At 42.9% G+C, this 104333-nt stretch overlaps 2 protein-coding genes across 10 annotated transcripts; one reads left to right on the forward strand and one right to left on the reverse strand.

Moving 5' to 3' along the window:
* Window positions 1–35006: 35006 nt before the first annotated feature.
* On the reverse strand, window positions 35007–41077 carry prmt1 (protein arginine methyltransferase 1). Of its 4 annotated transcripts, none has more exon segments than NM_001139683.1 (10): window positions 35007–36280; window positions 36563–36684; window positions 36909–37059; window positions 37267–37382; window positions 38027–38114; window positions 38681–38823; window positions 38945–39008; window positions 39366–39521; window positions 39789–39875; window positions 40970–41025. In NM_001139683.1, coding segments are annotated over 10 exon segments (1038 nt in total). In that variant the 5' UTR covers window positions 40997–41025; the 3' UTR covers window positions 35007–36196.
* A 5645-nt stretch (window positions 41078–46722) lies between these two features.
* On the forward strand, window positions 46723–102567 carry ap2a1 (adaptor related protein complex 2 subunit alpha 1). Of its 6 annotated transcripts, XM_014192245.2 has the most exons (23): window positions 46723–47570; window positions 57848–58059; window positions 68366–68559; window positions 68900–69029; window positions 69815–69916; window positions 70079–70338; window positions 81646–81814; window positions 81950–82087; window positions 85618–85800; window positions 86088–86185; window positions 86469–86700; window positions 88648–88827; window positions 90677–90831; window positions 91343–91402; window positions 91913–91984; window positions 93983–94065; window positions 94735–94824; window positions 96960–97083; window positions 97237–97353; window positions 97548–97617; window positions 97737–97871; window positions 98091–98102; window positions 100119–102567. In XM_014192245.2, the coding sequence occupies exons 1-23, from the start codon at window positions 47504–47506 to the stop codon at window positions 100194–100196; spliced, it is 2961 nt and encodes a 986-aa protein (XP_014047720.1). In that variant the 5' UTR covers window positions 46723–47503; the 3' UTR covers window positions 100197–102567. The 6 variants fall into 6 exon arrangements, with proteins under 6 accessions (XP_014047720.1, XP_014047721.1, XP_014047722.1 ...); XM_014192246.2 differs by lacking the exon at window positions 98091–98102 and having other exon boundaries at window positions 46724–47570; XM_014192247.2 differs by lacking the exon at window positions 91343–91402 and having other exon boundaries at window positions 46724–47570.
* The last annotated feature ends 1766 nt before the right edge of the window (window positions 102568–104333 follow it).

Genomic DNA, 104333 nt, shown 5'->3' on the forward strand with positions numbered 1-104333 from the left:
GCATTTAGCCTCCACTCAGAGGACCGCTTATACATCCTAGGCAAGCCATCCAGCCCTGAGTTAATTTGAAAGACAATAGCCAGAAATTCTTTAATCTCAAATTCAGCCTGCCACCTTCCAGCTAACCACAGCAGGCCTGAGGCTACAAGCTGTTGTTGTTTTCTATAAACTTTAGCCTACATTTTTTGTGATTTAAATTTAATTTGATTTATTTTCCAATTTAAAAACAAAATAACCACACACAAGGAAACAATGCATTAACAATAATTGAGTTTGACACAAAAGTTATAATAATTTATAGTTTATAGCCATTAAAAGCCTACATCTTTTCATTAGTTTTATATACTAGGCTATATTTTCGAGACAATATCAACTGTTCCTATCAACTGTTCCAGTTGCTTTCTTAAAGAGATGTCATTCCCCAAACCGCTTCAAACAGTGTTGATTACTGTCATTAAGGGTGAAATTGTCTATGGTCATGAAACCCATTCTATTCTATTGTATTGACACCATTAATACACAGCCTACATTTTAATTTAATAAAATGTAATACCATGGCCTGTTTATTGCTTCAAAATATGTTCAAATCGAATCCATAGTCAGCATACATATCCTGATTCCTGCTTACAAGCAAAAACTAAACCAGGTGGTAAGGGTAGGCAACAACACGTCTGCCACATTGATCCTCAACACAGGGGCACCTCAGGGGTGTGTACTTAGTCCCCCCCTGTACTCCCTGTTCACCCACGACTGCGTGGCCAAACACGACTCCAACACCATCATTAAGTTTGCTGACGAAGAGGGCACGATAGTACCTTTTCCCCCACAGGAGACTGAAGAGACATGTGTCCCCAGATCCTCAAAAAGTTCTACAGCTGCACCATCAAGAGCATCCTGACTGGTTGCGTCACCGCCTGGTATGGCAAATGCTCGGCATCTGACCATAAGGCGCTACAGAGGGTAGTGCGAATGGCCCAGTACATCACTAGAGCCAAGCTTCCTGCCATCCAGGACCTATATAATAGGTGGTGTCAGAGGAAAGCCCATAAAATTGTCAGAGACTCCAGTCACCCAAGTCATAGACTGTTTTCTCTGCTACTGTAAGGCAAAAGGTACCGGAGCGCCAAGTCTAGGACCAAAAGGCTCCTTAACAGCTTCTACCCCAAGCCATAAGACTGCTGAACAATTAATCAAATGGCCACTGCACTATTACATTGACCCCTCCCCCCATTTGTTTTGTACACTGCTGCTACTTGCTGTTTATTATCTAAGCATAGTCATTTCACCCCTACCTACATGTACAAATTATCTCAACTCAGCTGTACACCCACACACTGACTCGGTACCGGTACTCCCTGTTTATAGCCTTGTTATTGTTATGTTATTGTGTTACTTTTTCTTATTTTTTCGTTTTCTTTTTTACTTTAGTTTATTAGGTAAATATTTTCTTAACTCTTCTTGAACTGCACTGTTGGTTAAGGGTTTGTAAGTAAGCATTTCACAGTAAGGTTTACACTTGTTGTATTTGGCGCATGTGACAAATAAAGTTGGATTTGATTTGATGTGTTGCAACTTGCAAAGTAGATTTCAATAATTAGCCTACATTGCTATACTTTAGGAATCAATAGTCATTTAATTTTGGAGGATGTCAGCCTTTTGAACTGTGACCCCAGATAGTGGCGGGTAAACTCGAACCACACCCTTTTTCCCCTCCTTTGCGAAGTAATGTTATTTGCATTAGATATACATAGGTTGCTACAGTCTATGATGTATACTCTCCTACAACTTTGCCAAAAGAGAGATGCATGCTACTTACAGTAGGTTGCGGCACCTCTTAAACCCTCACAGAAGAAGATGGAAAGACCAATGTCATCAACAAGTTAGTAACCATCCTCCCTCGAATGTGATAGTAAAAAAAATGGCGACGGTAGGATTTTGAAACTAAAGAACAGTTTAATTGTTTGTATTTACCGCCACCGAACATTTTGAAATACCAAATATACACTAGTGGCACACTTTTAGTCAAAAGATAGATTATGCATTAATTCGTTGGCCTGGATTTTGAATCATGGAGAGCGATTCCATTGGTTCTTGAGCAAAACCAGCACCCATGTTACCACGCAGAAAGGAAAAGGTCTTCTGGGATTGGTTCGTGGGCTTGTCGGGTCTACTTTCTAATCAATGCCAATCCATTAATTGTCATTGTTGTTGGATGGGGGAAAAAACCCTTCTCTACTACAGATAGTTTTTTACTGTGACTTATCTTGTTTGTTCGTAACGTTACAGCTTTCCTTCTTGTGTTACATGTTAACATTCAGACTATTGACTATTTAGAATTGATTAACAGGGCAAGATGGCGGACTGAACACAGCGGTGCAGATCGCCTCATAAAACATAATATTCAATATCTGTAAGTTTAACTATATATTAGCACTTCACTCCACATACTTGTGGGTAATAACCTTCAATCTGGATAACAACACAAAACAAATTATAAGGCTAGGGAAATGTATTGACCAATATTACCAAAACAAACAACAACCAAACATGGCGGAGAGTAAACATGGAGAACCAATCCCCAAAAGAAAACGCGACTCCTTGGCGGACACAGATAATTTATGCTTTTCACCACCCAGAATTGCAAGGGTGGAAACCACTCTGTTAATGTCGATAAATGATAAACTGGGCATACTTGAATTAGTCAGTAAAGATCTAAAGGAGTTGAAGGCGAGCCTCGAGATTAGTGATGAAAAAACTGCGACAATGGAGATGGAAACAAACAAGCTAAAAGGTACAGTCAATAAGATGGAAATGGACGTTAATGAACTTAAAAAGGAAAACATGTTTTCAAGTGAAGCCTTACTTGGCATACAGACTCGATCTATGAGGTAAAATCTGGTACTTACTGGTATGGAAGAAAAAGAAGGCGAAAATCCTGAAATCGTGGTGAAATAATTATTTCTTACTTAACTACAGAACCCAGGCAATATTGTCAACAAAATCCAACTGAACATGTACACCGTTTAGGACAGAGATAACAGAGATATGAGTGCCCAATCGTTGCCAAATTTTCATTCTTTAAAGATAAAACAATGGTTAAAAGCCTGGGTAAAAGACTAACTGGCACGAAAATAAGCATGAATGATCAGTTCCAGAATGAAATTGCAGAACGTGAAAAGTTCTGTACCCACTCTTCAAGGAGAATAGATTAAAGGGGAAACGTATAGCTCTCATAGTCAATAAACTGTATATTGATAACCAAATGTTCCGAGACACCAAGAGTACTCCATGCTCCTCTAAATATTACACAGTTCCCATAGAGGAGTCGAGTAATGGAACACCCAATACTATCCATGGTAGGGATTTTTATAATATATATATACACTGCTCAAAAAAATAAAGGGAACACTTAAACAACACAATGTAACTCCAAGTCAATTACACTTCTGTGAAATCAAACTGTCCACTTAGGAAGCAACACTGATTGACAATAAATTTCACATGCTGTTGTGCAAATGGAATAGACAACAGGTGGAAATTATAGGCAATTAGCAAGACACCCCCAATAAAGGACTGGTTCTGCAGGTGGGGACCAAAGACCACTTCTCAGTTCCTATGCTTCCTGGCTGATGTTTTGGTCACTTTTGAATGCTGGCGGTGCTTTCACTCTAGTGGTAGCATGAGACAGAGTCTACAACCCACACAAGTGGCTCAGGTAGTGCAGCTCATCCAGGATGGCACATCAATGCGAGCTGTGGCAAGAAGGTTTGCTGTGTCTGTCAGCGTAGTGTCTAGAGCATGGAGGCGCTACCAGGAGACAGGCCAGTACATCAGGAGACATGGAGGAGGCCTTAGGAGGGCAACAACCCAGCAGCAGGACCGCTACCTCCGCCTTTGTGCAAGGAGGAGCAGGAGAAGCACTGCCAGAGCCCTGCAAAATGACCTCCAGCAGGCCACAAATGTGCATGTGTCTGCTCAAACAGTCAGAAACAGACTCCATGAGGGTGGTATGAGGGCCCGACGTCCACAGGTGGGGGTTGTGCTTACAGCCCAATACCGTGCAGGACGTTTGGCATTTGCCAGAGAACACCAAGATTGGCAAATTCGCCACTGGTGCCCTGTGCTCTTCACAGATGAAAGCAGGTTCACACTGAGCAAGTGACAGACGTGACAGAGTCTGGAGACGCCGTGGAGAACGTTCTGCTGCATGCAACATCCTCCAGCATGACCGGTTTGGCGGTGGGTCAGTCATGGTGTGGGGTGGCATTTCTTTGGGGGGCCGCACAGCCCTCCATGTGCTCGCCAGAGGTAGCCTGACATTAGTTACCGAGATGAGATCCTCAGACCCCTTGTGAGACCATATGCTAGTGCGGTTGGCCCTGGGTTCCTCCTAATGCAAGACAATGCTAGACCTCATGTGGCTGGAGTGTGTCAGCAGTTCTTGCCAGAGGAAGGCATTGATGCTATGGACTGGCCCGCCTGTTCCCCAGACCTGAATCCAATTGAGCACATCTGGGACATCATGTCTCGCTCCATCCACCAACGCCACGTTGCACCACAGACTGTCCAGGAGTTGGTGGATGCTTTAGTCCAGGTCTGGGAGGAGATCCCTCAGGAGACCATCCGCCACCTCATCAGGAGCATGCCCAGGCGTTGTAGGGAGGTCATACAGGCACGTGGAGGCCACACACACTACTGAGCCTCATTTTGACTTGTTTTAAGGACATTACATCAAAGTTGGATCAGCCTGTAGTGTGGTTTTCCACTTTAATTTTCAGTGTGACTCCAAATCCAGACCTCCATGGGTTGATAAATTGGATTTCCATTGATTATTTTTGTGTGATTTTGTTGTCAGCACATTCAACTATGTAAAGAAAAAAGTATTTAATAAGATTATTTATTTCATTCAGATCTAGGATGTGTTTAAGTGTTCCCTTTATTATTTTGAGCAGTATATATATATATATATATATATATATATATATATATACAGTTGAAGTCGGAAGTTTACATACACTTAGGTTGGAGTCATTAAAACTCGTTTTTCAACCACTCCACAAATTTCTTGTTAAACAAACTATAGTTTTGGTAAGTCAGTTAGGACATCTACTTTGTGCATGACACAAGTCATTTTTCCAACAATTGTTTACAGACAGATTATTTCACTTACAATTCACTGTATCACAATTCCAGTGGGTCAGAAGTTTACATACATTAAGTTGACTGTGCTTTTAAACAGCTTGGAAAATTCCAGAAAATTATGTCAAGGCTTTAGAAGCTTCTGATTAGGCTAATTGACATCATTTAAGTCAGTTGGAGGTGTACCTGAGGATGTATTTCAAGGCCTACCTTCAAACTCAGTGCCTCTTTGCTTGACATCATGGGAAAATCAAAAGAAATCAGCCAAGACAGAAAAAAATTGTAGACCTCCAGAAGTCTGGTTCATCCTTGGGAGCAATTTCCAAACGCCTGAAGGTACCACGTTCATCTGTACAAACAATAGTACGCAAGTATAAACACCATGGGAGCACGAAGGCATCATACCGCTCAGGAAGGAGATGTGTTCTGTCTCCTAGAGATTCATGTACTTTGGTGCGAAAGCGCAAATCAATCCCAGAACAACAGCAAAGGACCTTGTGAAAATGCTGGAGGAAACAGGTACAAAAGTATCTATATCCACAGTAAAACAAGTCCTATATCGAAATAACCTGAAAGGCCGCTCAGCAAGGAAGAAGCCACTGCTCCAAAACCGCCATAAATAAGCCAGACTACGGTTTGCAACTGCACATGGGGACAAAGACCGTACTTTTTGGAGAAATGTCCTCTGGTCTGATGAAACAAAAATAGAACCATCGTTATGTTTGGAGGAAAAAGGGGGAGGCTTGCAAGCCGAAGAACACCATCCCAACCGTGAAGCACGGGGGTGGCAGCATCATGTTGTGGGGATGCTTTGCTGCAGGACTGACTGGTGCACTTCACAAAATAGATGGCATCATGAGGTAGGAAAATTATGTGGATATATTGAAGCAACATCTCAAGACATCAGTCAGGAAGTTAAAGCTTGGTTTCAAATGGGTCTTCCAAATGGCCAATGACCCCAAGCATACTTCCAAAATGGCTTAAGGACAACAAAGTCAAGGTATTGGAGTGGCCATCACAAAGCCCTGACCTCAATCCTATAGAAAATGTGTGGGCAGAACTGAAAAAGCATGTGCGAGCAAGGAGGCCTACAAACCTGACTCAGTTACACCAGCTCTGTCAGGAGGAATGGGCCAAAATTCACCCAATTTATTGTGGGAAGCTTGTAGAAGGCTACCCAAAACGTTTGACCCAAGTTAAACAATTTAAAGGCAATGCTACCAAATACTAATTGAGTGTATGTAAACTTCTGACCCACTGGGAATGTGATGAAAGAAATAAAAGCTGAAATAAATGATTCTCTCTACTCTCTACACTCTGACATTTCACATTCTTAAAATAAAGTGGTGATCCCAACTGACCTAAGACAGGGTATTTTTACTTGGATTAAATGTCAGGTATGTATTGTTTTAATTTTGCTAAAGGTGTGTGTAGACTTCCGACTTCAACTGTATATAGGAAAACAATAAAATACTACACTATACCATTCAAGACAAGGAATGTTGTAAAATAATTAGTATTCGACTTTCTATTTATAGTATTTTAGAAATACATAAGACAGCATTAGTAGAAAGGATAATTAGCAAAATAATACATCTTCAAATATAAGGAACTGGAACACAAAAGTACTCAGAATTAACATGGTAGGGATAAAAACACAGCAAACAGAGGACATAGAAAGCACAGTATGTGGGTATGTGCAGGTGTATTGTAATGGAAGATCGGGTATGTGTTTTTGTGTTTGGAAAAGTGTGGAGTTAAGGTTTGAAAAATAAAATGGATGCGAATACCAGAGCCCATGTGTGTCTGTGAGCAGGGGTTGTGAGAGAGAGCTTTCAATTTTGTGCAGATATGGGATATACATTTTAAAATAAATTACAAATATAGATTAGTTATTGTTACGGGAATTAAGTTATCAATGTTCTTAAACCGAACTTCAATTAATCTACTCAGTCTGCCCCCCAGAGTGTGTAAGATTCTGGTTGAATGAAGCAGACGGATAGCCAGCCAACAAGGGTCAAAACTTTTATTTATGAGAGCTCTGAAAATCCTTACAATGTACAAAGCCTTTTATATTAACACACACACACACACACCAGTAGAGAACTCCACCTCGCTTTAGGCGGCTGTATTTTTCCACAATACCCAGACCACCTGTCTCCTTATCTTTTGCCAGCCTAAATGTTCCCAGGCCGTTGTTTCTCTCCCTAACTTAAGGAGGCCTCTTCTCCTGTTCCTTTCCCAAGGTCGTCTTATCAACTCTGCCCTGCTCATTTTGAAGTGACCAGTGTCTTACTCACACACAGTATTGCAATATAGTTTTTAACCCATTATTATAGCCTTATTTCGAATACATTTCAACAGGTTATAAGGTTTCTGAGTGAAATCATTTAGTCAAACCTTTAATCATATAATTTCCATTACAGTTATTCACTGTCCTGTCATGATGGAACGGTCCCCAACCCTATACCCTAGACACCCACCTGAGCGACCCACACACTAAGGAGAAGTCCTTATCTGTTTTATGGGCCTACCGGAAGTAGCCTATACACAGCCAAAACAGAAAGATAAATGCGGTCAGAGACCAACTAAAGCAGCACCGCCTCCTTAAGAGTCTGAGCCTGCCTGGCAAGGTTGATCCTACAAAGCCAGAGCCCCCTGATGGGTGAGCATAATATACAAGTAATTTCTCAAAACTGTTAATTAGAACATTGACGACCTTGTACCTAGCCGGTGGGGATTCCGGTGGGGTGCCCTCACCCAGGTAGTGGCAGAGCTGGTAACACTAGCTGCAGTAACCCATGGTAACCCATCGGACAATCAGAGAGGGGGGAAATTACTGTGGCACTGGTGGCACGGAATTATCAAAGGTCTGACTGCACAGATACTTGGGGAAATGGTGCAAATGTGGAACCAGCTTGTGTGTGTTTCAGGGAAAGGGTACCTGATCTCCAACAGCTAGGACTTGACATTGGTTAATCAAATTTCTATTTTTTTGCCCACTTTTTCCTAAATTTTGCCTCCCTTCTCAAACAGCTGCAACTGTATTCGCACATCAAGTCTTTTCTTGAGTTGGGCTTGGGAATGGAACAACTGTTGAACATCTGAGCTTGTGGTTGTTTGTGGGGGAGAGGGGTCGAGTGTGTACGAGTATGTGTGTGTGTGTATATGTATCCCACATTTGTTGCTATTGGGTATGATGTTAGGGACAATATAGGATGAATTACAATAATTGCTTGCCAAAAATGTAATCTTTGTAATGGCAATACTGGTTATAGGTAAAAAACCTTCATATGAACTGCCTACATTATTACGCATATTATTTGGGAATTGTGTAAAGTAAGATACACAAGATTTTTTTTATATAAATGTATTGATAACTACACTACCGTTCGAAAGTTTGGGGTCACTTAGAAATGTCCTTGTTTTTGAAAGAAAAGCAAAAAATATTTCCATTAAATAACATCAAATTGATCAGAAATACAATGTAGACATTGTTAATGTTGTAAATTACTATTGTAGCTGGAAACGGCTGATTGTTAATGGAATATCTACTTAGGCGTACAGAGGCCCATTATTAGCAACCATCACTCCTGTGTTCCAATGGCACGTTGTTTTACCTAATCCAAGTTTGTCATTTTAAAAGGCTAATTGGTCATTAGAAAACCCTTTTGCAAGTATGTTAGCACAGCTGAAAAATTAAAGAAGCAATAAAACTGGCCTTCTTTAGACTAGCTGAGTATCTGAAGCATCAGCATTTGTGGGTTTGATTACAGGCTCAAAATGGACAGAAACAAAGACTTTCTTCTGAAACTCCTCAGTCTATTCTTGTTCTGAGAAAGGAAGGCTATTCCATGCGAGAAATTGCCAAGAAACTGAAGATCTCGTACATGCTGTGTACAACTCCCTTCACAGAACAGTGCAAACTGGCTCTAACCAGAATAGAAAGAGGAGTGGGTGGCCCCAGTGCACAACTGTGCAAGAGGACAAGTACATTAGAGTGTCTAGTTTGAGAAACAGATGCCTCACAAGTCCTCAACTGGCAGCTTCATTAAATAGTAAGAGTCCATATTAATAAAGGAATTGGAAGGACTAATAGTACAGATAGATAGCAATTAAAAACAGTACCATAGAGGACCAGAATAAGTTAGAGGAAAAACTTTAATAAATTGAGCAACTTATTCAAGAAAGATCAAGTGAAATATATTATAAAAAAATTGAGTGAACTGGGGAAAAATGCACCAAATTCTTTTTTAATCTTCAACATAGAAATGCTACCAAAAACAATTCACTGAAACTTGTGACTAATTATGGAGTCACCCATGATTAACCAAACAACATTTTGAAAGAAGAAGCAAAGTACTTTTAGCACGTTTTCATTTCAGTCTCCTCCATCTCCACTAACCGAAGATAATTGTATGGATTTTTTTTCTTTTAATAATGTAAAATTAACAGCTGTACAGAAATACTCATGTGAAGGCCAAATTACAGAGGATGAACTTCTTGATGCAATTAAAGCCCTTAAGTCCGGGAAAACTCCAGGGTTGGATGGCATACCAGCGGAGGTATACCAGACCTTGTTTTATATACTCAGAGGACCATTATTAGCATGTTTTAACCACTCCAACAAAAATGGTAGATTATCAGATACTCAACAAGAAGGTCTGATTTCATTATTACTGAAACAGGTTTCAAGTGGTAAATATAAAAACTATAAATTCAACATAATATAAGACAAGAACAGGAGACAATAGAACACTATGAAAAATCTGGGAAACTAGGCCTGGTAATCATAGCTGACTTTGAAAAGACTTTTGATAAAGTACGACTGGAATTTATGCCTGGAATATTTCAATGTTGGATAATCTCTTATAAAATTGGTTGAAGTTATGTATAGTAACACAAGGTGTAAAATAGTAAATAATGGCTACTTCTCTGAAAGTATTAAACTGTCAAGAGGAGTAAAGCAAGGTTGTCTACTATCGGCATATCTATTTATTATGGCCATCGAAATGTTAGCTATTAAAATCAGATCCAAGAATAATATCATGGGGTTAGAAATCAAGGTCTTAAAAACAAAGGTGTCATTGTACGCGGATGATTCATGCTTTCTTTTAAATCCACAATTTGGATCCCTCCAGAACCTCATAGAGGATCTAGATACCTTTTCTAACCTCTCTGGATTACAACCAAATTATGATAAGTGTACTATATTACGTATTGGATCACATAAAAATACAACTTTTACATCACCATGTAGTTTACAAATAAAATGGTCTGAGGTGGACATACTCGGTATACATATCCCAAAATAAATAAATGATCTTACTACAGTAAATTGTCATAGAAAGTTAAATCAAATCAAATCAAATCACATTTTATTGGTCACACACACATATTTAGGAGATTTTATTGCGGGTGTAGCGAAATGCTTGTGTTCCTAGCTCCAACAGTAAGGTAGTATCTAACAATTCACAAAAATACACACAAATCTAAAACTAAAAGAATGGAATTAAGAAATATATAAAAATTTGATTGAGCAATGTCGGAGTGGCATTGACTAAAATACAGTAGAATAAAATACAGTATATACATATGAGATGAGTAAAGCAGTATGTAAACATTATGTCAAAATGTGGCTCTCATTAATGTGATGACTGTTATTTATAGAATAATTACCTACTATGTTTAATTGTTACCAGATTAAATTAATCATGTAACAATTAACTCATTAGGAATTTGGGGCACCACGGGAGTTGTTTAATGAGTTACCATCTCCCGAATTAAACTCAAGAATATGTATATATCAATAACAGTCACTTATTAGTCATTACCTTATATCAGTCTCATTCTGAATGTCGAGGACTTCTTGAATCTGCACAAACCCGAGTCTTACTGATCATTCTGTACCACACAAATTGATTTGATTATTTATTTAATAACAAACTAAATGATAACACAGGATACACACACACGGTATAGGTTATTGATTAGAAACTTAATACAATGAAAACAGGTCCCTAGCAGACTAACACAATATGATACTTTTAACAAAAGATGGAGAGTTAAAGAGAGAGAGAGAAAGCGAGAGAGAAAGAAAAGCAACACTTGGGAACTACTTAAATTTACTTTCTTAGATACAGTACTTAGAACAGCTACTCAACCGTAACATTGACTGTTAGAGGCTACTTCATCTTTTTCAACCTCATGTTGTTTTTCAGGGTCGTGACTAATGTAGACCTAGCTGCAGCTTGTTGTCATTTTAGTCTGGTATGTCAATTCTTAACTCAATCTTTTATACCCTTGGTGAAAAGGGGGCGTTTTTGTTATGCTGACATGCTCTCTGAGCTCCCTGGGGTGTGGCTAGCTACGAGGTAAAGTATCATCATTACTATGTTCTCTTTAGAGAACTAAAATCACACTCCTGTCATCACAAAAATATTATCTTCATCCTTGATAGTTTCTACACAACGTAAAGGATGTAAACCTGATATACACAGTGTAAAAGCTCTTCAAGTTACAATGTTTTCATTATTATTCTTTATACCATTTTTAATGATATCCCAAAAGAAACATGAATTTACCATATTCCATCTCTCGTTATTCCCCCCATTCAGATGTTGAAATATATTGTCCCAGTGTTCATTGTTGGATGTTGAAAGGTTTGGGCACAAAACCTTCTGTAACGAAGGGATAGTTATTTCCCAATACTGAGGAGAAAAAGGAGAGATTCCCCTCCTGCCTAATTTACGACCGAGTGTTAAGGTGTCAAAACCGGTCCACCCCCCCTTCCCCTCTTCTGTGGGTAAGAGGGTCTGGTAGTTGTCAGCTATTTACCAAGCTGATGTGAGGCCTTTGATCCTCACCCAGGAGAGTCATTACAGTCCACCTCTGGTGGGTTCAACCTTGGAAGGATTCTGCAAGTTTCAACCCACCAGAAAAATTACCACGAGATGTCCTGGTTGTGGATCATCGTTGCGATCCCCCTCTGGTGGTTTACCCTGGTAGGATTTCTGCAAGCTGCAAATCACCACAAGAATGGGCAGGGGATGTCCTGGATGAGGATCGCCGTCCCGGACCCGTCGTCCAGTTGTCCAGGCTAGTGGATCTAGGCAGTAACTTAGGCAGACGTTAACAATGCACAACACTCAGGCAATTACATTTCTTCCCCAAATGAGAGGCATTGTGGCACTAACTGGAGGCTGTATGGGGAACTGATTTGTTGCTCTATCACTTCCTAAGTGTCAAAACAAATTAAACAAAAATGAATAAAAACACAAACAAAAGATATACAAAATATAGCTACCAAGCCTTAATCATCTAATTGAAATATATTCTATATACAGTGACAAGAAAAAGTATGTGAACCCTTTGGAATTACCTGGATTTCTGCATATATTGGTCATACAATTTGATCTGATCTTCATCTAAGTCACAACAATAGGCAAACACAATGTGCTTAAACTAATAACACACCAATTATTGTATTTTTCTTGTCTATATTGAATACATAATTTAAACATTCACAGTGTAGGTTGGAAAAAGTATGTCAACCCTTAGGCTAATGACTTCTCCAAAAACTAATTGGAGTCAGGAGTCAGGAGTCAGCTAACCTGGAGTCCAATCAATGAGACGAGATTGGAGATGTTGGTTAGAGCTGCCCTGCCCTATAAAAAACACTCACAAAATTTGAGTTTGCTATTCACAAGAAGCATTGCCTGATGTGAACCATGCCTCAAACAAAAGAGATCTCAGAAGGCCTAAGATTAAGAATTGTTGACTTGCATAAAGCTGGAAAGGGTTACAAAAGTATCTCTAAAAGCCTTGATGTTCATAAGTCCACGGTAAGACAAATTGTCTATAAATTGAGAAAGTTCAGCACTGTTGCTACTCTCCCTAGGAGTGGCCATCCTGTAAAGATGACTGCAACAGCACAGCGCAGAATGCTCAATGAGGTTAAGAAGAATCCTAGAGTGTCAGCTAAAGACTTACAGAAATCTCTGGAACATGCTAACATCTCTGTTGACGAGTCTACGATACGTAAAACACTAAACAAGAATGATGTTCATGGGAGGACACCACGGAAGAAGCCACTGCTGTCCAAAAAAACATTGCTGTACATCTGAAGTTCGCAAAAGAGCACGTGGATGTTCCACAGCGCTACTGGCAAAATATTCTGTGGACAGATTAAACTATAGTTGAGTTGTTTGGAAGGAACGCACAAAAAAAGGCACAGCACACCAACATCAAAACCTCATCCCAACTATAAAGTATGGTGGAGGGAGCATCATGGTATGGGGCTGCTTTGCTGGACAGCTTGCTATCATTGACAGGAAAATGAATTCCCAAGTTTATCAAGACATTTTGCAGGAGAATGTAAGGCTATCTGTCTGCGAATTGAAGCTCAACAGAAGTTGGATGATGCAACAGGACAACGACCCAAAACACAGAAGTAAATCAACAACAAAATGGCTTCAACAGAAGAAAATACACCTTCTGGAGTGGCCTAGTCAGAGTCCTGACCTCAACCCGGTAGAGATTCTGTCGCATGACCTCAAGAGAGTGGCTCACACCAGACATCCCAAGAATATTGCTAAACTGAAACAGTTTTGTAAAGAGGAATGGTCCAAAATTCCTCCTGACCGTTGTGCAGGTCTGAACCCGCAACTACAGAAAACTTTGGTTGAGGTTATTGCTGCCAAATGATGGTCAACCAGTTATTAAATCCAAGGGTTCACATACTTTTTGCACCCTGCACTGTGAATGTTTACACAGTGTGTTCAATAAAGACATGAAAACGTATAATTGTTTGTGTGTTATTAGTTTAATGTGGAAGGACCACCAGGGGCAGGCTGTGCCCACTGATAGTAGCCCAGCCTGGAATGTGAGTAGAAGGGATTAGAGGCAGTTAAGCACACCTGGCGGCACTAATCACCTAATCTCTTCCTCCTACATAAGATACAGGAGAACCAGTAGTGGGGGGAGCTCGGTGGAAAAAGGACATGCTGATTCTCCAAACGGATGACTTACCTGACAGACGACAGAAGAAAGGAACTGATTACCTCACGGGAATGGCAAAAACTGATTCTCATCATCACCAGAAATTAGCTCTCCACGAACGTATAGTTAAGACAGTGACACACCCGTGATTTCTGTTATAGTTAGAAGTTACTCACCTTGTTTTCCTTGTCACCTTCTGCACTTCTTTCCAACTTTCCTTGAGCGGACGCAAAGGTAGTCTGGAGGTGGGTTTGCAAGTCCGTCACGTATTGATGAGCCGTGTAGGCGATGACTGCGGCGACATCTCTGGTTGGTACAGGAGATGCAGTGAAAGCGTAATTTGCTGGCCCGTCATCATCTTGAATGGTGTTATTCCCGTAGACCTGTTGCGTGTGGCTCTGATCGCCATCAGTACCAGTGGGAGTTTGAGGTCCCAGTCTGTGGTTGGCTGCCAAGTATTTCCTCAGGATTCTGACGATTGTCTGGTAGTTCCTTTCTAGCCTGCTGGAGCTCCTAGGGAGGTACGCAATGTGGAGTTTAGCTTTGACTCCCAGGAGCCACCACAGTTCTGTCATTACAGCTGTCGAACAAAGGGTTCCTCTGTTGCTGTCTACGGTTTCTTCTAGCAGGCCAAAACGACTGAAAATGTGGTTGAGTAAAAGAACGGCCGTGGTTTCTGCTGTCATTGGTCATGGACAGGCACCCGCTTTGTGAATGCGCAAGTCACTGTGAGGAGATACTTGTTGCCTCTTGCCGACCTGGCAGCTAGGCCTACCCAGTCGATCTGGATCGAGCTCTGTGAAGTGGCTTGGAGGGTTGAAATTGGCAGCAAACTAGACACCCCCTTGCGTAAGCAAATGCACGTCTGTCTTGGTCGTATTTTTGGTACAATCCAGCACAAAATAACGTCTTGTCTTTGTTGGGGTATACCAGACAGGGTGCTTCACAAAGCAAGTTTTTCAAGGAAGTCACAGCTTCGTCGTGAATGGCATCCCAAACGAGCGGGGTGTCTTTTTCGGCATAATTTTCGATGAATTGACAGGAGGAATTACATACTCCCAAGAAGCTGCGCACCTCATGAAGGTTTGTAGGTGTTTTGATGTTGCGGACTGCTTGGATTCTGCTAGACTGTGGCAGGATGCCCTCAGCACCCTCCTGCACCATTGTCCTTTCATGATAGCCAACTTAGCCCCTGCCGCCCCGATTTGGGTAAGAACGTGGTCCATCTCGTTTAGGTGATGTGACCAACTCTCACTCCTCATGAGAACATCATCTTCATAGATCATCGTCCCCCTGGTGGCTGCATCTGTCATTGCATTGTGTAGGAAGATGTTGAACTCTGAGGGGGAGTCCGCATACCCGAACGGGCAACGATTGAACGTGAAGAGCTTGTTCGAGAAAGAGAAAGCCAACTTGTGTTGGTCACGAGGGTCGACTGTCATGGTCCAGAAACCCTTCGCCACATCGACGGTGGAGAAGTACTTGGTGTTTGCCACCTTTGGCAACTCTTGGTCGAGCTGTGTCATTGGCCAATGAGACAACAGAACCAGCTTGTTGAGTTCTCTATAGTCAATGGTAAGACGCCATTTACCCGTTGGTTTCAATAGGCCACACGGGAGCACTGTACGTACTGTTACATTCCCTGGTTTGCTAATAGGGAGTCGATAATCTCTTCTACCGCCGAGTACGCTACAAGCTGAATTTTGTATTGTCTCACAAACGTAGGAGCTGCTCTGGGTAGCGTTGGAATACAGTGAGTCTGTCGACCAGATCTCTCTGTGTTTGTTAATTAAACACAGAGAGGAGATGCGGTATCATCCTCTGTGACGATGGAGTATATCAACAGCTTGCTGTCAGAATCGACATCCAGCCTGAACGTCAATGTGTCGTCAAGTGGCAATAAGGGACTTATTGTGATTGCCTTTGACAGACAAGTAAAAAGCATCCCTCCCTCACCATATAGGTCTAGGGAGGAAGGAAGAGGCCCAATCATGGGAACAACAAGTTCAAAATCATGGAAGGAGTAATCAATCAATGTTCCTAGCTGAGTGTGCCGAGGAATGAAAATGTCCGCTTGAGTCAGATTCTGCACCAAAAGGTAAGTAGATCTAGCATTTAGCTCCAACAGCGGGTTACTATTGATAATTAGCCCCAAGTCGAACAGTCGTGGAGAGGGTTGGAAGACGCAGTGGTGCCTTCCATCCGGTAGCCGGGCACCCGGTTCAGTCTTACAGAAACCTCTGTGGTTCTTGCCAGTACCACCACGGTGGACTCAGTTATCACTTTGCAAGCTTCAGGAATAGTCTGCCCGGATGCCATCCTCACAGGGTCGAAAGAAAAGATGTGTTGGGCTGGCTGCGCCAAAGACCAAACACCCAATCTTACCAAAATGTCCACTAGTGAAATACTTCCTTGGTTCCAATGTGGAGTAATAGCGCACACACCCCTAAAGCGGTGAGTGTCGTCTGGGGAGTCGTTCCCAGTGCTAATCTGGGAACGACAGTTGCCAGTATGGCATCCTCAACCATTGTGCCTTTTAGGCACACGCCACCTATCAGTGGAGGGCGGTATGTGTCGGCTGGTGATTCACCCAAGCCACACAGGAAAACCTCTTGTTCAGTTCATTTCCGAGTTGAACTTGTCACCCTGTCATTTGCCACAAATGGCAGACTCATGACTAAGTTCACCTGGGGTACGTCAGTTGATGACGTCGAACCCTCGTCGTTGCATAATGTATTGCATGTAGCCTTTGACGAAGGCGGTGAAGTCAACAGAGTTGGCATAGTTATTTGTGACCAGACTTGGTTGGTTTTCCAATCCATTAGTGGTACCAAACGGTCAATTAAATCTATCCCAATCAGCATCTGTTCGGTGTCAATGCTAGTCACCGACACAGGGTAGATAAGTGACGCGCTTTTGAAGGTCAGTTTTAGTAGGAGACGCTTGGTTAGAGACGAGGTAGCCTGAGTGAAACCTCAAAGTGTTGTGTCGCAACGTTCCGTTTTTAATTAGCCTTTTGCCGGGTCCACTGCCCTTTTGAGTTCATCCAGCAAAGTTTGAGATATGAGGGAATTAGTCAAACCCGACTCTATCAGTGCATCACAGGTCAAATAGTCTTCTAAGACTTCTTTGAAGTAGGGCCTATTTGAGTTGTTTTTTCTCGTAATTTCCCCAACAAAGTGGAGTGGGTTGGAAGAACAGAGCGGTAGGTCATCTGTATCGATTTTCAAGACAGATAACCCACCTTCGTGACCCAGTGGGTCCTCTATCGGAATGAGAGAGGACTCAGCTGTTGCAACAGTGCTTACCTTGACTGTCTCCATATCTTGTCAATGGTGGGTGTAGCTGGTGCATGGAAGTCAGGCGCAGGAGAGGAGGGTGACGTGTGGGCCCAATAGATCAGCAGGTCACGGACAGCAGACGGAACGTACAGACGCCCAGCAGGACACTGGAGGGGAGTGGGCTCTGCACGTAGCGCCTGCTCAATATCCGCGTCCAGCTCCCACACTACCGGCGCCACCAGGCAGGAGGCCGGGAGTATGGGGGTGGGATCCATGGGCCGCTCATCTGTCTCATACAGCCGGGACAGTGCGTCTGCCTTCACATTCTGGGAACCTGGTCTGTAAGAAAGGGTGAAAACAAAATGGATGAAAAACATGGCCCACCTTGCCTGGCGAGGGTTCAGTCTCCTCGCGGCCCGGATGTACTCCAGATTGCGGTGGTCAGTCCAGATGAGAAAAGGGTGTTTAGCCCCCTCAAGCCAATGCCTCCACGCATTCAAGGCCTTGACGACAGCCAACAGCTCCCGGTCCCCCACGTCATAGTTTCGCTTCACCGGGCTGAGCTTCCTCGAGAAGAAGGCACAGGGGCGGAGCTTCGGTGGCGTACCTGAGCGCTGAGAGAGCATAGCTCTTATCCCAGCCTCGGACGCGTCCACCTCCACTATGAATGCCAAAGAGGGATCCGGATGGGCCAGCACGGGAGCCGAGGTAAACAGAGCCCTCAGGTGACCAAAAGCCCTATCCACCTCAGCCGACCACTGCAAACGTACCGGCCCCCCCTTCAGCAGTGAGGTAACAGGAGCCGCTACCTGACCAAAACCCCGGATAAACCTCCGGTAGTAATTGGCAAACCCTAGAAACCGCTGCACCTCCTTTCCCGTGGTGGGAGTCGGCCAATTACGCACGGCTGAAATGCGGTCACTCTCCATCTCCACCCCTGAGGTGGAAATGCGGTACCCTAGGAAGGAGACGGACTGTTGGAAGAACAGGCATTTCTCAGCCTTGACGTACAGGTCATGCTCCAACAGTCGACCAAGCACCCTGCATACCAGGGACACATGCTCGGCGCGTGTAGCGGAGTATATCAGAATGTCATCAATACACACCACTACACCCTGCCTGTGCAGGTCCCTGAAAATCTTGCCTACAAAGGCTTGGAAGACTGATGGAGCATTCTCCAACCCGCACAGCATGACGAGGTACTCATAATGCCCTGAGGTCGTACTGAACGCCGTCTTCCACTCGTCTCCCTGGGGAGCGTCGCTGGAGCCTCCAGCGACGCCTCCCAGTCCGGAGCCTTCAGCGGTGGTCTGCAGCCCAGAGCCTTCAGCGGCGGTCTGCAACCCAGAGTCCTCAGCGGCGGTCTGCAACCCAGAGTCCTCAGCGACGGTCTGCAGCCTAGAGCCTTCAGCGGCGGTCTGCAGCCCAGAGCCTTCGGCGGCGGTCTGCAGCCCAGAGCCTTCAGCGGTGGCCTGCAGCCCAGAACCTCCAGTGGTGGTCTGCAGCGCAGAGCTTCCGGTAATGATTTACAGTCCGGTTCCTCCTCCTCCGATCCACGTTCCGGTGGTACTAAAGCGGAGGGATCAGCGGGTGGAGCGGGGATAACGCCCCGAACCGGAGGTTAAGGTTATGTGGACTGCATTTGAGCCGCCATAGACAATTATCACCCTCCCTACCCTCCCTTTTGTTTTGTGGTTTCTGTTGTTGATTTATGGCATACTAGATCAGAGTATATAAGACCCTCTAGCCAGAGTTGTCCACATAGGCTGAAAAATATGTAATATTCTATTACTCAATCCACTTCATCCACATTGGGAGATAAGTCCATAATGAGTCTATATCTGGGCATTCTGAGAATATGGCGAAGCCATCAGTCATAGTCTCTTGATGTGTAGTGGTGCCTGGAGAAGTGAATATACTGTAATTTTGCCAAACATTTTCCAAACGGCCTTCCCGGCAAAGAAAATGTGCCCTGTGTGAAAGCTTCTATGAGTAACAGTGACATACACTCTGAATGACCTAAAATGATAAATCCCATATTGGTCTTTCACAGTCATGCCAACCCGAGCTGTACTGTGCAAGTATATTCATACAATGACACCGGGGGAGATGGCTGACGTTTTACGGTCTCCTAACCAATTGTGCTATTGTGTGTGTTTTTTTGCGTTATTTGTAGCTTATTTTGTACATAATGTTTCTGCCACCGTCTCTTATGACCGAAGAGCTTCTAGATATCAGGACAGCGATTATTCACCCCGTACTGTAAAAATATTTTTTCTTTAACGAGTCGACTCAAACTATTTATTTCAGACACCCGACAAGGCCCTAATCCCCGTCATTCGCAGGAGAAAGAGACGGAGATATCGGGGACGTAGGTCGGGGTGCCTTGTAAGGATCCGACGGCGAGTGGGTAATCTGCTTTTACCATCAGTCCTATTAGCCAACGTACAATCATTGGATAACAAATAGACGAACTACGATCACATATATCTTAACAATGGGTCATTAAAAACGGTAATATCTTATGTTTCACGAGTCGTGGCTGAACGAAAACATGAATATCATACAGCTGGCGGGTTTTATGCTGCATCGGCAAGATAGAACAGTCGCCTCCGGTAAGACAAGGAGTGGCGGTCTGTGTATATTTGTAAACAACAGCTGGTGCACAAAATCGAATAGGTTTTTCTCGCCTGAGGTAGAGTATCTCATGATAAGCTGTAGACCCCTGTACCAAGAGAGTTTTCATCTAAATTCTTCGTAGCTATCTATTTACCACCGCAAACTGATGCTGGCACTAAGACCGCACTAAATGAGCTCGATACGGCCATAAGCAACAGGAAAACGCTCATCCAGAGGCGGTGCTCCTAGTGGCTGGAGACTTTAATGCAGGGAAACTTAAATCGGTCAATAAAAAGTGGTCAGATGACGCAGATGCTAAGCTACAGGACTGTTTTGCTAGCACAGACTGGAATATGTTCCAGGATACTTCCGATGGCATTGAGGAGTACACCACGTTCCCACAGTGACTGTACGGACATATCCCAACCAGAAGCTATGGATTACAGGCAACATCCGCACTGGGCTAAAAGGTAGAGCTGCCGCTTTCAAGGAGCGGGACTCTAACCCAGAAGCTTATGAGAAATCCCACTATGCTATCCGACGAGCCATCAAACTGGCAAAGCATCAATACAGGACTAAGATTGATTCGTACTACACCGGTTCCGACACTCGTCGGATGTGGCAGGGCTTGCAAACTATTACAGACTACAAAGGAAGCACAGCCACGAGCTGCCCAGTGTCATGAGAATACCAGACAAGCTAAATTACTTCTATGCTCGCTTCAAGGCAAGCAACACTGAAGCATTCATGAGAGCATCAGCTGTTCCAGATGATGGTGTGATCACATTCTCTGTAGCCGATGTGAGTTAGATCTTTAAACAGGGCAACATTCACAAGGCCGCAGGGCCACATGGATTACCAGGACATGTACTCTGTGCATGCGCTGACCAACTGGATCCCGAGACGCAGTTGGCATCAGTTTCTGGGACTGCTTGTCTCTTTCCAGTGATCCTGCCAACCAAGGATGGGTCTGAGGAACTATTTGGTGTCGCAGCTAGCCTAGCTGCTAGCTAGCTGCATATCAAGCTAGCGGGGTTTTCTTGAACGCAGCCCGCGACGCGCTTAGCCATTGTAGCTGGGACCGCGGATTGTTCTGAGTTTGTGGCTGTCTAGATCCCTGCTGTTTGTTGTTTTCAATCTTCCCTGTGACCTGCCCTGTCTGGAACTGCGAGGAGTAAACGCGTAACCTACGTTGCTAGCTACCATAACAAAGACCAAAGCCGGCGGGAGTACCGTTGAGGACAGCGGTGTCTCTCTATCACACGTGAAGGATCTTTTAAACGAACAAAAAGAGGCCTACAAGCAGTTGTTACAACAACAAGAAAGTAGCTTCAAGTGTTTTGTCCAAATACTTGTGGATTGTACTATTAAAAGAAGGGACCTGAACAGAGAGGTCCAGGACCTGAAGAACAGTTTGCAGTTCTCCCAGGGTCCGCTCGATGAGTTGAAACAGTAGAGCGGCAAGATGACAGCAATCTGTAAGTCATTGAGAGAGGATATCAGTTCTGTGTGTGAATCCATGATAACAATGACAGATAAATCAGACTATCTCGAGGGACAATCAAGGCGGAACAACATGGTTGTTGGCGGAATTGCAGAATCTCCACATGAGACCTGGACGGAGTCTGAGGACAAAGTGAGGGAAATTATCTCTGAGAAATAGAAGATGGACCACAAGAAGATTGAGGTGGAGCGTGCCCACATGACTGGAAAACCCAGCACCGGCCCAGGTGATAGGCCCAGGCCAATAGTGGTCGAGTTCCTGAGGTTCAAGGACAAGGTAGCTATTCTGGAAAGAGCCAAGAACTTGAGAGGAACTTATATCTTCCTCAACGAGGACTATCCTGAAGATGCGCCAGAAGAGGATAGAACTGATCCCAGCCATGAAAGCTGCCTGAGCGTGTGGGGACATTGCTTACATCCGCTATGATAGGCTCATTGTCCACCCTCCCTCCCAGAAGCCTGGAAGGGATGAAAGAGCCAAGCCTATGGGTTCGTAGCTTCAACCCCGCAGCACACACACACACACACACACCAATTGATTAATGGACTGCTGAATGTACAGTATATTTTTTTCCTCTTGCTTTGTTTGCTATTTTCAGTATTATGTCTATCTATGATAAGCTATCCAGGAAAAGGCAGAAAGTAGACCATATTAATATATGTAGACTTAGAAATAGGTTCATGAAATCAATAACTTGCTAACATCAGATAACATTCCTATATTAGCCATTTCTGAGACTCACTTAGATAATTAATTTTATGATACAGCAGTAGCAATACAAGGATATAACATCTATAGAAGAGACAGAAATGCTTATGGGGGAGGTGTTGCTGTATATATTCAGAGCCATATCCCTGTAATGCTTAGAGAAGATCTTATGTCAAGTGTTATTGAAGTGTTGTGGTTGCAGGTTCACTTGGCACATCTAAAGCCTTATATTTTGGGGTGTTGCTATAGGCCACCAAGTGCTAACAGTCAGTATCTAAATAATATGTGTGAAATGCTTGATAGTGTATGTGATGTAAACAGAGAGGTCTACTTTCTTGGGGACCTGAATATTGACTGGTTTTCATCAAGCTGTCCACTCAAGAGGAAGCTCCTTACTGTAACCATTGCTTGTAATCTGGTTCAGGTTATTAATCAACCTACCAGGGTGATTAAAACACTACATAACCAAAATCATCCCCATGTATCGATCACATTTTTACTAATACTGTAGGACTTTGTTCTAAAGCTGTATCCGTACCCATCGGATGTAGTGATCACAATATAGTGGTTATATCCAGGAAAGCCAAAGTTCCAATAGCTGGGCCTAAAGTACTGTGTAAGAGATCATACAAAAGATTTTGCTGTGACTCTTATGTGGATGATGTTAAAAATATTTGTTGGTCTGATGTGATTAATGAGGAGCATCCAGATGCTGCACTTGATGAATTTATGAAATTGCTTCTTCCAAATATTGATAAACATGCACCTGTTAAACTGTTAAGGCTCCATGGATTGATGAGGAATTGAAAAACTGTATGGTTGAAAGAGATGGGGCAAAAGGAGTGGCTAATAAGTCTGGCAGCACATCTGACTGGCATACTTACTGCAAATTGAGAAATATTGTGACTAAACCCAACAAAAAGAAGAAGGAACTATATTATGAAGCCAAGATCAATGATATAAAGAACGATGGAAAAAAACCTTGGAGTACTTAAATGAAATTATGGGCAGAAAGACAAATTCAACTCCATCTTTCATCGAATCAGATGGCTTATTCATCACGAAACCATTTGATGTTGTCAATTATTTTAATGATTATTTAATTGGCAAAGTGGGCAAACTTAGGCAGAAAATGCCAACAATGAACAGTGAGCAATTGTATTCATGCATAAAAAAACAAATAATGAAAGAAAAGCATTACAAGTTTGAATTTTGTAAAGTTAGTGTGTGAGAGGTGGAAAAATTATTGTTATCGATCAATAATGACAAAACTCCTGGCATTGACAACTTTGATGGAAAGCTACTGAGGATGGTAGCTGACTCTATAGCCACTCCTATCTGTCATATTTTTAATCTGAGTCTAGAGGAAAGTCTGTCCTCAGGCCTGGAGGGAAGCCAAAGTAATTCTGCTACCCAAGAGCGGTAAAGTGGCCTTTTCTGGTTCTAACAGCAGACCTATAAGCTTGCTGCCAGCTCTTAGCAAACTGTTGGAAAAAATTGTGTTTGACCAAATACAGTGCCATTTCTTTGTAAACAAATTAACAACAGACTTTCAGCATGCTTTTAGAGAAGGGCACTCAATATTTACTGCACTGACACAAATGACTGATGATTGGTTGAAAGAAATTGATAATAAGAAGATTGTGGGAGCTGTACTGTTAGATTTCAGTGCAGCCTTTGATATTATTGACCATAACCTTTTGTTGAAAAAACGTATGTGTTATGGCTTTTCAACTTCTGCCATATTGTGGATTCAGAGCTATCTATCTAATAGAACTCAAATGGTTTTCTTTAATGGCTTCTCTAATGTCAAACATGTCATGTGTGGTGTACCGCAGGCCAGCTCTCTAAGCCCTTTAATCTTTTCTATTTTTACCAATGACCTGCCACTGGCATTAAACAAAGCATGTGTGTCCATGCATATTTATGATTCAACCATATATGCATCAGCAACCATAGCTAATGAAGTCACTGAAACCCTTAACAAAGAGTTTCAGTCTGTTTTGGAATGGGTGGCCAGTAATAAACTGGTCCTGAACATCTATAAAACTAAGAGCATTGTATTTGGAACAAATCATTCCTTATGTTCTAGACCTCAGCTGAATCTGGTAATGAATGGTGCGGCTGTTGAACAAGTTGAGGAGAGTCAATTACTTGGCGTTACTTTAGATTGTAAACTGTCATGGTCAAAACATATAGATTCAATGGTTGTAAAGGTGGGGAGAGGTCTGTCCATAATAAAGAGATGCTCTGCTTTTTTGACACCACACTCCAAAAAGCAAGTTCTGCAGGCTCTAGTTTTGTCTAATCTTGATTATTGTCCAGTCGTGTGATCCAGTGCTGCAAGGAAAGACCTAGTTAAGCTGCAGCTGGCCCAGAACAGAGCGACACGTTTTGCTCTTAATTGTAATCAGAGGGCTGATATAAATACTATGCATGCCAGTCTCTCTTGGCTAAGAGTTGAGGAGAGACTGACTGCATCACTTCTTCTTTTTATAAGAAACATTAATGTGTTGAAAATACCAAATTGTTTGCATAGTCAACTTACACACAGCTCTGACACACACACTTATCTCACCAGACATGCCACCAGGGGTCTTTTCATTGTCCCCAAATCCAGAACAAATTCAAGAAGGTGCACAGTATTATACAGAGCCCTAATTGCATGGAACTTCCTTCCATCTCATATTGCACAAATAAACAGCAAACCTGGTCTCAAAAAACAGATAGAGCAACATCTCATGGCACAACGCCTCTCCCCTATTTGACCTAGATAGTTTGTGTGTATGCATTGATATGTAGACTACGTGTGCCTTTAGCATTTTTTTATGTAGTTCTGTCTTTGAGCTTTTCTTGTGTATTGATGTTCTGTATTATGTATTTCTGTATTATGTTTCATGTTTTGTGTGGACCCCAGTAAGAGAAGCTGCTGCTTTTGCAACAGCTAATGAGGATCCTAATAAAATACCAAAATACCAACTGGCAAGTGTCTTCATTGACATTTTCAATCTGTCCCTGACTGAGTCTGTAATACCAACATGTTTCAAGCAGACCACCATAGTCCCTGTGCCCAAGAACACAACGATTTTTTAAATTATTATTATTTAAATGTAACCTTTATTTAACTAGGCATGTCAGTTAAAAACAAATTCTTATTTCCAATGACGACCTACCCGTCATAGGTAACCTGCCTGAATGACTACCAACCCTTAGCACTCACGTCTGTAGCCATGAAGTGCTTTGAAAGGCTGGTCATGGCTCACATCAACACCATTATTCCAGAAACACTAAACCCACTCCAATTTGCATACCGCCCCAACAGATCCACAGATGATGCAATCTCTATTGCAATCCACACTGCCCTTTCCCACCTGGACAAAAAAAAAAAGCATGTGAGAATGCTATTCATTGACTACAGCTCAGCGTTCAACACCATAGTGCCCTCAAAGCTCATCACTAAGCTAAGGACCCTGAGACTAAACACCTCCCTCTGCAACTGGATCCTGGACTTCCTGACGGGCCACCCCGAGGTGGTAAGGGTAGGTAACAACACATCCACCACGCTGATCCTCAAAATGGGGGCTCATCAGGGGTGCCTGCTCAGTCACCCTCCTGTACTCCCTGTTCATTCACAACTGCATGGCCAGGCACGACTCCAACACCATCATTAAGTTTGCCGATGACACAACAGTGGTAGGCCTGATCACCGACAACGATGAGACAGCCTATAGGGAGGATGTCAGAGACCTGGCCGTGTGGTGCCAGGACAACAATCTCTCCCTCAACGTGATCAAGACAAAGGAGATGATTGTGGACAACAGGAAAAGGAGGACCAAGCACGCCCCCATTCTCATCAACGTGGCTGTAGTGGAGCAGGTTGAGAGCTTCAAGTTCCTTGGTGTCCACATCACCAACAAACTATCATGGTCCAAACACACCAAGACAGTCGTGAAGAGGGCATGACAAAGCCTATTCCCCCTCAGAAGACTGAAAATATTTGGCATGGGTCCTCAGATCCTCAAAAGGTTCTACAGCTGCACCATCGAGAGCATCCTGACTGGTACTTTACTGCCTGGTATGGCAACTGCTCAGGTCCGACCGCAAGGCACTACAGAAGGTTGTGCGTACGGCCCAGTACATCACTGGGGCCAAGCTTCCTGCCATCCAGGACCTCGATACCAGGTAGTGTCAGAGGAAGGCCCTAAAGAATACATATTATACATATTACCTCAATTACCTCGACTAACCTGTGCCCCCGCACATTGACTCTGTACCGGTACCCCCTGTATATAACCTCACTACTGTTATTTTACTGCTACTCTTTCTATTTTTTACTTATCTATCTTTTATTTAACACTTTTTTTAACTGCATTGTTGGTTAAGTAAGCATTTCTATGCAGTCTATGCATAGTCACTTTAACTCTACCTACATGTACATATTACCTCAGTTACCTCGACTAACTGGTGCCCCCGAACATTGACTCTGTGCTGGTACCCCCTGTATATAGCCTCGCTATTGTTATTTTAATGCTGCTCTTTAATTATTTGTGTCACATCCTGACCAGTGAAAAGGGTCATTTGCCATAGTAGAATGGTCAGAGCGTGGCAGGGGGGTTGTTTTGTGTGTTTTGGGGTTTTGTGTTTCTAGGGAAATTTGTTCTAGTTTTCTATTTCTATGTTTCGTTTTCCAGGTTTGGCCGAGTATGGTTTCCAATCAGAGGCAGGTGTCTTTCGTTGTCTCTGATTGGAAGCCATACTTAGGCAGCCTGTTTTCCTTTGGGTTTTGTGGGTGGTTGCTTTCTGTTTAGTTTGTTAGTATACCTGACAGAATTGTTTGGCTTTCGTTGGTTTTTCTTTGTAAAGTGCTTTCATTAAAAGTAAAAGATGAGCACTCAACACACTGCGCCTTGGTCTCCTTTCCACGACCGCTGTGACAATTTGTTACTATTATTTTTTATTTTTTACTTAACACTTAGTTTTTCTTAAAACTGCATTGTTGGGTAAGGGCTTGAAAGTAAACATTAAAGTAAGGTGAAATGCTGTTGTATTCAGCGCATGTGACAAATAAAATTTGATAGGCCTACTATTTGGTAGGGCCTACTATTGAAAGAGATCAATGAGGATGTCAACTGAGTAAAATTTTCACAGGTTTCTGAATTGCCCAATTCATTTCAGGATTTCGCTTTCAAAGTCACACCATTTTAATATAGAAAAACAAAAAAATTGTTCACATCAGGAGATCAATCACCTTTGGGGTCTCGGAAAAATCTAAGAAAATGTAAAAAACGTTTGTGGAGTTACCCATCAAGTCTGCAGGAACCTAGTACTCTTTTTTGATTAGTGGTGTTTGTGTAGCATGAGATGGCTTTTACAAATTAAATGGCCACTGGATTGATGCAAATAATAATATAATTTAGCCAGGTAGGCATAGGCTACTTTGTAGCTAGTTAACATTTAATTGAGAAGTTGTTTCGGAAAGCCTTTCTATCAACCAGAAGATGGTTAGGCCTTTCATTAGCATCGCTATATATTGGACGTTTCAAACAATGGAGAATTATTTTGTAAAAACTTCCTATTGGTTTTCTTTCAGCTTTCTTTCATTATCTAGCAGCCAAATGCATTATCCTAGTCATATTAGCAACCTGTGAGAGTTGTTGCATCTTTAGATCTCCCTCACCTCTCTAAATTTTGGATGGGTATTTCCATCTGTCCATGAAACCACTCACATGTGAGGTTCACATTTTAGACAGGTGTTTGGGGTTTTAGGCTGGGTTTCTGTATAGCACTTTGTGACATTTGCTGATGTAAATAGGGCTGCTGTGTGCACATTGCTGCACTGCACTGAAACACTAAACATTCTAATCTGTTCTATCAGCCAGCCTTACTGATACCTCCACTACACTACTTTGATAATGCATCCTGGGGATTAAGGGAGTATATGCAATGCCCACCAAAAAATAAATGTGTATCCCCTTAACTACATTTTGGCAACCGGTCCTGTATAGCTTGCTGTAGTGTATTTTATTCGCCCAGAAGATGTATACTGAACAAAAATATAAAGACAACATGTAAAGTGTTGGTCCCATGCTTTATGAGCTGAAATAAAAGATCCCAGAAATGTTCCATATGCAAGAAAACAGTTATTTCTATACAATTGTGTACACATTTGTTTACCTCCCTGTTAGTGAGCATTTTTCCTTTGCCAAGATTATCCATACACGTGACAGGTGTGGCATATCAAGAAGCTGATTTAAACAGCATGATCATTACCGAATGCACTGCATATATATTTATATACAGCACCAGTCAAAGGTTTGGACACACCTACTCATTTCAGGGTTTTTCTTTATTTTCACAATTTTCTACATTGCAGAATAATAGTGAAGACATCAAAACTATGAAATAACACATATGGAATCATGTAGTAAGCAAAAAGGTGTTAAACAAATCAAAATATATTTTATATTTTATATTCTTCAAAGTAGCTACCCTTTGCCTTGATGACAGCTTTGCACACTCTTGGCATTCTCTCAACCACCTTAATGAGGTAGTCACCTGGAAAGCATTTCAATTAATAGGTGTACCTTGTAAAAAGTTAATTTGAGGAATTTCTTTCCTTAATGTGTTTGAGCAAATCAGTTACGTTGTGACATGGTAGGGAGGGTATACAGAAGATAGCCCTATTTGGTAAAAGACAAAGTCCATATTATGGCAAGTACAGCTCAAATAAGCAAAGAGAAACGACAGTCCATCATTACTTTAAGAAATCAAGGTCAGTCAATACGGAAAATTTCAAGAACTTTGAAAGTTTCTTCAAGTGCAGTCGCAAAAACCATCAAACGGTATGATGAAACTGGCTCTCATGAGGACCACCAGAGGAAAGGAAGACCCAGAGTTACCTCTGCTGCAGAGGATAAGTTCATTAGAGTTACCAGCCTCAGAAATTGCAGCCCAAATAAATGCTTTACAGAGTTCAAGTAACAGAAACATCTCAACATGAACTGTTCCTGCCTTCATGGTCGAATTTCTGCAAAGAAACCACTACTAAAGGACACAAAAAATAAGAAGAAACTTGCTTGGGCCAAGAAAAACAAGCAATGGACATTAGACCGGTGGAAATCTGTCTTTTGGTCTGATGAGTCCAAATTTGAGATTTTTGGTTCCAACCGCCGTGTCTTTGTGAGACGCAAAGTAGGTGAACGGATGATCTCTGCATGTGCGGTTCCCACCGTGACACAGTCAGTGATTTATTTAGAATTCAAGGCACGCTTAACCAGCTGGTTTAAGCTTAGTGAGACTATCATTTGTTTTTCAGCAGGACAATGACCTAAAACACACCTATAGGCTATGTAAGGGCTATTTGACCAAGAAGGAGAGTGATGGAGTGCTGCATCAGATGACTTGGCCTCCACAATTACCTGACCTCAAACCAATTGAGATAGTTTGGGGTGAGTTGAACCGCAGAGTGAAGAAAAAGCAGCCAACAAAAGCTCAGCATATCTGGGAACTCCTTCAAGACTGTTGGAAAAGCATTCCAGATGAAGCTGTTCGCCGAGAATGCCAAGAGTGTGCAAAGCTGTCAAGGCAAAGAGTAGCTACTTTAAAGAATCTAACATTTGTTTAACACTTGTTTGGTTACTACATGATTCCATAAGTGTTATTTCATAGTTTTGATGTCTTCACTATTATTCTACAATGTAGAAAATTAAGAAAAATTAAGAAAAACCCTTAAATAAGTACGTGTATTATGGTGAAAAAATTGCAAGATTATGTTATAATACTTTTATTGCATCAAATGGTTGTGTTATGCAACGGAATAGAGTATTCTTAACTATTGTGTGTGTGTGTTCTACTGAGGATGGGCCTCTGGGAGATAACACTGACAGGAGATTTACATGTCTTTTGGGTGATAAAACCTAAAAAGCATTCCAGAGCATGAGTTAATGTTTCTGTTCTACACTGTACCAGGGAGAGATGGTTCCAGTTTGGAGTCGGAGGGCCAGACACTGGGCTCTATACAATGAAAACTGTTGACAGAGATACTTTCTGCTATGTATTATAGGTATCTTTCATACAAATCTTAACCTTGTGACCCATTCTATATACAGTTGAAGTCGGAAGTTTACATACACCTTAGCCAAATACATTTAAACTCAGTTTTTCCCAATTCCTGACATTTAATCCTAGTAAAAATTCCCAGTCTTAGGTCAGTTAGGATGACCACTTTATTTTAAGAATGTGAAATGTCAGAATAATAGTAGAGAGAATGATTTATTTCAGCTTTTATTTCTTTCATCACATTCCCAGTGGGTCAGAAGTTTACATACACTCAATTAGTATTTAGTAGCGTTGCATTCAAATTGTTTAACTTGGGTCAAACGTTTCGAGTAGCCTTCCACAAGCTTTCCACAATAAATTGGGTGAATTTTGGCCCATTCCTCCTGACAGAGCTGGTGTAACTGAATCAGGTTTGTTGGCCTCCTTGCTCACACACACTTTTTCAGTTCTGCCCACAAATTTTCTATAGGATTGAGGTCAGGGCTTTGTGATGGCCACTCCAATACCTTGACTTTGTTGTCCTTAAGCCATTTTGCCACAACTTTGGAAGTATGATGGGGTCATTGTCCATTTGAAAGACCCATTTGAAACCAAGCTTTAACTTCGTGACTGATGTCTTGAGATGTTGCTTCAATATATCCACATAATTTTCCTGCTTCATGATGGCATCTATTTTGTGAAGTGCACCAGTCCCTCCTGCAGCAAAGCATCCCCACAACATGATGCTGCCACCCCCGTGCCTCACGGTTGGGATGGTGTGCTTCACGGTTGGGATGGTGTTCTTCGGCTTGCTAGCCCCCCCCATAACGATGCTCATTATAGCCAAACAGTTCTATTTTTGTTTCATCAGACCAGAGGATATTTCTCCAAAAAGTATGATCTTTGTCCCCTTGTGCAGTTACAAACCGTAATCTGGCTTTTTTATGGCGGTTTTGGAGCAGTGGCTTCTTCCTTGCTGAGCAGCCTTTCAGGTTATGTCGATATAGGACTTGTTTTACTGTGGATATAGATACTTTTGTACCTGTTTCCTCCAGCATCTTCACAAGGTCCTTTGCTGTTGTTCTGGGATTGATTTGCACTTTTCGCACCAAAGTACATTAATCTCTAGGAGACAGAACTCATCTCCTTCCTGAGTGGTATGACGGCTGCGTGGTCCCATGGTGTTTATACTTGCGTACTATTGTTTGTACAGATGAATGTGGTATCTTCAGACTTTTTGAAATTGCTCCCAAGAATGAACTAGACTTGTGGAGGTCTACAATTATTTTGTAGAGGTCTTAGCTGATTTATTTTGATTTTCCCATGATGTCAAGCAAAGAGGCAGTGAGTTTGAAGGTAGGCCTTGAAATACATCCATAGGTACACCTCCAATTGACTCAAATTATGTCAATTAGCCTAACAGAAGCTTCTAAAGCCATGACATCATTTTCTGGAATTTTCCAAGCTGTTTAAAGGCACAGTCAACTTAATGTATGTACACTTCTGACCCACTGGAATTGTTATAGTGAATTATAAGTGAAATCATCCGTCTGTAAACAATTGTTGAAAAAATGACTTGTCATGCACAAAGTAGATGCTCTAACTGACTTGCCAAAACTATAGTGTAACAAGAAATTTGTGGAGTGGTTGAAAAACAAGTTTTAATGACTTCAACCTAAGTGTATGTAAACTTCCGACTTCAACTGTATATCTGTTGTTCATCATGTAGGTTGAAAGGGGTGTATCTTGGCTATAAAAGACCTTTGTACTTTTGTCTCGGGGCTCTCAACGAATCATAAGAGAGGGTGAAACGTCGACCAGCCATCGCTATTGCAAAGCTCTCACTAATAAAGATTCAGTTTAAGTATAACTGACTTGTGTGATAAATTTGTCTCTTCTCATTTGATAATACAGAAATTAGCCACCAGTGTCCAAACTTCTGGCTGTTACTGTATATATGCAGTGCATTCATTTACATTTACATTTTAGTCATTTAGCAGACGCTCTTATCCAGAGCGACTTACAGTAGTGAATGCATACATACATTTCATTTCATAATTTATTTATTTTATTCAGACCCCTTGCCTTGACTTTTTCTACATTTTGTTACGTTACAACGTTATACTAAAATGGTTTAAATAGTTTTTTTCCTCTCAATCTTTTATTTAACTAGACAAGCCAGTTAAGAACAAATTCTTATTTACAATGACGGCCTACCCCGTCCAAACCCTAACGACGCTGGGCTAATTATGCGCCGCCCTATGGGACTCCCAATCACAGTCGGTTGTGATACAGCCTAGAATCAAACAAGGGTCTGTAGTGACACCTCTAGCACTGAGATACAGTGCCTTAGACAGCTGCACCACTCGGGAGCCCAAATCTACACACAATAGCCCATAATGACAAAGGATAAACAGGTTGGAATTTTTTTTTTTTAAATACAATTCCTGAAATATATTTACATAAATATTCTGACCCTTTAATCAGTACTTTGTTGAAGCACCTTTGGCAGCAATTACAGCCTTGAGTCTTCTTGGGTATGATGCTACAAGCTTGGCACACCTGTATTTGGGGAGTTTCTCACATTCTTTTCTGTCAGGTTTGATGGGGAGCGTCGCTAATCAGCTTTTTTCAGGTCTCTCCAGAGATGTTCGATCGGGTTCAGGTCCGGGCTTTGGCTGATCATGTCAGCATTATACTTTCACTATCTTAGCTAGACAAGCAGTTGTGAATCACATCGACAATCTACCTGCAAATAATTTTCAATCCTTGTCATATGAAGATAACTTATCGGTCCTCTTGCATTAATCACACAAGTTGGAAATCACAATTTCAACAATGAGTGGTTTGGAAGGAATCAGTGGCTAACTGCAAGTGATGCAAAGCAATCACTACTTACTGAACATAAATGTTTGTATGGTTCAAAAGTCAAAATACTCCATTGCATGTCATTAAGAAACTTATCATACAAGTCCACTGTTTTCATGACAAATGGAATCAGATAAGCCAAATACACTGCTCAAAAAAATAAAGGGAACACAAACAACACAATGTAACTCCAAGTCAATCACACTTCTGTGAAATCAAACTGTCCACTTAGGAAGCAACACTGATTGACAATAAATTTCACATGCTGTTGTGCAAATGGAATAGACAACAGGTGGAAATTATAGGCAATGAGCAAGACACCCCCAATAAAGGACTGGTTCTGCAGGTGGGGACCACAGACCACTCCTCAGTTCCTATGCTTCCTGGCTGATGTTTTGGTCACTTTTGACTGCTGGCGGTGCTTTCACTCTAGTGGTAGCATGAGACAGAGTCTACAACCCACACAAGTGGCTCAGGTAGTGCAGCTCATCCAGGATGGCACATCAATATGAGCTGTGGCAAGGTTTGCTGTGTCTGTCAGCGTAGTGTCCAGAGCATGGAGGCGCTACCAGGAGACAGGCCAGTACATCAGGAGACGTGGAGGAGGCCTTAGGAGGGCAACAACCCAGCAGCAGGACCGCTACCTCCGCCTTTGTGCAAGGAGGAGCAGGAGAAGCACTGCCAGAGCCCTGCAAAATGACCTCCAGCAGGCCACACATGTGCTGTGTCTGCTCAAACAGTCAGAAACAGACTCCATGAGGGTGGTATGAGGGCCCGACGTCCACAGGTGGGGGTTGTGCTTACAGCCCAACACCGTGCAGGACGTTTGGCATTTGCCAGAGAACACCAAGATTGGCAAATTCGCCACTGGTGCCCTGTGCTCTTCACAGATGAAAGCAGGTTCACACTGAGCACGTGACAGACGTGACAGAGTCTGGAGACGCCGTAGAGAACGTTCTGCTGCCTGCAACATCCTCCAGCATGACCGGTTTGGCGGTGGGTCAGTCATGGTGTGGGGTGGCATTTCTTTGGGGGGCCGCACAGCCCTCCATGTGCTCGCCAGAGGTAGCCTGACTATTAGTTACCGAGATGAGATCCTCAGACCCCTTGTGAGACCATATGCTAGTGCGGTTGGCCCTGGGTTCCTCCTAATGCAAGACAATGCTAGACCTCATGTGGCTGGAGTGTGTCAGCAGTTCTTGCCAGAGGAAGGCATTGATGCTATGGACTGGCCCGCCTGTTCCCCAGACCTGAATCCAATTGAGCACATCTGGGACATCATGTCTCGTTCCATCCACCAACGCCACGTTGCACCACAGACTGTCCAGGAGTTGGCGGGTGCTTTAGTCCAGGTCTGGGAGGAGATCCCTCAGGAGACCATCCGCCACCTCATCAGGAGCATGCCCAGGTGTTGTAGGGAGGTCATACAGGCACGTGGAGACCACACACACTACTGAGCCTCATTTTGACTTGTTTTAAGGACATTACATCAAAGTTGGATCAGCCTGTAGTGTGGTTTTCCACTTTAATTTTGAGTGTGACTCCAAATCCAGACCTCCATGGGTTGATAAATTGGATTTCCATTGATTATTTGCGCGATTTTTTTGTCAGCACATTCAACTATGTAAAGAAAAAAGTATTTAATAAGATTATTTCATTCAGATCTAGGATGTGTTATTTTAGTGTTCCCTTTATTTTTTTGAGCAGTGTAGTTTAATCAATGACTATACAAAGCCTGAAAAGTTTAAGCAAAACTATTTATGAAAATGTTTCTTTGGAGCCAACTCTATTCCAATTGCCAAAGACCTTATCAATTTTACCTGAACAGAAGGGCAAAAATAGACAGGACAAATTATTTTCCTTTTTTATTTTATTTTTTAAAAAGATGAGAAAAAACGTGATGGTCCACACTCAAGAAGTCACATAAATCAGCAAGGACAAAAAAACGTAACATGAAACAGACCGGTCTAACTCATCTCCACCCTGCATAGCCCACACTGGAGATGACCAATCTCAGAGGTTGACATCGGCCCCTTCTGGCTGGCGGTCTGGCAATACATTTGTTTCAGAATTACGTGCTGCACTTTGCACTAGAGGGCAAACCAGACCGAATCCAGCAAACAAGGGCCCCTGGGATTGGCTAAACCAATGCTATTGAATCCAGGCAGGGACGACAACAGGTTAAAGGGATCTTGTTTAGTCCAGCACTGGCAAGCATGGATGCCTTGTGGTCCCAATAAACCATACATCACTAGGGCTTTTATGAATTCTGATTGCTAGAACAGGGAACAGGTTGAGAAAAGACCAATCTGAATTGGGGAAATTATAACTGCTCCATGGTTAGACTACATCACCCACACCTGCTGGATGAGAACAAACTGCTTACCGTCAGTCTCGTGAAAGGGGAGGTCATCAGCACAGAGCTATCCAAACAGACATGATGATTCAAGATGAGCTGAATGGTAGTCAGATATCACAGCTACAACTGCTTTTTACAGCCTGGAGAGGATTTCCTTCAATTACTCTCATTTGGAATTTAAAATACACCAATGGCTGACTTGCACCCCCCCCCAACAGACAATCTAATTGGCTGGCGGGGGGGTACAAACCTGTCACAGGAGGCGCTTCTTATGTAAAGGGGGGGGTTGCCATGTCAACAAGATCCGTGCCTGTACAACAGAGGCCAATGTGACTGAACAATAACACTATGTACAGGCAGGTGAGGGGGGTCAGTGTCTGTTGAGTTTAAGCACAGGCTAAGATCACGAGCTGAACTTAGACATGTAAAAACATGATTTCAGTGACTATTGCACAATGACTCGCCATGTCTTTCCACTGGTCTTTGACGTTTTAAACCTCAGAACATCTAATCAAACATTACAAGAAAGCAAGAAAAAAATATTTCAAACATTGCTTAGGAGTACTAGTCAAGTTCTGGAGGATGAGAATTAAGTGATCATACAGACACACACTGACCCCTGATCTTCCTTCAGCACTCCCCTTTCACAAACACACAATGGGGTGTGGGAGAAGAGGGCACCTAACGCATTCTGTACTCTGAGGTCTTGGACACCTCACAGAGCTGACCCTTGAAGTCTATGTCAACGGTGAAGTCCAGGTCTCTCTGCAAACAAAAAAAAGACATACAAAAACAGGTTAAAAAGAGTGGACACTGGATAAGCACCCAGCTTTAAACCAAAGAACAGTACGGAACACCATGAGACAGAACAGAGAAATGTAATCATTTCTAGTTTGGGAAAATTATACCCAAGAAAAATAGGAGGGGGTAAACAGACTTACAAGACACTCAAACCAACAGAAGGTTTAATAAAAAAAATAAAAAAAGTGGGCTTGGAGACTAAAAAAGTGTCCTAACAAACTTAGACGGGGAGGTTTTTCCTCTTACGTTGTTTTTGACATTGGGCTTCATATTGATGTTGCCGAAGATCTCCTCTCCAGTCTTCACAGTCAGATAGTCGTCCAGGTAGAATACAGTCTGTTTCCAGTGGGTGTAGGGGGACTCTGGACCTGGGGAGAGGAGAAACAGGACAGGTTTAATATGACTTCACGTAACAAAATATCCCTTAAAAACCAGATTGTTTCTGCGCCGTAGTTTCTGTCTTACATTTATTCTCAACTATTGATGACTTGGCCTGTCATTTAACATAGACTTCATTTATGAGGATTCAGTGAACAAATCTATTACTGTGGTGCAGAAGGTTTACTGGGGGGGGGGCTGAGCCTAGACTCACTGGTGGAGAAGCCCGTCCTCTTGTGACAGCGCGTGAACTCGATGTTGAAGTACGTGACGAGAGCGTGGATGTAATCATTCCTCTTCACCTGCAAGCAGAAGGGCGAGGTGAAGGACAGGTCGTCGATCTTCACTGTGTAGATGTCCACCTCCTGGGGACAATGTGGAGGGGGGGAAACAACGTGAGACTCCGATGACAAGAAATGCAAAATCCTGTTTGAACTGGTGGGATTAAGTGGAGATGTGGTGTTGACACGAAAAGTCACAATAGGTTCAGTCAAGTAATCAGATTCCAAGTGGGGGGGGGGGGTCAGAGAACTGTGTGTTTTGGGGGAGGCTGCTGAGTGTGATTGACTCACCTTGATGAGGCAGGCGCTGCTGACCAGCTGTTTGGGGTCCACCACATCCACTAGGGGCTCCTTGATGGCCACCTCCTTGATGCAGGACATATCAAAACCATACACATTCTCCCACCCTGTTACAGAGAAGATATTGGGTTACCACCACACCTGGGCAGATGGCAAGTTTAAAAATCAACTTGATATTAAATTGTTGTCTGGGCATTAGTCTTTCCTTTCAAAGAACATGGTTAGCTTTGCTAGGTCTAGAAGTGCACACTTCAAAGTCCAGACTTGTTAGCCAGCTAGAGCAGAGCTGATATGGACAACTACTACAGGGGTGGCAGGTAGCCTAGCAATTAGAGGCGAACCAGCAACTGGAGGGTTGCTGGTATCAAATCCTAGATTCCATTGCGCAAGGCATTTAACTCCCCAGGGACCCAGTGTGGCATCCCCTGCACCTCTCCATCTTTTGGAGCATTTGGATTAAAAGCAATAGTAACATTTAGGTTGGACCTTGTGCAATTGACCAATATAGTGATCTTAATAAAAACACAGTACAAGTAAATGTTATATCACAAATTGTTGCAGAGTCTAAAATATGCTTTTGGCTCCTTTGACTAACTCAACGGTGAGTGTTCTGAATCTGCTTCGATAAGTCATTGACCACAGAATCCAATGACAAAGTCCCTTTACTATCTCCTCTCGAACCAAAAACATGGATACAACGCTGGCCAATTCGCACCAACTACATTACCCCAAAATTTAGAGGAATTCTCACAGTGGATTTTATAGTCCTTGTACTGCCTGTCCTCAATGGCTGTGACATACAGGGTAGCCCTGTCTGGGAAAATCAGGCCCTCTGGTTTCTGGGAGACAGAAAGGAAGAGGGGAAAAGAGCATGGCAGGTTAATACAGTTAGGAATGACAGATTAACAGGCTATTCAGAGGCCTGACATTTAGTGGCTGTGTGGAATCATGGCACAATGACTGCTTGTGGGGTGTGCACATCAGTCTGCATGGGGTGTTGAGCCTCCAAAGAGGGAAGCCAACTCCAGACAGAAAGTAACTAATACAATACACTTCAAAAATGCATAATTTGATCTGACTGAATATTGTTACAGCACACGCATTTATACATGGTAAGGAAGACAGTTTAGTTTACATCAGCGCTATAATATCTGAAATGTTCCCAATAAGTCAACCCAGCAACGCTGCTGGCGAGACCCACTGGAATGAGGTTTACTTTATGGTCAATTCCACAGCAAGTCAGGAACTTAATCTCCTAAAAGCCTTGGTATATGGCCAAACAGTTTAACACATGCCACTTGTTCCTGAAGATTTCAATATAGAGAATGAGAGCAGTTAAGACATTCAAACAAGCATTTAAGTCTATTCCATAACGTACTAATTAAATATACTGACTGGAACATACCAGCCACTTGTCCCTGGCGTAGATGACAGTGTTGAGCATGGACTCATAGAAGAGGCAGTAGCCCATCCACTCTGAGATGATAATGTCCACTCCCTCTACAGGGAGGTCCACCTCCTCCACCTTCCCCTTGATGATGGTCACAACTGAATGGGGAGAAAATAGGGATGAGTTACAACTAAATAGCCATAACATTACAATGGTTCAACCTGGCTTGAGGTAAAGGGTGACTGAAAACTGAAGCGGCAGGGGGAAGTATTGACTTACTATGGTCCATTTTGTTGGCCTTGACAATCTTCACAGCATAGTCAGAAATACTGCTGCACTCAATCTGAAAACAAAAGCAGGGATTAGAGAGCAGGCCTTTGAGTGTCTCAGGTAATGACAACTAACCAGAACCATGGTGTCCTTTTGTGAACCCATCAAGGCAATTGAAGCCTACTGGGAATTCATGGGCTTTCTATGCATTCATTATAAAGCAAATAAAACAGGTCTTGATGCAAAGCATTCACATCTGTGAGATAAAAACAGGTATGCATACACAATATGGTATGACAATAGAGACATGTCACACAAAGAATGGTGAAGCTGCATCACAAGTTCTGAAAGTACTACAGACTTGACAGTGCATGGCAATAAACGAGGTATGAGTCTCCTCCCCGTTCGCAAACAAGGTGGGGGTACTTACGCCTATGACTTTCTTAGCCCCCGCTTTGGCTGCAAACATGCAGAGGATGCCAGTCCCACTGCCCACGTCCAACACCACCTTGTCCTTGAACAGGTGCTTGTTGTGGAACATTGAGTTCCGGTAGGTCAGGGTGCGCACCTCATCTTTCAGCATCTCCTACAGAGCAGGACATGAGATTAGTTAAGGCAACGCTTAACGAGGTGAGTCCTTCCAACTGGGAAATATACATGCTTGAACATTTGACAATGTACCACCCATCTCAATAGCCTCATTGTATTTTTTTCAGATGGGCTGACCACAATTTGGTTCATAGCAGCATAACATGGGTCTTTACATTTACATTACATTTCAACCATCTTGGTTGTGGTACCAATTTCCTCACCAAACAAACATTTAAATGACTATTTTTTCGGCAATACCTACCTCATGGATACCGAAGTGGGCATATGAGTCAAAGTAGTAGTCCTTAGAAGTCATGTCTTCTGCTGCTGGCTTGGCCGAGCTCTCCCCCTGAGAAATCTCACCAAAAGAGATACCAGTCACAACCAACCCCAGACTGGCAATGACCATTTGACATGTATGAAGGTGGTCCAGCCAAACCAGTTACAGCCAGGTAGAACATGCCGATATAAAATTACCATTGAATAGATGGTGTTTAGTATTGACTAAGTTGCTCAAAAAAATAAACTTAAGTTCATTGTACAATACTTCCAACGAATTAGATACAATTGGAAGTACGGGTGTGTGGTGTTAAATTTACGTAGTTGTAGCTAAACCCAAGTTCAGTGTAGTGCATGAAGTATTATTTTCTCCGAGCACAAAGGGGGAGAGAAAGCACATGGTGATTTAGGCCTTCACTGACTTACATGTAACGTTGAGACAGAAACTAAAAAAGTAGAAAGAGTTAATCGAATGGGGCGCACTGAACATAACGTTACTAGCGAGCTCCACTAATTAAATGAGCTATGCCTTATTCAAGGATTGGCAGGACACAAACTAACTCAAATAAATCGAGTTAAAATATTGGTTAATAACTCCTCCCGGGCTGCCGGCTAGGTAACGTTAGAAGCACAGATTAGAACTAACTAGTTAACACCAATGACTAACAATTATTAACGTATGTAGTTAACGAAACGCATTTGGATTAAGACGGACCTTGAGCTACATAAATAAAATGCCGGCAAAGTGAGCCAGATTCGCTTTGTGAAACGCTGGTTAGCATTGCTAACCTAGCGCCCATGCGGTCTAACCCCGATGTGCGAGCTAGCGATGGCTCACACAACATATACTTCTGTCATTACTAATCAATTTCCCAAATATATTCATAAATCAGTAACTAGAATTATATGACAACCGCGTATACAAAGTAAGAGTTTGCTGTGCTAGCAAACACGTGACGACAAATGAATGAGCCTTGCCGTGTAGGGTGCCTGGCTAAAATGGATGCTTTGATAGTGAAGTGCGTGTGTTCTCTGAACTAACAGGCTCCGCCGGCTACAATGACATTGGAAATATAGTTACTTTAGCTTAGTGAAAATACTTACATTTCAAACTACAGAAACAAATTATACGTAGTTTAAAATGTGTTACACCACTGCGCTTACCTCCATTCTGTCCGTAGTCTCCGCCATTTCAATTCCGTGTGGGCATGGATGCAGACGTACAGTGGTATTAAAACGCACACCTTTGAGCCCCCACCCTTTGACGCAAAATACGGTTCCTGATTGGATCCGTGTTGCTGGCACCTCCCATACGACAGCCCCAGTTTCGCATAAATATTTCTCATTGGTTCACACTTTAACCTCAAATTCAGCTATGATTGTGGTTGGCTAAAACTGCTACAATTCTGTCTAAAGAAAGGTTATTGGATTAAGATCTTTGCTTAATCTATCATGTAGGTAGTGCTCGTCAATAACTAAGTATATGACCACTAGGGGCTCCCGAGTGGCGCAGCGTTCATGCTTCGAACACACCGACAGTGCCATTGCGCAAAATAAACCCAGAAAAAAGGAACGTCCCTTTTTCAGGACCCTGTCTTTCAAAGATAATTCGTAGAAATCCAAATAACTTCACAGATCTTCATTGTAAAGGGTTTAAACACTGTTTCCCATGCTTACTCAATGAACCATAAACAATTAATGAACATGCACCTGTGGAACATCATTAAGACACTAACAGCTTACAGACAGTAGGCAATTAAGGTCACAGTTATGAAAACTTAGGACACTAAAGAGGCCTTTCTACTGACTCTGAAAAACACCAAAAGAAAGATGCCCAGGGTCCCTGCTCATCTGCGTGAACGTGCCTTATGCATGCTGCAAGGAGGTATGAGGACTGCAGATGTGGCCAGGGAAATAAATTGCAATGTCCGTACTGTGAGACGTCTAAGACAGCGCTACAGGGAGACAGGACGGTCAGCTGATTGTTCTCGCAGTGGCAGACCACGTGTAACAACACCTGCACAGGATCGATACATCCGAACATCACACCTGCGGGACAGGTACAGGATGGCAACAACAACTGCCCGAGTTACACCAGGAACGCACAATCCCTCCATCAGCGCTCAGACTGTCCGCAACAGGCTGAGAGAGCCTGGACTGAGGGCTTGTAGGCCTGTTGTAAGGCAGGTCCTCACCAGACATCACCGGCAACATTGTCGCCTATGGGCACAAACCCACCATCGCTGGACCAGACAGGACTAGCAAAAAGTGCTCTTCACTGACGAGTCATGGTTTTGTCTCACCGGGTTGATGGTCAGATTCACGTTTATCGTTTAAGGAATGAACGTTACACCGAGGCCTGTACTCTGTTCAGGGACACATTATTCAATTTCTGTTAGTCACATGTCTAATAGTCACTTATGTCTCAGTTGTTGGCAAGTCAGTTAAGAACAAATTCTTATTTACAATGATGGCCTACCCCAGCCAAACACTAACCCGGATGACACTGAGCCAATTGTGCACCGCACTACGGGACTCCCAATCATGGCCGGTTGTGATACAGCCTGGAATCGAACCAGTGTCTGTAGTGACACCTCTAGCACTGAGATGCAGTACCTTAGACCGCTGCGCCACTCCGGAGCCCCACTTGCAATTGCAAATGTTCTTATGCACCTTTATTTGAACAGGGAAGCGTTGCAGTGGAGCCAACAGGCTAGGGACACTGAAGCAAATATGGTATCAGAGGTGTCAAGGGATTTTAAGTCCAGCAATGCTCTGGAAAACTGGCCCTAAAAGAGTCAGAACAGATCTTCAGTTGGAGGTCTCATCTGAAAGATTGAAATATTGACCACCACCTTTCCCAGAGGACGATAACACTCACAAAAATAGATAATTAACCTGACCATGACACATCATCAAATCAATGTCTTTCACATTACAATTGGTAATAAATACGTTTTAAAAAACTGGGTTTCATTGGTATGCTCAATATTAGGCTTTAGTTTCAATTTGGTCAAGCGCTTCATTTGTTTAGTATTTGCAGAAAGTGCAGAGCAGACATTATTGATGAGGCATAGCAGTAGTACCAGCTAGTAACATTGAGCTTACTGCTATGACTAGAGGAAAGTTAGGCCTTCATTGTAAATATGAATTTGTTCTTAAGTGACTTGCCTAGTTAAATAAAACTTAAATAAGATTAAAAGAAAGGTGAAAGGCAAAGGATGGACACATTTATATTGGGGGGCAAGAAACCAACTTACTTCAGTTAAAAAGCCAGACTCCATTTATAAAACAATTGTATTATTTCTCTCAAATCTTTGTCATTAAAATAATATGCCATGTAAAAAAATGCACTTAAAGTAATTTAAATATGGCAGATTTTGTGCCACCCAAGGGTCCAACTTTGAGATGAGCAAATCGTCAACATTCCACCAATGAGTTATTGTGTATGTCGTGAACAACATTAGTGTGAGAAACAATAGTGAAATCGGCGGTTCGCCATCAAAATAAATGTCCCCCATTGAAACTGATTCAAACTGATAAAAATAGTATAGTCATGGCACAATTGGACTAGATAATTCAACAAAGAAAGGTTGGAATGTTGTTATGTATATACATATATATTTAATTGTATTTATTTTTTACCCCTTTTTCTCCCCAATTGGTAGTTACAGTCCTGTCCCATCGCTGCAACTTCTGTATGGACTCAGGAGAGGCGAAGGTCGAGAGCCGTGCGCCCTCCAAAACACAACCCAGCCAAGTTGCACTGCTTCTTGACACAACGCCCGCTTAACCCGGAAGCACCAATGTGTCAGAGGAAACACCTTACACCTATCTGGTGACCGTGTCAGCGTGCATTGTGTGCATTGCGCCTGACCCGTCACGATGTGACAGGAACATCCCTGCCGGCCAAGCCCTCCCCTAACACGGACGACGCTAGGCCAATTGTGCGCCGCCCCATGGGTCTCGCGGTCGCGGCCAGCTGCGAAACCTGGACTCGAACCAGGTTCTCTAGTGGCACAGCTAGTACCTTAGACCACTGTGCCCCTCGGGAGGCCGCTGTTTTATATATATATATAATTGCAATTCAGAATTGCATTGGGGCATACTTATATATACTGCTCAGCATAACCTATGGATTGTGCACCTATGAAATGGTGTATCAACCTACTCAGTGACACCCACAGAACACAACTATGTAGAGTTTACACAAATATTAGCATCTTAGCTCTTATTGCAGGATTTTGATTGTGGGAAATCCCCTTTCCAGTCAGTCTATTGTGTTTATTGGCCATTCACATTGAACTGTACAGCCTAACCTATGGATTATGTACCCATTAAATGGGATATCAGCCTACTCAGTGACACTTACAGAACACAACTGTTGGAGTCTACACAAATATCAGCTTCTTAGCTCTTATTGCAGGACTCTGAAACCACTAAAATGAGCAACATTAGGCTCACCAGTCAACCTATGTCTATTGAACATTCATATTGCAATGTACAGATTAACCTATATTTTGCACCCATGAAATTGGGTATCAGCCTACTCAGTGACATGTACAGAACACAACGATGTAGAATTTACAAAAATATTAGCGGCTTAGCTCTTATTGCAGGACTTTGACTTTTGAAAATCACCTTTCCAGTCAGTCTATTGTGTGTATTGGACAATCATATTGCACTATACAGCCTAACCTATGGATCGCGCACCCATGAAATGAGCTATCAGTCTACTCGGTGACACCCACAGATCACAACTATGTAGAGTTTATACAAATATTAGTGTCTTACCTCTTATTGGGGAACGTTAACTGTGGGAAATCAGCTGATTATACAGCCTATTGTGCCTATTTAACATTCATATTGGACTGTAGACATGAGCGTTTTATGTTTTGTAATAGTATTGAATAAAAACAGTGCTGAATAGAAACTTAAACATGAACTCACTTATAAAAACAGCAGCTCTTGCTGTATTCTTTGACAGTGTCCCTCTGGTCATTGTTTTAAAAGCTGTAGGCAGTGTGATTTGAGCTATCTGATTGGCCAGCGCAGTAGGCACACTCGATTTACCAACAGATCTCCCGGTCCTCCAGGCAGGCAGAGTTAATCTTTTCAGACAAATTAAATGGTTAAATAATGGGAACACTTTGCCTACCCGGTGCCAGGGCTTCTGAATCAAGTGCACCGACCGCCAACAGTGCAACACAAATAATAAAAAGAAGGAGCGCAAGCCTTTATCATTGGCTTTTCTACAGAAATGTTTGATGATCGACTAGGAATGCCTTGAAGATCGATAAGGTTTTATTAATTTATTTTTATTAATTTATTTCACCGTTATTTAACCAGGTAGGCAAGTTGAGAACAAGTTCTCATTTACAATTGCGACCTGGCCAAGATAAAGCAAAGCAGTTCGACACATACAACAACACAGAGTTACACATGGAGTAAAACAAACATACAGTCAATAATACAGTAGAAAAATAAGTCTAAATACAATGTGAGCAAATGAGGTGAGATAAGGAAGGTAAAGGCAAAAAAGGCCATGGTGGCAAAGTAAATACAATATAGCAAGTAAAACACTGGAATGGTAGATTTGCAGTGGAAGAAAGTGCAAAGTAGAAATAGAAATAATGGGGTAATTGATGACCACTGGTTTCGGCTGTACAGTGCAATATGAATGTCCAATACACACAATAGACAGACTGGGAAGTTGATTTCCCACATTCAAAGTCCTGCAATAAGAGCTAAGACGCTAATATTTGTGTAAACTCTACACAGTTCTGTTCTTTGAGTGTCACTGAATAGGCTGATAGATTAGATTACATTAGTTTCTTAGTCAGATGCACAGGGTTGCAGGGGTAGGAAGTCTGGGGGGCAGGAGGGGAACAGGGGGAGCATGTAGCTGCCTAGTGGTGACTATTCAGCAGCCTGATGGTCTGGGGTTAGAAGCTATTGGCCAGTCACAGTTTTTGACATGATGCTTCTATACTGCCCACATCTGAGTAATGGAACAGGCTGTGGCTCGGGTTTTGAGGTCCTTGATGATCTTCTTTACCTTCCTGCGACACCTGGTGTTGTAGGGGTCTTGGAGGTTCAGGAAATGTGCACCCAATGGTGCGTTTGGCTGAGCGTACCACACTCTGTCCAGCCTTGCGGTCAACAGCAGTAGAGTTGCCGTAGAGTTGCAGCCCGACAATATGCTCTTGATGGAGCTCCTGTAGAAAACTGTGAGGGCCCTCGCAGAAGACACATTTCTTCAGCTTCCTGAGGTTGAAGAGTCGCTGTCGCACCTTCTTAACCACGATGTCCGTCTGGTTTGACCGTTTCAGTTCCTCTGAGATTTGTACGTCAAGGAACTTGACATTTTTGACCATCTCCAGGTGGCTTCATTGATGAGGATGGAGCCGTGCCCAGCCTGGTTCCTTCTGAAGACCACAATCAGGGGACGGCCCGTCAGGAAGTCCAGGACCCAGTAGCATTGGGAGGAGTTCAGTCCCAGGGCTGTGAGCTTTGTGGTGAGCTTAGAGGGCACTATGGTGATACCCCATTTAATCGGTGTACAATCCATAGGTTAGGCTGCACAGTGCAATATGAATTTTCAATATACAGGCTGACTGGTGAGCTTAATGTTGCTAATTTCAGTGGTTTCAGAGTCCTGCAATAAGAACTAAGATGCTAATATTTTTGTCAACTTTTTGGGGTCAAATTAACTAATAATTGTCTTTTGTTGAATTTATATAACAATATTGCAACCTTGTTTAGCATTATCTAGTCCATAACTGAGGCATGATTTCACAGATTGTTTATGTTTCATTAGTTTCAATGGGGGACTTTTATTTTGAAGGCAAACCGCTGATTCCACTATTGCTGCTCACGCGAATGTTGTTTACAACACTGGTGAGTGCGAGACAAGCGAAAAAGAAGCGCCAGAGTCTGCGCAAAACGAACACGTCTAGTGGTCGCGCTGCTTGTGCTGTCACGAGCCTTGTCCAAGGCTACCGAGTAGCGAATTCACATAAATTATTGACGACATCGAATTGTCTTCGTTTAGCCATCAGACACACGTCATTATTGGAATAGATACATCGTGGAAATACGATTGTGTGCTGACTGATCACGGTCAACTGGTGATGTTTTCCAACGTTTGATATAGCTAGCTAGCCAGCTAACGTTAGCTGTTTAGCTAGCTTGCCGTGCGTGACTCACTGACAGTCAAAGATCAGACCGAGTCGCTATTTTTTGGCATTCTGCTTTTTCTCTGATACCTGTATATATAACTTTAATATATTTAGCGGGTAAATATAGTTAGTTACAACTGAGTGTACTTTAACGGTCATCTGCTCGTGAACGAAGGAAAGGTTTGAATGAATTTGCTAGCCAGCGGAAACGTCGGCTAGTTAACACGGATACACTTGGAGTAACCAATACTGCTGGCTTGCTGAGTTGATCCACGGCACGGCCATCCAAACTAGCTAATCTACATAGCTAGCAAATGTGCTAACAAGCTATTATAAACGTGCTATCTTTGGTAAAACGCCAAGGAAAGAAACTGTTAAAAGTTGGTTAGCTGGCTAACTAGCTAGGAAACAAGGTAACATACACTGTACTGTAACACCAGCTGACGTTTGATAGCTGACCGTCGACAATTCATTTTCTACGAGAAAGGCCGGAGTGAGGACAGAGAAACGAGTAAAAATGCCGGCTGTGTCGAAGGGAGATGGGATGCGCGGATTAGCGGTGTTCATTTCGGACATACGGAATTGTAAGTGTATTTTTTTTTTCTCCATCATTGATTAGCTTTTCAACGTCACATGTTATTATAAACATTTGCATGGTGGACGACATTTGGTCGACATACATTTGTTTGCAAGTGTGCCCTGAAATGTAGTGGTGTAAAGTGAAACATCTAGCTAACCTAGATGGTAAGGAGATAGGAGGGGGTTATAGCTATGGAGAGGTCATTCGCGGTCACAGTTGCTGCTGCACCGCATCCCTTTTCCATTTGCGCTACCTACTAGTGTGCTTGTGATGATACACGGTCGACCGTGATGTTGTGTTGTGTCAGACTCGTAGCATACTACTAGGCCGCTACTCATTAGATGTTGCCACTGCTGTTCACGTCACCCGCACCCGAACAGAAGCAGGGTAGCTGACTGTTGATATCGCGACGGGCCACCAGGGTCAATTTTGCTCTGGTTTTTTGTGATAATACATTTATCAGGCAGTCGCATAGGGCGAAATGAAGCAATACTGGATGGACAGTTATGTTGTATCGCTGTTCAGATATAACGTTACAGTAGCTAAACCAGCCAGATGAACGACTGGGTCGATTAGAATTGGTCGCCACTCGCAGCATAGTAGTCGATCATGTGTTTGCGCCTACCTAGTTTAATTCCATTAAGGTATTGTTAATAGTTGGAATAATATACACATGTTGCTAATCCAGTTTTTCTAATTATAGGCCTGGCCTATGCTGAGTGCATTGTCTGTCATAGCGCGCACACACAAATACTTTCGATCCATACATTATACATTTAATGTGCGTGACACTGACATTTTTCATAGCCACTGTCATGATAGGGCAGAAGACTCTTTCTCACTCACTCAAAATACACACACACCTTGTGCACATTAACCCGTATGAAAAAAGATTGCAGTCAGAGTGCAGTATAACTGTAGTAAGAGTGCAGTATAACTGCATTATGCTGCAAACACTGGGTCCAATATATGTTTTTTTACTGCAGTTATTCTGCAATAAAAATACCACAGTTGACTGCAGTTAGTGAACTTTTACTGCAGTTTCTAAACGGCAATCTTTTTTTGTAAGGGAAAATGCAGGCGTTTAGAGTACTAGACAGTGTCTCGCTTACAGCCATGTAAAGCTGGCCCTTACAAAAAAGTGCAGTGACAGCAGTCAACTGTGGTATTTTGGACGCAGTTATACTGCAGTCTAACTGCAGTTACACTTCAAAATTATTGCAGTAAATAAAAATGTTATTTTGGACGTGGTATACTGCAGTGTACTAAAGTTATACTGGGCTCTGACTGCAATCTTTTTTCGTTAAGGGGGCATTTAGGGTACCTTGCCCCTCCTCTTTCAAACATGATAAACAACAGAAAACCAAGAACAGGACTTGAAAAGGTTGCAAGACTGCTAGTGTTGTTGTGGGGTTAACATGAGATTGATTTGGAATAGACTGCTGTCTGAGATCACAATATGACATAGTAGTCTAGATCGAAAAGTTGGAAAACTCAAACAGCACACACCTTACCTTAGTCTAGTGTCTAAACTGCCATGGCAAGGACTGCCTCTATTTGAAATGGACACACAGTCACACACTAATATCTTGACTTTCACCCTTATTCACACCCTCCCCGTCGCTCCTTTGTCCCACCTCTTGTCCTCTTCCCATCAGTCCTCCTGATTTGTACAGTATGGCCTTTTCTCTCTTCAACACAATCAACACAATAGTAATGATATAGTGTATGAGTATCTTTTTAATTACAGATGCAAAGGCCTACACGATGCAACCCTGTATAAAGCTAGCTCAGCCATGATAGTTTTATTGTCCAATCGCAGTTGTTGTCTATGTAAAGGATTTTAATGTTTTCATCCTCCCTAGGGCCAGGAGTTTGTCCACATTTTTTGTTTTTGTTTTACCATATGACCTAATTAGAAAAAATCTGGTCCCATCATAGCTCATATAAAACCACTTTTTACAGCTGATTTATTACTATGACATATGCTACAACTACTGTCCAGAGTTGGTTAGATTAGCCTACTAGCCTACTGAGTTCAAATGCCTTCTGTTTAATTTTTCTGTATTTATTTATGCATGTATATTCTTTTACTGCTCTAGGGATATAATTACTGTTTGGATAGCCTTATTTACTATAATGTATTGATTTATACCTTACATTTTTTCACTCTTTATGCGATGCACACTGTAGAGAACACTGGAAGAAGAATTGTCACTGAATTACCACAGTGAATTATTGTAATGTTTGTTTGTGTCAATTAGTCCCATTACGGATGGGTTGCGAATTGACACAAAATACAATTTCATTCATTCACCAGATCAGTAAAAACTGGGCCCAAGTCATAGAAATGTAATTCATAGAATGGACCTATCCTTTCAGACCACTGCAATTCAGCTGGTAACCATTGACATTTAAATTGAACTGACATTTTAACTTGTTATTATAACCACAAACTGCCGGTCCACCCACCGTCGAATGTTAACTTAATGGTCATGTCTATTCAATTATCTATATTTCTATGATTTCAATAGGATTCCTAAAGAGGCTTGACTGTATAATTCAAAACAACATATATTCCCATTCATGTCAACATTCTCTGATGTGCGGACCTCCAACCATCTTTGTGGTACCAGTTGAAATGTAAATTTTTGTTCAAATGTTAGTACATTTATGGGCACAACACAACCTTAGATTATAGGGCTGCATGATTCATCAAATTCAGATTGAAATTGCAATATTGACGTGCAATAACCATATCGCAAGAATCTGCAATTTTCTCTGTTCTTTGACAATGTCAATACAACAAAGACTAGACTGCGGTACCTCCAATGACATCCGCTAGACTCTACATGCACAGAGGACGCTGACCAATCACAAGTGGACACTGCATGCACATGCTGGCCAATCACAAGCGTCCCCGCATAAAGCGCATGCTGGTGAGGAGAGAAAGGGCTTTACCAAAGACTACTGTATGAGGTTTAGAAACTATGTGGCTTTACATCATAGGGTGTGTCAGAAACATGAGTGCTTCTAGTGCTAACAAGAATGTTGATTTGGTGCCAAAAAAGGGCGCATCTTCAGTGGTATGGCAGTATTTTGGCTACAGGCAGACCGATGTTACCCAAATGCAAGTGTTGTGCAAAAAGTGCTTCAGAGTTGTGGCGACAACAAGAGCCAACACGACACCTTTTATTAAATAATTTGAAGAATAACCATCCCCTACTTTACGATGATTGCAGGGTAAGAAAAAGCGCCCGACAGCAGCCCTAGAGCCACAACCAGCCACCTAGGTTAAAGGGCAATTCTGCCACATTTCAACCTAATATTCATCACCTCCAGCACCAAACAAGTGTCTGCATACTGTGAAAACGTTTCTATGATCTGTGGCTAAAAATATAAGCAGAGAGGTCCTAAAAAAAATGCTTCTGTGACATCACAGGGTAGGATTTTCAAAACTTGCAACGAGTTTCTACCCCAAGGGGGCTATTTTCTTGCTCCCAAAGTCACCACGAATCTCAGTGTTTGAAAATCACTGTTTTTAAAATGTTTAAACTTTTGATGATGTAATTGGGTCAAACTTTTTTTAACTATATTTTTTTCTACAAAAAACATTTTTGCATATGTTGACACTGGTATTGTGCTGAGATAATGAAAATTAGTGGTGGAGTTGCCCTCTTAAACAGGCCCATGTGTTTTCATGTATAACTCCCTACGAAAAACATTCTGCACACGTAGAAATCACAGAAGCTGTTGGAGTCCAGGCAGTGTTGCAGCCGGCCATGACCGGGAGACCCATGGGGTAGCGCACAATTGGCCCAGCATTGCCCAGGTTACGGGAGGGTTTGGCCGGCAGGGATGTCCTTGTCCCATCGCGCACTAGCGACTCCTGTGGTGGGCCGGGCGCAGTGCACGCTGACATGGTCGCCAGGTCCACGGTGTTTCCTCCGACACATTGGTGCGTCTGGTTTCCAGGTTAAGTGGGCATTGTGTCAAGAAGCAGTGCGGCTTGGTTGGGTCATGTTTCGGAGGACGCACGACTCTCAACCTTTGCCTCTCCCGAGTCCGTACGGGAGTTGCAGCGATGAGACAAGACTGTAACTACCAAGTGTATACAACGAAATTGGGGAGAAAACGGGGTCAAAGAAATCAGAGGCTATCAGATAGCCAAAGACATTGTTCATATTTACACACACAGCAAAGACTGCTAAAAGAAGATGATGAGCAAGCTGGCCATGCGATGGAAGATTCCATCTCGCAGATATTTCTTCCAAGTCGAAATCCCAACACTGGAAAAAAAATATATATTAAGGGAGAAGGTGAAATATTGCGTTGAATGACTGGACCAGACTCCAATGTTTTGGACATCGGCTGCACCTTGCAATCGGTATTACATGATTTTAATAAGGCACTTTGACTTATAATTTCAATTATAATAATGATTGAGCCTACTTATAATGACACAATCATAAGCTTCCTATTCAACCTGCAGCCAATTGGTGCCTGACTAAATAATTAACTTAGGTTATTTAAGAACTCATAATGGTAAAATAGGAACTCATGCAATTCATCAATTCATTAGTAAGTGCTGTGCTTATAGCACTCAATATTTTGATGACCATGTTAAAAAAGTATGTTTGTTAATATATCATATGTCGCTTATTAAAGTGTTGGAAAAGCTTTATTTAATTTGGTTTTGTATTCAGTAAGCACAATATGTATTCATTCATATGATCTCATTTTAGAAGTGATGGCACTTTGACTTATAATTTAAATTGTTTTAAACATGTCTGATGGTCACATTTTGTAATCGCAATTGATATTTTAGATATTCTGTCCAAATCGTGCAGCCCTATTAGATTATGTAAAATAGGGTTTAAGCTACAACATATGCAAATGTGTTTTTTAAATGTTTTTTTAGATAATTGATGTTAAAGGTTAAAAACGACATTCACTTAGATTTAAAAAAAAAATCCAGACATTATAAAATAGTTTCACAACCCTGTTTGTAGGCTTTTAAAGTAGATCAGTCTCAACCTTTTATATTTTGCAGTGATGAAGACGTGGATGTGTAATCGTATGGTGGGGTATGTAAAATTTGAATAACATTTATCTCTTGAATTTTTTGGCATTCGGGTCCAAAAAGTTACTTTCTGAGCAATTCTACAATGAGCAAAAAAATCAATAATGAGTTCCGGAAACCGGTAGTTCGTTATGTTGATTGTGTACACATGCACTGCACACACAGCCTTGTTTGAGCTAATCTGTTGGACAAAGAGCGCACGCAGCTCTCAAACAGCTGGTTGTTGCAAGGAGCAGCTCACCGATGACCAACACCGGTAGGAAATATGTTCCAAGTGATATCTAGCAGTAAATGCTAAGGCAAGAATGGGTATGCAAACCAGGTATTTAAAAAGTTCAAAGTCTTGGTTAAATATTTGCGATGTGCAATTGTCATCATGGAATAGCCCATCTTGAAAATCTAACTTTTCCATATGGTATTTGGTCCTTGAAGTTATCATAGTTGATTTAGAAGTTCTACTGCTCCACTATAATTATTTTGTGATTTTCATTTCTGATCAGTTTTTATGAGTGCTGTAGCCGCTTTCGTATGTTTCCAGGCATTTCAATTTGAGTTTTTTGCGTTACTCTGTTGCGTTAGCCATGTGCGGTTATATTGAGCAAGACAACATCAGAAGATGGAGCCGACAGACATGGAAGCTCTGCTTCTAACTCCTTAGCAACTTTCCAGTATTTTGTTTTTGTGTTATTTCTTAGATTATTAGCCCTGAAAGTTTTTTTGTGTTATAACATACAGTCAAAATACTTTTGGATATCAGAGCGGTGGTAACTCAATACAACTTTCCCAAATTAGATCCTTTGTTGGATCCTTTGCTCCAAGACGCCGCCGGCGGAGAAGAGGTATTCGGAGTGGACTTCTAGTCTGACTCTGGAGGCGTACACACCATCCACTGCTTCCGAGTATATTACTCGCTAATGTTCAGTCCCTGGACCATAAAGTAGATGAGCTCAGGGCGAGGATCTACATACTCTGTTTCACGGAATCATGGCTCTCTCAGGAACTCCAGTCCTTTTGTTCACCCGACCTAGAATATCTCACAATCAAATACCGACCTTATTACCTTCCAAGAGAATTCTCTTCGGTAATAGTCACAGCCGTGTATATTCCCCCTCAAGCCAATACCGTGACGGCCCTCAAGGAACTACAGTGGACTTTGTGCAAACTGGAAACCTCATATCCTGAGGCTGCATTTATTGTAGCTGGGGATTTTAAACAAAGCAAATTTGAGGAAAAGGATACCGAAGTTCTATCAACACATTGCCTGTAGTACTCGCCATTCAAAACTCTGGACCATTGTTACTCTTCCTTCCGAGGTGGCTACAAGGCCCTCCATTCGGGAAAATCAGATCACGAATCCATTCTGCTCGTCCCTTCTTATAGACAGAAACTCAAACAGGTAGTGTTAAGATCTATTCAACGCTGGTCTGACCAATCGGAATCCATGAAGACAAGTCACTTTAATAATGTGTACATACTGTTTTACTCATTTCATATATGTATATACTTTATTCTACTGTATTTTGGTCAATGCCACTCCGACATTGCTCGTCCTAATATTTATATATTTCTTAATTATTTTATTTTTAGATTTGTGTGTATCTGTTGTGAATTGTTAGATACTACTGCACCGTTGGCGCTAGGAACACAAGCATTTCGCTTCACCCACAGTAACATATGCTAAATATGTGTATGTGACCAATAAAATAAAATTTGATTTTGATTTGTTGGCTTCAACTAGGTTTTCCATACAACGCGTTCCATTACAAAGGTAATCTGATTTCTGGTTGCTTTCTCATTTAAAAACATGATACAATAACCCCTCAAGAACTCTTCAACATCTCAAATGGAGAGATTGACTAGCCACCACATGGACAGACTTCAATAGTGTGTCTGTGTTGAGAGCAAGATGTCTATTAGGGATGTCCCCAACAACAACAAAAAAGTCGTCCTCATCATTAGGTCGAAATGTTTAAAAGTATTGTGTGTGCCAAACAGTTGCTGTTAGATTACAATATAAAAAAAAAAATTTCTGACCATAAATGAATGATTCATTGCTACAGTAGCTTATATATTTAAATATATGCCTAAGTAAGTTATGGTATTAATACTAAACAGGACGCACTCTTAGGCCTACAGCTCGATGGTGGTTATGCAAGGCTACTGTACTAATGACATGCAACTGGCTCTATGTATGCGGATGACTCAACACTATACACGTCAGCTACTACAGCAACTGAAATGATTGCAACACTTAACAAAGTGCCGCAGTTAGTTTCGGAATGGGCAGCAATGAATAAGTTAGTCCTACATTTTTCCAAAACTAAAAAGTGTTGTATTTGGGACCTCAACTACATCTCGTAATGATTAATGTGGAAATGTAGTAAATCGAGGTGACTAAACTGCTTGGAGTATCCCTGGATTGTAAACTGTCATGGTCAAAACATATTTATACAACAGTAGCTAAAATGGGGAGAAGTCTGTCCATAATAAAGCGCTACTCTGCCTTAACAACACTATCAACAAGGCAAGTCCTATAGGCCCTGGTTTTGTCACACCTGGACTACTGTTCAGTCGTGTGGTCAGGTGCCACAAAGAGGAACTTGGGAAAATTGCAGTTGGCTCAGAACAGGGCAGCACGGCTGGCCCTTAAAAGTACACACAGAGAGCTAACATTAGTGACATGCATGTCAATCTTCCACGGCTGAAAGTGGAAGAGAGTTTGACTTCCTCGTTACTTCTTTTTGTAAGAGGTGTTGACAAGCTGAAGGTACCGAGCTGTCTGTTTTTAAAATACTAGCACACAGCTCGGACACCCATGCATACCCCACAAGGCATGTCACCAGAGGTCTCTTCACAGTCCCCAAGTCTAGAACAGACTATGGGATGCGCACAGTACTACATAGAGCCATTACTACATGGAACTCTATTCCACATCAGGTAACTGATGCAAGCAGTAGAATCAGATTTAAAAAGCAGGTAAAAATACACCTTATGGAACAGCAGGGACTGTGAAGTAACACAAACAGGCACAGACATGCATACAAACACATAACATATGCACTATACACACTCGTACACGTGGATTTTGGATTGTAGATATGTGGTAGTGGAGTATGGGCCTGAGGGCACACACTTAGTGTGTTGTCAATTCTTTAATGAATGTATTGTAAGGTTGGATGGGGAGTGTCGCTGCACAACTATTTTCAGGTCTCTCCAGAGATGTTCGATCTGGTTCAAGTCCGGGCTCTTGTTGGGCTACTCAAGCACATTCAGAGACTTGTCCCGAAGCCACTCCTGTGTTGTCTTGGCTGTGTGTTTAGGGTTGTCGTTCTGTTGGAAGGTGAACCTTCCCCCCAGTCTGAGAACCTGCTCCAGAGCACTCAGGACTTCATCAAGAACCTCTCTGTACTTTGCTGCATTCATCTTTCCCTCGATCCTGACTAGTCTCCCAGTCCCTGCTGCTGAAAAACATCCCCACAGCATGATGCTGCCACCACCATTCTTCACCGTAGGGATGGTGTCAGGTTTGCTCCAGACGTGACGTTTTGCATTCAGGCCAAGGAGTTCAATCTTCAGTCTTTAGGTTCCTTTTGGCAAACTCCAAGCGGGCTGTCATGTGCCTTTTACTGAGGAGTGGCTAATGTCTGGCCACTCTACCATAAAGGCCTGATTGGTGGGGTGCTGCAGAGATGGTTGTCCTTCTGGAAGGTTCTCCCATCTCCACAGAGGAACTCTGGAGCTCTGTCAGAGTGACCATCGGGTTCTTGGTCACCTCCCTGACCAAGGCCCTTCTCTCCCGATTGCTCAATTTGGCCGGGCGGCCAGCTCTAGGAAGAGTCTTGGTGGTTCCAAACTTCTTCAATTTAAGAAAGATGAAGGCCACTGTGTTCTTGGGGACCTTCAATGCTGCAGAAATGTTTAGGTACCATTTCCCAGATCTGTGCCCCAACACAATCCTGTCTCGGAGATCTACGGGCATTTCCTTCGACCTCGTGGCTTGGTTTTTGCTCTGACATGCACTGTCAACTGTGGGACGTGGGAAGTGATCTGAATACTTTCCAAATACGCTGTATATGGATGATTTATAAAGCCAGGCACATTTAACTGTTAGGCTATTGATTATAGACCTAATTCAATTGGGGTTTCCTATCTCCTGAATTTTCTTAGACAATTAGGCTAAGGCAAGGGCTGTTTCCTCGTCTCTGCTGCTGCTGGCTCCGACACATGGTTCTCAATTCCAATATGATGGTTAACTTTGCTATTATGCAAATAGCAACATAGGGAAAGGCAGCAATTCTACGGTGCACTGAAGATTGTTTCAGAACCGCGAACAGCGACCCTATCCAACTCGGGAGAAAGCACATTTGTTATAAAATAATATTAGATTGATTAGTGTTGCACCATTATTTTTACATAATAACCAAATATGATTTCAGTATCACACTTTGAGTGACTGTGCCATCCCCGTGGCCTCATCAATGGATTCGTCCACTGAGACAGGCGCAAATCATACCGGTGTATTTTCTGCCCGATTTAAAAAAAATAAAATAAAAAAATTAAAAAAAAATAAACAAAAATAAAAATTAAACATTTTAAAAATCATTTAGGCCTGCTCGACTAAAGAAATCTCGTTCGACCCACCGCCTATCGACAAAACAATCGGCCAGTCGACTAAATGGGGTCAGCGCTACTGTTTTAGCCAGGCCATGTCCACATTATTCTGACATATTTTAGAATATAAAAAATAATGTGAATGTCAACGTATAATGCCATTGGGAAGGCCTAATTAAAAAAAAGCATTATTCTTAGTTGTAATGCATACGAATGTAGTAGGGGGGGGGGTCTATTACAACAATTAAATATACAATTTAGGTCCTTGAAAATTACAATGAAGCACTTGAAAAAGTCCTTCAATTTGACTTGCCAATGTCTGTATGAACTCTATAGACTACTTGATCAGCCCAGAAATTAAAGATTAAAATCACCTGCTATTGAAATTACTCGCGCCATTCACATTCTTGTGGTGTGCCACTGGCAAATTTACCTGAATGTCAATCCCTGGTATGTATATGTGCATCTTTTTGTCCTTGTTTTTAATGAGCCACATTAAATCTAATTCCTTACAACTTTGGTTGGTATGGCAATAAAGTATTAAAACTTGAATCCAAACTTAAATTGCTGCCCCACTTCCTCCCCAGGTAAGAGCAAGGAGGCGGAGATCAAGCGGATCAATAAGGAGCTGGCCAACATCCGCTCCAAGTTCAAGGGGGACAAGGCACTGGATGGCTATAGTAAGAAGAAGTATGTCTGCAAGCTGCTCTTCATCTTCCTGCTGGGACATGACATCGACTTTGGACACATGGAGGCTGTCAACCTGCTCAGCTCCAACAAGTACACAGAGAAACAGATCGTAAGTGGCGTGTGTGTATGAATGAAAAATGTATGTGTGCTGTGCCCTTGTGGCTATGTATGCCTGTGTGGGTTGTCTGTATATTTTCAGTTTGTGGCACTCCGTTTGTCATTGTCTGTTTGTCTCTCTCTTGATATCCCAGTCTCTGTTTTGTCAGTTGGTTGTACTGGTTGCCTGCCACTGTATTTCTTTTTCTCATAAACGGTTCTTTCAATGTTGATACTAAACCTACACTGGTGCATTTACTTAACCCATTCTGGGGTCCTAGTCTTCTCTGTCTATATTTGCAGTACAACAGATCATTGAACTTAGTGTCATTCATTGGAAGGTCAAGCTCTGCTTTGGTATACAGCTATTTTGACCGGAACATTCAATTGCCAGATCAAAGACTATTAAAAGTCTTATAAGTAGTGTTATATATGTCACGGTATGTATGACTATTGGGTTATACGATATGTATATAAAAAGATTTAACTCTTGGGTGTGTTTCAGTACAAACTCTTTCACAATGGTAGCCTTTGGTCTGGTTTGAATACTTTGAAAATGCGTCCTCCTTCCTAACTTTCCTTCCTTGATAATCTTGCCATGTCAGATTAGTGGTTTCATTTTTACATGCCACATTGCACATTCAGTGGGGTACAACATTGTGGAACATTCACATAGAAAAATACTGTGGCGACTTGCCTCTGATGTTTACAGTAAGAAATATGTCATCTATTTTTTTTTTTTATGTTTATTTAACCTTTATTTAACCAGGTAGGCTAGTTGAGAACAAGTTCTCATTTACAACTGCGACCTGGCCAAGATAAAGCAAAGCAGTGCGACACAAACAACAACACATGGAATAAACAAACATACAGTCAATAACACAATAGAGAAAAAAATCTATATACAGTGTGTGCAAATGAGTAAAGTTAAGGGAGGTAAGGCAATAAATAGGCCATAGAGGCAAAATAATTGCAATTTAGCAATTAAACACTGGAGTTATAGATGTGCAGAAGATGAATGTGCAAGTAGAGATAATGGGGTGCAAAGGAGCAAAAAAATAAATAACAGTATGGGGATGAGGTAGTTGGATGGGCTATGTACAGGTGCAGTGATCTGTGAGCTGCTCTGACAGCTGGTGCTTAAAGTTAGTGAGGGAGATATGGGTCTCCAGCTTCAGTGATTTTAGAAATTCATTCCAGTCATTGGCAGCAGAGAACTGGAAGGAAAGGCAGCCAAAGTAGGTGTTGATTTTGGGGGTGACCAGTGAAATATACCTGCTGGAGCGCGTGCTACGGGTTGTTGCTGCTATGGTGACCAGTGAGCTGAGATAAGGCGGAGCTTTACCGAGCAAAGACTTATAGATGACCTGGAGCCAGTGGGTTTGGCGACGAAGCGAGGGTCAGCCAATGAGAGCATACAGGTCGCAGTGGTGGGTAGTATATGGGGCTTTGGTGACAAAACGGATGGCACTGTGATAGACTACATATAATTTGCTGAGTAGAGTGTTGGTGGCTATTTTGTAAATGACATCGCCGAAGTCAAGGATCGGCTGGATAGTCAGTTTTACGAGGGTATGTTTGGCAGCATGAGTGAAGGATGCTTTGTTGCGAAGTAGGAAGCCGATTCTAGATTTAATTGTGGATTAGTGTGAGTCTGGAAGGAGAGTTTACAGTCTAACCAGACACCTAGGTATTTGTAGTTGTCCTCATATTCTAAGTCAGAACAGTCCAGAGCAGTGATACTGGACGGGTGGGCAGGTGCAGGCAGCGATCGGTTGAAGAGCATGCATTTAATTTTACTTGCATTTAAGAGCAGTTGGAGGCCACGGAGGGAGAGTTGTATGGCATTGAATCTCGTCTGGAGGTTAGTTAACACAGTGTCCAAAGAAGGGCCAGAAGTATACAGAATGGTGTCGTCTGCGTAGAGGTGGATCAGAGAATCACCAGCAGCAAGAGTGACATCATTGATGTATACAGAGAAAAGAGTCGGCCCGAGAATTGAACCCTGTGGCACCCCCATAGAGACTGCCAGAGGTCCGGACAACAGGCCCTCTGATTTGACACACTGAACTCTGTCTGAGAGGTAGTGGTGAACCAGGCGAGGCAGTCATTTGAGAAGCCAAGAAGCCTGTTGAGTCTGCCGATAAGAATGTGATTTACAAAGTCGAAAGTCTTGGCCAGGTCGCTGAATACAGCTGCACGGTATTGTCTCTTATCGTTGGCGGTTATGATATCGTTTAGGACCTTGAGCGTGGCTGAGGTGCACCCATGACCAGCTCAGAAACCAGATTGGTCTGTAGCAGTTTGGGTCTAGAGTGTCTCCCCCTTTGAAGAGGGGGATGACCGCGGCAGCTTTCCAATCTTTGGGGATCTCAGACGATACGAAAGAGAGGTTGAACAGGCTAGTAATAGGGGTTGCAACAATTTCGGCTGATCATTTAGAAAGAGAGGGTCCAGATTGTCTAGCCCTGCTGATTTGTAGGGGTCCAGATTTTGCAGCTCTTTCAGAACATCAGCTATCTGGATTTGGGTGAAGGAGAAATGGGGGAGGCTTAGGCAAGTTGCTGTGGGGGGTGCAGGGCTGACCAGGGTTGGGGTGGCCAGGTGGAAAGCCTGGCCAGCTGTAGAAAAATGCTTATTGAAATGATCAATTATAGTGGATTTATCGGTGGTGACAGTGTTTCCTAGCCTCAGTGCAGTGGGCAGCTGGGAGGAGGTGCTCTTATTCTCCATGGACGTTACTGTGTCCCAGAACTTTTTGGAGTTTGTGCTGCAGGATGCAAATTTCTGTTTGAAAAAGCTAGGCTTTGCTTTCCTAACTGCCTGTGTATATTGGTTCCTAACTTCCCTGAAATGTTGCATATCGCGGGGGCTATTTGATGCTAATGCTGTACGCCACAGGATGTTTTTTTGCTGGTCAAGGGCAGTCAGGTCTGGAGTGAACCACGGGCTATATCTGTTCCTGGTTAAAAAATAAATTGAATGGGGCATGCTTATTTTAGATGGTGAGGAAAGCACTTTTAAAGAATAACCAGGCATCTTCTACTGACTGAATGAGGTCAATATCCTAACAGCACGGGCTCTGAAGATAGATGGGGGGGCGATCAATTCACATATGGTGTCCAGGGCACAGCTGGGGGCAGAAGGTGGTCACTGTAACTCTATTCACTCTCACACAACCCAGGTTCAGGGGGATATAATTTAAATGATTTTATCATGCCTCTTTAGTGTTTGGTGGAGGAACTCTCCAATGCACCTTAAGACAAAACAATGTTTATTTCTCAAATTACGGGTGTGAACGTTTTAGGGATGACCCCAGCTAGTCGACTGGTCAATTGTTTGGTTGATAGGCTGTTGGTCGACCGAGATTTGTTTTTAGTTGAGCAGTAGCAAATATATATATGTATTTTTTCTATGGCACACGAGACACCTGTCTGATTAACGCCCATCTCAGTGAACTAATCCATTGCGGAGGCCGCATGGATTGCACAGTCCAAGAAGGTCAGTGTGGCTAAAATGCACAATGCACGACTCTCTCCAGTATGCGCTCTCTCCTGCCAATTTGTACACCTTCATTGTTTGAATTGTTTGCCTGAGTGTCTATCAATTCCCCATTACATGCAGTACCAGTCAAAAGATGGACACACCTTTTCATACCAGGGTTTTTCTTTATTTGTACTATTTTCTACATTGTAGAATAACTGTGAATACATCAAAACTATGAAATAACACATATGGAATCATGTAGTAACCAAACAAGTGTTAAACAAATCAAAATATATTCTAAATTTTAGATTATTCAAAGTAGCCACCCTTTGCCTTGATGACAGCTTTGCACACTCTTGGCATTCTCTCAACCAGCTTCACCTGTAATGCTTTTCCAACCATCTTGAAGGCGTTCCCACATATGCTGATCTCTTGTCGGCTGCTTTTCCTTCACTCTGCGGTCCAACTCATCCCAAACCATCTCAATTGGGTTGAGGTCGGGTGATTGTGAAGGCCAGGTTGTTATTTACGAGCCAACTTTTTAAGTGTTTCCCAAACAAGCACGTATAGAGAACGTTCTCTAACTGCGTCGTTAGACCATGTGTCGATACTGATAGGACCGAAAGAAAAGCAATGCTACTCTCTTTTTTGCCCGCAGTACAGACTGCTATATCGGTCCGCTAATAAAGGACTAGTAAAGGCCCAGTGCACTACTACACCCCTACTTCCCACAGCTATGGAGATTTTACCACCTTTGACTGCAAATAGGCTATTGAGGTACCTTTTTATTATGCTTACCCAATAATGATGCACTAAATCACAAATGGGTCACATCATTGTGCAAATGTCACACATCATGAAACACATTGAGGCCAAAAATGTGACTGTAGCCTAGTCGCAAAATAGAACTCAATTGATTTCAATATGATTGAAATGGGCTACATGGGCCTATATAGGCTGTCTCTTAATGCAGTCATCTCGGTTTTCATTTGAAGCTTAATATTATCCATGTTTGTCAATTGCAAATACTTTGGCAACTCAAATTGTATGCGTAGACGGCTTGACAGAAATGGCAGCAGAAGGTGAATATTAAACTTTTGTTGCACACATATCCAGATGATGCTGCGTACCATTTTGCGCAATGACACTGTAGGTATGTTCGAGGCGTAACGATGCACTTTTGCTGCTCTACGAGTGGTCTGGATCACGCATAGATTTGCAAAAGTTAACAGCCACGTTTAGGGTTGCACATTTTGGGGAATATTCAGAGGTGGAAACTTTCTGTGGGAATTAATCGAAATATATGCAAATTAATATTAATACCATTTAAATGTAGATGTTTTTTGCATTGGTTATATTTACCATATGATATGGAGACAGAAACATAAACCTTTTACCTTATCATAAGTAGACATAATTGCAAATGATTAAATCCTTCCAATAGAAATACAAAAAACAATTTTAGTTTCGAATTGAGCTTTAATTAAATGAGAACTCTTCACATGGGATGATTTCACTGAACAACAAAAGAAAGGGAATAGTGAATGATCCCCAATGATCCATTGCATCTCCCAAAAACGTTTTCAACATACATCTGTAAAATGATAGTCTAGAAACTAAAGCTTTGGTTGTCTTCCTCTCAGGCTTGCATGTCTTCTCCCTGGACCTCCTCTATGTCCACCTCTTGAACATTAGACTCTGCGGCCTCATCTTCACTGTCACTTTCCAACCTTGTTGAGGATGGCTCGTTGTCAGGCTCAAAAAGCCTCAAATTTGCCCGGATGGCCACCAATTTTTCAACTCTTGTATTGGTCAGGTAGTTGCGTGCTCTGGTGTGTACAGTTGAAGTTGGAAGTTTACATACACTTTCAACCACTCCACAAGTTTCTTGTTAACAAACTATCGTTTTGGAAAGTCGGTTAGGACATCTACTTTGTGCATGACACAAGTCATTTTTCCAACAGTTGTTTACAGACTGATTATTTCACTTATAATTCACTCTATCACAATTCCAGTGGGTCAGAAGTTTACATACACTAAGTTGACTGTGCCTTTAAACAGCTTGGAAAATTCCAGAAAATGATGTCATGGCTTTAGAAGCTTCTGATAGGCTGATTGCCATCATTTGAGTCAATTGGAGGTGTACCTGTGGATGTATTTCAAGGCCTACCTTCAAACTCAGTGCCTCTTTGCTTGGCATCATGGGAAAATCCAAAAAATCAGCTAAGACCTCAGAAAAAAAACTGTAGACCTCTACATGTCTGGTTCATCCTTGGGAGTTTACTGTATGTAAACTTCCGACCCACTGGAATTGTGAAACAGTGAATGACAAGTGAAACAATCTGTCTGTAAACAATTGTTAGAAAAATTACTTGTGTCATGCACAAAGTAGATGTCCTAACCGACTTGCCAAAACTATAGTTGAAAAACGAGTTTTAATGACTCCAACCTAAGTGTATGTAAACTTCATCATATAGCCTAGGGAAAATATGACATCCAATATGCATCCAAGTAGGTCAGTCAGAATCTTCTTAGAGTGCACAATACTCAACTTTATCAAATCTTTATCAAAGCATCACTCAAGTGGATCAATAATCTAAGTGAATAACCTTGATAATGATGATTTGTGGTTGCATGTAAAGACTTATGAGGCATAAGATCTGCATCAGGTTGGGCCAATATCAATCCAGTGACGATATATGTAGGCCCCTAACACACTGTCATTCCAATGACAGTATTATGTAAGCCTGTGATAGCAATCACTACAAATGAAGTGCTATTGAACTTTCTCACCCTCGTCAAAGTAGAACATACATTAAGTGGCAGCCAGTGGGAGACACTAGCCGACAGAGCCGTAGGGAGTTCTTCCATGTTTGCGCCATTGAACATTAAATTGATCAATTCATGACAAGTATTTTGGATTCTAATTCTTTAACTCTCTAAATATATGGCTTGACAGCATTAGAAACAAAACGTGGCTAAGTCCCAATTCTCTACCCTTCTCCCGAAGTGTACAATTGCACAGTTTCTCACATGGATTTGACAATAGTGGAAACTCCCTCCAGCCAATGCTTACACCAAATCCATGCTTTTAAATCAGTGACGGGGAGTGTGCAAGTGCACATTTCTGGAAAAGAGTGGAGAATCGGGACGTAGCCATAGTGACACAGGAGACGAGCATTAGGCCCCCAACAGCATAGCAATTCACTCAATCAGGACCATATTTAGCATTAGAGTACATTAGCCTACAGTCACAATACACTCCAAATATTCTGGGTCATGTCTTTCTATGCTGCTGCTCAACAAAATGAAATGCCTCTCCTCTGTAGCTTATTCTGCTGTGTAATTGCTGAGAGTGTTTTTTTGTCTGAGGATAGGGTGTCTGGCTAATTAAGGGAGGGACGGGTGAATGGATAGATGGGTGAGTAGATATGTAGAAATACTTAATTCTATTACAATCAAGTAACACATTTGGGAACAAGTTTTCTTTTATATAACTGGTTAGTTTAAGTTTAAGGCTGTTTCCTTTGAAAACTGCTGTATACAGTGCCTTCGGAATGTATTCAGACCATTTTCTTACGTTACAGCCTGAGTTTAAAATGGATTAAATAATGTTTTCCCCTCATCAGTCGACACACAATGCACCATAATGTGAAAGCAAAAGACAGGTTTTGGTAAATTTTTGCTAATAAAAAAAAGTTAATATCACATTTACATAAGTATTCAGACCCTTTACTCAGTACTTTGTTGAAGCACGTTTGGCAGCGATTACAGCATTGAGTCTTCTTGGGTATGATGCTACAAGCTTGGCACACCTGTATTTGGGGAGTTTCTACCATTCTTCACTGCACGCTGCCCTAACCCATCGGGACAAGAGGAATACAGCTCAGCATTTAACACCATAGTACCCTCCAAAGTCGTCATTAAGCTCGAGACCCTGGGTCTCAACCCCGCCCTGTGCAACTGGGTCCTGGACTTCCTGACGGGCCGCCCCCAGGTGGTGAGGGTAGGTAACAACATCTCCACCCCGCTGATCCTCAACACTGGGGCCCCACAAGGGTGCGTTCTCAGCCGTCTCCTGTACTCCCAGTTCACCCATGACTGCGTGGCCATGCACGCCTCCAACTCAATCATCAAGTTTGCAGACGACACTACAGTGGTAGGCTTGATTACCAACAACGACGAGACGGCCTACAGGGAGGAGGTGACGGACCTCGGAGTGTGGTGTCAGGAAAATAACCTCAATGTCAACAAAACAAAGGAGATGATCGTGGACTTCAGGAAACAGCCGAGGGAGCAGCCCCCTATCCACATCTACGGGACAGTAGTGGAGAAGGTGGAAAGTTTTAAGTTCCTCGGCGTACACATCACAGACAAACTGAAATGGTCCACCCATACAGACAGCGTGGTGAAGAAGGCACAGCAGCGCCTCTTCAACCTCAGGAGGCTGAAGAAATTTGGCTTGTCACCAAAAATACTCCCAAACTGTTACAGATGCACAATGGAGAGCATCCTGTCAGGCTGTATCACCGCCTGGTACGGCAACTGCTCCGCCCACAACCGTAAGGCTCTCCAGAGGGTAGTGAGGTCTGCACAACGGATCACTGGGGGCAAACTACCTGCCCTCCAGGACACCTACACCACCAGATGTCACAGGAAGGCCAAAAAGATCATCAAGGACAACAACCACCCGAGCCACTGCCTGTTCACCCCGCTATCATCCAGAAGGCGAGGTCAGTACAGGTGCATCAAAGCGGGGACCGAGAGACTGAAAAACAGCTTCTATCAAGGCCATCAGTCTGTTAAACAGCCATCACTAACATTGAGCGGCTGCTGCCAACATACTGACTCATCTCTAGCCACTTTAATAATGAAAAAATGTATGTAATAAATGTATCACTAGCCACTTTAAACAATGACACATTAAATAATGTTTACATACCCTACATTACTCATCTCATATGTATATACTGTACTCTATACCATCTACTGCACCTTGCCTATGCCATTCGGCCATCGCTCATTCATATATTTTTATGTACATATTCTTATTCATTCCTTTACACTTGTGTGTATATGTTGTGAAATTGGTAGGTTAGATTACTTGTTAGATACTGCATGGTCCGAACTAGAAGCACAAGCATTTCGCTAGACTCGCATTAACATCTGCTAACCATGTGTATGTGACAAATAAAATCTGATTTGATTTGAGATCCTCTCAAGCTCTGTCAGGTTGGATGGGGAGAGTTGCTGCACAGTTATTTTCAGGTTTCTCCAGAGATGTTTGATCCGGTTCAAGTCCGGGCTCTGGCGGGGCCACTCAAGGACATTCAGAGACTTGTCCTGAAGCCACTCCTACGTTGTCTTGGCTGTGTGCTTCGGGTCGTTGTCCTGTTGGAAGGTGAACCTTCGACCCAGTCTGAGGTTCTGAGCGCTCTGGATCAGGTTTCCATCAAGGATATCGCTATACTTTGCTCCGTTCATCTTTCCCCCATCCTGATTAATCTCCCAGTCCCTGCCGCTGAAAATCATCACTACAGCATGATGCTGCCACCACCATGCTTCACCGTAGGGATGGTGCCAGGTTTCCTCCAGCTGTGACGCTTGGCATTCAGGCCAAAGAGTTCAATCATTGTTTCATCAGACCAGATAATCTTGTTTATCATGGTCTGAGAGTCCTTTAGGTGCCTTTCTCCCATCTCCACAGAGGAACTCTGGAGATCATCAGTGACCATTGGGTTCTTGGTCACCTCCCTGGCCAAGGCCCTTCTCCCCAATTGCTCAGTTTCGCTGGGGGGCCAGCTCTAGGAAGAGTCTTGGTGGTTCCAAACTTCATCTATTTAAGAATGATGGAAGTCACTATTCTTGAGGACCTTCAATTCTGCAGAATTGTTTTGGTACCCTTCCTCAGATCTATGCCTCGACACAATCCTGTCTCGGAGCTCTACGGACAATTCCTTCAACCGAATGGCTTGGATTTTGCTCTGACATGAACTGTCAACTGTGGGACTTTATATAGACAGGTATGTGCCTTTCCAAATCATGTTCAATCAATTGGATTTACCACAGGTGGACTCCAATCAAGTTGTAGAAACATCTCAAGGATGATCAGTGGAAACAGGTTGCGCCTGAGCTCAATTTTGAGTCTCATAGCAAAGGGTCTGAATACTTATGTAAATAAGGTATTTCTGATTTTGCATTGTCATGATGGGCTGTTGTGTGTAGATTGCTGAGGATTTATTTTTTAAATCCATTTTAGAATAAGGCTATAACGTAACAAAGTGTGGGAAAAGTAAAGGGGTCTGAATACTTTCCGAAGGGAATGAGTGTGTTATGGAAGGAATATGATGTGAGAGGTAGTGGCAGGCAGCCACGGTTCAGGCTCAGGCCGTGAGACTGCATCGTAATGATGGCCCAGTCCGTCTCTGAGTCTCAGCCACATGAAAGAGTGTCTCAAATGCGTCCCTATATAGTGTACTACCTTTGACCAGGACCCATAGGGTATAGGGTGCCATTTGGGACGTAGACGACTACTGTAGGGAGGGATGAACCCTCCACAATGCGTCCTGCCATCACTCCCTACAGCTCACTTTCTCTCTTCTTTTTCTCCGCCCTTCCCCTCCTTCCCTTCTTTCTGTCTCTGCTTCCCTACACACGTTTCCTCTTTCACTCCCCTGCCCGCTCCACTTTTCATCATATTCATCTCTCTTCCGATGACCCAACTCCCTCCTTTCCCTCCATCCTGCATCCTCTGTCCCCTACACTTCATCCCTCCAATGTATCGCCTCACCCCCTCTCTCCTCCCCCCTCCTTCCCTCTCTCTCCCCTCTCAGGGCTACCTGTTCATCTCGGTGCTGGTGAACAGCAACAGCGAGCTGATCCGCCTCATCAACAACGCCATCAAGAACGACCTGTCTAGCCGCAACCCCACCTTCATGTGCCTGGCCCTGCACTGCATCGCCAACGTGGGCAGCCGCGAGATGGCCGAGGCCTTCGCTGGAGAGATCCCACGCATTCTGGTGGCCGGGTAAGAATGGAGAGGGAGGAGTAATGAGGGAGAAGGGGAGAGGGAGAGAGCAATTAGTCAGTCAAATTGTATTCTTATAGGCCTTTTTACAACAACATTTGTCAAAGGGAGAGGTTGGGAAGAGAAGGATGGATGAAGGGAAGGGAAGGGAGGGTGAGGAGAACGGAGCAGGAAATGGAAGAAAGGGGAGGGGGACTGAGGACATGATTTTCTTTGTCTAATCATGCTGTTATAGCATATTAATACAATCTGCGGTACAGACAATATCTTTCCACGACCCGAGTTGTTGGAGACTAGTAGTCCTTTATAGTGAGCATTGTGTTTGTGATGTGATTGCCAGCGACACCATGGACAGTGTGAAGCAGTCTGCTGCCCTGTGTCTTCTGCGTCTGTACAAGGCCTCCCCAGACCTGGTTCTGATGGGGGAGTGGACCTCCCGGGTGGTGCACCTCCTCAACGACCAGCACATGGTGAGAGACGGGCCATACATTTCTGCTCTAGCCCAACACTAGCAAACCTGGGGTGTATTCACTAGGAAGCCAACAGTAAAAACGGGGAGCGACTAAACTGAATTGTCTAATTAGAAACATTTGCTTTCGTTACAAAATGTTTGCTTTCGTTGTAATGCGTTTTCCATTGCAAAGCAGTTTGTTACACTAAGGAATACACCCCTGATTTATCAGGTATGCTAGTGCATTTATCTTCCAGGCCAATAGGTGGCGCTAGCTAGCTCTGTTACAATATCCACACTAGTCTAGAATACCACTCTTAGGCTGTGTTTACAGTCAGCCCAATTCAGATGTCCCCCCCCCCCCCCACTAATTACTCTTTTTACCAATCACATCAGATCTTTTTCAGAGCTTATCTGATTGGTCAAAAGACAAATTGCTGAAAAAAATAGTAGAGTTGGGCTTCCTGTCTAAACGCAGCCAAAGTAACTTAAAGTAAAGTAAATGCCTGAAAATAGATGCCTCAGATACTGGTCTTGATGAGAAGAGAAAAAAAAAATGTTCAAGCAATACAGTAAATGTGGAGGAGGAGTTAAGATGGAGTGTCGCCTTGTTAATGTCCAAAAGCTGATGTTGAACGCAACAGGCTCTCTTCCATTTCGCCTAAAAACTGTATGCATCCGGTTGCTGGCATGGATGTTGGAACCTTACTACTGACTTCATTGAGACTGTAAGATTGAAGTTTATGCCGTTTAGGTGTTACTGTTGTTTCTGATGATAAGCGTGTGTCTCTCTCTCTCTCGCAGGGTGTTGTCACGGCAGCCATCTCCCTCATCACCTGTCTCAGCTCGAAGAACCCAGATGAGTTCAAAACCTGTGTATCCCTGGCTGTTTCTCGTCTGAGCAGGGTGTGTGTGTGTGTGTGTGCGCGCGTATGTGCGCACGTGTTCATGTATACCTATAAAATCATGTATGTCAGCCCAGCGATCCACTCTCCCTTTGCCTCACTGTCTCTATCGCCAGGATTTCAACCCATCTCTCTTTCTCCTCCTCCCTTTCTCCTTCTCCAGATTGTGTCGTCGGCCTCCACTGACCTGCAGGACTACACCTACTACTTTGTCCCGGCCCCGTGGCTGTCCTGTAAACTGCTGCGCCTGCTTCAGTGCTACCCCCCGCCAGAGGATGGCGCCGTGAAGGGCCGCTTGGTGGAGTGTCTGGAGACCATCCTGAACAAGGCCCAGGAACCGCCCAAGTCCAAAAAGGTTCAGCACTCCAACGCCAAGAACGCCATCCTGTTCGAGGCCATCTCACTCATCATCCACTACGACAGGTGAGGAGTTTGTCTGTCACTCTAGGTGTCTTTCTTCATCTTCTCGCTCTGTCTTTTTCCTGTATCTCTTTTTCTCTCTCACTCTTTCAGTAGCTCTCTCTCTCTCTGTATATTTCTTCTTTCATTCTCTCTCTCTCTGTTTCTCTCTTTCTCACATATACACTGAACAAAAATATAAACGCAACATGTAACAATTTCAAAGGTTTTACTGACTTAAAGTTCATGTAAGGAAACTAAAATATTGAAATAAATTCATTAGGCCCTAATCTAAGGATTTCACATGACTGGGAATACAGATATGCATCTGTTGGTCACAGATACCTTAAAATTTTTTTAAAAAGTAGGGGCGTGGATCGGAAAACCAGTCCGTATCTGGTGTGGCCACCATTTGCCTCATGCAGCGCGACACATCTCCTTCGTGTTCAGTTGATCGGGCTGTTGATTGTGGAATGTTGTCCCACTGCTCTTCAATGACTGTGCGAAGTTGTTGTATATTGGCGGGAACTGGAACACGCTGTTGTACACGTCTACCCAGAGCATCCCAAATATGCTCAATGGGTGACGTATGAGTATGCAGGCCATGGAAGAACTGGGATATTTTCAGCTTCCAGGAATTGTGTACAGATCCTTGCGACGTGGGGACGTGCATTATCATGGTGAAACATGAGGTGATGGCAGCAGATGAATGGCACGACAATGGGCCTCAGGTTCATGTCATGGTATCTCTGTGTATTCAAATTGCCATCGATAAAATGCCATCGTGTTCGTTGTCCGTAGCTTATGCCTGCCCATACCACAACCCCACCGCCACCATGGGGCAATCTATTCACAACCTTTATATCGCCCACACGACGCTGTAGACGCTGTCCTCCATCTGCCCGTTACAGTTGAAACCGGGATTCTTCTGTAAAGAAGACACTTCCCCAGTGTCCATCAAAGGAGCATTTGCCCACTGAAGTCTGTTACGACGCCAAACTGCAGTCAGGTCAAGACCTTGGTGAGGACAACGAGCACGCAGATGAGCTTCCCTGAGACTGTTTCTGACAGTTTGTGCAGAAATTCTTTGTTTGTGCAAACCCACAGTTTCATCAGCTGTCCAGGTGGCTGGTCTTGGACGATCCAGCAAGTGAAGAATCTGGATGTGGAGGTCCTGGGCTGGCGTGGTTACATGTGGTCTGTGGTTGTGAGGCCGGTTGGACGTACTGCCAAATTGTCTAAAACGATGTTGGAGGCGGCTTATGGTAGAGAAATGTACATTAAACTCTCTGGCAACAGCTCTTGTGGATATTCCTATATATATATATATATGCGTGCGTGCGTGCGTGCGTGCGTGCGTGCGTGCGTGCGTGCGTGCTCATCAACAGAGATCTTAGCATGTCCCAGAGATTTCTGTAACTCTTTAGCTGACACTCTAGGATTCTTCTTAACCTCATTGAGCTTTGTGCTGTTGCAGTCATCTTTGCAGGGTGGCGGCTCCAAGGGAGAGTAGCAAAGTGCTGAACTTTCTCAATTTTTTTTTTTGTTGACAATTTGTCTTACCGTGGACTGATTCTTTTAGAGATACTTTTGGAACCTTTTCCAGCTTTATGCAAGTCAACAATTGTTAATCAGGTCTTCTGAGATCTCTTTTATTCGAGGCATGGTTCACATCAGGCTATGCTTCTTGTGAATAGCAAACTCAAATTTTGTGAGTTTTTTTTATAGGGCAAGGCAGCCCTAACCAACGTCTCCAATCTCGTCTCATTGATTGGACTCCAGGTTTTATTTATTTATTTTGATTTATTTCACCTTTATTTAACCAGGTAGGCCAGTTGTTCTCAAGTTCTCATTTACATCTGCGACCTGGCCAAGATAAATCAAAGCGGTGCGATTAAAACAACAGACTTACACATGGGATAAACAAACGTACAGTAATAACACATGTAGGCGATAAATAAGCCATAGAGGTGAAATAATTACAATTTAGGATTAACACTGGAGTGATAGATGTGCAGATGATGATTTGCAAGTAGAGATACTGGGGTGCAAAAGAGCAACAACAAAAAATAACATGGGGATGAGGTAGTTGGGTGTGCTATTTACAGATGGGCTGTGTACAGGTACAGTGATCGGTAAGCTGCTCTGACAGCTGATGCTTAAAGTTGGAGAGGGAGATATGTCTCCAGCTTCAGTGATTTTTGCAATCGGTTCCAGTCATTGGCAGCAGAGAACTGGAAAGAAAGGTAGCCAAAGAGGTGTTGGCTTTGGGGATCACCAGTGAGATACACCTGCTGGAGTTGCGTTCTACGGGTAGGTGTTGCTATGGTGACCAGTGAGCTAAGATAAGGCGGGGCTTTACCTAGCAAAGACCTATAGATGACCTGGAGCCAGTGGGTTTGGTGACGAATATGTAGCGAGGGCCAGCCAACGAGAGGATATAGGTCGCAGTGGTGGGTAGTATATGGGGCTTTGGTGACAAAACGGATGGCACTGTGATAGACTGCATCCAGTTTATTGGGTAGAGTGTTGGAGGCTATTTTGTAAATGACATCGCCGAAGTCAAGGATCGGTAGGATAGTCAGTTTAACGAGTGTGTTTGGCAGCATGAGTGAAGGAGGTTTTGTTGCGAAATAGGAAGCCAATTCTAGATTTAATTTTGGATTGGAGATGCTTAATGTGAGTCTGGAAGGAGAGTTTACAGTCTAACCAGACACCTAGGTATTTGTAGTTGTCCACATATTCTAAGTCAGAGCAGTCCAGAGCAGTGATGCTAGTCAGGCGGGCGGGTGCGGGCAGCAATCGGTTGAAGAGCATGCATTTAGTTTTACTAGCATTTAAGAGCAGTTGGAGGCCACGGAAGGAGTGTTGTATGGCATCGAATCTCGTTTGGAGGTTTGTTAACACAGTGTCCAAAGAAGGGCCAGATGTATACAGAATGATGTCGTCTGCGTGGAGGTGGATCAGAGAATCACCAGCAGCAAGAGCGACATCATTGATATATACAGAGAAAAGGGTCGGCCCGAGGATTGAACCCTGTGGCACCCCCCCATAGACTGCCAGAGGTCCGGACAACAGGGCCTCCGATTTGACACACTGAACTATATCTGAGAAGTAGTTGGTGAACCAGGCGAGGCAGTCATTTGAGAAGCCAAGGCTATTGAGTCTGCCGATAAGAATGCGGTGATTGACAGAGTCAAAAGCCTTGGCCAGGTCAATGAAGACGGCTGCACAGTGCTGTCTTTTATCGATGGCGGTTATGATATTGTTTAGGACCTTGAGCCTAGCTGAGGTGCACCCATGACCAGCTCGGAAACCAGATTGCATAGTGGGGAAGGTACGGTGGGATTCGAAATGGTCGGTGATCTGTTTGTTAACTTGGCTTTCGAAGATTTTCAAAAAGCAGGGCAGGATGGCTATAGGTTTATAACAGTTTGGGTCTAGAGTCTCCCCCCTTTGAATTGGGGGTTGAACCCGACAGCTTTCCAATCTTTGGGGATCTCAGATACTTTTAGAAAGAGACGGTCCAGATTGTCTAGTCCAGATTGTCTAGCCCAGCTGATTTGTAGGGATCCAGATTTTGCAGCTCTTTCAGAACATCAGCAGTCTGGATTTGGGTGAAGAAGTAGCCGGGGGGGGGGGCTTGGTAAACTTTCTGCGGGGGGTGCAGAGCTGTGGCCGGGGTAGGGGTGGCCAGGTGGAAAGCATGGCCAACCGTAGAAAAATGCTTATTGAAATGATCGATTATCGTAGATTTATCGGTGGTGACGGTGTTTACCAGCTGCAGTGCAGTGGGCAGCTGGGAGGAGGTGCTCTTGTTCTCCATGGACTTTACAGTGTCCCAAAACTTTTTGGAATTAGAGCTACAGGATGCAAATTTCTGTTTGAAAAAGCTTGCCTTAGCTTTCCTAACTGACTGTGTATATTGGCTCCTGACTTCACTGAAAACTTGCATATCGAGGTGGCTATTCGATGCTAATGCAGTACGCCACAGGATGTTTTTGTGCTGGTGAAGGGCAGTCAAGTCTGGGGTGAACCAAGCGCTATATCTGTTCTTAGTTCTATATTTTTTTTAATGGGGCATGCTTATTTAAAATGGTGAGGAAAGCACCAGGCATCCTCTACTGACGGGATGAGGTCAATATCTTTCCAGGATACCCAGGCCAGGTCGATTTAGAAAGTGTTTTAGGGAGCGTTTGACAGTGATGAGGGGTGGTTGTTTGACTGCGGACCCATTACGGACGCAGGCAATGAGGCAGTGATAGCTGAGATCCTGGTTGAAGACAGCAGAGGTGTATTTAGAGGGCAAGTTGGTCAGGATGATATCTATGAGGGTGCCCATGGTTACAGATTTAGAGTTGTACCTGGTAGGTTCCTTGATAATTCATGTGAGATTGAGGGCATCAAGCTTAGTTTGTAGGACGGCCGAGGTGTTAAGTGTATCCCAGTTTAGGTCACCTAACAGTATGAACTCTGAAGATAGATGGGGGGCAATCAATTCACATATGGTGTCCAGCGCACAGCTGAGGGGGGTCTATAACAAGCGGCAACGGTGAGAGACTTATTTCTGGAAAGGTGTTTTTTAAAGTAGAAGCTCAAATTGTTTGGGCACAGACCTGGATAGTATGACAGAACTCTGCAGGCTATCTCTGCAGTAGATTGCAACACCGCCCCCTTTGGCAGTTCTATCTTGTTGGAAAATTTTGTATTTGGGGATTGAAATTTCAGAATTTTTGGTGGCCTTCCTAAGCCAGGATTCAGACACGGCTAGGACATCAGGGTTGGCGGAGGGTGCTAAATCTGTGAATAAAACAAACTTAGGGAGGAGGCTTCTGCTATTAACATGCATGAAACCAAGGCTTTTACAGTTACAGAAGTCAACAAATGAGAGCACCTTGGGAATAGGTGTGGTGCTGGGGGCAACAGGGCCTTGGTTAACCTCAACATTACCAGAGGAACAGAGGAGGAGTAGGATAAGGGTACTGCTGAAGGCTATCAGAACTGGTTAGCTGATTCCTGACTCCAATTAGCTTTTGGAGAAGTCATTAGCCTAAGGGTTCACATACTTTTTCCAACCTAGACTGTGAATGTTTAAATGATGTATTTGATATAGACAAGCAAAATACAATACTTTGTATGTTATTAGTTTAAGCACATTATGTTTGTCTATTGTTGTAACTTAGATGAAGATCAGATCAAATTTGATGACCAATTTATGCAGAAATCCAAGTAATTTCAAAGGGTTCATATACTTTTTCTTGCCACTGTAGTTATTCACTCTGCAAGGCAATCAAACAAGCTAAACGTCAGTATAGAGACAAAGTGGAGTCGCAATTCAACGGCTCAGACACGAGACGTATGTGGCAGGGACTACAGACAGGGTCTACAGACAATCACGGACTACAAAAGAGAAACCAGCCACGTCACTGAGACCGACGTCTTGTTTCCGGACAAGCTAAACACGTTCTTCACATGCTTTGAGGATAACACAGTGCCACCAACGCGGCCCACTACCAAGGACTGTGGGCTCTCCTTCTCCGTGGCCGACATGAGTAAAACATGTAAAAGTGTTAACCCTCGCAAGGCTGCTGGCCCAGATGGCATTCAAAGCCGCGTCCTCAGAGCTTGCGCAGACTAGCTGGCTGGTGTGTTTACAGGCATATTCAATCTCTCCCTATCCCAGTCTGCTGTCCCCACATGCCTCAAGATGGCCACCATTGTTCCTGTACCCAAGAAGGTAAAGGTAACTGTGCTTAATGACTATTGCCCCATAGCACTCACCTCTGTCATCATGAAGTGCTTTGAGACTAGTCAAGGATCATATCAACTCTACCTTACTGCCACCCTAGACCCTCTTCAATTTGCTTACCGCCCCAATAGATCCAGAGACAATGCAATCGCCATCACTCTGTACACTGCCTTATCCCATCTGGACAAAAGAAATACCTATGTAAGAATGCTGTTCATTGAGTATAGCTCAGCATTCAACACCATAGTACCCTCCAAGCTCATCATTAAGCTCGAGGCCCTGGGTCTGAACCCCGCCCTGTGCAACTGGGTCTTGGACTTCCTGACGGGCCACCCCCGGGTGGTGAAGGTAGGAAACAACACCTCCACTTCGCTGATCCTCACAACACAGGGGCCCCACGAGGGTGCGTGCTCAGCCCCCTCCTGTACTCCTTGTTCACCCATGACTGTGTGGCCAAACACGCCTCCAACTCAATCATCAAGTTTGCAGACGACAACAGTAGTAAGCTTGATCACCAACGATGACGAGACAGCCTACAGGGAGGAGGTGAGGGCTCTGGGAGTGTGGTGCCTGGAAAACAACCTCTCAATCAACGTCAACAATACAAAGGAGATGATTGTGGACTTCAGGAAACAGCCGAGGGTGCACCCCCCTATCTACATCGACGGGACGGCAGTGGAGAAGGTGGAAAACTTCAAATTCCTTGGTGTACACATCACTGACAAACTGAAATGGACCACCCACACAGACAGTGTGGTGAAGAAGGCACAACAGAGCCTCTTCAACCTCAGGAGGCTAAAGAAATGTGTCTTGTCTCCTAAAACCCTCACAAACTTTTACAGATGCACAATTGAAAGCATCCTGTCAGGCTGTATCACCGCCCACAAACGTAAGGCTCTCCAGAAGGTGGTTCGGTCTGCCCAATGCATTTCCGGGGCAAACTACCCACACTCCAGGACACCTACAGCACCCAATGTCACAGGAAGGCCAAAAAAGATCATCAAGGGCAAGAACCACCCGAGCCACTGCCTGTTCACCCCACTATCATCCAGAAGGCGAGGTAAGTACAGGTGCATCAAAGCCGGGACCAAAAGACTGAAAAACAGCTTATATCTCAAGGCCATCACACTGTTAAACAGCCATCACTAGTGCATTAGAGGCTGCTGCCTATAGGCATAGACTATAAATCACTTTTAAGAATGGAACACTAGTCACTTTAATAATGTTTACATATCTGGCATTACTCATCTCATATGTACAGTTGAAGTCGGACGTTTACATACACTTAGGTTGGGGTCATTAAAACTCATTTTTCAACCACTCCACCAATTTCTTGTTAACCTGTTGGGGCTAGGGGGCAGTATTTGCACGGCCGGATAAAAAACGTACCCGATTTAAACTGGTTACTGTTCTTCGCCCAGAGACTGGAGAGACGTCATTCCACTTTCTGGCGCCTTCTGAGAGCCAATGGAAGCCTTAGAAAATGTCACGTTACAGCAGAGATGCTGTATTTTTGATAGAGATGCCCTAGAAGTAGAACAAATTGTCAGACAGGGGACTTCCTGTATGGAATCTTCTCAGGTTTTGGCCTGCCATATGAGTTCTGTTATACTCACAGACACCATTCAAACAGTTTTAGAAACTTTAGGGTGTTTTCTATCCAAATCTACTAATTATATGCATATTCTCGTTTCTGGGCAAGAGTAGTAACCAGATTAAATCGGGTACGTTTTTTTATCCGGCCGTGCAAATACTGCCCCCTAGCCCCAACAGGTTAAGAAATTATAGTTTTGGAAAGTCAGTTAGGGCATCTACTTTGTGCATGACACAAGTAATTTTTCCAACAGTTGTTTACAGACAGATTATTTCACTTATAGTTCACTGTTTCACATTTCCAGTGGGTCAGAAGTTTACATACACTAAGTTGACTGTGCCTTTAAACAGCTTGGAAAATTCCAGAAAATTATGTCATGGCTTTAGAAGCTTCTTTTAGGCTAATTGACATCATTTGAGTCAATTGGAGGTGTACCTGTGGATGTATTTCAAGGCCTACATTCAATCTCAGTGCCTCTTTGCTTGACATCATGGGAAAATCAAAAGAAATCAGCCAAGACCTCAGAAAGAAAATTGTAGACCTCCACAAGTCTTCATCCTTGGGAGCAATTTCCAAATGACTGAAGGTACCACGTTCATCTGTACAAACAATAGTACGCAAGTATAAACACCATGGGACCATGCAGCCGTCATACCGCTCGGGAAGGAGACGCGTTCTGTCTCCTGGAGATGAACGTACTTTGGTGCGAAAAGTGCAAATCAATCCCAGAACAACAGCAAAGGACCTTGTGGAGATGCTTGAGGAAACGGGTACAAAAGTATCTATATCCACAGTAAAACGAGTTCTGTATTGACATAACCTGAAAGACCGCTCAGCAAGGAAGAAGCCACTGCTCCAAAACCGCCATAAAAAAGCCAGATCGTACTCTTTGGAGAAATATCCTCTGGTCTGATGAAACAAAAATAGAACTGTTTGGCTATAATGACCATCGTTATGTTTGGAGGATAAAGGGGGAGGCTTGCAAGCCGAAGAACACCATCCCAACCGTGAAGCGCGTGGGTGGCAGCATCATGTTGTGGGGGTGCTTTGCTGCAGGAGGGACTGGTGCACTTCACAAAATAGATGGCTTCATGAGGCAGGAAAATGATGTGGATATATTGAAGCAACATCTCAAGACATCAGTCAGGAAGTTAAAGCTTGGATACAAATGGGTCTTCCTAATGGACAATGACCACAAGCATACTTCCAAAGTTGTGAAAAATGGCTTAAGGACAACAAAGTCAAGCTATTGGAGTGGCCATCACATTGTGGGCAGAACTGAAAAAGTGTGTGCGAGCAAGGATGCCAACAAACCTGACTCAGTTACACCAGCTCTGTCAGGAGGAATGGGCCAAAATTCACCCAACTTATTGTGGGAAGCTTGTGGAAGGCTACCTGAAACTTTGACCCAAGTTACCGTAAATTCCGGACTATAAGCTGCAACTTTTTTCCCAGGCTTTGAACCTCGCGGCTTAAACAATGACGCGGCTAATATATGGATTTTTCCCGCTTTCAATTTTTTTTTTCCAGAAAAACACATTCTGTGACGTGCTCAGTTTTTGGGCGGCATGAAGCTTTCATTAGACCAATGAAATTGCCAAACTGGTTAAGGTCAAACAACTTTTTTGTTTACTGTTTAGGTTAAATCGAGCGCTCTCAAACTTCCCATCATTCTGATTATGGTAGTCATTTTGTCACCCTCATCATGGCAAAGACACGGCGAAATGCATATGATGCAGCTTTCAAGTTGAAGGCGATTGATCTGGCTGTTGGAAAAGGAAATAGAGCTGCTGCACGGGAGCTTGGTCTTAATGAGTCGATGATAAGACGTTGGAAACAGCAGCGTGAGGAATTGACTCAGTGCAAAAAGACAACTAAAGCTTACTGCAAATGTTTTATTTTTTGTTACAAGCCGTGTTTCGTTAAAGCCTATTTATTTTTGTTACAAGCCGTGTTTCGTTAAAGCCTGTGTAAAGTTAATTTGTTTCAATGTACCGGTAGGCACCTGCGGCTTATAGACATGTGCGGCTTATTTATGTTTAAAATAAAAAATCAAAAAATATTCAGTGGGTGCGGCTTATAGACATGTGCGGCTTATTTATGTTTAAAATAAAAAAAATTAAAATATTCAGTGGGTGCGGCTTATATTCAGGTGCGCTTAATAGTCCGGAAATTACGGTAAACAATTTAAAGGCAATGCTACGAAATACTAATTGAGTGTATGTAAACTTCTGACCCACTGGGAATGTGATGAAAGAAATAAAAGCTGAAGTAAATCATTCTCTCCACTATTATTCTGTCATTTCACATTCTTAAAATGAAGTGGTGATCCTAACTGACCTAAAACAAGGAATTTTTACTAGGATTAAATGTCAGGAATTGTGAAAAACTGAGTTTAAATGTGTTTGACTAAGGTGTATGCAAACTTCCGACTTCAACTGTATATACTGTATTCTATACTATTCGACTGTATCCTAGTTCGTTCCACTGTGACATTGCTCGTCAATGTGTATATAGTCTTAATTCATTCCTACTTAGATTTGTGTGTATTGGGTATATGTTGTGTAATTTGTTTGATATTACTGCACTGTCTGAGCTAGAAGCACAAGCATTTCGCTCCACCTGCAATAACATCTGCTAATCACGTGTATGTGACCAATACATTTTGATTTGAATACAAAAACGTTATGTTTGGGGCAAATCCAACATTACCGAGTACCGTTCTTCATATTTTCAAGCATGGTGGGGGCTGCATCATGTTATGGGTGTGCTTGTCATTGGCAAGGACTCTGAGTTTTTTGGGGGATAAAAATAAATGGAATAGAGCTAAGCACAGGCAAAATCCTATAGGAAAACCTGGTTCAGTTTTCCAACAGACGCTGAGAGACAAATTCACCTTTCAGCAGGATAATAACCTAAACACAAGGCCAAATATACACTGGAGTTGCTTACGAAGACGACATTGAATGTTCCTGAGTTGCCTAGTTACAGTTTTGCCTTAAATCGGCTTGAAAATGTATGGCAAGTCTTGAAAATTGCTGTCTAGCGATGATCAACAACCAAGTTGACAGAGCTTGAAGAATTTAAAAACAATAATGTGTAAATATTGTACAATCCAGGTGTGCAAAGCTCTTAGAGACTTAGCCAGAAAGACTAACAGATGCAATCAATGCCAAAGGTGATTCTAACATGTTTTGAATGCTTTATTGAATACTGTTTTTCATGGGGTATTGTGTGTAGATGGGTGAGAGAGAAATATATTTTATACATTTTCAGCCTGTAACACAACGTAACTTTTTACACACACACACACACACACACACACACACACACACACACACACACACACACACACACACACACACACACACACACACACACACACACAAACTATATTCTTCTTTCTACTCTTTCCCTCTCTCTCTGTGTCTCTCTCTCTGTCTCTATTTCTCTCTTTCTCATCCTAAACCTAAAGAATGGCAATTGGACTGTTTTCTCTGCTACCGCATGGCAAGCGGTACCGGAGTCTAGGACCAAAAGGCTCCTCAACAACTTCTACCCCAAAGCCATTAGACTGCTGAACAATTCATTAAAAATCGGCACCGGACAATTTACATTGACCCCCCCCCCGTACACTGCTGCTACTCGCTGTTTGTTTGTTACCTATGCATAGTCACTTTGCCCCTACCTACATGTACAGATTATCTCAACTAGCCTTTACCCCTGCAACCTGACTCAGTACCGTGCCCCCTGTATATAGCCTCGTTATTCTTATTGTGTTACTTTTTATTATTACTTTTTATTTTAGCCTTCTTGGTAAATACTTTCTTCTTCTTGAACTGCGCTGTTGGTTAAGGGCTTGTAAGTAAGCATTTCACGGTAAAGTCTACACTTGTATTCGGCGCATATGGCAAATAAAGTTTGATTTGATTATGGTGTGGTGTGGCTTACTCTTAATTCCTCCCTCCTCCTACTTCCCCCTCTCCAGTGAGCCCAACCTGCTGGTGCGTGCCTGTAACCAGCTGGGTCAGTTCCTGCAGCACAGAGAGACCAACCTGCGCTACCTGGCTCTGGAGAGCATGTGTACCCTGGCCAGCTCTGAGTTCTCCCATGAGGCTGTCAAGACCCACATCGAGACCGTCATCAACGCACTCAAGGTCTGTCTCTGTCAAACACACGTTACACGCACACTCTGTTCAGACGAGACACTACTTTAAAAAAAATTAACACTTTGTTTTAAGTACTTTGCTGGTGTTTGTAACACATTTTATACCTTATCGTTTTCTCTCCAGACTGAAAGGGATGTGAGTGTTCGCCAGAGGGCTGCTGACCTGCTCTACGCCATGTGTGACCGTAGCAACGCCAAACAGATCGTTGCCGAGATGCTCAGCTACCTGGAGACAGCCGACTACTCCATCAGAGAGGAGATGGTACGCGTCTGCTTGTGTGTCTATTGTATGTTTTCCCCCTCTGAGTGCCTCTGGGTTTATGCCTGCATGTGTCTTTGCGCTTATGTGTCTGTGTTAGAGTGTGTAACCCAGCGGTCCCAAAGCAGGGTCGCCTGATGTGAAACTGGTGTCGTGGGAGAATTTCTAAAATCCTAAATTCAAAAAAGATATATACATATATAATATCGTCTTTGTCTCAAAATCATTATAATGTGGTTAACCTTAATCTAAATAAAAATTATTAGAATCTAAAAGATCAAATTAAACTAGAGAGCGCCCTTAGATCATGGGAAAAGGCCGCACTTGCTCGTTGCACTTCAATCATTCCCACCGTGAATGGCTGGGCACGCTACGCTATGAAACCCCCCACTATTGCAGAGACTGACATACAGTTGAAGTCGGAAGTTTACATACACCTTAGCCAAATACATTTAAACTCAGTTTTTCACAATTCCTGACATTTAATCCTAGTAAAAATTCCCTGTTTTAGGTCAGTTAGGATCACCGCTTTATTTTAAGAATGTGAAAGGTCAGAATAATAGTGGAGAGAATTATTTATTTCAGCTTTTATTTCTTTCATCACATTCCCAGTGGGTCAGAAGTTTACATACACTCAATTAGTATTTGATAGCATCGTCTTTAAATTGTTTAACTTGGGTCAAACTTTTCGGGTAGCCTTCCATAAGCTTCCCACAATAAGTTGGGTGAATTTTGGCCCATTCCTCCTGACAGAGCTGGTGTAACTGAGTCAGGTTTGTAGGCCTCCTTGCTCGCACACACTTTTTCAGTTCTGCTCACAAATTTTCTATAGGATTGAGGTCAGGAATTTGTGATGGCCACTCCAATAGCTTGACTTTGTGGTCCTTAAGCCATTTTGCCACAACTTTGGAAGTATGCTTGGGGTCATTGTGCATTTGGAAGACCCGTTTGCGACCAAGCTTTAACTTCCTGACTGATGTCTTGAGATGTTGCTTCAATATATCCATATAATTTTCCTCCCTCATGAAGCCATCTATTTTGTGAAGTGCACCATCCCCTCCTGCAGCAAAGCACCCCCACAACATGATGCTGCCACCCACGTGCTTCACGGTTGGGATGGTGTTCTTCGACTTGCAAGCCTCCCCCTTTTTCCTCCAAATATAACAATGGTCATTATAGCCAAACAGTTCTATTTTTGTTTCATCAGACCAGAGGACATTTTTCCAAAAAGTATGATTTTTGTCCCCGTGTTGCAAATCGTAGTCTGACTTTTTTATGGCGGTTTTGGAGCAGTGGCTTCTTCCTTGCTGAGCGGTCTTTCAGGTTATGTCCATATAGGACTCGTTTTACTGTGGATATAGATACTTTTGTACCTGTTTCCTCCAGCATCTTCACAAGGTCCTTTGCTGTTGTTCTGGGATTGATTTGCACTTTTCGCACCAAAGTACGTTAATCTCTAGGAGACAGAACGCGTCTCCTTCCTGAGCGGTATGACGGCTGCGTGGTCCCATGGTGTTTATACTTGCGTACTATTGTTTGTACAGATGAACGTGGTACCTTGAGGCGTTTGGAAATTGCTCCCAAGGATGAACCAGACTTGTGGTTGTCTACAATTTTTTTCTGAGGTCTTGGCTGATTTCTTTTGATTTTCCTATTATGTCAAGCAAAGAGGCACTGAGATTGAAGGTAGGTCTTGAAATACATCCACAGGTACAACTCCAATTGATTCAAATGATGTCAATTAGTCTAACAGAAGCTTCTAAAGCCATGACATAATTTTCTGGAATTTTCCAAGCTGTTTAAAAGCACAGTCAACTTAGTGTATGTAAACTTCTGACCCACTGGAATTGTGATACAGTGAATTATAAGTGAAATAATCTGTCTCTAAACAATTGTTGGAAAAATGACTTGTATCATGCACAAAGTAGATGTCCTAACCGACTTTCCAAAACGATAGTTTGTTAACAAGAAATGTGTGGAGTGGTTGAAAAACGAGTTTTAATGACTCCAACCTAAGTGTATGTAAACTTCCGACTTCAATTGTACCGTCCGCAATTGATATAGTAAAAATAGTGTATGGGGAGGCACAGAAACTCACATCAATACCTTTGTCAGATAACAATGTTAAATTAAGAATTTATGCTATTGCTAGCAATCAAGAGGAAACTCTGACTGAACAACTCAAAGCTTATGCTTTCCAAATGGACTTTAGCTGTGAGGGCCGAGATGCCCATGCATTGCCTTTTGTTCGCTATACATGTCGTGGGATGCTATTCACAAGGACATATTTTTCTGTCTCAATTCCCAAGCATGAAACAGCATAGGGGATGTTCAGTGTGCTGCGTGGCTATTTTGACCAAAAACAGATTCCCTATGGGATCGAATGGTGAGCTTTTGCACAGTGGGGGCTTCATTTATCAGGAAACCAGGGGGCAGGCCTCTGCACTCTAGTTAGTAATGAGTCTCCCTCTGCCTTATGAACACATTGTATGGTACACTGAGCGCAAATGGCGGCAGGAGAGCTAAGCAGAGATCTCTGAGATATACTGTAGCAGGTAACTTTGATTGTGAACTACATCAAACCACATCCAATGCCTGCACTCCTGTTCACAAAACTATGTGGAAATATGAGATCAGTGCATGACAGTGTTCAATTTCACACCAAGTCTTGGTGGTTATCGAGGGAAAGAGTTGGAAAGATTTTTCGCATTGAGAGAGGAACTGCTGTCATTCACAATGGATGTAAAAGAAACAGACTCGGTTGACTTTCTGTGTAATGAAAATAAAATAACAGAAAACAGCATCAATAAGTGTCCCACACAAGTGATGACTGCTCACCTCCAACGCTTGGAAGAGCACTTTGGGATGCACCGACTGGGGAAAAATAGTTTTGAACGGTCAACCAACTCGGGAATTCGTGCCTCTTTCTAGAGCTCTGACTTTCTGAGCTAAAGATCACTGACGTCATGATCCGAGTTCCCAGTTGTCTTGAAAGCACCATAAAACTCATGGTAGACTACCCTTCGCCAGCTGATATCTGTGTGAAGCTGGATTGAGTGCTCTCGTCTGCATTAAAACCAAATATCGATCCAGGTTGGATGTGAAAGCAGAGATGAGGTGCGCACTGTCGACCACGCCCCTTGACTTTGAGAAGCTCCGACGCGACATGCAACACAGAGGGTGTTCTTTAATGGAAGCCAGCTTATGGGGATCCATAATAAATACAAATACAAACAAGCACACCCATCTCATTAGTGGTGGTGATATGAGATGCATTTTGTCAGACTAATTTGCAATTGACTGCTCTACATTAAAAGTATGTGATGGTGAGTTGAGAAGACAATCAAATACTGTTGGAATGTTTTTCAATTGACTGCCATAGCTCCAAATAAATAAATAAACTTGGCTGTTAATAAAACCTTTTAAAAATCACATGGGTGGGGCTGCGAGAATTATCAGATGTCAATATGGGGTCGTGGGCCAAAAAGGTTTGAGAACCCCTGGTGTAACCTCTCTGCTCCCTTCTCTCCCAGGTGTTGAAGGTGGCCATCCTGGCAGAGAAGTATGCGGTGGACTACTCATGGTATGTTGACACCATCCTTAACCTCATCCGCATTGCCGGGGACTACGTCAGTGAGGAGGTGTGGTACCGCGTCATCCAGATTGTCATCAACCGCGACGATGTGCAGGGCTACGCCGCCAAGACCGTCTTCGAGGTAGGGGCTCCCCAAGACGGATACGTCTGGATCCAATGTGCTCTTTTTGTCTCAACTTGGAAATTCCTCAATCATATTCCCTGGTTGAGTACATTAGGGTGAAAATGTTTTTAAAACTATTGCAAAGGAAATCAAAACCTTTTTTATATATATATATATAAGTCCTCCCTGTTTGAGTCATTTGTCCTTGTTTGGTGCCTAATGAACACGGCTCTGAAGACCCATAGCATTTGGCTATCGTAAAATCTGTTCAAATTACTTACGTTTTTAACTGTCCCCCTCTCCAGGCTCTACAGGCCCCAGCCTGTCATGAGAACATGGTGAAGGTGGGGGGGTACATCCTGGGAGAGTTTGGAAACCTCATTGCCGGGGACCCCCGCTCCAGGTGAGTGGTGGCCTCTCCCACACCAGTGACATCAACCTGAGACGCACACAAATATGCGGCTACTCTTATTTTCTGATGTATTAATGAGGTTTTTCCCTTTTCTTTTTATGGTTCTACCTTTTTGTCATCCTTCTCTCTCCTTCCTCTTCTCCATTCTCATCCTCTCTTCCCACTATCATTTTAACTCTTTACCGCTCCTCTCACTCTCACTTTCACTCTACTCTTTCTCTCTCTCTCACTCCTCCCTCTCTCTCTCCTCCCTCTTTCTCATCCCTCTCTCCAGCCCTCTGGTCCAGTTCAACCTGCTCCACTCTAAGTTCCACCTGTGTTCGGTGCCCACGCGCGCCCTGCTGCTCTCTGCTTACATCAAGTTCATCAACCTGTTCCCAGAGACCAAGGCCACCATCCAGGAGGTGCTTCGCTCCGACAGCCAGATCAGGAACTCTGACGTGGAGCTGCAGCAGAGGGCCGTAGAGTACCTCAAGCTCTCCTCCATCGCCAGCACTGACGTCCTGGTGAGGACTGGGGATTTTGAGACAGGTTTATTGAGACAGTTTGGAAGGGTGGGCACGGGGATTGAACCCTGGTCTCCAGTGGAGAGATGTATATGTGACTGTGCCAGGGAGTGTTACCACTGCACACACAGCTCTTGCCTGGCTACCCATCCATATCGCGCTGACCAACTGACGTTTATTTTCCACAAAGAGTCTGGATTTGCCACTCTCCCCGACGATTTCTAGAATGTGAACACGTTCTTACCGTTCTGATTGGTCCCAGAAACTGATGGGTTGGGCCAGAGCCGGTCTACAAGATGTCGTTATCAACTTTGATACTCTGATTGGTTAGATTTGTTACACTATCCAATCGCTGATGAATTTGTTTTGTACAACGGCCTTCATTTTAAAGTCATGCAAACGACTTCTACGGTAGCAGTTTCAGACTCTGTAGCGAACAGAGCAGAGGAAGAATTTAGTGTGAGGCGTCAGGCTACCACAGCTCTGCATGTGTTTTTGTTATTTTACTGATCTCTTTCACTTTTTATTGTTTACTGCAAATTATGTTGGCATTTTAAATGCACTTACAGTGCCTTCGGAAGGTATTCATACCCCTTCAGTTATTCCGCATTTTGTTGTTACAGCCTGAATTCAAAATTTATTTTCTCACCCATTTACACACAATACCCCATAATGACAATGTGAAAACATGTTTTTATATATCTTTGCAAATTCACACCCCTGAGTCAATACATTTTAGAATCACCTTTGGCAGTGATTACAACTGTGAGCCTTTCTGCGTATGTCTGTAAGATAATTGCACTCCTGGATTGTACCATATTTGCCTATTATTCTTTTCAAAATTCTTCAAGCTCTGTCAAATTGGTTGTTGATCATTGCTAGACAGCCATTTTCAAGTTTGGTCATAGATTTTCAAGCAGATTTAAGTCAAAACTGTAACTCAGCCACTGTCTTCTTGGTAAGCAACTCTAGAGTAGATTTGGCCTTGTGTTTTAGGTTATTGTCCTGTCAGGTGGAACTGGAAAGCAGACTGAAACAGGTTTTCCTCTTTGATTTTTGCCTGTGCTTAGCTCCATTCCGTTTCTTTTTTAATCCTGAAAAACTCTAATGATTACGCCTGACATGATGCAGCCACTACTATCCCTGAAAATATGGAGAGTGATACTCCGTAATGTGTTGTATTGGATTTGCCCCCCAAAAATACATTTTGTATTCTGTATAAAAAGTTTATGGCTTTGCCACATTTTTTGCGGTATTATTTTAGTGCGTTGTTGCAAACAGAATGCATTTATTTAATGCCTGCTTTTTAAAGTTATACCAATTAGGTGCTCTTCTTTGCGAGATATTGGAAAACCTCCCTGGTCTTTGTGGTTGAATCTGGGTTTGAAATTCACTGCTCGACTGAGGGACCTTGGAGATAATTGCGTGGGTTACAGAGATGAGGTAGTCATTCAAAAAATCTTGCTAAACACAATTATTGCACACAGAGTGAGTTCTTGCAATTTATTATGTGACTCGTTAAGCACATTTTTACTCCTGAACTTAATTAGGCTTGCCATAACAAAAGGGATGAATACTTATTGACTCAAGTTATTTCAGCTTTTCACTTTTAATTAATTTTGTAAAATGTTGCTGTAACACAACAAAATGTGGAGAAAGTCAAAGGTTATGAATACTTTCTGAAGGCACTGTAGAATACATTTCGATTTGACTGCAGGCCACAGAGCAGCAACAATATAACCTTGCAGTGTTCAGCTGTGGTTGTGTTCCAAATGTAAACCATAACTGTGACTGGTTTAATCACATTGTCATAACTGTAACCACATAACAACAGCTACCATTAGCCTTGTTTATTTACTTGCCTGGTCAAAGAATGTTGTCTCTCCTTCCCCCTTTCTCTCCCTTTCTCTCCTTCCCCTCTTCCTCTCCCTCCTTCCCCCTCTTCAGGCTACTGTGCTGGAGGAGATGCCTCCCTTCCCAGAGAGGGAGTCATCCATCTTGGCCAAGCTGAAGAAGAAGAAGGGTCCGGGTGCCGTGTCGGTAGAGCTGGAGGACGGCAAGGAGAGAGGAGAGCTCAACGGTGGAGGGGACAGGGGGGGCGACGCTGCCATCGCAGCCTCTAACGCTGTGAGCATCCAATTCAATATACTGTATCTACATCCCAAATGGCACCTATTCTCTACAAAAAAAAAGTGCATTAAACCCCTAGAGTCGATGTCCGCGCACCCTCTGGAAATCGAATTAGCGTTAAAAAAAATCCAGATCAAAATCCGTCTGTTTTTTGCATGGGCTGCGTCTCAATCCACTGCATCCGCCAATGGCGGCCTTCTGCAGTGGAAGGTGGCCAAGCTACAACGGTGTTTGTGAGACCATGAGACAACCTGAAAATCTCTGTAGCGTCCGAACCACTCTACGGAAAGATGAGACTTAAATATGGGTCAAAATAAATAAAAACTAAATCCTGATCTTTCTTATACGCTATATATAGAAAAGTATGTGGACACCCCTTCAAAGTAGTGGATTCGGCTATTTCAGCCACACCCTTTGCTTACATGTGTATAAAATCGAGCACACAGCCATGCAATCTCCATAGACACACATTGGCAGTAGAATGGCCTTACTGAAGAGCTCCATGACTTTCAACGTGGCACCGGCATAGGATGCCATCTTTCCAAGTCAGTTCGTCTCCAAAAAATTCTAACTAATCGTTGGCCCTCGGTTGCAACACTCACTTCCGGGTTCCAAACTGCCTCTGGAAGCAACGTCAGCACAATAACTGTTCGTCGGGAGCTTCATGAAATGGGTTTCCATGGCCGAGCAACCGCACACAAACCTAAGATCATCGTGCGCAATGCCAACCGTGGAGCGGTGGAAACACATTCTCTGGAGTGATGAATCAGGCTTCACCATCTGGGTTTGGCGGATGCCAGTAGAACGCTGCCGGACTGTATAGTGCCAACTGTAAAGTTTGTTGGAGGTGGACTAATGGCCTGGGCTGTTTTTCATGGTTCAGGCTAGGCCCCTTAGTTCCAGTGAAGGGAAATCTTAACGTTACAGCATACATTAACATTCTAGATGATTCTGTGCTTCCAACTTTGTGGCAACAGTTTGGGCAAGGCCCTTTCCTGTTTCAGCATGACAGTACCCCCGTGCACAAAGCAAGGTCCATACATAAATAGTTTGTTGGGATCGGTGTGGAAGAACTTGACAGGCCTACAGAGAGCCCTGACCTCAACCCCATCAAACACCTTTGGGATGAATTGGAACGCCAACTGCGATCCAGGCCGAATCGCCCAACATCAGTACTCGACCTCACTAATGCGTTTGTGGCTGAATGGAAGCAAGTCCTCGCAGCAATATTCCAACATCTAGTGGAAAGCCTTCCCAGAAGACTGGAGGCTGTAGCAAAGGGGGGACCAACTCCATATTAATGCCCATGATTTTGGAATGAGATGTTCGACAAGCAGGTGTCCACCTATCTCTCACATACAAGACAGACACTTTTAAACAAACTTCATTTTTTGTTTATTTATTATTTTTTTTTATCCATGAATCTGTTATTCAATGTGTTTCTATGGGCTAATAGCAGTAAGGCCAAATTCAATGTTTCATAAAAATAATTTAAAATAATAATTATACCTAAATGGGTCCTAAAATTCAAAATCAAATAGCTAAATGATCCTTGGTTTGACCATCTTAATAGACCCCCTCACCCTTGTCATCTTTGTTGTACTATGAAGGGAAAATGAGTTTGTAGCAATTGCAAGACGCAGCACAATGGCATAAATCACTTGCATTCAAAAACTGGCAGCAATTGAAAGAGATGGTGATTGCGTTAGAAAAAACAATCACTGTAATGGATTTAGTTTAATATTGAGCAATATATTCTCAAAGCACTGCTATTATACAATTGTTGTTTCTTGATCGCTCTCTCTCTCTCTCTCTCTCTCTCTCCATCTTTCTCTTTGTCTTCCAGTCCACCCCATCCCCTTCAGCGGATCTGCTTGGCCTTCGTTCGGCCGCTCCCGTTAGTGGGGCCGCTCCCAGTGCAGGCAGCCTATTGGTTGATGTGTTTTCAGAGGCAGGGCCTGCTGCCTCCTCTGCCGGCGTGAATGACGACGGCTTCCTGAGGTGAATGTTCAGCCTGTGACTAGAAGACTCCCATAGATCCCCCCCCCTCCATGGGGGAGAAGTTCAAAACTGACCTTATATTAGTGGCAACTTGATGTTTGTGGTGTGGTTATGTTTCTTAGTTATCCAGATGCACTGTGGTTGAATATGAAGCTAGCTCTTGAAAATGAGCGTTGTTGTTTTATTCTTGTGGTGCTTGCAGTCTGTGATATGTGCGGATCCTCTGTCTTGGTCTTTCTATCAGTCATTCTTCTTGTTTCTTCTGTGTCTTATATGTGTAATCTTGTCTGTTCTCTTTTTATCTTGCTGTGTATGTGACTGTCTTTCTCTTTTCTTACTTTCTCTCCTTCCCTTTTTCTATTTCCCACTCTGTGTTTTTGCGTGCGTGCGTGCGTGCGTGTGTGTGTGTGTGTGTGTGTGTGTGTGTGTGTGTGTGTGTGTGTGTGTGTGTGTGCGCGCTTGGACCGCCAATGTGTGTCTCTTGTCTTCGATTGTGATTGGACATTGGCAGCGCTCTTCACGCTCCCGAGGCCTCTGACTCCCCATTGGTGGAGGGTCCTGGTGACTCGGAGTAAGGGGCCAGTAATAAGATGGCTGACTGTCATGTTGCACCCAAACACACATGAACACTGTCATTCTTATCTAAACTAAAGCTATTTAGGGAGGCTGCACAGGCATTTCAACCTTAGACTAGTCACATGGACACACATACCCTCTATTGCATGTGGGTTGTTGGATTATGTTATTGTAGCCTACCTATGCTGTGTGTTTCTTCAAACTTACATGTACCACATGTACCAGCAAAATACTTCTCATTGTTTATTGCTCATACTAACCCACCTCTGCTTTTTCTCTTCTTCCTCCTCCATTTTGTTTGTCATGCCTTACTGCTTTGGGTCTCCCTCGACACACTCACTGTCTCTTTCTTCCTCCCTCTCTCTTTATTCCTTTTTCTATCTGTAATTCATTTTGTCCCCTTCAAACACATTTTACATTCTCTCACACCCCCTGTCTTTTCTTTTGGTGCTCTCATCCACCTTTCCTTATTCATCCTTTCTCCATCCCTCCTTCCTCCTCTCAGCTCTGCTCCCCCTTCTGCGGCCTCTGAGGATCCTGCCCCTCCTCTGCCCGAGTCAGACGAGCTTCTCAACAAGTAAGAGCTTTAGCTCGCTCGCTCCTCCTCTCTCCCTATCTCTCTCTTTCCGGCGGGTCTACCTTGTTTTTGGTTCTATCACTCTTGAGCAAAGGTATCTAACAACCTACAGGATTGACACAAAACATAAACTGTGTAGATGTCAATGACATCTTATGTTAAGTCATTCACGTGTGGTAAGATACATCTACAATTGAAGTCGGAAGTTAACATACACTTAGGTTGGAGTCATTAAAACAAATTTGTCAACCACTCCACACATTTCTTGTTAACAAACTATAGTTTTGGCAAGTCGGTTAGGACATCTACTTTGTGCATGACACAAGTAATTTTTCCAACAATTGTTTACAGACAGATTATTCACTGTATCATAATTTCAGTGGGTCAGAAGTTTACATACACTAAGTTGACTGTGCCTTTAAACAGCTTGGAAAATTCCAGAAAATGATGTCATGGCTTTAGAAGCTTCTGATAAGCTAATTGACATAGTTTGAGCCAATTGGAGGTGTACCTGTGGATTTATTTCAAGGCCTACCTTCAAACTCAGTGCCTCTTTGCTTGACATCATGGGGAAATCAAAAGAAATCAGCCAAGACCTCAGAAAAAAAATGTGTTGACCTCCACAAGTCTGGTTCATCCTTGGGAGCAATTTCCAAATGTCTGAAGGTACCACGTTCATCTGTACAAACAATAGTACGCAAGTATAAACACCATGGGACCACGCATCCGTCATACCGCTCAGGAAGGAGACTCGTTCTGTCTCCTAGAGATGAACGTACTTTTGGTGCGAAAAGTGTAAATCAATCCCAGAACAACAGCAAAGGACCTTGTGAAGATGCTGGAGGAAATGGGTACAAAGGTATCTATATCCACAGTAAAACGAGTCCTATATCGACATAACCTGAAAGACCGCTCAGCAAGGAAGAAGCCACTGCTCCAAAACCGCAATAAAAAAGCCAGATCATACTTTTTGGAGAAATGTCCTCTGGTCTGATGAAACAAAAATAGAACTGTTTGACTATAATGACCATCGTTATGTTTGGAGGAGAAAGGGGGAGGCTTGCAAGCCGAAGAACACCATCCCAACCGTGAAGCACGGGGGTGGCTGCATCATGTTGTGGGGGTGCTTTGCTGCAGGAGGGACTGGTGCACTTCACAAAATAGATGGCTTCATGAGGCAGGAAAATGATGTGGATATATTGAAGCAACATCTCAAGACATCAGTCAGGAAGTTAAAGCTTGGACGCAAATGGGTCTTCCAAATGGACAATGACCCCAAGCATACTTCCAAAGTTGTGGCAAAATGGCTTAAGGACAACAAAGTCAAGCTATTGGAGTGGCCATCACAAAGCCCTGACCTCAATCCTGTAGAAAATTTGTGAGCAGAACTGAAAAGGCGTGTGCGAGCAAGGAGGCCTACAAACCTGACTCAGTTACACCAGCTCTGTCAGGAGGAATGGGCCAAAATTTACCCAACTTATTGTTGGGAAGCTTGTGGAAGGCTACCCAAAACATTTGACCCAAGTTAAACAATTTAAAGGCAATGCTACCAAATACTAATTGAGTGTATGTAAACTTCTGACCCACTGGGAATGTGATGAAAGAAGTACAAGCTGAAATAAATCATTCTCTCTACTATTATTCTGACATTTCACATTCTTAAAATGAAGTGGTGATCCTAACTGACCTAAGACAGAGAATTTTTACTACAATTAAATGTCAGGAATTGTGAAACTGAGTTTAAATGTATTTGGCTAAGGTGTATGTAAACTTCTGACTTCAACTGTATATGTTTGCCTGCAAAGTGAATTGATATTGCGATAGGATGGCATGACTGAAGAGTTCCAGTAACTTATAGGTAGTGTATGGACCACCACATGATTGACATTTTATAAACAGCTAATGATACATGATGATAAATCCTAACACTTTCATTCTCGCTCCCTCACACACGCACTCACTCACACACGCACTTTCTCCCTCTCTCTCTCCTGTCAGATTTGTGTGTAAGAACAACGGTGTGTTGTTTGAGAACCAGCTGCTTCAGATCGGCATCAAGTCTGAGTACCGCCAGAACCTGGGTGAGTTTGGGCTACTAGACAATGCGGGGAGATGCTTGAATCCTAAGTCACCTTTGTCACATTGATGTGAGTTCTGGGAGATTGCATTGTGTGTGGGTTTCAAGTTAGGATTCTTCCCTTGAGGTATTAACCCTTTTCATGCAGATCAGTCCCATGTGAAACACATTAGCCTATATGCTGTCACCTTATTGAACTAATGTCTGTACTATTCTATAGCTTTGGTAAGTACGTCTGAGCGTGCACAGAATGTAATAGATGGCGTCATTTAGTATTTGTGTTCACATCCTAGCTTTGTCATGTCCATTTTAGTATACAGAATGTTTTATTCAGTGGTAAGGTACGCTTCAGTTTCTATAATGCATTCGATGCTGGGTGAGTGAGCATAATGCATAACTTGGCTACTGTGTGTGTAGAGTGCTTTTACTGATGGGATGGGTGAGTTACCGATTATATCCATACATGTTGTACTGTAGGTATGAAGAATTATAATGCATTATAAACTGGAATGAGTTGGTGTGTAATGCTGCATTATAGCCTGAATAAGGGAGTATACATAACAATACATAATGCATTTTAACATGTATGTGTTATTTTGGAAATGTCACCTAAATGTGTCAACTTGACATAATATCTTCTAACGTACGTGTGTGTGTGTTTTGTTTTTTCTAGGGAGGATGTATCTGTTCTATGGCAATAAGACCTCGGTGCAGTTTGTCAGCTTTAGCACCACAGTCAGCTGCCCAGGGGAGCTGCAGTCTCATATCCTTCAAATACTGTTCTCACACACACACACACACACACACACACACACACACACACACACACACACACACACACACACACACACACACACCCCTATCTTGCACACTATGTGTTAATGTTGTCACGATAGCAGAATTTTGACTTAGATACTGATACCAGGTTTAGTATCACAATACGCGATACCATCACAATACTCAATACCAAAATGATACCACAGCTAAAAAAGAAGGCATATTAGCAGACAGATAAACTCTGCTTCTGCTCTGTTCAGTATTAGGACAAATTTTAAGATCAATGTCATTACATTTTTATTTTTTTACATCAACATTTTTCATAGACAGACATGTATGCATTAAAGGGGAATGGAAACAACAGGCTTTAGAACACCAGCTAACTGTAACTGTAAATCGCCATATTGGCATATTTGTTGCATCACTGGCAGGAATTCCTGAATTTACTGGCCAGCTTTACGAGGTAGTCACCTGGAATGCATTTCAATTAACAGGTGTGCCTTGTAAAAAGTTAATTTGAGGAATTTCTTTCCTTAATGCGTTTGAGCCAATCAGTTGTGTTGTGACATGGTAGGGGTGGGATACCAAAGATAGCCCTATTTGGTAAAAGACCAAGTCCATATTATGGCAAGAACAGCTCAAATAAGCAAAGACAAATGACAGTCCATCATTACTTTAAGACATGAATGTCAGTCAATCTGGAAAATGTAGAGGATAACTTCATTAGAATGAACTGCCTCTCTGAAATTGCAGCCCAAATAAATGCTTCACAGAGTTCAAGTAACAGACACATCTCAACATCAACTGTTCAGAGGAGACTGCGTGAATCAGGCCTTCATGGTCGAATTTCTGCAAAGAAACACCTACTAAAGGACACCAATAAGAAGAGACTTGCTTGGGCCAAGAAACACGAGCAATGTTCATTAGACCGGTGGAAATCTGTCCTTTGGTCTGATGAGTCCAAATTTGAGATTTTTGGTGCTAAATGTGTCAATTACCATGAGACTGGCAGTTCTTTGCTTGACAATCACCGTCTGACAAAATGTCATGACTGCCACAGCCCTAGGCCTACCCATACCTCTAATAAACGTTGTTCAATGTCAAAATCCTAACAATAGAGATGTTTCATTTACATTTAAGTCATTTAGCAGACGCTCTTATCCAGAGCGACTTACAAATTGGTGCATTCACCTTATGATATCCAGTGGAACAACCACTTTACAATAGTGCATCTAAATCTTTTAAGGGGGGGGTTAGAAGGATTACTTTATCCTATCCTAGGTATTCCTTAAAGAGGTGGGGTTTCAGGTGTCTCCGGAAGGTGGTGATTGACTCCGCTGGCGTCGTGAGGGAGCTTGTTCCACCATTGGGGTGCCAGAGCAGCGAACAGTTTTGACTGGGCTGAGCGGGAACTGTGCTTCCTCAGAGGTAGGGGGGCCAGCAGGCCAGAGGTGGATGAACGCAGTGCCCTTGTTTGGGTGTAGGGCCTGATCAGAGCCTGAAGGTATGGAGGTGCCGTTCCCTTCACAGCTCCGTAGGCATGTTAAATGCACATGTTTAGTATTAGTGGATCTCTTTGATTAGCTTAACTAAGTGTTTTCGTTCCCCTTTAATGAATCAATTATACAATCATACAATATATGTGACTTTGTTTTTACCAATCTAACTACATATCAACATAATGGTAATCATTCATTTGAATGGTAAATCTCGATTAATAAACTGGGTAAATCATGATGTAGCATATTCACAATACAGGGGAATGCGTATTCAATATGAGTGTGTGCATGCATTGAGTTGTCGAGTTTGTTTTGGCTGATTTCATGAGGCTACAGATGATAAACAATCTGTTTCCCTTACATTTGGGACTTATTTTATTGTGCTGATCAACATTTGCATAGAAGTAGCGAGTCTTTTTATAAAATAAGCTGTCTCTTTAACCAGTAAAGTAACATATTCTAGTACTGAACTGTTTTTCATGTTCTAGTATACTGTGCAACACTACTATGTGTGTCCCTTGGGTTGCAGGCTATACTTGCATGTATTTAACACTCATAGCTATATTCAATATGCAGTCCCCCGTGTGGTCTCTAGTCCTGGCTCCTTGACTGGCTTTCCCACAGCTCAACGTGCAGACCAAAACAGTGGAACCCCTAGTGGAGGGAGGAGCACAGGTGCAGCAGGTCATCAACATCGAGTGTCTGACTGACTTTATTGATGCTCCGCTGCTCAACATCAAGTTCAGGTACACACACGCGCGCACCCAGATTATTACACAGGACGTACAATACAAACACCTCGCAATCACGAACGCAAGATCAGTAGTATCCCAAACATATACACACACACATTTTGTTTTGTCGTCTTCAGTTTATAAAGTTGTGTGTGTTCCTCTCAGGTATGGGGGAGCCCTGCAGAACATCTCTCTCAAGTTGCCTGTCACCATCAACAAGTTCTTCCAACCCACAGAGATGGCCGCCGCAGACTTCTTCCAGCGCTGGAAACAACTCAGCCAGTGAGTGAGATTGTGTGTGTAGGGTGCCAGCATGTAAGGGGGTTGTGTGTGTGTGTGTGTGTGTGTGTGTGTGTGTGTGTGTGTGTGTGTGTGTGTGTGTGTGTGTGTGTGTGTGTGTGTGTGTGTGTGTGTGTGTGTGTGTGTGTGTGTGTGTGTGTGTGTGTGTGTGTTTCTGACTTTTCTTCTCTTTTCAGGCCCCAGCAAGAAGCACAAAAGATCTTCAAGGCCAGCCATGGCATGGACACAGAAGTGCTCAAGGCCAAGGTAGACACACACACACATATATACATACATACACACACACACTTGAGGCATATTCATTTAATTCCCTTTCCTGCTGAATGTCTACCACATCCTACTCCCCCCCCCTCTCTTGTCTCTAGTTGCTGGGCCTGGGGACAGCCCTGTTGGAGAATGTGGATCCTAACCCAGAGAACTATGTGTGTGCCGGAGTCATCCAGACCAAGGCCCAACAGGTCGGCTGCCTGCTGAGACTGGAACCCAATGCGCAGGCCCAGGTACGCACGCGCAAACACACACACACTACACACACACAAATGTACATGCATATATACATACACACACACACACACACACACACACAAATGTACATGCATACACACTCACACAAATGTACATGCATATACACACACAGAGTCCGTCTGTCCTTCTCTGTGCTGCTCTCATTGCATCACTCACTGCTGTCTGTGTCTTTCTGTGTGCTGCTGCAAATCAAGCCTGGCGAGCAGGTAACACACAACTGGCCCTGTTCTCTTTCGCTCTCTTTCTTCCTCTTCTCTCTTTCACACCCTTTTTACACTTTCTCAATCACTTTTCCCTCCACATTGATTCTTCCGCACTTTCTCACTGACACCCCAAAATTTAACACTTGAATCTCCTCATTCTCTCTCTCTATCTATCTCTCTGTTTCTCTCTCTCTCTCTCTCTCTCTGTGTGCGCAGTGTTAGACTCCAGGTTCATAATGTGTCTTCAGTGTAACTCCATTCTACCCTCGTCTCGTGTTAAACTTTTAGATGATCCAATATATACAGTGCCTTCAGAAAGTATTCATACCCCTTGACTTATCCCACATTTTATTGTTACAGCCTGAATTCAAAATGGATTAAATATATATTTTTTACCCATATACACACACAATGCCCCATAAAATCATAAAGTAATAAAAAAAAAGGGTTTTAATTATACAGAAATATCTCATTTACATAAGTATTCACACCCCTGAGTCTATACTTTATAGTAGCACTTTTGGCAGCAATTACAGCTTTGAGTCGTCTTGGGTATGTCATCAGCTTTGCACATCAGGATTTGGGGATTTTCTCAAGCTCTTAAATTAAATGGGAGCTGCGGTGAACAGCAATCTTCAAGTCTTTCCACAGCTTTTCAATGGGATTCAAGTCTAGGCTTTGGTTGGGCCACTCAAGGACTTTCACATTCTTGTTCTGAAGCCATTCCAGCGTTGCTTTCTCTGAATGCTTAGGGTCATTGTCCTGTTGGAACGTAAATCTTCGCCCCGATCTAAAATCTTTTGCACTCTTGAAGCAGGTTCTCATCAAGGATTTGCCTGTATTTGGCACCATTCATTGTTCCATCTATCCTTACCAGACTCCCAGTCCATGCTGCTGAAATGCATCCGCATAGCATGATGCTGCCACCATCATGCTTCAACGGTAGAGATGGTGTTAGACGGGTGACGAGCTGTGCCTGGTTTTCTCCAGACATAACGCTTTCCATTCAAGCCAAAGAGATACATTTTTGTCTCATCAGAATCATCTTTTGCCTCATGCTCTGAGTATTTCAAGTGCCTTTTTGCAAACTGCAGGTGTGCTGTCATGTGCCTTTTTCTTAGGAGTGGCTTCCTTCTGGCCACTCCTATAAAGCCCAGATTGGTGTAGTGCTGTAGAGACCGTTGTCCTTCTGTCAGGTTCTCCCATCTCAGCTAAGGAACTCTGTAGTTCTTTCAGATTGGTCATTGGGTTCTTGGTCACCTCCCTTGCCCAGCTGCTCAGTTTGGTCGGACGGCCAGCTCAGGCAGAGTCTGGGTAGTTCAATATTTTTTTTACATTTCCCAATGTTGGAGACCACTGCTCTTGCAAACTTTCAACACCCTAGAAATAGTTGTATGCCGTTTCCCCAGATATATACCTCATCACAGTCTCGGAGATCTACGGACAGTTCCTTGGACTTCATGGTATAGTTTATGTTCTGACATGCACTGTCAACTGTGGGACCTTGTATAGAGTGTTTCTTTCTAAATCATGTCCAAACTGAGTTGGCCACAGGTGGACTCCAACCAAGTTGTCGCGACATCAAGGATGATCAAAGGAAATTGAATGCACCTGAGCTCAATTTGGAGTGTCATCGCAAAGGGGTGTGAATACTTATATAAGTGAGAGATTTCATTTTCTATCAATTTGCAAACATTAAAAAAAAAAATACAACTTCATTATGGGGTATTGTGTGTAGATAGGTTTGAAAAAACAATATTTAATCAATTTTGAATTCAGGCTGTAACACAACAAAATGTGGAGTAAGTCAAGGGGTATGAATGCTTTCTGAAGGCACTGTGTGTATATATATATATACTGTGTGTATATATATATATATATACACACACACATATATATATATATATATTATGTGGTTTGAACTTTACTGACCACCCTGTATGTTAATTCATGTTTAAGGGTGTGTGTGTGTGTGTTTACGTTTACCCATGTTAAATCTGTGTCTGCTCTCTCTGTCAGATGTACCGGCTGACTCTGCGCAGCAGCAAGGACACTGTCTCCCAGCGCGTCTGTGACCTCCTGGCAGAACAGTTCTAAAACCCTGAGTCTAGAACCCACCCAACGCGACCCAGGCCATCATCATCATCACGCTCTAGACACCCAACACACCGAGACCAGCGTTTCAACTCCCCTCACCCCATCCACTTCATTCCCTCCCACTCCCCGATCCTGAGGTTGCCAAGAACAAAGAATCAACGAGAAGGAAAAATACCTACATAAGGGAAAGAAAAGCAGCCGTTGCCACTTACACGACTGCCCTATCATTGACATTTATTATTATTGTCAGGATTATAATTCCGATTCTTATTATTATTACTGTTTATTATCATCGGCGCTACAATTCTTGTTTTTTTTCTGTGTTTACCTGTGAACGTAAGTGTATGACTGTGTGTGTTTCAGAATCGTGCTGGTGTGTGTGTCCTGTTTTTCTCCGTCCTGTCTATTTAAGCCCCGGGGGCTCATGGACTTGGGGCGTGTGTGATGCATGGGGAGGGTGGAAAATTCTGTGCATCGATTCCGCGACATTTCAACCTTAGACTATTCCTGAGAGTTGCATGGGAGGACCAGTTCTACATACACATACACACACACACGCATTCATGTGTAATACACACCCAGATACTCTCACATGTAGGCACATACATGCGTATATTTGTACATGCTTAAGTGTCTGTGTAAAGTATCTGAATAGGGTCCGGTAAAACTAAATCACTAAGGAAATGGGACTCTTCTGTGTAAAGGTCCAAATCGACACTCTAAACCCCCACCTTCACCCCAAACCCATCTCTTCTCCACCCTCTGCTGTCCCAGACCCCCCCCCATACATCCCAAGGGCCTCTCAGTATAATCCCTGAGATATAATATTCCATAAAAGAATTCCGGCACATTCCCAAGTCTACAGTTCCCTCTTTATTCCAGTGGAAATGGCCAGTGCACTTTAGGTGGTTCCAAGAGACCTCAGTCCATCAATACCCCTCAAACACATAAACACACCACCCCCCCTCACACTTACCCCATCTTTCTGGCTTGTAACCATACTTTATATATAAACTCAAATGATTCTGTACCTGTTCGTGGAATATGAATTACCCCTTTGTCTCTTTTTTTTTTTTTGTCTCATCTTTCCTTTTATTAGTAGTGGAGTTATTGAAGTTTTTGTATGTTACTTTAATGATGTAATGTTGTGTTGCTTCTGTTGTGTGTGTGTGTGTGTGTGTGTGTGTGTGAATGTGAAAGGTAGTGTGAGAAAGTAGGGCCAGCAGTGTGTACCCTGCGAATAGGATAGAGGGGTCAGCTAAAAGGAGAGCGAGATGGAAGAAGAGTAGCAGGGTAGCTGGTCTTGTTTACAGTGTTAATCAGACAGCGATAAGGTGGATACTTGACTTAAACCTGTCATAAATCCTACTTACCACCACCGTAAGTATGACAACATAAGGAATTATAAGATGTCGTGGAAACTGTTTATTTCAGATCAGCAATGTTTTTTGACACTTGAGGCAGGGAACATTGGTTGAGAGCTGACATGGGGTGTTTTACGATGGCTTATGAAATGTTTATGTCGTGCATAAGTCAGCATTGAGCAAGCCCCATTGATGGGGAGGTCAGGTGGTAGTTGGAAGGAGTTAGAGGGCAGTGGGCCAGTCCGTGTTCACATGAAGAGTGAAGTGGCAGAGCAGAGGCCTAGTATTTGTTATTTTTCATTTTTCCGTGTTGAAAAGAGGGATGGGATTGGAGAGTAGAGTGCTGCTTGATACCGGGATTGACCGAAAAAAGAGGAGTACCTCAGAACTTGATCTCTAAACACGCACAGGCTTGTGCACACACACGTCACAAATACTTACCTTATGGTATTACCTGGGAGAAGATTGCAATCTGCAAATAGATTGATTCTAATCTTTGAAAACACAACCAACCACAAAGACACTGGACAGCACTTATCTGTAAACGCACATTTCAGACATACGCACCCACATGTCCATTCTTAGAGATGAGGGAGGAGGAGAGAACTCAAAAGACCAACTGTCAGTCACAACTACCGGGATCGAGTCATCAGGGGTGGGCATCGCGTGTGTGTGTTGGTGTACCACGTGATAAAAATATCCTAAATTATCTTTATGAGACATGGTCATATTAGTTTCAACAGGAGTCACTTATACGTCTAACCCATGCAGCATTGGTGGCACAGTCTGATCATTGTAGTGGAAACTGTAGAATCATTGTGTGTGTGTGTGTGTGTGTGTGTGTGTGTGTGTGTGTGTGTGTGTGTGTGTGTGTGTGCACGTCTATGCAGTATCCGCTAGCTAATGCAGCCCCGTGTATCGGTGTTAAACCTGTGAGATACCTGTGTTAGATTTAAGATTTACTCTGTACTGAATAATGTGAAAGTAAAACTATGCCATATACTCTACCACTGGCTCTCTTTTTCTTGATGGGAAAGTGTGTTTGTGTGTGATGGTGATTATGATGTCCGTCAAGAGGAAATTCTTTCCAAAGCGCACCACAGTTCCACGTCCAAAAGCCTGTACACACAGCAGCTCTCCAGAACCGTAGTTGGATGTATCGCATAGTCCTATCAATAAGAACTCATCACATTGACTAAGTAGTAGATGGAATTTGAATAATTGAATAAACATTGAATATTAAATAAAGATCCTGTTGTCGTTCAGCTAGTACTTTAATTATATATTCCGGTAGCTTGGTGGTAGTTGAACTAAATTCAAATCTAGGTAGTGTTTTAACTTGTTTGCCATGTAGCGGTGTAGCTAACTACTGGAACTAGACACTTATGATTTTGCTAAAATAGAATGTGGGTGAAGTAGGCAATAAGTTCTTTTTTTCGGCATCAGACTTGCCTAACTCTCACTTGAAACTGTTTATGTTTAATTGGCTAAATAACACAGTTAACATATGACCCCAAAGTGAACTGTTCTTGCAATTTATAGTCTGACATATTGGATTTGCATATGATGCTTTTTCATGAAGTAGTTTGAAGAAGTAGTTCACTACATCCAAAGTAACTTTAGTCAAGTAAACTATATTTTTATTGAGGGTAGCATTAGTGTAGCTTAACTTCCAGTGTGAAGTAATTGGTAGCTTGGTAAACTATATTTTCAGAGTAGCTTCCCAAACACTGCATGTTGCCAACCTGTACCTTCAACCTAATGGTTGAAGATTACTTTGACGCAGTGATGAAAGGGAGTATGTCACAGTGGGCCTTAACAGATCACAGAGGGGGCCTTTACAGATAATTTAGGCAGCGTTTACACAGGCAGCCCAATTATTGGTATTTTGACCCATCAGATATTTTGCCCAATTCAGAATTCGGCTGCCTGTGTAAACGCAGCTCAAGTATGCAAAGATAACAGATTCCATACTCACTGTCATCTCGACATAATAGAGCCTTTTTCCTGGACCCAGATTAATCCTAGTCCTTGACTAAAAAACATGATCAATGGGGATGTGTTTGGGAAACCGACCCTCGATCCACATATAAATTACATTTTTGTCTTCAAGTGTGAGATGAGATGTGATTTTTCCTGATTAATCAGAAAGGAACTCCTGATTTGGTATTACATCCTCCTCTATGAACAGGTCAGAGGGGGAGGGAAAGTGACCTATACCCAAACACATTATTCACCTGTTCCCGATGTCCATTGTTGTGCTGATCACATCTATTTTTTCCACTCCGGACACTTTATCTGGACGTGGTTCGTCAGGACCTCCACCAGCCGAAGCTAAGTAGTAACATTAACATGATGCCTTCTAATTGCAGTCGCTGTACTCATAATATACAGGAGAACGATCGCCTTACGGCGAGGATAGCTGTGCTGCAAGCCCAGCTTCAGACGCAATCATTAGGCAAGGGTAATTTCAGTGTAGGAAAGGACGAAACAGCGTCTGTGCCACCAGTAAGTACAGATAGTAGTATAAATCCGCTCGCACAGTCCCCGCAGCCGGGCAACTTTCTCATGGCTTCTGGAGGGTAATGCTGTAGGAATGCTCAACCGGTGTCGCTCATTCAGCCGACAGAAGCTTTCAACCGGTTCTCCCCATTAAGCAGCGAGTCGGAGTCAGAGGCCGAGCCTTCTCTGGTCTCTACTCCTCCCGTTACGGGGTCTGAGACGCCGAAGCCTCCCACCATTAGTTCTGACAAATTGACCTCGACTTAGGTTG

Source organism: Salmo salar, chromosome ssa03 (genome assembly GCF_905237065.1).
Source record: "Salmo salar chromosome ssa03, Ssal_v3.1, whole genome shotgun sequence".
In the NCBI taxonomy this organism is placed as follows: Eukaryota; Metazoa; Chordata; class Actinopteri; order Salmoniformes; family Salmonidae; genus Salmo; species Salmo salar.

Coding starts and splice junctions, on each gene's coding strand:
- prmt1 (XM_014192162.2), bottom strand. CDS start 40,996: ATGGCGGAGACTACGGACAGAATGGAG. Junction 38,115..38,680: donor ACGCCAGGGACAAGTGGCTG/GTATGTTCCAGT, acceptor TCTGTCTCCCAG/AAACCAGAGGGCCTGATTTT. Junction 36,281..36,562: donor AGCCCAATGTCAAAAACAAC/GTAAGAGGAAAA, acceptor TTTTGTTTGCAG/AGAGACCTGGACTTCACCGT.
- ap2a1 (XM_014192245.2), top strand. CDS start 47,504: ATGCCGGCTGTGTCGAAGGGAGATGGGATGCGCGGATTAGCGGTGTTC. Junction 88,828..90,676: donor CCATCGCAGCCTCTAACGCT/GTGAGCATCCAA, acceptor TTTGTCTTCCAG/TCCACCCCATCCCCTTCAGC. Junction 91,403..91,912: donor GAGGGTCCTGGTGACTCGGA/GTAAGGGGCCAG, acceptor TCCTCCTCTCAG/CTCTGCTCCCCCTTCTGCGG.